At 42.8% G+C, this 144,179-nt stretch overlaps 3 protein-coding genes and 2 pseudogenes across 3 annotated transcripts; all 5 read left to right on the forward strand.

Moving 5' to 3' along the window:
* Positions 1-8,127: 8,127 nt before the first annotated feature.
* On the forward strand, positions 8,128-16,443 carry LOC148049920 (vomeronasal type-2 receptor 26-like). Its single transcript, XM_087705419.1, has 8 exons — positions 8,128-8,211; positions 8,656-8,782; positions 9,393-9,546; positions 10,630-10,745; positions 11,379-12,235; positions 14,005-14,223; positions 14,755-14,884; positions 15,539-16,443. The coding sequence occupies exons 1-8, from the start codon at positions 8,128-8,130 to the stop codon at positions 16,441-16,443; spliced, it is 2,592 nt and encodes an 863-aa protein (XP_087561545.1).
* A 7,816-nt stretch (positions 16,444-24,259) lies between these two features.
* LOC148049921 (vomeronasal type-2 receptor 26-like) lies at positions 24,260-42,693 on the forward strand. The gene is made up of 6 exons (XM_087705426.1): positions 24,260-24,306; positions 25,407-25,698; positions 26,188-27,021; positions 34,705-34,923; positions 35,200-35,329; positions 41,592-42,693. The coding sequence occupies exons 1-6, from the start codon at positions 24,260-24,262 to the stop codon at positions 42,494-42,496; spliced, it is 2,427 nt and encodes an 808-aa protein (XP_087561552.1). The 3' UTR covers positions 42,497-42,693.
* Positions 42,694-45,618: 2,925 nt separating this feature from the next.
* LOC148049922 (vomeronasal type-2 receptor 26-like) lies at positions 45,619-51,004 on the forward strand (annotated as a pseudogene).
* Positions 51,005-52,800: 1,796 nt separating this feature from the next.
* LOC148049923 (vomeronasal type-2 receptor 26-like) lies at positions 52,801-66,818 on the forward strand. The gene is made up of 4 exons (XM_087705445.1): positions 52,801-52,900; positions 56,887-56,950; positions 57,801-58,030; positions 65,914-66,818. The coding sequence occupies exons 1-4, from the start codon at positions 52,801-52,803 to the stop codon at positions 66,816-66,818; spliced, it is 1,299 nt and encodes a 432-aa protein (XP_087561571.1).
* A 13,204-nt stretch (positions 66,819-80,022) lies between these two features.
* LOC148049924 (vomeronasal type-2 receptor 26-like) lies at positions 80,023-80,969 on the forward strand (annotated as a pseudogene).
* Positions 80,970-144,179: the final 63,210 nt, after the last annotated feature.

The following is a 144,179-nucleotide window of genomic DNA, read 5'->3' on the forward strand; positions in this document are numbered from 1 at the left end:
GTGTGATTTCAATTCCAGTCCATACATCTTTTCTGCACCTTGTCTGCCTGACTATACATCCTGTGGGCTAAATTGCATCTATTTGCTTATTTGGACCAGTGCGTCGCACCCACAGAATATCAATGGGTCCCAAATCAATGGCTCTTCCAGCGACCTTGGCAGCCAACGGTCTTCCCGAACTGCGCAAATAAGAAAGGCGCAGGCGTGAGTCGGGCTGCTCCAAATCGAAGCTGTGCTGAACAACTCTTTGCAACGTGCGGTTCAATTCAGCCGCCATTCTCACCGGCGCAGGGAATCGCAGTCAGTCAGAGAACATCACTTCCCCCATCGACAGAGCCCACAAGGGAGTTTGTCTCTTCTCAAGACCACGGCGCCCTTTTGGGCTGCTAAAATAAAATGGTCTGCAATTCCGTGGTTTACCAGTTTCACCCGAGAGCTAGCGATTTCCTGTCAGTTCATATCCATCAGATGCTGATGAGACATGAATGGATAGCTGTGTTTTGTTGGTGTTCGCTCGCTGGTGTAATGTAGAACATTGAAATGGTTTTCTAGTAGGCCAGAGACATTCTCTTAATTCTTTTTTTAACTCTTCAAAAAGAGAGGGGGAGGAAGAGACAGAGAGAGAGAGGGAGAGAAAATGGGAAACAGAGAGAGGGGGGAGGGAGGGAGGGGAAAGAGAGCAGGAGGGAGAGATGAAGGGAGGGAGGCAGAGAGAGAGAGGCAGAGAGAGAGAGATAGAGAGGGAGAGGGAGTCAGAAAGAGAGGGAGGGTGGGAGAAAGAAAGGGAAACAGAGAGAGGGAGGGAGGGAGAGGGAGTCAGAGAGAGAGACAGAGCGAGAAAGACAGATAGAGAGGGAGAGAGTCAGAAAGAGAGGGAGGGAGAGAGAGAGAAAGGGAGACAGAGAGAGAGAGAGGGAGGGTGGGAGAGAGAGATGGAGGGAGAGATGGGGGAGGGAGGGAGAAAGAGGGAGGGAGGGGGGAGAGAGACAGATAGACAGCTAGACAGACAGACGGACAGACAGACACAAAGACAGAGATTCTTTAACATTTATTAAGGGATCTTAATACAATGGCATGCCCGCGGTTTAGGAAAATTGAATATATCTTGAGCAGATTTGCATTTAACAAGAATGAAAAATGCTTGAACAAGTTTTCTCTGACGCTCATTGGGTAGTAATGCGTTTGCTGGAAAGGATAAGCAAAATCAGAAATTGCCTTGAGATTCTTTCTTATGTGCCTTTCTATGGCCTATATGATTGGGACATGGGGGCTCAGTGGCGAAGACACTGAGCTTGTCAGTCAGAAAGGTCGGCAGTTCAGCGGTTCGAATCCCTAGCGCCACGTGACAGAATGAGCTGAATTACTTGTCCCAGCTTCTGCCAACCTAACAGTTCGAAAGCATGTTGAAAATGCAAGTAGAAAAATAGGAACCACCTTTGGTGGGAAGGGAACAGGGTTCCCTGCATCTTCAGTGTTGAGTCATGCCGGCCACATGACCACAGAGACGTCTTCGGACAGCGCTGGCTCTTCGGCTTTAAAACGGAGATGAGCAGTGCCCCCTAGAACTGGGAATGACTAGCACATATGTGCGAGGGAGAACTTTACGTTTACCTTTATGGCCTTTGATATAAGGAATTATTTCTAAAGGTCAGAACTTTGGACAAAAAAACCCCTCAGTAATAAGGACAACAACAGAAATTGAAACTAGAAGACCTTAGTGATATTCTAGTCCAACCCCCTGCTCAGGCAGGAAACCCTACACCACATATGTCAAACTTTTCGCTTCATGTTGCCGTCACATGATGTTTTGTGATTTTTTTTAATTTGCAGCTGGGGTGGCTGTGGCCTGCATGTGACACATCCCACCCATGGCCTGCCAGTTTGACACCGTTGTCATACACTATTGCAAACAAATGGCTGTCCAAACTCTTCTTGAAAACTTCCAGTGATGGAGGACCCACAACCTCTGTAGACAAATTGTTCCACCGATTAATTGTTCTCAATATCAGGAAATTTCTCCTCAGTTGTGAGGTTGCTTCTCTCCTTGATTAGTTTCCACCCATTGCTTCTTGTCGTACCCTCAGGGGCTTCGGAGAATAGCTTGACTCCCTCTTCTTTGTGGCAGCTCCTGAGATATTGGAACATTGCTATCATGTCACCACTGGTCCTTCCTTTTGTTAAACTAGCCATACCCAATTCCAATAAAGCAGAATATTTTTAGTTCAGGGTTGAAATGAGGGGTCGTTGGTGCTTTCTGAGCTTGCTTGTTTTCTTGCAGACATTTCATTAAGCAAATTAGGTATGAATATGAACTAATTGTTGGTCATTCAGTGTTAGACCAATAATAAATAACGCCCATTCGTTGCATCGCTGAAAATCTGCTATCTTCTTGGCATCATAATCGTTATCTGGATTCCAAGCAGTTACATCCGGTGCAGAGGTGGGTTCCTACCAGTTCGCACCTATTCAGTAGAACCGGTTCATCAAATTTACCGAACCGGTTAGAAGAGATTCCACCAGTGGACCCGGAAAGCAGGCCACACCTACAGAAGAGGTTCCAAACATTTTTTGAAACCCACCACTGGTCCTTGGATAGGATTATTGTACACTATCATGCTCATCTTTATAAAACTCAGTGCCTCTGTGAAAGGTAAGGGTGACTACTGCGTTTGTGGCGCAATCAGAACATTGCGTGTGTTGAAGTTGTTTTAACGCAAACCAAAGATGCCTTTTAAAAAACAAGTTTACATCCTATTCTTATGCATGCCAGTGCTGTGTGTGGGGTAATTTAAGGTGGTTCTGACAAGTGTCGTCAGCATCTTCATATCCGGTCACATGGGCGGCTTGCCACTCCCATCCGGTCACATGGGCGGCAAGCCACTCCTGCAAAGGAGGCCACACCCACAGAGTAGGTTCGAACAATTTTTGAAACCCACCACTGCTCAGAATGCAGAACTCTTTCTGTTGGGGATTCTCCAAGAAACTCTCTTGGCTTGCCTAGGATTTAAAGGAGATTTATGATAAGTGAGACATGGTGGGACAAAAGACAGGCTTTCTCTATATCTGATATAATGAAAGCATGAAGAATGGTGTTACAGATCATTAGAATAAGGAGATGGGAAGATGAATTTAATCCAACTATAAGATAAAGGATCCTGGCGTTATTTCTCCCTAAATTCAGTCCAAATTGGCTTCTCTGCAATGTGCACTTTACCTACATAAACATGGAGAAGAAGTTGACTACCTTGTATGACAAGCTATTCTTCTCCACTGAAAGGTCAAAGGGCTTGAGAAAGGGATTAGAAGGAGATTGAATCATCAAGGAAAAACATTGTGAGGCTAGGTGGGATTTAAATCTGCCCCATCTTCAAGACTGCCCTTTCCATGTTGCCCTGAATAAAAAGACAATCAAGGAAAGACTTACAGATAATAGACATCCCAATCACCAGGACGCTCATCTAAAATAAAAAATGGGACTACAGAAATTGAGAGAGGCAGGTTTGCACCGATAATGAGATCTCCAGGTCTGTAATAGTCTTTTTGTGCTTGGAAAGGTCTCCTCCAGAAGCAGTTTGGCCTCAGGACCATCTGGACAGCTGCAGGCAAGGACCATAGCAACATTAAAAGCCAAATCATTGGCCACAAAAAGAGACCCTCTTCCTAGAGCAAATCAAGAAAGGATGATGTAGGGAGTGTGATGCTCTCATGACTTCAGAGGGCTCAAGTAAGGTTTTAAGTCTTCAAGATAAACATTCATCTCAGCTCCAACTCTGAAGAGACCCAGCCATGTTATTCAGAGCATGCTAAGTAAACATGTTTGGACTGGACACAAACCTCCTTATGCTAAGGGAGGGTTAATCTTTGGAAATCCACTGAGATGAAGTAAGAATTACTAGCGAATGGAAATAATAAAACACAAACTGAACTTAATAGAAAAGGAAGAAGTGGCGCAACAATAATCAAAAGAGCAAAACAAAACTTTTTTAAAAATGCTAATAAATCGGGCAGATGTTTAGCCTACAAATTGAAAAAAGAAAAAGAAAAGAAATTGATAAGTAAACTACAAGATGTGAAATGAAACTTACAGTTTCAAAATGAGTGTCAGCATTCCAAATATCATACAAAATTAAATCAGAGTCCAAGGCAGAGCTTTCCTCAGAGTTCCAATTTATTAAGAGAGACATGTTGGTACTTCTGCGGGAAACCTGAATCTGAAAGCTTCCCGGGGTTCCCACCCAGTTGAAATTTCATGATCTTGCCCCCACACCCACAAGCCCATCACATGGTCCAATCTGCCACTGCCTCGCTGGCATTTCCACCCATCCAGTTCAGGTCAGGCTCAGAGATGTGGAGACAAAGAATGACCTTGGCTTTCTAGAAAGGATTTTTTTTATTTTGACAACAACACATTCTACTCCTTACTATTCCCCCTCCCAATTCCCCACTAATGAAACAACATAGTAAAATAAGAGAGAGTGTGGCAGGCCAAAGATCCTAAAAGGAACCAGCTGCAGGCCTGACAGGCGCCCTCTCCTCAGAAGAAAAACGTTTCCTGAAAAGAGAATAACATAAAAGTTAACATAACAAAATTAACCACCTCTTCTCCCCACCCTTTGGTTATCGGGAAACTTATCAGGGAATCGTTTTACTAACTTATCTGCCTTTAGGTCCCAGCTTTTCACCCAAGTAGCTTCGGACAAAGGGTACCCCTTCCAATGCACTAAATACTGTAAGCGACCCTATACAGCCTGGAGTCTAAGATTTTTTCACCTCATAATGTGTTTCTCCTTCTACCACTACAGGAGGAGGGGGAGCTTGGGTGAATGATCTTATGCTGGACCCAATTACTGGTTTCAACAAGCTACTATGAAATACTGGGTAAATCTTCCCTAGAATTCTGGGTAGACTGAGTTGAACTGTAACTGCTAGGTGTGGCATGAAAAGGTGCCAGGCAGGAGAGAGGAGAAGAGTTCCAGAGGGCCAGCAAGTCTGCTGCTATCAATGTGTCCCTTGTCCAGAAGGCACCATTTCTAATCAGACAGGTAGAGCAAATGTCAAAAGCAGATCTTCCAGGATCAGTTGATAGACATGTCAGAGGAAGAGAATAGCAATAGCAATAGCAGTAGACTTATATACCGCTTCATAGGCCTTTCAGGCCTCTCTAAGCGGTTTACAGAGAGTCAGCATATTGCCCCCAACAATCTGGGTCCTCATTTTACCCACCTCGGAAGGATGGAAGGCTGAGTCAACCCTGAGCCGGTGAGATTTGAACCGCTGACCTGCTGATCTAGCAGTAGCCTGCAGTGCTGCATTTAACCACTGCGCCACCTTGGCTACTACTAACTACTAACACACAACAACAACAACAGCAACAATCATAATCAACAGAATTGAAGTACAAAGTAGAGACCTTGAGTCAAATAACTCTCATTGCTGTGGTTCTTCTGCATCATTCTTTCCTCTTCCCTCTTTCTCTATAAACTACTTTGGACCAGGAAAAGAGACCGTTCGCTCTCCCAAAACTCAGTAGACATTTTCATGACCTTTTTGGTTTCATTGTAGATCTTCTCAACACAAACACAAAACCAGACCAGCTGGAGCTGAACTCCTCCTTGTCTGGGGCTAACTTATCCAAAGCATCATCAATAATATACAAAGAATGAACTTGTTTCATCCATGATGAAATACACAAAGGGTCATTCCATCACTTTCTTTGTGGACTGGCCAAAGCAGAAAGGGGAAATCATGCCAGAATAGAGGGAGGGAGGAATAATGAAGGGGAAACAACACATGGCAGATGTCCCTGGAATCCTCAGACAAAGATTTGATTTCTTGATTTCAGATGCAGCTTCCTGTGATCCCTGCCCAGAAGACCAATATCCCAACAAGGACAAGGACACTGCATTGCCAAGAAGATCCACTTCCTTGCCTACCAAGAGCCTCTGGGATATGCTTTAGCTTCTCTCACACTTTCTTGCTCTGAAATCATATTGGGAGTCCTGGCAATTTTTCTTAAACATTGTGACACACCTATTGTTAAGGCCAACAACTGAGATCTCACCTATATCCTCCTGGTCTCCCTCCTGCTCTGCTTCCTCTGCTCCTTCCTTTTCATTGGTCGACCCCAGAGGCTCACCTGTCTTTTCCGAAAAACTGCCTTTGGCATTCTCTTTTCTGCAGTTTCCTCTGTTTTGGCAAAAACTGTCATGATGATTCTGGCCTTCATGGCCACTAAACCAGGGAACAGAGCAAGGAAATTCTTAGGAAAACCACTGACCAACTCCATTGTTTTAGCCTGTCCCCTGATTCAAGCAGTTCTTTGTGTCACCTGGCTAGCAACCTCTCCCCCATTTCCCAACTTTGATTTCCAGTCCTTAGTAGGAGAGACCATCTTGGAATGTAATGAAGGGTCAGCTTTAATGTTTTATGCTGTCCTCGCCTACCTGGGGTTTCTGGCCCTGGTCAATTTCACTGTCGCCTTAGGAAATTGTCTGACAGCTTTAACAAAGCCAAGTTCATTACTTTTAGCATGCTTATCTTTTGCAGTGTTTGGATTACCTTCTTCCCCACCTACCTGAGCACCAAAGGGAAGTCCATGGTGGCTGTGGAGATCTTCTCCATTTTGGCCTCTGGGGCTGGTCTCTTGGCTTGCATCTTTTTTCCCAAATGCTACATTATCCTTTCAAGCCAGATCTGAATCAGAGAAAAAAATATAATGGGGCACTAGAATCTTTGATTCATATGCAAACTTGTAACTTTTATTTTGCCCTTGAGCCCTTTTTTAATTTGATGTGGTTTCTTAACAATAATTAAATAGGAGAGTGGCTTGTCCTTCCAATGATTGGAAATCATGCAAATATTTAATGGTGCAGTAGTTAAAATGCAAAATTGCAGGCTAATTTTGCTGATTCCCGGGGATTCTATCTTCAGCATCTCAAGGTCAATTCAGCCTTCCTTCATTCCGAGGTCAGTAAAATGAAGACCCAGATTGTTGGGGGCAGTTAGCCGACTCTGTAAACTTCTTAGAGAGGGTCTAAAAGAACTGTGATGTGACATATAAGCCTAAGTGCTATTGCTATTTTTATTTTATAATGAATTCTGTCCAAAGACACATCATTTTAGTTCGTGTTTGAAATTCCTTCTATTTGCATTTCAGATTTGGTATAATACAATTTAGAGTATTAAAACATTTCTCCTTAGGTCTCAGTATTCTGATGTGATATGCTTAACTAATTAGAATAATACATTAAACAACCTTTTGGACAGTAACTGTGACTAACAAGCAAGCACTGGAACGTATAACAGCAGCCATGATGCTGGAAGGAAATTACAAAATGGAGTCTCATTTACTTTGGTCATATCATGCAGGGAAATTCACTTGAGAAAGCAGTTATATTTGGAAGAGTTAGCGGTAAATGAAAAACAGGCCACCAAAAAATGCCATGGCTGGACACTAAGAAAAGTGACAGCAGCTGGAGCATAAAACAGCTCAAAAATGTAGTGCAGGATCAGAAGGTGTGGAGAGACCTGACCCATAGAATCCCAAGAGTCATTTCCAACTCAATGGATATGGATCCCTATTATATATTGGGTAGATCACACCTCAATATTGCATCCAGCCTCAGAGAGAATCCAATACATAAAGTAACAGGGTATAAGATCCAGGCAGGGACAGCATACACTGAATGACACCACTAAGTAGTTGGAACAGGAACATAAGCACAGCGTATGGGCTAAACCTTCTAAACCCCAGTTATGATATTCCACACAAAGTTGTGGAGAATAATAGGGCTATGATCCTTTGGGACTTCCAGATCAAAGCAGACAGGCAGGTCCTAGCCAATGAACCAGACAAGGAGGTCATGGAGAAGTAGACAGAGGTAGGGATAGATGAAGCAGTGTCCAATGGAACACAAGTTGCCTTCAGAAGTTGTGGGAGCTTCATCGCTGGAAGCTTTCAGGAAGAGAATGGACTGCCATCTGTCAAAAATGGTGTAGGGTCTGCTTGGGAGGTGTGTTGGACTCGATGACCTACAAGGTCCCTTCCAACTCTGTTAATCAGTATCTGTAAATGACAGCAAGATCGGGAAGAAGGAGGGTGGGACACTGGAAAAGTCCCAGGGTCTAATGGATGAACTGGAGAGGATGTGGAAAGTCAAGGCCAAAGTGGTCCTAGTGATAGGGATATTTTGGGCAGTGACTCCTAAACTGGTAAAGGAGCTCCAGCAGATCCCAGGAACAACAGTAGAGTTCTAGGCCCAGAAGAATGAGACCCCAGGGTAACCTCATCCATCTCCATGTGGTGAGGTATCCTCAAAATGCTGATGACATCCAATTGAACATCGGTGCTTCTGATAAATTAAGCAGTGTTGTTCATGTCCTGTCCTGCTATCTGGAGGCTATGAGTGTCTGCATGGGGAAAAACAGGCTTCTAAGGAACCCCAGAAAGACTGAATGGCTTTGGGTTTGGGGGATCTCTAGTTCTAGGACTATATCATCTATGGTGCTGGATGGTGTTGCATTGCCCCCAAAAGTCCCTGTGAGAGCTTTGTGGTCTTCCTGGACTCACAAATCCTGCTTGAGGATCAAGTGGCAGTTATGGCTAGAAGGGCCTTTTCACAACTTTTTTTTTAATGCCAGTTGCACCCATTCTAGGACAAAAGATGCCCTAATCACCTCTCGGTTGGACTATTGCAATGTGTTCCATATGGTCCTTCCCTTGAAGAGTATCCAGAAACTTCAACTGGTGCAAACTGCATTAGCAAGAGCAGTTATGTTTCTGGTAGGTCTCATTATACCTTTGCTTGCTAAGCTGCATTGGTGGTCTCATCACTCCTGAGCTTCTGAAGTTCCCTCAGAGCTGGTCATGCAATAGCCTTGGGGACCCTGATAATTTCAATTCTTTTTAATAAATGTTGTATAAAGGTTTTAACCAATGATTGCCTTCCTTATTAACAATTTTACTGGACTGTTGTATGCTGCTCAGAATCACTTTGCATGAGATATAAACTTCATCAATCCATCCATTCCATCCCGCCCCCTGTCTTGTGGATATAACTAAACCTCTTATTCCATCTAAATGTTGGCATGATTGCTCACCCTTACTAGGGTACAGCTGACTGCCACCCTGCCCCATCAGCACACATTCGGTCTGAACATACTATGGTGCAGATCAAACTCCATCTTCTGTGCAGGTGTTCACTTTCAGATAGGGCAACAAGTTTACTTCACTTTGATTCTCAAGTCCATCTGCTCTGTGGATTAGCTACAGGGGACACAAACATGTTTTTTCCTATCTGATGTACAAACAACATCCATTGCTCAGTGGGTAGGACAATGGCTTTTCCTTGCAATTATCAGAATAACAGTAATTCGTATTGTATCCCCTGCAGATTTCAATCCAGAAAAAATTTCCAAGGTTAATTCTGCTTTCAAATATATGTTCTACATTCTCACACTGCTGGGAGACCTTGCCTTGTCTACCACAGAGCTAACTCCAGGGTTTGGTGAGACTCAGCTGGCCTTCGTATCAAAGCACAAAGACAGGTAAGAGAAAGCATGGTTGATACAGTATTTTATTGATTGATTAGTCTTGCAACCTTATCATTAAAATAGTATAAAATGCAGCACATAGTTTAATTTCAGAATATGACAGATAAGAAGGAATAAAGTGACATAATACAAATGTGTTACTAGAAAGAGACAGCATATAAATTTGCCCTGGGGCCATCTAAAAGGCACCAAAGCTGTCTATTGTGTTAAAACTCTGCTGAGATTTCAAGTGCTCCCTGCAATTCAGCTTCTGCACAAACCTTGATTTTTGCTCTAGGAGGGAAGGTGAGAAGAATGACTGGGCTGCCTCTCCTGCTGCTGCTGCTCCTCTGGCTCCTTCCCTCAATTGCTGCTAAGGAGATTCAAACCGTATGTGCATCCCAAAAACAGTTTAATTTTCGATATTCATGGGAATTTTACAGGCCTGGTGATCTGATTATTGGAGGGAATTTGGCCCTGCTCACCTCTCTGCTGTTCAAAATCCCAGATTTTCAAAAGGACCCATTCCATCTAGGTAATATAGTCGCGTAAGTTTCACCTGAAGGGGAAAGATGTAGGTGATTATTTTCTTTCCTTTGGATTCAGGGCCTCTTTTAAGAAATACTCATTCTGGGGATTTTCAGATCTTAGTCCTTGTCTCAATAAAGAGGCAAATTCAAGAAATAGGCTAGGAATCAGCAGAGCTCATGAATAATGGCCCTTAGTGAGTCTGTGTTTTGACCCTCACTGGAGTCTTTTGTTCAGACCTGAAGAAGCTGCTCTGGGAGAGGAAGAAAATGATTAGCTATGAAGAAGAGCAACTGGGGAGGATTTCAGACCAAGTGAAGGAAGGAAGGAGAACAAAGTGGGGGGGGGGGGTTAAAATGATCTGAGATAAGTAAGACCTGGATTTTCTCTTTACCCAGAAATCCACCCAAGTTGAGTCAAGGAACATCCTTAAACAACAACAACCACCACCACCCCCCAAAAAAACCCAATTAAACTTGTGACTTTCTGTTCCAAGGACATCCAACAAAGGTAATTCCAACTTCAACAGAACACAGAATACAATGATCCCCAATATTTTTCTCATTATAGACTCACATCCCCAAACTACCAGTACTTCCTAGCCTTTGTGTTTACTGTCATGGAGGTGAACAAGGATCTGGATCTCCTGCCTAACATCACCCTTGGCTTCCACGTCCATGAGAATAGCAAGTTTCACAGGCACATTTCCTTACAAAGCCTCTCCCTGCTCTCCACACGAGGCCAAATGGTTCCAGGTTATAAATGTGACAGGCAGGACACCCTTCTCTCCATCATTGGAGGTGAAAACCCCAAATCCTCAGGGCAGATGGCCTCCATCTTCAGCATCTTAAAGATCCCACAGGTAAGTGGGGATTACAGTATGGAGTAGACAAACATAGAGAAGGCAAGGATGAAATCAATGTTTTGGTGGGGAGGGGAGGATATTAGGTGTATATGACTTAAATAATCCATCCCATATTTGAATTGATTTCTGGATTTTATATATCAAGATACATTTTTATATAACCACAAAGCCATATTGATATAATTCTGAAAGAGGAATTAGTTCCTGACTTTCATAGAAGTTTATCATATTTCTGTACCTTTCGGTGCAATTTATTCTCTGTGTCAGATTTAGGGTTTGTTCCTTTGACTTCTGATCTATCACAACCAGTCAAAACCGGAAACTGGCGGCTCTTCCTAAGAAGGGAGGAAGATGAAACCTGCCACTTGAAGTGGATAAACTTGACTGGTGGGGCAATAAATCACACAATGGGGACCCTTAAAATCAGCATTAAAATGTCCTTTGTCTGTTAAAGAGGATTCTCACTTTCTCCAGCTAGGTGTCGGCTTTGAATTCTCACAGGGAGGCAAAAGACTTTATCCATCCTTCTTCCGGATTAATCCCAGGGAATTTCCTCAGTACGTGGGTATAGCCCAGCTGCTCATGTATTTCCAGTGGAACTGGATTGGGCTGGTGGCCCCTGACAATGACAGTGGAGAACATTTCATCTCCTCTTTGGTGCCAATGCTGAAGAAGAAGGAGATCTGCCTGGCCTTCACTGAAATTATGAAATCTGGTTTTACTGCTACTTCAGATTCAAAATTATTTCAGATTTTAAACACGTGGTCTATAGGTGAAGTGATTGTTTTGTTTGCAGATTCCAATACTATTGCAAATGTACAGGCAGTTATTTTTGTTTATGAAAGAGAGAGAAATGCATCATTTCTGAAAGTCTGGATCTTTACATCCAGTTGGAAACTTAATGTTCTGAACTCTCAATATCTATTGCAAGGTATAAAGCCCTTCCATGGAGCTTTGCATTTTAGGGACCACACCAGGGATGTCTCGGAATTCAGCCGTTTTCTCCTGTCTTTAGACCCTTTGAACCCACAAAGGGACGTTTTTCTCCCAACGTGGTGGGAATTTGTCTTTGGCTGCAAGATCTACAAACCAGGCAGGATCCCTCCAAAGGGGAGAAAACCATGTACAGGAAAGGAGGATTTACGGAATCTGCCATCTTACGTGTTTGAAACAAGCATGACAGGGGAAAGTTACAACATCTACAACGCCATTTATGCTGTGGCACATGTGTTACATGCCATGCATGGATCCAGAGGGCAACCAGCCATGATGAGGATTGGAAAGAGGATCTCAAATGTCCAGTCATGGCAGGTAATTTCTGTGGGTTGGTTTTTTTTGGCCCAGTCCATTCCTTGGACTGGATAAAGGTTTTTAATACAGGACACAGATGCTTAGAGAGGAAATTCCCCAGGTGTTTTTCTTGAATTAAACAATTCTATGGCATCATATCACTGCATCAAATCTGCATCAAACCAGATTAAAACAGCAATTATTAACAAAAACACAAAGTAACTGAGAGCAGAATAGGAAGTAATAAATGGAAGATTATCAAGAGTGATCCAATGTCCAGTCATAAAAGGTAATTTCTGCAATCATCATCATCATCTTTAAATAGGAAACTCACAATTTGTATTTCTTTTATCAAATATATGCATGGCATCATATCACTGCATCAAACAAGACTGAAACAGTATTTAAGCAGAAAACAACAGTAAAGTGAATTAAACACAATATTTTGTTGAGAGAGGTGGAGGGGAGAAGAGAAATAATCCAAGCCAGTTGCCCATGAGGTCCATATAGGAAGGACTTTCCTAAAAGTTCTTCAAGGGTTGCCTGAGTTTCATAAAGTGGACATTCCAGGGAGGAAGCACCATCCCAGAGCAAGAAAGAACATAGAGCAAGATGGCAATTTGACCAGATGCTTCAACAGTCCTAGTGGGCACATTTGCAGAACCACCTCAGTTTCCTTATGGATGTACCCTTGATGATGATGATGTTATCCATCATGCCTGACTTTTGGTGATTCTGTGGTGCAGATCTCTCCTCATTTTCCAATCTGGTACTACTTTTTAAAAAGATAGTAAACTCAGTTGATTTTAACCTTGGTTTGTGTTTCTATGGCTTAGCATGCTGTGTGACCTTCCTCCTGTCTTTAGTTTGCAACGTGTTGTACTGAACAGCTTGTTGTGTCCAAGCAACCTTTGTCAAATTTACCACACAGAACTGGACTCAACCTAGTCTGAAATTCATCAGATGTTTTTTATTTCTGCCTCAAAGGCTAAAGAACAGATCTCTTTGGCCAGTGAAGCCACAAATTAGGGCAGGCAATGTGTGGAAAACAAATCCTTAGCAGAGTGAAGGGAGTATTAGCAAAACAGAAATAAAGAAGGAATGTTTGCTAATTGGCATATTAAAAGGAACTTTTCCTTTTACAAAACTTTTACAAAAGTACAAAAAAATAAAAAAACTTATTTCAACATTTAAAAAAGAAGAAAAAAATCAAGGAAACAATTGATCCATTAATGGAAGAAAATGGCAAGAAGGGAATAAGCAAGCACATAATTCGGCATCAAATGCTAAACCTTGGGTCTCTCCTGGACAGTAGAATAACAAACTGGGGCAGGAAATTCCTTCACATGGCCCCACTTGGTCATATCTTGTTCCCACATTCTGCTTTCCTTGATTTTCAGCTAGAGAAAGTCACTGGGATTCTACACCAATGTGGTAGAAATGATTTAATCGTTCCTAAAATGCATTACTCATTTTCAAGACTTTGGGCCAAAGTCAACATTTAAAAAGAGCCTAATATCACAGAAGCAAGATCATACAAAGAATTTTGAATTTGACATATTTGAATGTAGACATCATTCTGATAAAAACTGCAGCTGAAGTAGCTGTAATACAAATGGCCAATTCAAAAGAGAAACTAAAGGGAAATAGTTAAAAACTTGATGTTATTCTAGTTTGCTCAGATCTTCAACAAGGAAACTCTTCTAGATTCTCAGATAGATACGAATCCCCTAATATGAGGGCCATCACACAATGATAGAAACCAGTTATTCCAATTTCTTTTCATTCAGCTTCTTCCCTATTTGAGGAAGGTCCACTTCAACAACAGTGCTGGTGATGAAATCTCCTTCTCAGAAAGTGGACTGGGATCTGCTCGTTATGATCTTCTCAACTGGGTTCTTCTCCACAATCTATCTTTTGTCCACAGGAAAGTTGGACAGGTAGAACCTGAGGCTCCCCCAGGCCAGGATTTCAACATTAACTCTGATGCAATTGTCTGGACAAAAAGGGTGAGCTGGAAGTTAAAATAAATGGAGCAAAAGAGTCATTCTCTTCTGGGGATTCAAAACATCTCCCTTACTGGAGAACAGGTTACTGAATCAAAACTTTGGCAACCATTTGATGACAAAACTACTTTGCATTTAACATATTTGAGGTCTGATTTGTGACAGATCCAAAAGATTTGAGATTAGGAAGAAATTCTACTTGATACTCAGGAAGCAGATGGAGCAGCCAATAGTGGTTTCCATGGACCATTCCCATTCAGTTGGATCTCCATCAGTGTTTCCTTCAGAAAAGCTATAGCTCAATTCATGACCCTTCTATTGCATGTCAAGCCCCAGTTACAATCTCCAGCATCCATTGGTGGTCTGGAATGGAATGGCCCTTAATCTCCCTGTGCCTTTTCCAGGTTTCTGCTAGAGCCCAGTTAACCATTTCTTTTGAAGACATTTTGATAATGGAAACAGAAGTGTACAAATGAATCAGTGAAGCATGTTTGTTGCTTATACCATCTCAAGCATCTCCATATTCTCTTTCAGAAAGTGCCTTTTGGCCGGTGTGGCATGAAGAGGTGCCATGCAGGAGAGAAAAGGAGTGTTCCAGAGGGAGAGCAGGTCTGCTGCTATCGATGCGACCCTTGTCCAGAAGGGACCATTTCTAATGAGACAGGTAGAACAAACTTTTAATGTAGATCTTCTAAGATCCAGGAAACCACTCAGTAGAAGCAAATATCAATTTTGTTCTTATTTTTCATAAATTGACATTCTTCAACATAGTCATGTTTTTTCAGCAGAAATTCTGATTTCATGGATCTAAATTGTCCTGCCCACCTCCCACCCCAGGCCACCTGTGTCAGGGTTGTCCTGAGGTTGTCCTGAGGAGACAACCTGTCCTGCTGCTCAGCAATTAAATGCAAGGTAGTTTGGGACACAATTCATGTGTTGAGGAGTCCTTGGTGCTCTTCATGTGTTACCTCCTTGACTTTCTACTCCTTCTCTTACAACCCATTGGGAAATCCCACTACAAATCTTTTCATGAAGGAGTGTGAGGTTCAAGCTCTATTATTTATTATCTAGAATATCATTGTTCAGTCCCAGGAAAATGATAGACATGTTGGGGAATGAGAAGTTATATCCAGCTATATCTGTGTATTCTCCTCTGCAACAAAATCCTGAAAGTGTAATTGAAAACACAAAGCAGAGAATTTGAGCCAAAGAGGTTAAAACATCCTTGCCTCTAGCTAACCTGTCATCAGGGCCAATAGGAAAGGTTGATTAACCCTTTTTGATCCATCATGAAATACAAAATGACTCTTGATTTCAGATGCAGCTCACTGTGACCCCTGTCCAGAAGACCAGTATCCCAACAAGGACAAGGACCACTGCATTGCCAAGATGCTCCACTTCCTCTCATATCAAGAGACTCTGGGATACATCTTAGTTTCTCTTGCTCTTTTTCTCTCTGTGACCACATCTGCAGTCCTGGTGGTTTTCCATAAACATCATGACACGCCAATTGTCAAGGCCAACAACCGAGATCTCACCTACATCCTCCTAGTCTCTCTCCTGCTCTGCTTCCTCTGCTCCTTCCTTTTCATTGGGCAACCTCGGATGCTCACCTGTCTCTTCCGACAAACAGCCTTTGCCATTCTGTTTTCCCTTGCGGTTTCCTCTGTTTTGGCAAAAACTGTCATGGTGGTTCTTGCCTTCATGGCCACCAAACCAGGAAACAGGGCAAGGAAGTTCTTAGGAAAACCACTGACCAACTCCATTGTATTAGGCTGTCCCCTGATCCAGGCAATTCTTTGTGCCACCTGGCTGATAACCACTCCCCCATTTCCCAATTTTGATTTCCACTCCTTGACTGGAGAGGCCATCTTGGAATGTAATGAAGGCTCAGTTTTAATGTTTTACACTGTCCTGGCCTACCTGGGTTTTCTGGCACTTGTGAGTTTCACTGTGGCCTTTCTGGCTAGAAACTTGCCTGACAGCTTTAACGAAGCCAAGTTCATTACTTTCAGCATGCTGATCTTCTGCAGTGTTTGGCTCACCTTCATCCCCACCTATCTGAGCATCAAAGGAAAGTCTATGGTGGCCGTGGAAATCTTCTCCATCTTAGCATCTGGGGCTGGTCTCTTGGCTTGCATCTTTTTCCCCAAATGTTATATTATTCTACTGAGACCCGATCTAAATTGTAGAGAAAACATAATGAGACCCAAGAATCTCTGACTAATGTAGTTTCTGAGAACTTTTTTTTTTATTTTTGGACTTTTTTATCAGCTTTCTTTAAAATATGAAATGAGGAAAGGGCTTTTCCATGAAATAATCAGATGATGCAAACCATTACAAAGTATCTGTTAATCTGAAACAGTCACTTACATTTTATTTTATTTTTTTAATTTTCTCTTATTTATTTTTATTTATTTAATCAATTTATAGGGCGCCCAATCCTGGAGGACTCTGGGCGGCTTACAACAAAAGAAAAAGAAATAATAAAAAATGAAAATAAAAACAGGTTAAAATCAACATGCATAAATTCGTTAAGATCGGGCTGGATCTCAACAATGAGGTCAACAGCCCCAGGCCTGTCAGAATAGCCATGTTTTAACAGCTTTTCTGAAGGCCATGAGAGTGGGTAAGGTCCGGATTTCTGGGGGTAGCTCGTTCCAAAAGGTCGGAGCATCCACAGAGAAGGCTCTCCTCTGGGGAGCCGCCAGCCAGCATTGTCTGGCTGACGGCATCTGAAGGAGGCCCACCCTGTGGGATCTCAGCGGCCGTTGGGAGGAGTGTGGCAGTAGGCGGTCTCGCAGGTATGCTGGCCCTAAGCCTTGTAGGGCTTTAAAGGTAATAACCAACACCTTGAATTGCATCCAGAGACCAATAGGTAGCCAGTGCAGCTCGTGGAGCATCGGTGTAACGTGGGTGTACCTAAGTACACCCAGTATCGCTCGCACGGCTGCATTCTGCATTAGTTGAAGTCTCCGAACACTTTTCAAGGGTAGCCCCATGTAGAGCGTGTTGCAGTATTCCAGACTTGAGGTGACTAGGGTGTGAGTGACCGTTTGGAGTGCCCCCCGATCCAAGTAGGGCTGCAATTGATGCACCAGGCGAACCTGGGCAAAGGTCCCCCTGGTCACAGCGGACAAATGGTGTTCTAGTGTTAGCTGTGAATCCAGGAGGACTCCCAAATTGCGGGCCCTCTCTGAGGGGTGTAAGTTTTCACCCCACCCCCCAAATCAAGGATGGACTGTCTGGACTGTCCCTCGGGGGCAACATCCACAGTCACTCAGTCTTGTCAGGATTGAGTACGAGTTTGTTCACCCCAATCCAGATCCTCTTCTGAGTCGATCCCCTTGAGTTGATCATCTTGGAAATAAATCTGGACATTAAAGATGTAAATATTCCTTTCCAAAATGATGGATTTATTTGAATCAAAAGTGTCTAAGAAATATGTTGGGGTGGATTTACTATCGTTATTTTTAAGCATGTTTGTTTCCATAGTTCACTGAAAGTTTGCTGAATTTCTTATTAATTTTTTCATTCAACTGATTACTAGTTCTTTTAAAATAAATTATAGAATTCAAATAATCCACATTGTTTTTCTCTTTATTAATTGAAAAATACTTTATGAAGATGTAAGATAATAACAATAGTAGATATTAAAAGTAGATATTAACAATATTTTTCTGTCCCTGCTAATTGTTACTACTTTTTATTGATGAAGAAGGAAGGACAAAGAGATGAATGGAAGAAAGGAAAGAAGCATGAATGACAATAAATGTTTTCTCAGAAGTCAAAATAATTGTTTTCTAGATTTGAAATACATACTTGTTGAATGTATTTGCAAATTAATATATCAAATACCAAAACAGTTGTAGTTGGCAGAGGAATTGAGCGAACCAATGGTGGAATTCAATTTTTTTACTAGCAGTTCTGTGTGTGTGGCTTGGTGGGCATGGCTTAGTGGGTGTGGCAGGAAAAGGATACTGCAAAATCTCCATTTCCATCCCACTCCAGGGCAAAGATAATGTCAAATCTCCATTTCAGCCCAACTCCAGGGGAAGGATACTGTAAAATCTCCATTCCAACACCACCCCAGGGGAAGAATACTGTAAAATATCCATTCCAACACCACCCCAGGCTAAGAATACTGTAAAATATCCATTCCAACACCACTCCAGGGCAAGGATACTGTAAAATCTCAATTTTCACCCAATTCCGGGGGAAGGATACTGTAAAATCCTCATTCCCTCCCCACTCCACTAACCTGCTTTCCAGCTCCATTCTCTGGTGCAAGGCAACATAAGAAGACCCAGCCAATCAGCTGGGACTCAGATCATCTGTGATTTGGGAGGCAAAGGATAGATGGGGTCAGGGCAAGCCAGAGGTGGTATTTGCTGGTTCTCCAAACTACTCAAATTTTTCACTACTTGTTTGCCAGAAGTGGTCAGAACTGGCTGAATACCACCTCTGGAGCAAACTATTTAGAAGAAGCCCTTGCCAGAGTGTTGCAGAACCTTAGTTCCCATTTGCCATCTGGAAAAAAAAGGTCATGGATGGGGGGAATTGAGGGGAGACTCCCAAAAGAACCTGAAAGAAGGAAGGGCAATTATTTTGTGCTGTACAGATTTGGTGGAAACTATGGTGGCCTGAAGGAAGGGAAAGGTATGAAGAGCTATGCTGAGTTTAGCCATATTTCCTATAAAACCAATGAAATTGAGAGCAAGGAATTTTTTTTGCCAGGGCAACCTGGTCTACCCATTTATGGGATGGAGTGTACTGCTTCCATTTTCATTTTTGTCTTTCAGGACCAATCCAGGATCCTTCTCAGGCAATCAATTTTGGGACAAACCATTTTTGTTGAATTTATGTTTTACCAACAAAGATATAAAGGGAAACTAGTACAGATCTATTTCAAGCTATTTAGCTCTCATCAGCTAGCCATACCCTTCTGGGATTAGAACCCGGGCTACTTGCATATTAGGTAGATGTATTGACCTTTAAGCTATGGGCTTTCCTCCCTTTGTCGGCTATACCAGGGGAAACATTAAATGTTTTTTGTCAGGGCAACCTGGTCTACCCAATTATGGGATTGAGCATACCACTTCCATTTTTTTTTTGCCTTTCAGCCCCAATCCAGGAGCCTTCATAAGCAGTTGCTTTTGTGACAAAGTATTTTTGTGTTGAATTTATGTTTTACTAACAAAGAAATAAACAGAGACTAGTATAGATTGAGGGCAAGGCATTAAACACCAAATACATTCCAGAATAATTCTATTTTTAATAGCTTGTGGGACACAAGAATCAGATCTAGTTTCTCAGGCAAAGCTGACAGTGTCCTGGAAGGTGGGAGGCTCTATAAATATTTTAAATAAATAGACAAAACAAAACCTCCAGAGAACAGGGGCAGCAGAAGAAAATAATCCGATTCTTGAGCAGGAGCTGAGAGTCAAGTGGGACACACACACACACACACACACACACACACACACACACACACACACACACACACACACACCATATCACACCGCAAGGCAGTGTAGCATCATGCAGGACCAAAGAGAGAAAGTCCTGAATGAACCAATCTTCCACAGCTGCTTAGTTTTGCTAGGATTCAAACTGAGATTTTTCCTCTCCTTCCAACAGCCTTCAAGCACCTGGACAAAACATTGTCTGCATTGCTTTGTCAGTCAATGTTGTAGAACTGAACATCATCAACCTACAGTTGACCTCTGAGCTGGAGCTGAAAAGGCCTCACTGAGCCATCTAAAGAACCAGCAGTTTGGGCTCAATCTCTCCCTTCCAAGCATCACTGACTGGAACCATCTTCAGAGAAAGGAAGGAAGCACATAACATGCACATTGCACCCATTCTTATTTCCCCCGTCAGTCAAGGGTTTACCATGGGTGATGGAATCCTTCTTACACCAGCTGACAATACTGGACACATATAGTCCAGAGGGTGGAGGTTCATTCTCCAAGCGTGTGGGTTGGTTCCCAGATGTATCATTCCACTGAAGATGTGATGATGTTGCTTAGCCTGGTAAAGAAATGTTCGTAAACCAACCCACAAACTCAAAGAACAATCTCCACCCTCATCCTGCACTCGAGCTACAGATATTCACCACCATTGCAAACACATGTTGCTTCCCTAGACAACACAGAAGACCAACTTTGCTGGCTCCAACTAGTTGCTAGAGTTCAAATTAACCTAAGATCTTGAGAGAGCATCTTACCTATTTTTAAAATCTATGGGAGAAATTAGTTTATTGGGGTAGGTGATGGAGAGGATGGCTGTGTAACAGCTTCAGAGGTTTCTGGATAAACTGGAGTATCTGGATCCTTACCAACAGTGGTGGGATTCCTATTTTTTTCTACCAGTTCTGTGGGTGTGGCATGGTAGGCATGGCATGGCTTTGTGGGTGCGGCTTTGTGGGTGTGGTTTGGTAAACATGGCTTGATGGGCATGGCAGGGGAAGGATACTGCAAAATCCCCATTCCCTCCCGATCAGTTGGGATTGGGGAGACAGAGAATAGATGGGGGCAGGGCCAGTCAGAGGTGGTATTCACTGGTTCTCTACTCAAAATTTCGGCTACTGGCTCTCCAGAACTGGTCAGAACCTGCTGAATACCACTTCTGCTTATTATTCAGGTTTTAGACCTGGATATATTACAATACCATACCATACCATACCACACCATACCATACCATACCATAGAACACAACAATACAATACAACAATACAATGCAATACTAAAGACAATACAATACAATACAATACAATACAATACAATACAATACAATACAATACAATAGCAGAGTTGGAAGGGAACTTGAAGGTCTTCTAGTCCAACCCCCTGCCTAGGCAGGAAACCCTATACCATTTCAGACAAATGGCTCTCCAACATCTTCTTAAAGACTTCCAGTGTTGGGGCATTCACAACTTCTGGAGGCAAGCTATTCCACTGATTAATTATTCTAACTATTAGGAAATTTCCCCTCAGTTCTAAGTTGCTTCTCTAGTTGATTAGTTTCCACCCATTGCTTCTTGTTCTACCATCAGGCAGAACAAGAAACAATGTGTGCAATAGTTTGACTCCCTCTTATTTGTGACAACCCCTGAGATATTAGAACACTACTAACATGTCTCCCCTAGTCCTTCTTTTCATTAAACTAGACATACCAAGTTCCTGCAACCATTCTTCATACGTTTTAGTCTCCAGTCCCCTAATCATCTTTGTTGCTCTTCTCTGCACTCTTTTTAGAGTCTCCACATCTTTTCTACATTGTGGCGACCAAAACTGAATGTTGTATTCCAAGTGTGGGCTTACCAAGGCATTGTAAAGTGGTATTAACACTTCATGTGATCTTGATTCTATCCCTTTGTTCATGCAGCCTAGAACTGTGTTGGCTTTTTTGACAACTGCTGCACACTTCTGGCTCATATTTAAATGATTGTCCACTAGGACTCCAATATCTCTTTTACAGTTACTACTATTGAGCAAGGTACCACCTATACTGTATTTGTTCATTTTGTTTTTCTTGCCAAATTATAGGACTTTACTCTTTAAACCATTGAATTTCATTTTATTAGATAGGGCCCAATTTTCAAGTTTGTCCAGATCCTTCTGTATCTTAAGCCTCACTTCTGGAGTGTTGGCTATTCCTGCCAGCTTGGTGTCATCTGTAAATTTGATGAGTTCCCCATTTATTCCCTCATCCAAATCATTGATGAAGATGTTGAAGAGTTCTGGGCCTAAAGCAGAGCCTTGGAGTACTGCATACTTCTCTCCATGTAGATGCAGTCCCATTGAGAACTACACGTTGAGTGCGGTTGTTCAGCCAGTTACGAATCCATCTGGTGGTGATGCTGTCCAACCCACATTCTTCTACTTTATCTAGTAGTAGGTTATTGTCCACCTTATCAAATGCCTTACTGAAGTCCAAGTAATTTATATCGACAGCATTCCTCTGGTCCACTAATTTTGTCACTTTGTCAAAGAATGCAATAAAATTAGTCTGGCATGATCTCTTTTTGACAAACCCATGTTGGCTTTTCGCTATTATTTTGTTTACTTCTAGGTGTCCACTAATTCGTTGCTTGATTATCTTTTCCAGAATTTTTCCTGGTATTGAGGTCAGGCTGATAGGTCTGTAGTTTCGTGGATATTTTTTTTTTTCTTTTTTGAAGATGGGAACCACATCAGCTCTTTTCCAGTACTCTGGCAGTTCCTCTTTGCTCCAGGATCTCTGAAAGATATAGTTCAGTGTTTCCGAGATCTCGTCTGCCAGTTCCATCAGAAACCCTGGGGTGTAAGCCATCCGGTCCTGGTGATTTGAATTTGTCTAGAGTAGACAGGTAGAAAATGGTAGACTTACCATTTTCTTCCCTATTTCAACTTCTGTTCCTAATCTGATTTTTGTGGTGCTGTTTTTGATAGATTGGACGGTTTTATCCCTTTGTCTATAGACTGATGCAAAAAATGAGTTAAATAGTTCTGCTTTCTCCCTGTTGCTTCTCACCTTCTTGTCACTTTCTCCCAGCAATGGACCAATTGTTTCCTTAACCTTTTTTCTTGTTTTAACATGTTGGAAGAAGCTTTTTTTGTTATTATTTACTTTTGTGGCAAGCCTTTCTTCATTGTGAGCCTTAGCTTTCCTCACTTCGTCTTTACAGGCTCAGGCTATTTGCTGATATTCTGCCCTAGTTATATCCCCCTCTTCCACTTTTTCTACTTATCTTTTTTGTCTTTCAATTTGTCAGCGAGTTCTTTATGCAGCCATGCTGGTTTCTTTTGGGAACTGTTATTTTTCTTCTTCATTTGTATTGTGCTAGACTGGGCTTTTGTAATCTCATTTTTTTTTAAATTTCCCAAGCTTCTTGAGTTGTTTTCCCCTTGAGGATTCTCATCCCTAGAATTCTTCCCAAGTTCTCTCTAAGTTTATTGAAATTAGCTCTCTTAAAGTCCAAGACTCTACTTTGACTTTGTTCTACTACTTGTGTTTGCTTAATGTTGAATTTCTGACAATGTACAATAATATAAGCAGAAGCCAATAACAATTTATTATTCTAATAAATAATTTCTAGTGGTTTATTGTATCAGAAACAAACAGCCCATATTGCTTTAATAAGTAACAATTATATAGTAGATTTAAGCAATTCATAATAAAAGCCAATAGCCAATATTAGTTTGATTGATAAAAGCCAATAGCCAATATTAGTTTGATTCATATACTCCTTCAATATCATCCCTAACCACACTGGAATAAATAAGCCAGTTCTTCCACACACACAACTGCATTGTTGATCACTTTCATAAGGCTACAACTGATCGCCATGCTTAGCCTTCCTGCTATTTGAACAAACTCCTGCATAGGCCAGAATCCATCTGGGGTGCAGATGCTCAGTTTCAGGTAGGCCGAATACATTGACCTGCACCTTGACCTTCAACTCCATCTGCTCGTAGGATCAACAACAAGGCATACAAACATGTTTTCCCCTTCTGGTGTCTGAAGAGTATTGCTCAGTGGGTAGGACAATTGCTTTTCCTTGCAATTATCAGAAGAACACTAATTCTTATCCCTCATAGATTTCAACCCCCGTGTCTTCCAAGATAAAACCTGCTTACATGAAAGACGGCCTGAGCTTTCCCAAAGGGTCTGGAAATGCTAGTTTAGGTTGTTTTGCAGACACATGATTTCTTGTGATCCATGAAACTGAACTCAAATTTGACCTTCAGTGACAACTCAAACTAGGTAATAGAAAGCACACTTGATATTAAGGCCACCCAAGAGTCCCAGCCTTCTTCTTCTTTATTAAAGCCTTGATGGGAATTTTGATCATGATCTGAGAAAGAAGGTGAGAACAATGAATGGGCTGCTTCTCTTGATTCTTCTGTTTTGGCTCCTGCCTGTAACAACTCATAAGGTAATACAAAGCATATGTGTAGCGAGGAATCCTCTACGAACTGTGGAGGACTACTACAGGCCTGGAGATCTCATTATTGGAGGGAATTTGCTCCTCGAAAAGTTTGTTCTTATTGAAATGATCGAATTTAATTGTGAGCCATCAAAGTCAGCAATTTTAAGAAGGTATGTTTTCCCTGGAAGGGAATGGATTAAAAGATGTTCTGCTTTCTTTGGGATTCAGTCACTTTTTCAAAATTCTTGTTCTGGTAGCATTTCTAAGGTCTGCTACAGGGCGGAAACTTTGGTGGTTTCCTAGATAAAGAACCATGCTCATGAAATAGACTAGAATATTCCAGTTTAATTACAGACGAAATAAAGAACATAAAAAGTGACCAATGGGATACATGTTAGAAGTTGTGGTGACTTAGTGAAGAAGTTGACTTTTAATATTAATTTAGACACAAAGCCAAGGGGAAAAACTCAAAGAGCAGGTCAATCCATTTACAATGTAGTGGTGTCGTGTGAAAAGACAAACCCAGTTTTGGATTCATTTGATTAACGGACTGGAAGTTAAAACATATGAAGAACGATTGCTGGAACTGGGTATGTCTAGTTTAAGGAAAAGAAGGGCTAGGCTGCCACAAAGAAGAGGGAGTCATGCTATTCTCCAAGGCACCTGAGGGTAGGACAAGAAGCAATGGTGAAAACATATCAAGGAGAGAAGCAACGTAGACCTAAGGAGAAATTCCCTGACAGAATAATTAATAAGTGGAACAACTTGCTTTCAGAAGTTATGAATGCTCCAATACTGAAAAAATTTAAGATGTTGGATAAACACTTGTCTGAAGTGATGTAGGGGATTGGACTAGAAGACCTCTTTCCAACTCTGTTATTCTAGTTCTAGGTCATTTGTAATGGCCTTTAGCAAAACTATCTTGTGGCCTCCAGTGGACTATTATGAACAGGAGTGGTTCCCATAGCTGATACAGCCTTGAAAAGGACATCCAACTGCCAAAGCTACCTAAGATATTTCTCATGTGGATGAGTCATGGCTGTTTAGGTTTGCAGATGTGGTACATCCCTCTCTACATTAACCATGGATTCATGGCAGTACCAACCACACAATCTTCTTAATCACATTGTCTTGTCCAATGGCTCACAACGTATGGATCCATCGCCTCAGAGTCCAGGAGAACACACAGACAAACACACTCAAGGAAAGGTGAATTCCATCAGCACAAAAAAGCTTTTGTGTAATAATCCCCAATGTTTTCTCATTATAGCACTACATTCAGGAATTACCAGCTTTTCTTGGCCTTGGTACTTGCCGTCACGGAGATCAACAAGGATTTGGTTCTTCTCCCCAACATCACCCTCGGCTTCCATATTTATGACAATAAAGAGACCATTATGAGAATTTCCTGGAACAGCCTCTCTCTCCTATCTACACGAAGCCGGATGGTTCCAGATTACAAATGTGACAAGCAGGACATGCTGCTCTCTGTCATTGGAGATCTCACCTCTCAGTACTCAAGGCAGATGGCCTCCATCTTCAGCATCTTCAAGGTTCCACAGGTAAGGGGCTTCCATAGGGTACCAGTTTGGAGCAGATAGAGAACAGATGCAAGCATAAAAGCCAAAGATGAGACCAAATAAACTTGGAGAAAATCAGGACTACATGATGTGCAGAACTCATGCAAGGGGTGAACTTATATGTTGTGTGTCAGGATGTGTGTTCCTTTATATGGAACAATAGGAAATTTCTAAAATGCTTTCCTGGAAGTGGTATACGTCTAACTGCTATTGCTATGAGGAGAGTTTACATGAGAGAGTTTACTTTGTAGAATAAAGCAATCTTGATTATCCATAGCAAAGGAAAAGCATTCAGCTGCATGATCTTCAGTTTTACCTCAATGTAATTGGAAGCTTATTGTACAACTTCATGGGATTGGGGCTGATGGGCACAAGAACAAAAAACAGAGGACGATGAGCTTTAAGCTCAGCATAAAATATGACCTTGCCATGAAAAATTCATTTGTAAAGCAAGACTCTCTTTTTCTGCAGCTCGGTTTTGACTTCCTCAAGTTCACTCAGGAAGACAGAATTGTTTTTTCTTCCTTTTTCCGAATCAGCCCCAATGAATTTCCTCAATATGGTGGTTTAATCCAGCTGCTCCTGCATTTCCAATGGAACTGGGTTGGTCTTATTGCCCCTGAAGGTGACAGTGGAGAACGTTTCATCTCATCTCTGAGTCCATTGCTGGAGGAGAAGGAGATCTGCCTGGCCTTCAGTCATCTGCTGGCATATGAATCTTATGGTATTGCAAGGTCAAAATATATTTCTATAATCAAAACTTGGTTTAAAGCCGAAGTGATCCTTTTACTTGGAGAATTAAAGTATGTGAATACTCTATATCCCGCTCTGTATATCTTTGAAAAAAGGACGAAGATTGCATTTAGAAAGGTTTGGATCCTGACTTCCCATTGGGAAATCAGTGCATATCACCAGACTTTGGAATTCAGAAAGCCCTTCCATGGCGCTTTGCATTTTATGGATCATAGCCATGACATCCCAGAATTCAGGCACTTTCTTCTGTCTTTAGACCCCTTGAACCCCCAAGGAGATGTCTTTCTTTCACAATGGTGGGAAGATGTCTTTGAGTGCAAGATTTACAAACCAGGAGAGATCCTTCAAAAGGAGAGAAAACCATGCACGGGAAAGGAGAATTTACAGAATCTGCCATCTTACATATTTGAAACGAGCATGACGGGCGAAAGTTACAATATTTACAATGCCGTTTATGCTGTGGCACACGCTTTGCATGCCATGTGTGGATCAGGAGCACAACGAGCCATGATGAGGCTTGCAAAGGGGGTCTCAAATGTCCACCCATGGCAGGTAATTTCTCTGAATGTTATTCAGTCCACAGATTCTTTGAACTTCCCATGGATGTTTCTTGGTTAATTCATTAGATATTTCTATGCTGCCCATCTAACTGCATCTGTAGCTAAATCTGAAAACAAACTAAATCAGCAATTAATAAAATAGGATAAAATGTTGATTGATTAAAAAGGGGGGGAGGGATAACCAAACAACATCAACAAAAGAATATTCTTCCTTTGAGGTCCTGAAACGTCTTTAACATAGTTACAGGAGTTTCAGAGGATGAAATGCCCTTTGAGGAAAGGAGTGTGTCAGCTTCTGCTTTGCTGCTGCTTCAGCTGCCATGAAACGGGAAGGGGGGGCGTGTATGTGGGAGGGTTTTAATTGATGTGCTGGAGGACTGCTGAAAGAATGTTCTAGGATGTACCAGTCGTTGGGAGTTACGCATGCGTACGTGTTTCCCGCCTGCATCAACGGCCTTCACATTCCATCTTGGCCTGTCTTTTTGAAGTTATCTCACACCTGACATTTGAAGGACTTATGATTGGACTGGAGCTTTGATCCTAAGGGGGGGGAACGGGCTTTGCTATATATCAATTGCTTTCGCGCCATATTATTCAGATTTTGCTTCACTACTGCTCGCTTACCATTTATAATTAGTAAAAGTACTTTGGATTTCCAACCCATGGAGTCTCTTGGTCTTCTTTCCTAATTATGGAATGGAGTGGGGCGTGACAAGAAGCAAAATCTGAATAATATCCCTTTCCAGGAGATTTACGTCTACCGAGAAGGGACATAATGTCTTCTCCGACCAGAGAGGAGGAAGGCGCCGTTGGAGGGACGGATTCCAGTGAACTGGGACCTCCCGACCTTTCTTTACACCAGCCCAGCCCGTCTGACCGACCTCTGCACGAAGATTTATTTCAACTGCAAATTTCCAGTCAGCCTGAGCCTTCCCCTCTACCCCGTTGGTCAACTTCAGTGGGGCAAAGAGAAATAGAGACAAGCTGGAATGCTGGACTCACCCAGAGACCACCTCAACAAACTTCGCTGGAGCCAGGTGCCGTGAGAAAACCTCAGGCGGGTGAGTTCCCTGAATATTGGAGCCAAAGGGGCGATGAAGGAGATTGGAGAAGTTATCAGCACCAGGGCCCCGTGAGAAAACCCCAGCGGAGTGAATTACCTGATTATTGGGGCCAAACATTTTTGGAGGAGAGAAGGGGGGAGGAGGAAAGAGACTGGAGAAGTTGGCAACGTCGCCCACGCCAGGATTCTCCCCCACCCCCCCCTCGGCCTGTATCACCCCCTGCGGCTAGAGGTTTTGCTGATCAAAGGGGACCTCCCCCCCAGCCTCCCCCTCGAAGACATCGCATGGCTAAAATCCCTCCCTTGCCTGTGCGTTTTGATGGTACTTCAGCCAGCCTCCCCTCCTTTCTTATGCAGGTTTTTAATTACATGGAGATTTATGGCCGGGACTTTGAATCTGACACTTTAAGGGTCAGAATGGTTCTTTTGTCTTTGGATGGTGAAGCGGCTACGTGGTCCACTGCTTTGCATATGTCTGGTTCTCCCCTCTTGGGGAATTTCAACCGTTTTATGGCGGCTTTCCGCCAACGTTTTGATGACCCGTTAACTGAGAAGCGAAACAAATTAAAGTTTTTAACCTTCGACCAAGACGATAGACCAGTTGCCCAATACATCCAGGAATTTCAATGTCTGTCTCAGTACATGAGAGGCTGGGGGGAGGATGCGCTTCTGGACAGATTTGCTGAAGGTTTAAACGCTGACATTTATCAACAATGTGTCAATCGTAACCTGCCAAGACGTTTAATCACTTGGTTTGAACATGCTGCTGACGCCGAGCTTGACTTAATTCGTCTGCGTTATGCCACAGAAGAAAGAAGGAAGCGGAAGGAAAGGGCTGCCAAGTCCCTCCCCCCTCCACCTACTCAAGTGCTTTCCAAACGCCGCGGCGACGCAAGAGAGCCCCCTTCTGGCTCCTCCAAACCTTTAACATGTTTTCGCTGTGGCAAGCTTGGGCATACCGCCCCCCTCTGTCGGGCGAAATTACCCCTCTCTGCCCAACCCCCTCCCAGACGTGAGGAGAAACCTGCAAGAGGCTCTGAAAAGAAAAAGAAGGAAACGGCTTTCGCTGGAGAAACCAACCCCCCTCCTCTTGCCCAACCATTGAAGGATGACGCGGATGCTAACTCCTCTTCTTCTGATGACTCTGATGACGACACTTCACCTCACTGGGTGAGTTCAAACAAGGGGCCCCTTCTACTCCCTATTGAATTAAAAGTTCCTCCTGAGGGAACACCTGCCACCCTCCTAGCATTACTGGATTCCGGCTGTTCCCGGTCCATGATCAACCCAGCCATGGTTGAGAAATTAGGCCTCAAATTGCGCACTTTGAAAACCCCTATTGTTTTTTGCCAGATAGACGGATCGATTGCGGGGGGAGGGCCCGCCCGCCCGCCCATTTTTTCACTGAGCCTTTAGAAATGAAAATGGGTACCCACACTGAATTAATCTCTTTTGTGGTCGCACCTGGCATGGACAGACCACTTATTTTGGGCATCCCGTGGCTCCGGAAATGGAACCCTCACATAAATTGGCGGACAGGTCGCTTACGTATTCGCTCCAAAGTGCCTCCAGTGGGGGAGGGCTCTCCAAACCAACCTGACGTCACTAACGTTCCTGAAGTAGCCGCTAGGGGGCAGGAGAGGATTGCAGGAGAGGAGAAAATTCCGAAAGAATATTTGGATCTTAAGGAAGTCTTCAGCGAGCAATCTTCGGACATTCTACCCCCCCACAGACCTACTGATTGCTCCATTGACATTTTGCCCGGGGTCAAACTCCCTAAACCCCGCATTTACTCCATGTCACCCAGGGAAATGGAGGAGATGCGTTCTTTCATTGACAAAAATTTGAAGCGTGGCTTCATTGAACCGGCCCGACCCAAGGTGGCGGCCCCTGTGCTGTTTCGTGAGAAGAAAGATGGGTCTCTTCGTTTATGTTGTGACTTTAGAAACCTTAACGCCATCTGTACTCAGAACCTCTACCCACTACCCTTGATGAAGGACTTGTTGGCGCAACTGGGGAAGGGCCGCATCTTCACAAAATTGGACCTGCGCGAAGCTTACTATAGGGTTCGCATTAAGGAAGGGGACGAATGGAAGACCGCTTTCAACTGCCCTCTTGGTTGTTTCCAGTTCCGGGTTATGCCTTTTGGCCTACAGGGGGCTCCTGCTGTATTCATGCAATTTATTAATGAGATCCTGCACGATCATCTCTATAAGGGCGTTATCGTATATCTGGACGATATCCTCATTTATACCCGCTCTTACGACCACCACGTCAATCTGGTGCGCACTGTTTTGAAAAAACTCCGTGCCGCCAACCTGTATGCCAAATTGTCTAAGAGTGAGTTTCACCAAACTACTATTGACTATCTGGGCTACCGTATCTCCCCTCATGGCGTTGAAATGGACCCTGAGAAAGTAAAGGCGGTCACTGAATGGGACGCTCCCAAAACTCGTAAACAATTGCAAAAATTTTTGGGTTTCGCTAATTTCTACCGTCAATTTATTCCCTCTTTTGCCGACATTGCTCTCCCTATTACTAATTTGCTCAAAACTAAAGGCGAACCGAAGCCTAAACCCAATAAGCCTTTGGACTGGACCATGGAATGCCAGGCGGCATTCGAAAAGCTTAAACGCCTTTTTGCCGCTGAACCTGTTCTTAAACATCCTGATCTCAACCAGCCGTTCGTTGTCCAGGCAGATGCCAGTGATGTCGCCGTTGGGGCAGTCCTGCTACAAGCCAATGACCAAGGTAACTTACAGCCTTGCGCGTACACCTCACGTAAACTCACTGACACGGAACGGCGCTGGGCAGTCTGGGAGAAAGAGGCTTTTGCAGTCCGTTGGGCCCTCGCTACTTGGCGCCATTTCCTTGAAGGCTCTAAACACCCTTTTGAGGTGTGGACTGACCACAAGAATTTGGAAGCGTTGCGCACACCTCGCCGTCTCTCCCCAAAGCAGATGCGTTGGGCCCAGTATTTTAACCGTTTCAATTTCACTCTAAAGTATATCCCGGGCGGAAAGAACTTCATGGCCGATGCTTTGTCCCGGTTGCCTCAGTATAATTGTTCCAAACTGAGTATCGTCCAACCGCTCTTGGCAGCTCCGGTGCTCACACGTCAACAGACCAAGGCTCAAAAGGACGTGCCTCACGATCTGCTTTCTGACCTCAAAGCGGCTCTTCCTCAAGACGACTGGTTCCTGAACCATCGGGACGAGTGCACCATGAGGGACGATCTACCGTGGATTGGTGCTAAATTATACATCCCCGCTTCCCTACGGCTTGTGGTCCTCCGTCGCGCTCATGACTCCAGGATGGCAGGTCATTTTGGGTTCGTAAAAACTTTGCACCTCGTGAAGAGACAATTCTGGTGGCCCTCTTTAAAAAAGGACATTGAACTTTATGTGTCCAGTTGCCCAGTTTGCGCTACCGCCAAAAAGCCGCCGGGGAAACCACACGGGCTTCTGCAGTCCGTCGCCCGCCCGGTTGCCCCGTGGAAGGAGATTTCTATGGACTTTATTGTGGAGCTCCCCGAGAGCCAAGGGCACACGGTCATCTGGGTGGTTACTGATTTGTTCTCCAAGCAAGTTCATTTCGTGCCTTGCCATAAGATTCCTTCCGCCAAGGCGTTGGCTAAGCTATTCCTTTCCCACATATACCGTTTGCATGGGGTTCCCGACCGTATTATCTCCGATCGTGGGGTCCAATTCACATCTAAATTTTGGAAGGAGTTCCTCACACGTATTGGCTCCGCCCAGGGCCTTAGCTCCGCCTACCATCCTCAGACTAATGGCGGCTGTGAACGTACTAATTCCGTCCTTGAACAATATTTACGTTGTTTCATCAATTATCAACAGGACGATTGGGTGGACTTGTTACCGCACGCTGAAGTGGCCTATAACAATTCGGTTCACTCCAGCACAGGTTTCACCCCTTTCCGGGTCGTTTACGGCCAGGATTTTGTTCCTATTCCTGAACTGCCTACGGCCCAGCCTCAAGTTCCTTCCGTTGCAGACTGGAGTGAACGTCTTAGTCGCCTTTGGCCCCTCACTCTTTCCACCTTGGACGCTGCCCACAAGGCTCATAAGAAGCAGGCTGATAAGAAACGCTCCCAGCCTTATGAGTACCACGTTGGAGATTTAGTGTATTTGTCCACTAAATTCTTGCATACTACACAAAAGTCTAAGAAATTGGGTCCCAAGTATGTTGGCCCTTTCCCAATTGTGAAAGTTATCAATCCTGTTTCTGTTCGTTTGCAATTGCCCAAACATCTCAACCGGATCCATCCGGTATTCCATATCAACCTCATCAAGCCAGTTCGGGTGTCTGACCTACGGCCCGCAGATGACCCTCCGCCTGCTCCGTTGCTTATTGATGGTGAACATCATTTTGAAGTTCGGGACATTCTGGATTCCCGCAGGCACTGTAATCGCATCCAATACCTTGTAGCTTGGAAACATTTTCCCCCCTCCCACACGGAATGGGTTGATCAGTCCCACGTTCGTGCCCCCCGCTTACTCCAGAAGTTTTATGCTGCTTATCCAGACAAGCCTTGACTTTTCTCCTTTCCCTCTCTTGCTTGTTTGTTGTTTGTCTGTTTTGTTTGTTTTTTCTTCCAGGCCTGACAGCCTTTTTTCCGGGGGACGGCCGGATGTCAGCTTCTGCTTTGCTGCTGCTTCAGCTGCCATGAAACGGGAAGGGGGGGCGTGTATGTGGGAGGGTTTTAATTGATGTGCTGGAGGACTGCTGAAAGAATGTTCTAGGATGTACCAGTCGTTGGGAGTTACGCATGCGTACGTGTTTCCCGCCTGCATCAACGGCCTTCACATTCCATCTTGGCCTGTCTTTTTGAAGTTATCTCACACCTGACATTTGAAGGACTTATGATTGGACTGGAGCTTTGATCCTAAGGGGGGGGAACGGGCTTTGCTATATATCAATTGCTTTCGCGCCATATTATTCAGATTTTGCTTCACTACTGCTCGCTTACCATTTATAATTAGTAAAAGTACTTTGGATTTCCAACCCATGGAGTCTCTTGGTCTTCTTTCCTAATTATGGAATGGAGTGGGGCGTGACAGAGTGTCAGCCCAGAGGAAAAGGGCAATTTGTGTGTCTTTGTGCAACATGCTTGCACAGATCATGAGACGTCACACTGCCCACATTTGCTGAAGCGCCAAAGTGTGAATGCAACATGTAACAAGACATTAGCCTCGATTCATTTCAACTTGCTTTATTTTTAATGGTTTAGGATTCTGTGTGCACATTGACCATTTATTTAGGAAAGTATCTGTTGCACTGCCCAGCCTCTGTTAATCTGTGCACCCACAGAAGGGATCCAGTGCAAAGCAGTTTGCAGGATTTCTCCTTCTCTGAAATTCATCCAGATGTTCTGCATCAATGGCTTTACTTGGGTGTCCTCCTGATCCTGGAGGGAAAAGACAGGGCAACCGGTTCCTTTTGACAGACAATGTCCTCTGTCAGCCAGAGACCCTGCTTGGCATCTGGTCAGGCATGGCTGCTCTAGACTAGACTAGACTAGACTAGACTAGACTAGACTAGACTAGACTAGACTAGAATAGAATAGAATAGAATAGTTCTTTACTTTACACATTCACTTACCAAAAAGCAGGAAAGACAGGCAGAGTCTAAGAGGATTCATGCATAAATTAAGTAAAAGTAGTCCTTGAGTTACAACACAGTGATATTCTCCAAAGCATTTGAAGGCAGGGCAAGAAGCAATGAATGGAAACTAATCAAGGAGAGAAGTAACTTCAGGAGGAACTTCCTAAAAGTGAGGACAATTAACCAGTGGAACCACTTGTCTTCAGAAGTTGTGAATGCTCCATCACTGGAGGTCTTTAAGAAAAGACTGGACAGCCACTTGTCTGAAATTGTATAGCAATGGATCAATAAGGGCTTTTTGGAGGGTGTGTGTGGTCATTTTGAATGGTGCCGTAACCTGAGGAGTACTTTTATTCTATTAAACATTTATTAAAGAAGCCATGGTAAAGAACACTAGATAACAGAATATTTTACAGTGTTGGCGGTCAATCTCTCGTGCCCCATGAATAGATTATTGGAATTTGATGCTGCTCCTGATCACTCAGATATCCACCAACCATGCCTAGCTTTAAAGATTTGTAATCTTATATATACGTATATATAAAAACAGCTGTGGGTGTGTATATTTCAGCATAACTCTGGAACGCTTTGAGTAATTTCAACCAAATTTGGTACACAGATGACTTTCTCTCTGGAAACAAATACTGTGGGGTGGTGGTGGTGGTAAGACACTCCTAACACCACTTGGGGGGGTGTTTTGTTAAGATAGGACCTGTTGTGCCTTAAAATGGCTTCTACTGTGCAGCCCAGTAGAGTTGCCATGGTAACTGCTTCACAGTACTCTACAAGGGGCTCCCTGTGGTAAGGTGGAAAATCCAACATTAGAAATTACATTTGGTCCAGACATTTTCCCCCTATAAATAAATACTTGGGCAACACTGGGATATCTACTAATTATCTTCTAAAATGATGGTCACCCGAGAATGTTAGAAGCCAGGATGTCTCATTTCTACTTGTTCCACTTCCTAAGAAACTCTTTTCTTTCAGCTTCTTGCCTACTTGAAGAATGTCCGGTTCAACAACAGTGTTGGAAATGAAATCTTTTTCTCAGAAGATGGACTAGGATCTGTTCAGTATGATATTCTCAACTGGATTTTCTTCCCCAATCAATCTTTTGTCCCCATGAAAGTTGGGCAAATAGATTTTGGAGCTTCCCAAAGCCAGGATTTCACCATCAACTCTGATGCAATCATCTGGGCCAAAAAGGTGGGCTAGACAGAAATGACTCGTTCAGGCAAAGACAAAGAAAGATTTGTTCTCTCCCGGGGATGCTTTTCAATATATTTTTTAAAAAGTTCATTGAATCAGAAAAGAAGGCAGCTGTGTGGTGAATGATGTGCTTTTCAAGAAACAGATTCAAATCTGACTTGTGCCATATCCAATCCTAAAAAAAACTTTTGAAGACGGAAGTATCAATGTGGGGATTTAATTATGCATGACCATTAAACAGGACATGTCAAGTATTTTTCTTTTATATTTTAGAAGATCCCCTTTGCCAGGTGTGGCATGAAGAGGTGCCATGCAGGAGAGAGGAGAAGAATTCCGGAGGGCAAGCAGATTTGCTGCTATCAATGTGATGGTTGTCCAGAAGGGACCATTTCCAATCAGACAGGTAGAGTATACTACAAATGTCGACGTTTGAAGAGCTGAGGTGGCGCAGTGGTTAGGGTGCAGTACTGCAGACCACTTCAGCTGACTGTTATCTGCAGTTCAGCGGTTCTAATCTCACCGGCTCAAGGTTGACTCAGCCTTCCATCCTTCTGAGGTGGGTGAAATGAGGACCCAGACTGTGGGGGCGATATGCTGACTCTGTAAACCGCTTAGAGAGGCTGAAAGCCCTATGAAGCGGTATATAAGTCTAACTGCTATTGCTATTTCAGGATCAAGGAAGCCATTCAGTAGATCAATATATTAAGAGATTTGGGATGATTCCTGGTAGGTTTGAGAGTCTTCATTACAGTGATGCAAATTATCCTGCCCTTCCCCCCCCATCCCCACCAGTCTAACTTCCTAACACTGAGTAATGAGAATTGGCAGGGCTGCTCTCCTAGCTGTCAACACATTACAAAAAAGATAGCAATAGCAATAGCAATAGCAATAGCAGTAGACTTATATACCGCTTCATAGGCCTTTCAGGCCTCTCTAAGCGGTTTACAGAGAGTCAGCATATTGCCCCCAACAATCTGGGTCCTCATTTTACCCACCTCGGAAGGATGGAAGGCTGAGTCAACCCTGAGCCGGTGAGATTTGAACCGCTGACCTGCTGATCTAGCAGTAGCCTGCAGTGCTGCATTTAACCACTGCGCCACCTTGGCTCTTCAGACTTGTTCTGAAGATGTTCTGATGTTCAGACTTTGGAAATAGTGCAGAGAAGAGCAACAAAGACAATTAAAGTCCTGGCGGCTAAAACATATGAAGAAGAGTTGCAGGAATTGGGTATGGCCAGCCAAGAGAAAAGAAGGACTATGGGTGACATGATAGCAGCTTCCCAGTATTTGAGGGGCTATCACAAAGAAGAGGAGGGGGTCAACTTATTTTCCAAGGCACCAAAAGGCAGGACAATAGAACAATGGATGGAAACTAATCAAGGAGAGAAGCAATCTGGAATTGAGGAGTAACTTCCTAACAGTGAGGAAAATTAACCAGTGGAACAGTTTGCCTTCAAAAGTTGTGGATGCTTCATCACTGCATGTTTTTAAGAAAAGACTGGACAGCCACTGATCTGAAATGGTATAAGGTCTCTGTGCCTGAGCAGGGGTTGGACTAGAAGACCTCTAAGGTCCCTTCCACCACTATTCTGATTCTAATTCTTTTCTCTAGTCTGGATTCTTAGGTGAGAAAAAAAATCAGGCTCCAACCTCCATTACAAAAAAACCCCAAAGTAATCACACAAGTGATTGAAGCGGGAGAGATCCCAATCTCTGAGTAATTGATTAACCCCTGGGCGGTGCCAATCCGCTTCAGAAATTATTTCCAGAAAACGGAGGTGAATTGCACACCTCTGTCCGATATGATGCGATCGGGCACCCCATGTAAGCGGTAAATGTGGGAGATGAACATCTTAGCAAGAGCCTTAGCAGAAGGAATCTTGGAGCAAGGGATAAAATGAACCTGCTTGGAGAACAAGTCGGTAACCACCCAGATAACAGTGTGCCCCTGACTCTCAGGAAGTTCGACAATGAAGTCCATAGAGATGTCCTTCCAAGGGGCGACTGGGCAAGCTACAGCCTGGAGCAATCCCTGTGGCTTACCCAGCGGGCGTTTAGCAGCAGCACAAGCGGGACAACTGGCAACATATCTTTCAATGTCCTTTTTCAAAGAAGGCCACCAAAACTGTCTCTTGATGAGATGGAGTGTTTTGACGAACCCAAAATGTCCTGCTATTCAGGAATCATGAGCTCGCTGAAGAACAATGAGTCTAAGAGATGCAGGAACGTATAGTTTCGCCCCAATTCAGGGCAATTCATCTCGCATAGTGCACTCGTTCACGTGCTACCAGAACCATTCATCATCAGGGAGGGCTTTTTTCAGGTCGGAAAGAAAGTCCTGAGACATCTCCACTTTAGAGCGCGTTTGATTTCTAGTAACAGCAGCGAGGCTTGTCGTGGGAATGACAGGCTGGACCACACTGAGCTTAGAACAGTTGTATTGAGGAAGTCTGGATAGAGCATCAGCCATAAAAAATTTTCCCCCTGGAATGTATTTCAGGGTAAAATTGAACCGATTGAAATGCTGAGCCCAACGCATCTGTTTAGGAGAAAGTTTTCTGGAAGTTCTCAAAGCTTCCAAATTCTTATGGTCAGTCCACACCTCGAAAGGGTGTTTGGCGCCTTCCAGAAAATGGCTCCATGTGGCCAAAGCCCAACGAACAGCAAATGCTTCTTTCTCCCAAATGGCCCAACATCTCTCCGTGTCCGTTAGTTTGCGAGAGGTGTATGCGCAGGGTTGTAATTTACCTTGACTATTGGCTTGAAGCAATACGGCCCCCACAGCCACGTCATTGGCGTCAGCCTGAACTACAAAAGGTGCGTCCATGTCCGGGTGTTTGAGGACTGGTTCCTCTGCAAAAAACCACTTTAACTTCTCGAAGGCAGCTTGACATTCCATGGTCCAATCCAGCAGCTTGCTAGGCTTGGGTTTCGCTTTGGACTTCAGAAGGTTAGTTATGGGAAGAGCTATCTTAGCAAAAGAGGGGATGAACTGGCGATAGAAATTAGCAAAACCCAAAACTTTTTGCAATTGCCTGCGTGTACAAGGGGCCTCCCACTCGGTAACCGCTTTCACCTTAGCGGGGTCCATCTCAACGCCCTCGTGGGAGATACGTTAGCCCAGGTAGTCAACCTTCTCCTGATGGAATTCACACTTGGACAATTTGGCGTAAAGCTCAGCTGCCCAAAGTTTCTTCAGCACAGTACGAAACAGCTTCATGTGCTCCTCACGTGTTTCCGTGTAAATAAGGATATCATCTAAATATTCGATAATGCCCTTGTAAAGATGGTCATGTAAAACCTCATTAATTAGCTGCATGAAGACCGCTGGCGCCCCCTGTAGGCCAAACGGCATCACACAAAATTGGAAACAGTCACGGGGACAGTTGAAAGCAGTTTTCCATTCATCCACCTCTTTAATACGGACCCTATAATATGCTTCCCTCAAGTCCAACTTAGTGAAGATGCGACCCTTCCCCAATTGGGCCAGCATGTCCTTCATCAGTGGCAACGGGTAGAGGTTCTGAGATGATATTGCATTTAAGTTTTTAAAATTCACACACAATCTAAGGGAGCCATCTTTCTTCTCTCTGAATAACAAATGAGCCACTACCTTGGGCCTCGCCAGTTCAATGAACCCCCTCTCCAAATTCTTATCGATGAATTTTCTCATTTCCTCCATTTCTCTAGGGCAGTGTTTTTCAACCTTTTTTGTGCAAAGGCACACTTTTTTCATGAAAAAAATCAGGAGGCACACCACCATTAGAATATGTTTAAAAATTTTAACTCTGTGCCTATATTGACTATATATAAAGTGTTTTTCCCACGGCACACCTTACACTATGTCACAGCACACTAGTGTGCCGTGGCACAGTGGTTGAAAACCACTGCTCTCGGGGACATCGAATAAATTTGGGGCTTTGGAAGCTTCACCCCAGGTAAAATATCAATGGTGCAATCAGTGGGTCTGTGGGGGGGGGGGTAGTTTATCAGAAGATTTTTCACTAAAAACTCCTCTAAGATCCCAGTACTCTTTTGGAATCCTCTCCTCCCCTTCGATTCTCTCCTGCCCCCTGGCTGCCAATATAGGGCTAGTAGTGGCGGAATCTGGAGTCTCAACCTCCCATTCAGGGGGTATGTTTGTGCAAATGCGTAACCACCCCTTTCTCCAGTTAATGCGAGGGTTCCATTTACGAAGCCAGAGGAGTCCCAAAATAAGGGGCCGGTTCACGCCAGGTTCCACAATAAAAGTTATTAATTCCTGATGGGTCCCCATTTTCATCTCTATGGGCTCAGTAGAAAAATGAGCAGGGCCACCTCCTGCAATAGAACCATCAAAAAACAATAGGGGTTTTCAAAGTCCTCAATTTTAAGCCTAGTTTCTCCACCATTTCAGGACTTATCATACAGCGAGAACAGCCGGAAACAAGGAGAGCTAAAAGTTTCTCAGTCACGCCAGAAGATGGCACTCTCATCTCAATTGGGATAAGCATGGGGCCCGTTCTGGAACTTACCCAGCGATGAGATTCCTCCTCATCCGATTCATCAGATGAGCTGGGGCTCACGCCTCCCTCCTCCTCCAGCTAGAAGTGCTGAGGAACATTTTCAGTGGCAAATGCAGCCTCCCTCCTCTTGCCTGGGGCCTTCATTGCTTTTCCCTCTCTCCGGGGGTGTGTGTGTGGGGTGGTCTGAGGCAATTTTACACGGCAATTTACAGCGCGATGGCCTTCCTTCCCACAGCGGAAACAAGCAAAAGGCTTGGTTTTGCCTGTGAAACCTCCTTTTCCCTCACTCCTGGGGGCTGCTGGGGGGGGGGGATTTCTCCACATCTCCCTCTTTCATGCATTGAAGCCTGGCTAAATCCAACTCCACATCTGCCGCGTGCTCATCCCAAGCAGTTAGATGACGGGGAAGGCGTCTGTTTATGCACTGTTGGTATATTTTTTCATTCAATCCCTCAGGAAACTGATCCAGCAAAGCCTCTTCCAACCACCCCCTCATATAAGCTGACAACTCTTGAAATTCCTGGACATAATCTGGCACAGATTTGCTTCCCTGCTTCAGAGCCATAAATTTCAGGTGCCCACGTCTCTCTGTCAATGGGTCATCAAACCTCCTCCTCATGGCTACCATAAAGTCATTAAAATTCCTCAGTGCATTTGTGCAGGCCAACCATCCATCCGGCTGCTTTCTTTTCTAAGGACATCAACACCATCCTCACTTTCATTTCATCTGTCTCTAAATCAGGTCCATAGATTTCCATATAATTCCAGACCTGAATTATAAAAAGTCCAAGAGCTTTAGGGTCTCCATCATATTTTACAGTTAAGGGAGGGACTTTTGCCATTCGGCGTCACCTGCCCCCCCCCCCTGCTCTTTGAACAAGTCTAGCTGGAGGGGGGAGGCTGGTTCTGGGTTTTCTTGCACACACACCCCTTGGCCCCTTCACCCTCCCTTAAACTATGCATGGAGTACCTTTGCTCAAATTCCTCTGTCGGCTCCCTTTCCACTGCTCTCTCATGGTGTTTGCATTCAGTCCATGCTTCAGTCCCTCTGGAATGAACTCCCCACAGGGATTCGGACCCTCACCTCTCTCCAGGCCTTCTGAAAAGCCATCAAAACCTGGCTTTGCCAGCAGGCCTGGGGTTGATGAGTTTCCCTCCCCTCTCGACTTGTGTGGTTGCGTGATTCTTGCTTATTTTAATTATCTGTATTTTGTTCTATGTTCCCCTTTCCCCCTTTTTGAATTGTTCGCTGCCCTGAGTCCTTCCCAGAGAAGGGCGGCATACAAATAATAAAATTCAATTCAATTCAATTCTTCGAGAAGTCTCATGGCGTGGGAAAGCTTGTAATCTTCTTCTCCAGAGTCACCCCAATCAGCTGATTTTTTCTTTGGCCTCCTTCTCATGACTCCAGCATCCAATTCCTCAGGCGCCTCTTTTTGTCCCACACCCCAAGTCCATCTGGGACTAATGGCAGGTTCTTCCACTCTTAGTTCAGCCAGCCTTTCGGTTAAAGATCATCCAGCCATTGCCCCCTCCTCTTCCTCCTGGTCACTTACATGCAAAGACATTTCTTTTCTTCTTGTGAGGGCACCCCCCTTGGTAGGTTTTAGCTCCGGGATGGGTGAAAAAATGTGACTCAGCTTATTGTCAGCAACACTTCATTCAGTAATCAGGAAAGAAAACCACTGGACTCCATTTGATTTGAAATCAAGTGTACTTTTACTAATTATAAATGAACAGTTGCAAATGATTCCCCTCCCAAATACCATGCCCCCCCTCTTCATTTCAATGACAGCCGAAGCAGCAGCAAAGCAGAGGCTGACAACTCCTTCTCTTACAACCCATTGGGAAATCCCACTACAAATCTTTTCATGAAGGAGTGTGAGGTTCAAGCTCTAATATTTATTATCTAGAGTATGATTGTCCAGTCCCAGAAAATTGATAGACCTGTTGGGGAATGAAAAGTTATATCCAGCTATATCTGTGTATTCTCCTCTGCAACAAAATCCTGAAAGTGTAATTGCAAAACACAAAGCAGAGAATTTGAGCCAAAGAGGTGAAAACATCATTGCCTCTAGCTAACTTGTCATCAGGGTCATCAGTAAAGGATGATTAACCCTTTTTGATCCATCATGAAATACAAAATGACTCTTGATTTCAGATGCAGCTCACTGTGACCCCTGTCCAGAAGACCAGTATCCCAACAAGGACAAGGACCACTGCATTGCCAAGATGCTCCACTTCCTCTCCTATCAAGAGACTCTGGGATACATCTTAGTTTCTCTTGCTCTTTTTCTCTCTGTGACTACATCTGCAGTCCTGGTGGTTTTCCGTAAACATCATGACACACCAATTGTCAAGGCCAACAATCGAGATCTCACCTACACCCTCCTAGTCTCCCTCCTGCTCTGCTTCCTCTGCTCCTTCCTTTCCATTGGGCGACCTCGGATGCTCACCTGTCTCTTCCGACAAACAGCCTTTGCCATTCTGTTTTCCCTTGCAGTTTCCTCTGTCTTGGCAAAAACTGTCATGGTGGTTCTGGCCTTCATGGCCACCAAGCCAGGAAACAGGGCAAGGAAATTCTTAGGAAAACCACTGACCAACTCCATTGTATTAGGCTGTCCCCTGATCCAGGCAATTATTTGTGCTACCTGGCTGATAACCACTCCCCCATTTCCCAATTTTGATTTCCACTCCTTGACTGGAGAGGCCATCTTGGAATGTAATGAAGGCTCAGCTTTAATGTTTTACACTGTCCTGGCCTACCTGGGTTTTCTAGCCCTTGTGAGTTTCACTGTGGCCTTTCTGGCTAGGAACTTGCCTGACAGCTTTAACGAAGCCAAGTTCATTACTTTCAGCATGCTGGTCTTCTGCAGTGTTTGGATCACCTTCATCCCCACTTATCTGAGCACCAAAGGGAAGTCCATGGTGGCTGTGGAGATCTTCTCCATCTTGGCATCTGGGGCTGGTCTCTTGGCTTGCATCTTTTCCCCCAAATGTTATATTATTCTACTGAGACCCAATCTAAATTGTAGAGAAAACATAATGAGATCCAAGAATCTCTGACTAATGTAGTTTTTGAGAACTTTTATTTGATTTTTGGACTTTTTTATTTTATCAGCTTTCTTTAAAATATGAAATGAGGAAAGGGCTAGTCCATGAAATAATCAGATGATGCAAACCATTAGAAAGTACCTGTTAATCTTAAACAATCCCTCACCATTTATTTTTCATTTATGCCAGTTCTCTTCTGAGTCGATCCCTTGAGTTGATCATCTTGGAAATAAATCTGGATATTAAATATGTAAACATTCCTTTCCAAAATGATAGATTTATTTGAATCAAAAGTGTCTAAGAAAATATGTTGGGGTGGATTTACTATCATTATTTTTAAGCACGTTTGGTTCCATAGATCACTGAAAGTTTGCTGAATTTCTTCTTATTTTTTTCATTCAACTGATTACTAGTTCTTTTAAAATAAATTATAGAATTCAAATAATCCACATTGTTTTTCTCTCTATTAATTGAAAAATACCTTATGAAGATATAAGATAATAATAATAATAGTAGATATTAAAAGTAGATATTCACAATATTTTATGTCCCTGCTAATTGTTACTACTTTTTATGGTTTATTGATGAAGAAGGACGAAGAGATGAATGGAGCGATGTCTCTTATGCCTGGTGGGTCAGCCTGAACCCAGTTGGAATGATGGAATGACAGGGAATATTAGGTGGAGCTTTACCAGACCCATTGAATTATTGGATGTTGTGTAAGTGGGTAATAAACTGACATTAACTAAGACCTCCCTTGTCCACATGACTTGGGTCAGAACACAAACTGAGATCGTAGCTCCCTATTGAAAAAGATGAAATATTGACCACTTCACTTCTTTGAATTATTCACATTCTTTGGGATACCTTAAACTGCACATATAAGGGTCACTCTGTCACTTTTTGTGAGTTGGCTATTGTAGAACAGGAACATTCACATCGCATTGAGACATCTTATTGAAGGATCTTGCTAAGTGCAGATGGCCCTGAAACACTTCAAAAAGGGTCTTGATTTCAGTTGCAGCTCACTGTGACTTCTACGAAGAAGACCAAAACCCCAACAAGGACAAGGACCACTGTGACTTCTACGCAGAAGACCAAAACCCCAACAAGGACAAAGACCACAGCATTACATGAAGATCCCCTTGCTTGTCTATCAAGACACTCTGCGATACACTTCAGTTTCTCTTGTCCTTTTTCTCTCTGTAGGAGGACATCTGCAGTCCTGGCCATAGTTCTTAATCATCCTAAAATACCAATGGTTTCAGCTCTTTCTCTTTCCTATAACCAGCCCTGGCTGGAATCAGCTTCAGAGAAAGGAGAGAAGAACATAGCACCATACACCCATTCCTGTTACACCAACCAGTCTAGATATTTAGCATGGGAGATGGTATCCTTTCACACAAAATGACCATTCTATAGTCATATTTCACAAAATAAACATACCAATCAAACCTTTCTGGCTCTAACTAGTAGCTAGACAAGACTCCTGCAAAGTTTAAATTAGCCTAATCCCTTTGAAATCTATTTTTTAAGATCTATGGAAGAAGTTAGTTTCTGATTTCAACCCCTGCCAAGGGGTTTAAATAAACCAGTGAATTAATACAAATGTTGGTATGATTGTTCACACTTACTAGGGTACAACTGATTATCATGTGCCACCCTATTTCATTCATATCATCCAAACAAACTATGGGTCAGACTCCATCTTGGGTTCAGGTGCTCAGTGTCAGGGAAGCCAAATTCCACCTGAACTTTGACCCTCAGCTCCATCTTCTCCTTGGATGAACAACAGACGTCTGGTGTATAAAGAGAAGCTATTGCAAAGTTGGTAAAATATTGGTCTTCCCTGCAATTATCAGAATAGCAGTAATTCTAAATGTACCCCCCCATGGATTTCAACCCAGAAAAACATTCTGAGGTAAAATAAGCTTTTAAAAATATGCTCTGAATTACCTCCTCCTGAAAAGGCAACTCCTGGCTTTGGTGAGGCTCAGCTGGCCTAGGTTTTCTCTTCGGTCTCAGCTCAAGCACAGGTAAGGGGAAGCGTGGATGCTATAAATTTGCCCCGAGAAAATGCAGGTCACATTGTCTCTCTCTACCTATGGTGAAGAAATTTGGGTGTGATTTCAAGTGCTACCTGCAGTTCAACATCAGCACAAATCTTGATCCCTGATCTAGGAGTAAAGGTGTCAAGAATGGTTGGGCTGCCTCACCTCTTCCTCCTGCTGCTGCTCTTCTTGCTCCTACCTCCAATTTCTGCTAAGAGGATGCCAGGCAAATGTGTGTTCACAAATTCTTTCCAGAATATGGGAAAATGGGATTATTACAAGTCTGGTGACCTCGTTATTGGTGGAAATTTGCTTTTGGTAACTATTATTTCATCCAATATCCCAGACTTTCAAAAAAAACCCATATCAGCTTTCTTTAAAGATTTCGTAAGTTTCTCCTGGTGGGAAAGATGTCAATAATTATTTGGTTTGTTTTTGGTTCAGGGTCTCCTTCTAGAAATATTTGTTCTAGCGATATTTATAATCTCCAACTTTTTGCTTTTCTCAATGAAGAGGGAAGCGTCTTTGTCTCTCTACAACTTTTCATCAGGGAGATAATCAACTGTAGGAAGGGAACTTCACCAAGACAGTGTTGTACCAGGAAGACCAGGCCAGAAACCTCAGAAAGAGTATTGTCACAAGAACCAAACTAGAAATCACTGGTCCATGTCACTGTTGGTCCTGCCTTCCTGAAACATAAAGACATCTTGCTTTCAATGCAGCTGCTTCAGTCCTAAATTCCTCCACCTCACCAGTGACACTCTCCCAGCTGGAAGAACTGAACCCACAGAGGAAACTTTCGTTCCATCCAACAAAACAACATAAAATGTAAGGAGGGACAAAACCTTAGAAACTGAGGCATCCTTAGTTTTCTCTGAGCTTGCTTGTTTCCTTGCAGATGTTTCATTACCAAAACATGGTAACACTCTATTAATGTGAATTAGTTTGGTAATGAAAAATCTGCAAGAAAACAACCAAACTCTGGGAGCATCAAGGACCCTTCATTTCAACCCTGAGCTACAAATATTCTCCTTTATTGGTACCTGAGAAACGGTGCTGGCCTAGTGAAAAAGTTGATTTATAATGTTAATTTGGACAGAAAATCATAGTGGAAAACTCAGGTAAAAGGTCTCTTAATTTTGGAATCAGCTGTGCTCATGACTGATGGCCTTCAAGAAACTGATGCTGTGATCTCAATTGAAGTCTTGTGCTCATCAACAGTTAGCCGAGCTGAACTAGATGCTCCAAGAGAGGCTGAAATTAATTCAGGTGCTGGAGGAGCAATTGGGGAGGATTGCGTTCACTTGGGCAAAGTGTAGAAGGGCAGAACAACACAGGGGTATTTAATGGTCCATGATATGGAGGGACAGGCTCTTCTCCTTTCTGACAAAGGCATTCAAATTTAATGAGGGAACAACTTTAACAAAACTCATTTGTACTTGCTGCTCCAAACAAAATTTAAAAAGGTGCAAGGTAAACTCCATCTCACAGCCCCCCCATCTTTTCTGTAATGTTCCCCAATGTTTTTCTCCCTTGTAGACCCATAACCAAGAATTACCAGCAATTCATGGCTTTGGTGTTTGCAGTCAGAGAGGTCAACAAAGATATAGTTCTCCCCTCCAACATCACCCTTGGTTTCCACATCTATGACAATCACCAAATTGAGAGGGAGATTTCCAGGATCTGCCTCTCCCTGCTCTCCACACAGCGCCAAATGTTTCCAGGTTATAAATGTGGCAGGCAAGACCCTCTGCTCTCTGTCATTGGAGGTGACAACCCTAAAGGCTCAAGGCAGGTGGCCTCCATCTTCATCCTCTTCAAAGTCCCACAGGTAAGAAGGCTCCTTTGGTTAGTCTTATGGAGGAGACAAATAATTGAAGCACAACTGCAGCCAAAGATGGAACCAGAGGTCTCTTGCGCAGGTGTACATCAGGACTCGTTGTTTTAAAGAATTCATGATACAATTGAATTCATTTTTATATTTTATGTTTTAATTTATATAACTCCAAAGAGATAATGAGATAATTCTGAAATGCTGTACTTGCCAAGAGGAATTCCTTCATAACTTACTCTTCATTGAAGTTTAGCCATCCTTCCAGTGCAGTTTATTCTCTTTATCAGGTTGATACTTTGTTCCCTTGGCATCTCATGTCTTACAACCAGGCAAAATATGAAATTAGGGGAAGAAGCTTCAGCTTGTCTCTTAAAGTGAGTCAGCTTGTTGTATGACAATCAACCATAAAACTTTATTTTATCTTTTAAAGAGGATTCTCACTTTCTCCAGCTTGGTGTTGGCTTTGACTTCACTCACGAAGAAAGAAGAGTTTATCCTTCCTTCTTCCAGATTAATCCCAGGGAATTTCCTCAATATGAGGATTTAGTCCAGCTCCTTCTATATTTCCAATGGAACTGGGTTGGCCTTCTGGCCCCCAATGATGATGATGGAGAACGCTTCCTCTCATCTCTGGTGGCAATGCTCAAGGAGAAGGAGATCTGCCTGGCCTTCACTGACAAGTATAAATTTGAAATTGATTCTTTAACAGATTTGAAAATGCTTCATCTTTTGAAAAGATTTTCTAGCGCTGAAGTGATTATTCTATTTGGAGACTCCCAGAGTATTGCAAATGTACTGGTGGCATTGCATTGTCATGAAGAATTGACAAAAAAACAATTTTTGAATGTTTGGATCTTAACTTCTCATTGGAAAGGTAATGTGATAGGATCGCAGGGGATAATGAAAGATATAAAGCGCTTGCATGGGGCTCTGCATTTTAGGGACCGCATGGCTGATGTCCCAGAATTCAGTCATTTTCTCCTGTCTTTAAACCCGTTGAATCCAGAAGGGGACACCTTTCTCCCACTATGGTGGCAATGGGTGTTTGACTGCAGTTTCCGCCAGATACCTAGGAATGGGAATGTACAGAGAAAACAATGTACAGGAAAGGAGAATTTACAGAATCTGCCACCTTACCTGTTTGAAACAAGAATGACAGGTGAAAGTTGCAACATCTATAATGCCGCTTATGCTGTGGCATGCAAAGTTTGGATCAGGAGGGCAACCAACTAAGTTGAGGCTTGAAAAGAGGATCTCTAATGTCCAATCATGGCAGGTAATCCCATCCACAAATATTTATAGAGGAAACTTCCCATATGTATTTCCTGAATTACTGATTTGTAATTGTAATGTTATTGAATTTGTATTTGCAATTGTGATGTGTGTGCTTCCATATGCATGCTTTTAAAAGAGTAGTTGTTAAAAAATAATATAAATAGATTGTAAGGTTTTGTTGAAAAGGGGTAGAGGAGGGAAGGAGAAAAATAAACAAAAGCAGTTGTCCATAAGCTCTCTAGAGGAAAGATCTTCCTATAAGGTCCTGAATGTCCTTCAGTGGTTACCTGTGTTTGAGAGGGGGATAAATCAGTGCTAGAGATGTCAGCTCTGAGCAAGATGAAAATCTAGGTGCTTCAACAGGTCAATTGAAGTCCTAGTAAGACATTTGCAGAATCACCTCAATTTCCCTCAGTATGTACCCTGAATCCAACCTGTAAAATCAGTCATTATCAACCCAATTCCTTTTAATCTTGATTCACATTTCTATGATTAAGCATTTCATATCACTTCACACTACGTTTAATTTGCCATTTGTTCAATGGCTCTGCTTGTTCATTTGTGATTTCCAGCCACATATTCCAATGTCTGAAGGTCTCATTTCTTTTAGATTCTTCCTTACTTGAGAAAAGTCCAATTCAACAACAGTGCTGGGGATGAAATCTCCTTCTCAGAAAATGGACTTGGATCTGGTGGTTATGATCTTCTCAACTGGGTTCTCCTGTCCAGTGGATCTTTTGTCCCCATGAAGGTTGGGCAAATAGATCCTGGGGCTCCCTCAGGCCAGGATTTCACCATTAACTCGGATGCAATCATCTGGGTCACAAAGGTCAGCTGGAAGGAAATGTTGTAAATTTATGCAAAGATTCATTCTCTCCCAGACATGCAGAACATCTTTGTAAATGGAAAATAGGTGTCAAGATTGAATCGCTTTGCTTCTTTCAAACCCTAATGCTTCTCAACTTGCCAATGAACTCGGGGGGAAGGACTGAAGGGGGAATGCCAAGAATGCATGCGGAGATTGAGAGGTCACAATTGCAGGTGCTTGAGAAAGAGATGGACTGTTCCCATAATAGAAGAATGTCTCATAATTGGACAATCACCTGGAGATGCGGAGAAGAGAATGTTACTGTTTAGCTAGACAAGCATTTGTATAGTAAAACCAGCACTGGTTTTGTTTCTTCAGTCCAAATATGGTGTATCCAATAAAGTTTCACTTTGAGGAATTGAAATCTGTGTTTCCTTGTAGGGGGTTAACTACACGGACAGTTGACAATAAGGCTATTGAATTAGAAAACATGGTAACCACTTGATGAAATGGTTTGTATGTGAAACATTTGAGGTCTGATTTGTGTCAATTCTCAAAGAGTTGGGTTTGGGGGAAAAAACATCTGCTAAAAAACCAGAATGCAATTACAGAAGATAACAGTAATTTCCATGGATCGTTCATGTGCAGTTTGATTGTCATGATTCTTTGCTTTAGAAAATGTGGAGCCCAGTTTCACTAGCCTTCCTTTGCATGCCACGATCCCAATTACAATCTCAACATCCATCAGTGGGTTGGCTGCCACTTAGAATTCCCCAGGAGCTGTTCCTGGTAGACCTTGGTGAACCATTACAGAAGATGGAGTTAGAATGTGGAAATGAATAAATGAAGCATATTCATTGCTGAGGCCATCTCAAGCATTTCTCTTTTCCATTTTAGAAAGTGCCTTTTGCCAGGTGTGGCAAGAAGAGATGCCAGGCAGGAGAGAGGAGAAGAGTTCCAGAGGGCGAGCCAGTTTGCTGCTATCAATGTCATGCTTGTCCAGAAGGGACCATTTCTAATCAGACAGGTGGAGAAGACTTCAAATGTACATTTTCTAGGATAAAGGAAGCCAAATAGTAGATCATTTTTTTTATTTTTTCTCAGTTTAGATGAGATCGGCTTGCACTCAAAATCTTCAGCAGAACCCTTCAGATAATCATGTTAAATAAAGGATGGATGGAAGGGGAAAAACTCTGAAGGAGTAAACAAAGTACAAAGTAGGAAAGTTAAGGCAGTGATAACCAACAGATAATGTACAAAATAGCAACATTGTCCAGAAATGATCATTTCTAATCAGACAGGTAGAGCTCATGTCAAATTTATATCTTGTAGGATCAAGGAAGCCATTAAGTAGGAACAAATATTTTGTCATTCTGATAGATTGACATTTTTCAAAATATTCATGATTTCCAGCAGAACCTCTGAGTTGATGGATCTAAACTGTGTTGCCACCCTCCCCCGGTAACCTTTCCTGTTCCTCAGAAATTTTATACAGGGTAGTTTCATGTCAGAATTCATGGGTTCCTCATTAGACTTTCTACTTCTTCTCTTTCTAATCACCGGAAAATCCAGCTACCAATCTTTTCATGCAGGAGAAGAGTGTGAGCTTCCAGCTGTAATTTCCATTATTTTGGGTGATTCTTGATTTCAGATGCAGCCCACTGTGATCCCTGCCCTGAAGACCAATATCCTAACCAGGAAAAAGACCATTGCATTGCAAAGAAAATCCACTTCCTTGCCTATCAAGACAACCTGGGATACACTTTAACATCTCTCACTCTTTCTCTAGCTATGACCACACTGGCTATTTTGGTGATTTTTCTTAAATTTAATGACACACCAATTGTCAAGGCCAACAACCGAGATCTCACATCCTGCTGGTCTCCCTCCTGCTCTTCTTCCTCTGCTCCTTCCTCTTCATTGGTCGACCCAGGAAGCTCACCTGCCTCTTTCAACAAACTGCCTTTGCTATTCTCTTTTCCCTTGCAGTTTCCTCTGTCTTAGCAAAAACTATCATGGTGATTCTGGCCTTTGTGGCTACAAAACCAGGGAACAGGGCAAGGAAATTCTTAGGAAAACCACTGACCAACTCTATTGTTGTAGGCTGTCCCCTGGTCCAAGCAATTCTTTGTGCCAACTGGCTGGTAACCTCCCCTCCATCTCTCAACTTGGACTTCCATTTCTTGGTAGGAGATGCCATCTTGGAATGTAATGAAGGTTCAGCTTTGATGTTTTATGCTGTCCTTGCCTACCTGGGTTTTCTGGCCCTTGTGAGTTTCACGGTGGCCTTTCTGGCCAGGAAATTGCCCAACAGCTTTAATGAAGCCAAGTTCATTACTTTCAGCATGCTGGTCTTTTGCAGTGTTTGGATCACCTTCCTCCCCACTTACCTGAGCACCAAAGGGAAGTCCATGGTGGCTGTGGAAGTCTTCTCCATCTTGGCCTCTGCAGCTGGTCTTTTGACTTGCATCTTTTTCCCCAAATGCTACATTATCGTACTAAAGCCCCACCTTAACTCGAGGGAAAATATGATAAGGAACAAAAATATCTAACTGAGTCATGTTTATGCGTTATGACATTTGTAAAACATGTTGAGAGATAAAGAAGAACATTTCCATTAAATGACAACTTATCAAGTGCGGCAACTGGTTACAATAAGAGTCACTTGGTTGAGGTGGGCAGATATAGAAAATGAATGAATGAGTCAATGAATAATTAAATAAATAAACCTGCTATCCACAACAATTGTGCAGCCATGTGAAATATATATTAATGGATATTTTCCTGCTTCTACTGTTGGTAGTATTTTTTATCCTTTTCAAATATTGTGAAGAAGACAGATGGTTGTTTGGAAGAAAGGGAGGAAGGATGGGGTGGAGAGAATAAATTGAATACATTGTGACTTTTTCATGTTCAAGGAGGAAGACACAGTTGTGTGATATCCTGTTGCTTGTTTAATGAACCAATAGATAAGAATAGAGGAAATGCCTAGAAGCTGGTTATTGGGGAAGATAAAATTCTGCATGCTCTTATATATAGACATACCACTGTATGTTGTCTAAAATCTCAAATGATTTGCAACAAATGTTCCATAGATTTGATATATATACTTGTGAGTACATATTTGAAAAAATTCTGCATCTTTAGCTGTTAGGAAAGTTTTTTCCCGAACACCAACACTCTGCTAAACAAATAATTCCCTCACCACGGTCAAACCATTCACTTACATGGCATTACTATTGCTATTAGTCCTCTCATCATTCCTATCACCCATCTCCTCCCACTTATGACTGCAGGACTGTAACTTTGTTGCTTATATCCTTATTGTTTATATTCATATTGATTATTTTCTGATTGCTTATTTGTACCCTATGACTATTATGAAGTGCTATACCTTATGATTCTTACTGAATATATCATTTCATGTCCTTTGATGTACACTGACAGCATATGCACCAAAGACACATTTCTTGTGTGTCCTATCACACTTGGCCAATAAAGAATTCTGTTCTGTTCTATTCTATTCTGTTCTGTTATATTCTATTCTATTCTGTCATCTAACTGTCTGACCATATGTGATATAATCACATATCAAACTTCAAGACAGTTGTGTTTGAAAGAGAAATCTAATGAACAATTCACACGCAGCCCTTGTCAGAGAACTGCAGAACTTCTGTTCCCTGAGATCATCTGGAGCAATTCAGGCCTTAAAAAATGGACGAATGTAGAGCATGCAGTAAAGTCAGGGAATGGGGTGGAACAACCAAAAGGCATTCAAATGGATTTAGAGACATAGTGGACATTCTGCTCTGAGGAATAAACATTGATGAACAATCAAACATGGTTGAGAAGATACTGAGAAAGTCCTGGTTGGAGGAAGTTTATGAGAGTCCCTCAAAAGAATCTGAAAATGGGAAAGGGAACTATTTTTTGGCACAAGGGTTTGGTGGAAGAAACAACTGTCTGCAAGGAGAAAAAATATGGAGAGTTTTAATAGCACTTCCTTTCTTCATTTGTAACCCAAATCAGTCTTCAGTCACTGTATAAATAATTAGATGACTAATAAAATTGAGAGGAAGTCTTCACCAAATGTGAAAGGAAGGCTGTGCGCTTCCTTGCCAGGCTGGACCCCGGCAAAGAGCCGTGCGGCTGACAGCCACTCAATACCCCACATAGAATCACTCAGATGCCAGTGGTGACAGAGCTGCCAGCTGAGCTTTGTCTTAGGCTGGCTGGTTGGAGCAGCTCTGCAGCCATGGCCCCCGTGCTGCAGCCGAAAGAGAAGGTGCCATGCAAGAAGACCCTTACGCTGGAATCTATGAATTAGCAGGTGAAGGCAGTGGAGTACATGGTTCAGGGGGCTGTTATCCCAAAAATGGGCAAGATCAAAAAGGAGCTGTGGAAGAGCCTCAAAAAGCCTTCCACAGAAGTTGTCAGAGCCAACATTGGTGATTCACAGCGAGCACAACTTTAGTCGGGACATTCAAGTCACCACTGCAGGGCCAGTCTCCTGGCACAAAACCTTACGGTTTTTCTCCTCTTCAGCATCATCCTCCCTGTGTCAGGTTTCTGAAAGATGTCCTAATTAACTTACGAGCCTCGAGCCAAGTTTCAAATGAAATCCAGTCATTTATTAGGAACAACATCTCGGCAATACACGCTGGGAGTCAGATCTGACCACAGTTAAATTATGACAGAACTTTACCCCTGTTACTCCCCTCCCCTCAGTCTGTGTCATAAATCACATTCGTCAACAAGGAGCTGCAGAAAGTTGTAAAATTATGTGCCTCACAAGCCTGCTGTAGTAATCTGAGATCTGACTCTAGCCGAAGGTATGCGTGGAATTCTCTCCCCACTTTCCTCCAATGTCAACTTGATAACAGAAATGGAAATGCTTTACAAGTCGACACCCTGCTCAAGCAGCAGTAGGGTCCATGGGAATCATTCCTGCCCCGGCACAGTGAACTCTGGAAGGCTGGATGAAGTTCTCAAACTGAGCAAGGAAGTACTGTGAAGCCAGGCCCTTCATACCCGCATCCAGCCCACTGGAATTTGCTGCACCTGGGTAGGAATGATTCCTGCAGACCCCACCACTGCTTTCAGTGGAAGCTTTCAAAAAGAGATTGAACTGCCATCTGTCAGAAATGGTGTAGGGCCTCCTGCTTGGCGGAAGGTTGGACTAGATGACCTACAAGGTCCCTTCTGACTCTGTTAATCTGTGATGAAGCTCCCAGAACCTCTGAAGGCAACTTCTGTTCTTTTGGTTGATTGCTCTTAATACCAGAAAATTTCTCCTTATTTCCAATTTGAATGTCTCCTTGATCAGTTTCCATCTATTATTCCTTTTCTGGCTTTTGAGTGCTTTGGGTGCTTCTGGCTTTTGGGTGCTGAACTCCCTCCTCTCTATGGCAGCCCCTGAGATATTGAAAGGCTGCTATCATGTCTCGCCTGGTCCTTCTCTTCACTAGACTAGCCATGCCCAGTTCTTTCCACCGTTCATTGACCATTTTTGATGAGCCACAAAGGTCAGTGCTGTCCCCTTTCCTATTCAACATCTCCATAAGACCCCAGAGTAAGCTCATCCATCTCCATGTGGTGAGTTATCCTCAATATGGTGATAAAATCTAATTGCACATCTTTGCTTCTGGTAAATTAAGTGCATATTCTGTCCTGCTATTGGGAGGCTTTGAGTGTTTGAATGCTTAAAAACAGGCTTCTGATGAACCTCAGCAAGATTTGGGACTCTGGTTCTAGGATTACTGCATCTATGGTGCTAGTTGCGGTTTGCAATGCCCCAAACAGATCCTGTGCAAAATCTGGAGATGCTCCTAGATTCATAACTCCTGCTTGAGAATCAAGGAGAAGTTCTTTTTAGGAGTCACAACTTTGCTTATATGCTAGTTGCACCCGTTCCTGGGTGAAGGATTCTCTGGCCCCTTCTTGGTTGGATTATTGCAAGGTGTTCTGTATAGGCAGTAGTGGGATTCAAATAATTTAACAACCATTTCTCTGTCCCAATGACTGGCTGGGTGGGTGTGGCCATGGTGGGCCACAGGGGGTGGGCATGGCCAGAGTGTGTGACAGGCAGTACTTGGCCTCCTGGACCCCCCGCCCATGAGCAAAAACAGGCCATGGGGGGCCTCCCTGCAACCTCCCTTCACCTTGTTTTGGGCCTAGCAGGCCTCCCTGCGCTTACCTGGAAGTCAAAATGGGGCGTTTGGGAACTGCAGGAAGAGGCAGGGCCAGCCAGGGATTTAATAATTGGTTCGCCCAAACTGGTCAAAACTGTCTGAATCCCACCACTGTGTATAGGTCTGCCCTTGAAGAGTATTGATATACATCATCCGGTATAAAATGCAGTAGCAAGATCAGTTATGATGTTTCTGGTAGACCATATTATGCTTCTGCTTTCTCAGCTGCATTGGTTGGCTTTGTCACTCTTGACCTTCCAAAGTTCCCTCAGACCTGGTTATGCTAGCTGGCTTGAGGACCCCAATAGCAGTTGAAGTCATGAGTTGGTTCTATTATTATTAACATACCTCCATCTGTTAATCTCTTTTCTGTTTTAGTTCTGCTCTTATAATTCCCAGTTCTTTTATTGTGTAAAGGTTTTCAGCAAAGACGGTTTTCTCTACTTACAGGTTTCACTAGATTATTGTACGGTGCCCAGAGTGACTTTGCCTAAGATGGGTGATCATATAAATTGGATCACTCAACCAATATCGTATCCTGTCTTGTGGGTATAACCCAGTGGTAGGATTCAACTTTTTTAACTACTGGTTTTGTAGCCGTGGCTTGGTGGGCGTGGCTTGTGGGTATGGCAGGGGAGGGATACTGTAAAATCTCCATTCCCACCCCACTCCAGGAGAAGGATACTGCAAAATCCTCATTTGCTCCTGATCAGCTGTGACTCGGGAGGCAGAGAATAGATGGGGGAGGGGCCAATCAGAGGTGGTATTTACCAGTTCTCTGAACTTCTCAAAATTTCCACTACCAGTTCTCTAGAACGGGTCAGAACCTGCTGAATATCACTTCTGGTATAACCAAGTCAGTCATTGTATCTAAACATTGGTATGATTTCTCACAGTCCCTAGGGCACAGCTGATGCCACCATAGCTCATTAGCACCCATTCTCTCTGAACATACTATGACTCAGGCCAAACTCTATCTCGTGTAGAGGTATTCACCATTGACTTTCTATAAGTCAAAAATTCAAAATATCTCATGTTCACACTGGTGTAATGGGACTGGGTGTTTGTTAATATGATTTATTGGGTCAGGGATATTTTTTCTTTGTCTTCACCGTGAGTTCTATTGTCTTGGGGGGGTTGCATTGTGGAAGCTTAACCAATCTCATTGTACATATGTTGTGCACTGACAATAAAGAATTATTATTATTATCCCAAGTCCATCTGCTCTGTGGATTAGCAACAAGAGACAGAGATATGTTTTTTTTCCCCTGTCTGGTGTGTAGACAACATCTATTGCTCATTGGGTAGAACAATTTCTCTTCCTTGCCATTATCAAAAGAACAGTAATTCTTATTTATTCCCTGTGGATTTTCACCCAGCAAAATTTTCCAAGGTAAAAACCTGCTTTTAAAAATATGCTCTAAATTCTGTCAGCGGTGGAGGACTTTACCTGGACTTGCAAAGAACTAATCCTAGGGCTTGGTGAGACTTGGTTGGCCTTCGTGTCAAAGCTCAGAGACAGGTAAGAGAAAGTATGATGGATGTCATGGTAGTTTATTGATTGATAGGTTTTGCAACCTTACCATTAAAATAATATTAAAAGATAATGTAATAAAATAAAATAGTAGAATAACAGAGTTGAAAGGGACCTTGGAGGTCTTCTATCCTAATCCTGTGCTCAAGCAGGAGATCCTATACCATTCCAAATAAGTGACTGTCCAGTCTCTTCTTAAAAGCCTCCTGTGATGGAGCAATTGGAGCACTTCTGGAGGCAAGTTGCTACTGGTTAATTGTCCCCTCTGTCAGAAAATTTCTAGTTCTAGATTGGGACTCTCTTTGATCATCTAGAAAATGAAATACAGCACATGGTTTAATTTCAGAATAAGATAGATTGGAGGAACTAAAGTGATAAAATACAAACGTGTTAATGGGAAGAGACAAATACATTTACCCTGAGGCCATCCAGCTGGCAAGGCAGTCTCTATTCCACTAAAACTCTGCTGAGATTTCAAGTGCTTCCTGCAATTCAGCTTCTGCCCACACCTTGATTTCTGATCTAGGAAGGAAAGTGAAAAGAATGACTGGGCTGCCTCTCCTGCTGCTGCTCTTCTGGCTCCTGCCTCCAGCTACTACTAAGAGGATGCAAAGTGTATGTGTGTCACAAAAACATTTAAAGTTTCAGAATGGATGGGAATATTATAGGCCCAGTGATCTGATTATTGGGGGGAATTTACCCCTAATAGCTTCTGTGCCCAACAATCTCCCAGATTTCCAAGGGGACCCATTCCTGGATTTGAATCCTAGAACGTAAGTTTCACCTGGAGGGGAAGATTGTTTTCTCTCTGTCTCTCGGTTTCTGTCTCTGTTCCTGCCTCTCTCCCCCCCTCTCTCTCCCAGTCTCTCTGTCTGTCTCTCTCTGTTTCTGTCTCTGCCTCTCTATGTCTCTGTCTCTCTCTCTCAGTCTCTCCCTGTCTCTCTCTCTGTCTGTCTCTCTCTTTCTCTCTGTCTGTCTCTCTCTTTCTCTCTCCAGAGGCTATTTTCAGAAATATTTCTTCTAGTGGTCTTTACATTTTTGTCCCATTTTCAATAAAGAGGCAAAGTCAAGAAATAGGTTAGAATTTCCAGTTTTTTTCCAGAACTGTTTTCCTGAGGAAGATGGCATAAAACTCAAGAAGGACAACATCTAAGAGACTCTGCTAGTCTAATGAAGAAGTTGGCATAATATTAATTTGGACACAAAGTCATAGCTTAAAAAACCAGCCCTCCATTTAGGAATCAGCAAAGCTCATGAAAAATGGCCCTTAGGAAGTCTGAGTTGTGGAGTCTTCTCCTCAAACCTGTAGAGGCTGCTCCGAGAGAGGAACAAACTGATGAGGGAGGAAGAGGAGCAATTGGGGAGGATTTCAGCCACTGGAGGAAAGTGAAGAAAGGATGGAAAATAGAGGGGTGTAAAATGATCTGGGATATAGACACACAGACTTGTCTCCTTTCTCAGAAATCCACCCAAGTGCAATCAAAGAACATCCTTATAAAAGCCAAGACAACCCAATGGAACTTTGTGACTTACTGCTGCAAGGACAGACACAAAAGTCAAAACCAACTCCACCAGCAGACAAGATCTTTCCTATAATGTTCCCCAATCTTTTTCTCACTATAGACCCCTACCCAAAAACTACCAGCTCTTCCTGGCCTTGATGTTTGCTGTCACAGAGGTGAATAAGGATCCAGTTCTCCTCCCCAACATCACACTTGGATTCGACTTGCATGACAATCTGAAGTTGGAGAGGGATATATTCACATTCAGCCTTTCCCTGCTCTCCACCCGAAGCCGAATGGTCCCAGGTTATAAATGTAACAGGCAGGACACTCTGCTCTCTGTCATTGGAGGTGACAATCCCAAATCTTCAAGGCAGATGGCCTCCATCTTCAGCATCTACAAGGTCCCACAGGTAAAGAGACTGACCAGACTACAGTATGGAGTACTTAAATAGCAGAAACACAGAGAGAGTCTAAGAATGAAAACAAGGGTTTTGTGGGGTATAGGACTTAGATAATCCATTCTATAGTTGAATGTCTATGGAGATTCTCAGCCATCCAGGTTCACAGTTGTCCCAAAGATGCTTTTTCAAAAGGTAACTGGACTTTGTTTTTCCTTGGAAAAGGTTTTGCTTCTCATGCAAGAAGCTTCTTCAGTTTTATAGAAGTATGTACAGGAGACAAACAACAGAAAGAGACACAGAAGCCAAAGAAGGTTTTTTGGGGGAGGGCGGGCATCTGGGGTATATGACTTGGATAATCCATGTTCTAGGCGAATTGATTTTTATATTTTATATGTTGTCAAGATATCCATAGCCATAGCAATCCACTGAGACATATACCCTTTCACAGTCCCTTACACTCCCCTCTAAGTGGTTTACAGAGTCAGCATATTTGGGTCCCCAACAATTTGGGAAGGACACCCAGAAGCCAAAGATGAAGACATGACGTGAGGGGAAGGGACACATGAGGGATATTTGACTTATATAATCCATGTTATGGAGGAATTGGTTTTTATATTTTATATGCTAAGAAAAGTATTTATATGACATCAAAGAGATATTGATATAAATCCCAAATGCTGCACTTGCCAAGAGGAATCACATCCTAACATTTGTGAAAGTATATCATCTTCTTGCACCTTTCAGTGCAGTTTATTCTCTGTATCAGATTTAGGATTTGTTCCCTTGATTTCTGATCTATCACAACCAGGCAAAACAGGTAACTCGTGGCTCTTCCTAAGAAGGGAGGAAGATGAAGCCTGCCACTCATAATAGAATAGAATAACAGAGTTGGAAGGGTCTTTAGAGGTTTTCTAGTCCAACCCCTTGCCTAGGCAGGAAACACTACACCAATTCAGGTTAGCTAACATCTTCTGAAAGACTTCCAGTGTTGGAGCATTCACAACTTCTGGAGGCAAGTTGTTCCACTGATTAATTGGTCTAACTGTTAGAAAATTTCTCCTTAGTTCTAAGTTGCTTCTCTCCTTGATTAGTCCTTATTTTCATTAAACTGGGCATGCCCAGTTCATAATGAGACAGGCTGAGTAGTCCAGGCTGAACTAGACATAATGAGACAGGCTGACTAGTGGGGCAATCAAGCACACAATGGTGACCCCTAAAGTTACCATTACTTTCTCTCTTAAAGAAGATTCTCACTTTCTCCAGCTCGGTGTTGGCTTTGAGTTATCTCAGGGAGAGAGAAGAGTTTATCCTTCCTTTTTCCGGATTAATCCCAGTGAATCTGCTCAGTATGTGGGTTTAGTCCAGCTGCTTCTGTACTTCCAGTGGAACTGGGTTGGGCTTCTGGCCCCTGAAGATGAAAATGGAGAACATTTCATCTCATCTCTGACGCCAAGGCTGAAGGAAAGGGAGATCTGCCTGGTCTTCACCGAAATGATGAAATTGGATTTTCGTGGTTTTCGAGGGTTCTCTTATTTTTTCTACCTTTGGTCTAAAGCTGAAATAATTATCTTGTTTGATGATTCCAATATCTTTAAAGACATACAGGTGATATTGATGATTTATCAAGAGAGGAGAAATGCACCACTTCTCAAAGTCTGGATCTTTACATCCAATTGGAAAATTATTTCAATAAACTCTGAATATATATTGCAAGTTATAAAGCCCTTCCATGGGGCTTTGCATTTTAGGGACCACACTGGGGATGTCTTAGAATTCAGCCGTCATGTAATGTCTTTAGACCCTTTGAACCCACAAGGAGATATGTTTCTCCCAGTATGGTGGGAACTGATATTTGACTGCAAGATCCACAAACCAGGAGTGAGATCTCAAACAGGGAGCAAACAATGTACAGGAAAGGAGAATTTACAGAATGTCCCACCTTATGTGTTTGAAACAAGCATGACAGGAGAAAGTTACAATATCTACAATGCCATTTATGCTGTGGCACACACATTGCATGCAATGCATGGATTAGGAGTGAGACCAACAATGATGAGGCTGGGAAAGAGGATCTCAAATGTCCAGTCCTGGCAGGTAATCCCTGTATATTTTTTTATCCATTTTGCAGATCTTTAGAGAGGAAGTTTCCAATGTGTATTTCTTCAATTAAATATCTGTACCATATCATATCCCTGCATCAAATCTGCATCAAACCAGATTGGAATAGTAACTTCAAAACCAAAACCAAAGTGAATTAAATATAATATTATTTTGAAAAGACGGGGGAGGAAGGAGTGAAGAGAAATAAACCAAACCAGTTGTCTATGGGATTCCTGTAGGTCTTCTGACCCAGGCTTCCTTTGAAAGCAAGAAGCAAAGACTTGTTCCCGACAAAACCTCTTTTATTTAGATGGCTGTGAATTCCTTTCATTCACAGCCAGCAAGGCCTAGCAAACAGTCTTTCAGAGGAACGTTTATCCATATGGACCTTATCTCGTTTGGAGAGCTGCCAAATAACTAGTTTCCAAATTCAGGGCAAGGCAAATTTGGCACAGAGTCTCTTATAGTCACAAACAGAAGTTTCCACTCTTGAAACGACAGAATGAATTGTTTCCTGCAAAAGCTCACTCCCCCTTCACTCCTCTTGTATTTCCTATGGGAGGGGCCAATGACCTCCAAGGTGTGGCTTTACTCTTTATACTTTATAAACTTTATTGTCATTGTACGTATATACACAGTATACAGATACTCATCTTTCTATACCTTTCATTGCAGTTTATTCTCTGTACGAGGTTGATGATTTCTTCCTTTGACTTCTGATCTATCACAAGGCAAAATAGGTAGCTGGTGGCTCTTCCTAAGAAGGCAGGAAGATGAAGCCTGCTACTCATAGTATAATAGAATAACAGAGTTGGAAGAGACTTTGGAGATCTTTTGATCCAACCCTCTGCCTAGGCAGGAAATCCTACACCACTTCAGGTTATCTAACTTCTTCTTAAAAACTTCCAGTGTTGGAGCTTTTCCAAGTTCTAAGTTGCTTCTCTCCTTGATGAGTTTCCACCCCTTGCTTCTTGTTCTACCCTTAGGTTCTTTGGAGAACAGCTTGACTCCCTCTTCTTTGTGGCAGCCCTGAGATATTGACAAATCCAGGTTGGCAATTTCCCACACATTTGGACTGAGGCAGAGACTAAGCAGAAAAGAAGGATGCCAAAATAAAACCTGAGAGTTAACCATCCATGGAGAACGGAGATAGACATAAACCTTAGTGAAGAGCCAAGGTGGCGCAGTGGTTAAATGCAGCACTGCAGGCTACTGCTAGATCAGCAGTTCAGCGGTTCAAATCTCACCGGCTCAGGGTTGACTCAGCCTTCCATCCTTCCGAGGTGGGTAAAATGAGGACCCAGATTGTTGGGGGCAATATGCTGACTCTCTGTAAACCGCTTAGAGAGGCCTGAAAGGCCTATGAAGCGGTATATAAGTCTACTGCTATTGCTATATTGCTATCGGAACACTGCTATCATGTCTCCCCTAGTCCTTCTTTTCAGTAAATTAGACATACCCAGTTCCTCCAACCGTTCTTCATATATTTGAGCCTATAATAATCTTTGTGGCTCTTCTCTGCACTCTTTATAGAGTCTTCACATCTTTTTTACATCGTGGTGACCAAAACTGGATGCAGTATTCCAAGTGTGGCCTTACCAAGGCCTTAGAAACTGGTATTAACACTTCACATGATCTTGATTCTTTTCCTCTGTTTATGCAGCCTAGAACTGTGTTGGCTTTTTTGGCAGCTGCGGCACATGGCTGGCTCATATTTAAAGGTTGTCCACTAGGACTCCAAGATCCCTCTCACAGTTACTACTATTGAACAATGTACCATATATACTGTACCTGTGCATTGGGACTGGAAACAATTTCTTGGGAGGAAACAATTATTTGTGACCACATGGCTGTAACTGGTCTACATCTCAGGAAAGCTTGTAAGATTGAAAGGCTCAACTATATAGCAGTAGACTTATATACCGCTTCATAGGCCTTTCAGGCCTCTCTAAGCGGTTTACAGAGAGTCAGCATATTGCCCCCAACAATCTGGGTCCTCATTTTACCCACCTCGGAAGGATGGAAGGCTGAGTCAACCCTGAGCCGGTGAGATTTGAACCGCTGACCTGCTGATCTAGCAGTAGCCTGCAGTGCTGCATTTTAACCACTGCGCCACCTTGGCTCTACATCTTACACAACTGTGGTAGCTTCAGGGTCCCATTGTTAACTTGACCAAACACCTCATCCTTCTTTTAATTCTCTACTTCCTTCTTCCTCCCATCTCCTGTGCTCTTCAGTGTTTCTTCACTATGGAGTTTTGGGGTTTTGCTTGCCATTTGTTGTATTGCCATTCTTCTTGTGTGAAAAGCAGATTTTGTAACCTCAGAACATGGAGCAACATTTAAAGAAATTAAACCGACTGTTCTGCATCAAAGGCTAAAATTTGGACCTCTTTGGATAGTGAAATAACAAACCAGGGCAGGGAATTCCTTCCAAATGGCCCTACTTGTTGGATATTGTTTCTGCATTCTTTTCTCGACTTTTGGCTAGGGAAAATCATTGGTATTGTATGTTGTGGTGATAGAAATTACTTAATTAACATCTTAGGAAGATATTTACATGAATGAGCTTCAAACAGCTTGACACAATGGTCAGCTATGGAAGATTCCATTCTATACCCTACAATGAGTGTGTCTGCATTTGTGGAGCAGCAGAAGTAGAAGTCCTGGCTGACATCCTATTTAATTGTTGCTTGTATAAGGAGGTGAGAGACACGTACTTTGGTCCATATACCAAATGAATGAACCATTGGGATCTCCATATCAAAACAACTTCCCTTATGTGCAGTCAGAATTGGAAAATAACATTTAACACAGCACAGCCCTTAAACAAAATGGTTCAGTTGAGATCTGCATATGTGGGACTGATTGGGGTTGATTGCAGGGGTGACACAGAAATATAATTTTATCATGTTCTATCTATAACGTAAATTATTATATTTGATACCAATCCCATTTTAAATCATATTTGATTCCAATTCCATTTTGAATTGTATTTTATCAAATTCCATTTGATAAAAGCAATATAAAATCCAGATTTTATATTGCTTTTATAAATTGTAGTAATAATTTCTTTCTGGAACTTTGCATTTTTATATGGCCCAAAGACTAATCAATGTAGACTCAATGTCAATGTGTACAATGTCATTATTCCTAAACATGTCAATTTCAATACCCTGGGCCAAAGTCAAGATTTAAATATATATAGTTAAACGTCACAGAGGTAAAAACCATGCACTGAATTTTGGAATGTGGCATTGGAATCTCTGTCTGTAGATATCATTCTGACAAAACCGTGGTTGATGATGCCAGGATAAAAAATGGAGAATGTAGTTAAAATTTTGTAGTATTCCTCATTGTTCAGAGCTCTACCAATAAAACTAGATTCTCAAACATAAATGCATCGCTTAAAAGAATGACAGAATGATAGAAACCATGATGTCTCATTTGTGACTTTCAACCAATTACTCCAATTTCTGAAAATCTCTTTTCTTTCAGCTTCTTCCTTATTTTAGCCATGTGCAGTTCAACAACAGTGCTGGAGAGGAAGTCTCCTTCTCAGAGAATGGACTGGGGTCTGCTGGTTATGATCTTCTCAACTGGGTTTTCCTCCCCAATCTATCTTTTGTCCCTGTGAAAGTTGGGCAAATAGATTCCAGGGCTCCTTCAGGCCAGGATTTCACTATTAATTCTGACGCAATTGTCTGGGGGGAAAAGGTGAGCTGAAATGTTCCCTAAATTCATCCCCCCCCCAAAAAAATCATTGTCTTCCAGGGATGAAAAATATCCTTCTAACTGGAAAACAGGCCTATTGAATGGGGGGGGGGGAACACGCATTTGATGAAAAACTTGCTTTGCATGTAACTGATTTGTGATAGATCAAAAAAGGGTTGAGATCAGGAAGAAGTTCTGCTTGAAACCCAGGATGCAGTTAGAACAGCCAACAGTGGTTTCCATAGACATTCCCATTTTGTTGGCCCTCATGATTGTTTTAGAAAATCTATAGCTCAATTCTAGTCATCTCATTGTTCCTATCAGAGGTGGGTTCCTACTGGTTTGGACCAGTTCAGCCGAGTAGGTAGTAACTTGTCCTGCCACGCCCCTGAACCAGTTCTATTGGCCACGGCGCCATCTTGATTTTTGGTTCTGTGCATTCGCAGAACAATCTTCATTGCAAAAATGTATTTTTTTCCTTTTCTAACATGGAGAGTACATTTCACGTGCGCACAAAACTTTTTGCATGCCGAACTGCCAGTAAAGCCAGAAGCAACCCATCCCTGGTTCCTATCCCCCAACTCCTCCCACTTATGACTGCATGACTGTAACTTTGTTGTTTGTATCCTTACAATTTCTATTGATATGGATTGTTTCCTGATTGCTTATTTGTAACCTATGACTATCATTAAGTGCTGTACTCTATGATTCTTGATGAATATATCTTGTCTTTTTATGTACACTGAGAGCATATGCACCAAAGACAAATTTCTTGTGTGTCCAATCACACTTGGCCAATAAAGAATTCTATTCTATTCACAAGCCTTTTTGCAGGCCAACTCCCAGTTCCAATCTCCAGCACTCATTGGTAGTTTAGAGTGGGATTGACCTTAATCCCCCTAGGAGCTTTTCCTGGTTTCTAGTAGACCCTACATAACATTTATTTTGAAGACATTCTAATGGTAGAAAAAATATATACAAATGAATAAATGAAGTATATTTGCCACTGAGGCCAAATATTTCTCTCTTCTCTTTTAGAAAGTGCCCTTTGCCAGGTGTGGCATGAAGAGGTGCCAAGCAGGACAGAGGAGAAGAGTTCCAGAGGGCAAGCAGGTTTGCTGCTATCAATGTGCCCCTTGTCCAGGAGGGACCATTTCTAATCAGACAGGTAGAACACACTTCAAAAGTAGATCTTCCAGGATCAAGGGAGCCATTCAGTAGAAACAAATATCAATGTTGTTGAATGTCTATGTAGATTCTCAGTCATCCAGGCCATGGTTGTCTCAAACATACTTTTTCAAGAGGCAACTGGAATTTCTGGTTTTTCTTTGAAGATGTGTCACTTCTCATCCAAGAAACTTCTTCAGCTCACAAAGAAAAGCCAGAAAGTCCAGTTGTCTCTTGAAAAAGCACCTTTGGGACCATCATCCAGTCAGAGCTGATGAAGCTTCTTTGATGAGATGCAAAACATTTTGGAGACAACCATTTCTTTTGTCATTTTTGGTATATTCACATTCTTCAAAATATTCACACTTTTCAGCAGAACCTCTGAGTTCATGGATCTAAACTGCCTGCCCATTCACCCCTTCCATTCTTTCCTTCCCCTAAGCAATTTAATGCAGGGTAGTTTTAGGGCATAATTTATGAGTTCCCTGCAGGACTTTCTAATCTTTCTCTTAACAACCCACTGGGAAATCCAGCTACCAATCTTTTGATGAAGAAGAGGACTGTGAATGTCAAACTTTAATTTTCATTATTTCAGGTGTGCTTCCTCTGTCAGCACTATCAGTCTCCCAGGAAATTGATAGAGAAATGGAAGATCAATCTAGCTATCTCTGCCTGCCTTCTCTGCCAAAAAGTTCTGAATGGGTAGATGCAAAAGAGGAAGCAGGGAAGTTGAGCCAAAGAGCTGAAAGCATTTTTGCCTCTGGCTAATGTATCCACAGAGTTACCAGCATTAAGGTATGATTGACCCTTTTTGAGATACCATGTAATATAAAGTGACTATTGATTTCAGATGCAGCTTCCTGTGATCCTTGCCCAGAAGACCAATACCCCAACATGGACAAGGATCATTGCATGGCAAAGAAGATCCACTTCCTCACCTATCAAGATCCCCTGGGATATACTTTAGCTTCCCTCGCACTTTCTCTGTCTATGATCACGCTGGCAGTTCTGGCAATTTTTCTTAAACATCGTGACACACCAATCGTCAAGGCCAACAACCGAGATTTGACTTACATCCTCCTGGTCTCCCTCCTGTTCTGCTTCCTCTGCTCTTTCCTCTTCATTGGTCGGCCCAGGAAGGTCACCTGTATTTTCCGACAAACTGTCTTTGCCATTCTCTTTTCTCTTGCAGTTTCCTCTGTGTTGGCAAAAACTGCCATGGTGGTTCTGGCCTTCATGGCCACCAAGCCAGGGAACAGGGCAAGGAAATTTTTAGGAAAACCACTGACCAACTCCATTGTCTTAGGCTGTCCCCTGATCCAAATAATTCTTTGTGTTGCTTGGTTAGCAACCTCTCCCCCATTTTCCAGCTGGGACTTTAACTCCTTGGTAGGAGAGGCCATCTTGGAATGTAATGAAGGTTCTGTTTTAATGTTTTATGCTGTCCTCGCCTACCTGGGTTTCCTGGCCCTCATTAGTTTCACAGTGGCCTTTCTGGCAAGGAAATTGCCTGATAGCTTTAATGAAGCAAGGTTCATAACTTTCAGCATGCTGGTCTTTTGTAGTGTTTGGATCAGCTTTCTCCCCACCTACCTGAGCACCAAAGGGAAGTCCATGGTGGCTGTGGAGATCTTCTCCATTTTGGCATCTGGGGCTGGTCTCTTGGTTTGTATTTTTCTTCCCAAATGCTACATTATTCTACTGAGGCCAGATTTGAATTGTAGAGAAAATATAGTAAGGAACAAGAATGTTTAACTAAGGCAAGCATAGGAAAGATATTTATTTAGTATCTGATGATATTTCTAAAACATGATGGCAGAGAAACAGGAACATGTCCATTAAATAATGCCTTATCAGGTGCTTATTTGTTATAATAAAAGTCTCTTGGTTGAGTTGGATGGTATAGAAATTCAAACAATATATGTATTGTCAGCAAGCATCATGTGGCCTTTTTCACCCCATGTCTTCCAGTTCTCCCCACTGAAGCCCAGGGCCCTATGTAGAAATAAAAGCTGTTGGTAAATATATGTTCTTTATTTCAATAGGGGTACTTTCTTATGAGAAATAACTTGTATCTTTTCCCCCAAATGTTACATTATCCTACTGAGGCCCCATCTTAACTGTAGGAAAAATATGATAAGACTGATAAAATCTGGAAAGAGTGCAGAGAAGAGCAACAAAGATGATTAGGGGACTGGAGGCTAAAGCATGTGAGGGACAGTTGCATGAACTGGGCATGTCTAGTTTAATGAAAAGAAGGACTGGGGGAGACATGATAGCAGCCTTCCAATATCTCAGAAGCTGCCACAAAGAAGAGGGAGTCAAGTTATTCTCCAAAGCACCTGAGGGTAGGAAAAGAAGCAATGAGTGGAAATTAATCAAGGAGGGAAGCAACTTAGAACTAAAGAGAAATTTCCTGACCTTTAGAACAATTAATCAGTGGACAAACTTGCCTCCAGAAGTTGTGAATGCTCCAACACAAAATCTTTAAGAAGAGGTTAGATAACCATTTGTCTGAAGTGGTGTAGGGTTTCCTGCCTGAGCAGGGGGTTGGAGTAGAAGACCTCCGAGGTCCCTTCCAACTCTGTTATTCTATACAATACAAGCTCCAATCACCATCCATCCACGGGAAACTTCAAATGAGATGGAGTTAAAGGGCCACTATCTACTCCCCTTTGTCTCTCTGCTTCCCCCCTTCCAGCCAGCAGCTCCAATCAGCAGCCACAGGAAAGTTCAAATGAAATTCTATTCTAATAAGGAACAAAAAGAACAACGGCCGATAAGATCATACAAGATCATACAGGATGGGTCTTCTCCGGGTGCCGTCGACCAGACAATGTTATCTGGCGACTCCTCGGGGGAGGGCCTTCTGCGTAGCTGCTCCGACCCTATGGAACGATCTACCCCCAGAGATCCAGACCCTTCCCACTCTCTCAGCCTTCCAAAAGGCTACTAAAACCTAGCTTTTCCGGCAGGCCTGGGGCTGTTGACCTCATGAATGAGGTCCAGCCCCACCTAGATTGAGTGTATGAAGTGTTTTTTACTCTGCTTTTCTTCTCTATTTTTTTAACTTTTATCTTTTTTAGAGATGTATTCTGTAAACCGCCCAGAGTCCTTCGGGATTCGGCAGCATATAAATTCATTAAATTTGAATTTGAATTTGAATTTTGATTCATACAGGGACTGGGAACTTTTGTTGTGAGTTTGGAACTTTTTTGTATTTGATGTGATTTATTCAAAGTAGAGAAATAAGTGAGGGCCATTTTCTTTTACTATTTGGAAATCAAGTGAAATGACTACTCACAAAATTCCTGTTAATCATCAATAATCACCCACACTTTCAATTTTGATTGATACCAATTGTCCCCAGTGAGGCCCCATGATCAACTTGGAAATTAGCTTTGATATCAAAGTTGTGGATAATAATTTGCTTTGCTTATTTTAATCAAAACAATCTTAACAATGTTTTGGGTTGAGTTCTCTATCAGGGTTTTTAACTATGTTTATAGAATTGTGTCATCAGCATATCAAAAGTTGGTAATGTTTCTTCCTTCAGTCTTTACTCTGATTTTTGATTCTTCAATTTCCAGCTTCCTCATGATCACTTTGACTTACAGGTTCTTCATGCATAATCACTTCAACATAAAATTGGAACTCAACCTTGTCATGTTCCCTTCTCTGTCTTGAATAAACAGTGTGGTTATCAGGTCCATTATTGTGTCCTGATATTATGTTCAAAAGGAGGGGGGCTTGCTGCCTTTCTTCACATGTTTTTGCTTTTGCTGTAACCACTTGGGAATGAGGGAGGGGGATTGTCTTTGTAGGCAGAGCAGACTCCCTCTCAGCCAATTCCAGCCTGATTCTAAGGCCATCGTGCTCTGAAAGTGAACTGTTATCTGCCTAGCACCTTAGCATACTCAAAACAATCTTGCGGCATCACATTGGCTGCCAATGTCCTGCTCTTGGTGTTTGGGCTTTGGGGAAATAGAAGAATTGCTTTGTGCTTTGTGTGGGACCTTCAGATTCCACCTTACTTTGCTGCAACCACTTTCTCTCAGTAAAATTTCGTTTGATTTAATGGAGTCAAGAGTTTTGCTTTCTAGATGGACCAGCTGTGGAAGGTCCTTGCAATGGTATTTGCACAATGACTTCCCAATTTGTGTGCAGAATTGTACCAAATTGACCAAATGTGTAAGCACCCCCAGACCTTTAAGGGGTCTCCACCACATGTCACAATCAACACAATTGAAGACTTTCCTGCAGATGTGAATATTCTTTTGATATTCTTGAAATTTTCCCATGAGTATAGATTTGCAATATGGTCATGGTTGTCATGACCACTTCTGAAGCCAGCTGGAAAATCTGGTAATTCCATTTCATTGGTCAATGCCAAACATTATTGTACGTTCTTAAGGAGCCTCTTCCAAATGTGAGGATCAGGATAATTGTGTGGTAAATGCAGCAGTCCTTGGAGTTGGCTTTTTTGGCCCTGGAATGGACACTGGTTGGAAAAACAAGAAAGTCCAGTTGTCTCTTGAAAAAAGCACCTTTGGGAATATCCTGTGGACTGAATATTAAGACTTATCCTGTCCCTGCTATTATTTATCCTGTCAATTACTTTGAGGCTAGGTAGATGGGTGTTCATTGGAATAGAGAGGTTCAATCTTGAGTAGAGAGAAAGCAAGACAAAGTTGTATGACATGTGTTTCATGAACTTTCAAGAATGGTTAAGGGTAGGGAGATACCCAACCCTACAGCATCCCACAGACTTGAGCTCAGAGGTCAGACTTCTCATTTCCTGCCACAGTGGGCACTGCAGTGGACAGCAGGGTCTCCATTCCCCAGCCTCCATAGGTGGCTCAGTAAAGTACCCCACATGATGCCAAGAATTCCTTATGGATGATGATGAGGAGGAGGATGTAAAATTGGTCATCATCATGCCTTAGGGCAAGATTTGGTCTGCTAAGGTGATGATTGGGTATTACCCTTGTCAGTCAAGAAAAGATAATTCATACTGGTTCAAACCACAAAGGGTGGTGACTAAATAATGGTATAGAACAGAATGGAGCATCTGAGGGGAGCTCTGGATCCCGTCTTTAAGAATTCCTCCAACAGTCAAAGTGATTGGATTTGAATTACATTTAAAATATTGATGACCCACTAAAATAAGAGATAGACTGAACAGAATACAACTAAGTCATAAAGAAAAGAGAAAAGTGTCTGCTTATTATTTTTTTTTAAAAAAATCTAGGTCTCCCACAACTGAAATGCATCTCCATTGCCTGGGTATAACTAAACCAGTTGTTCCATGCATATTAACAGATTTGGAAGGGACCTTGTAAATCATCTAGTCCAACCCCACCCCACTCAAGCAGGAGACCCTACACCATTTCTGACAAATGGTGGTAGTCTCCTCTTGAAAGACTCCAGTGATGAAGCTCCCACAACTTCTGAAGGCAATTTCTGTTCCATGGGTTGATTGTTCTCACTGTCAGAAAAAAATTCTCCTTATTTCTAGGTTGAATCTCTCCTTGTTCAGTTTCCTTCCATTATTCCTTATCGGGTCTACAGGTGCCTTGGAAAATAGGTTGATACCCCTCCCATCTGAGATAGCTCCTCAAATATTGAAAAGCTGCTATTCTGTGTCTCCTGGTCATTCTCTTTGCTAGACTTGCCATGCCCACTTCCTGCAACTATTCATCACATATTTTAGCTTCCAGTCTCCTAATCCTCCTGGTTGCTCTTCTCTGCACCTTTTCTAGAGTCTCAATGTCATTTTATAGTGTAGTAACCAAAAATGGATGCAACATTCTAGGTGTGGTCTTAATAAGGCTTCATAGAGTGAATCAATACCTCACTTGAGCTTGATTGTATCCCGCTCTTAATGCAACATAGTACTGTGTTGGCTTTTTTGGCTGACACCACACACTGCTGGCTCATATAAACCATATAAACATTGGTATGATTGCTCACACTTCCTAGGATACAACTGACTGCCACTGTATCCCATTAGTACCTATTCTATCTGAAGATCATTTATCACAGGCCAAACTCCACCTTGTGTGCAGCTGTTCATGTTCATGTAGAACAAAACCTCAACTCCCAAGTCCATCTGCTCTGTGGATTAGCAAGAAGAGATGTGTTTGAACTATCTGCAGTGCAAACAATATCTATTGCTCAGTGGATAGGACAATTGCTTTTCCTTACAATTATTGGAAGAACAGTAATTCTCATTGTATTCCCTGTGGATTTCAACACAGAGAAATCTTCCAAGGTAAAAACCTGCTTCAAAAATATGGTCAGAGTTCTCCCAGTGGTGGTTGAGGGGGAGAACCTTGCTTGGTCTAACAAAGAGCTAACTCTGTGGTTTGTTGAGACTTGGCTACCCTTCATGTCAAAACCAAACACAGGTAAGAGAAAGCATGACTGATTTAAGGGGACTTTATTGATTGATTGTTGAACTCATTTCAGAATGAGATCAATGGGAGTGAATAAAGGGATAAATTGCAAGTGAGTTACTACAAAGAGACACTAATCAGATAAAGGAACCAGATCAATTTGCCCTGAGACCTTCCATATGCCATGACCAATTTCTCCTCTGCTAAAGAATCCACTTGCTACCTACAAGTTTCTGCACAAATCGTGGTTTCTCATCCAGGAGAGAAGCTGACAATGTCTGGGCTTTCTTTCCTGCTGCTGCTCTTCTGCCTCCTGTCTCTAATTACTGCTAAGAAAATTCTATGTGTGTTAAAAGACATCCAGATTCAGGATAAATGGGAACATTACAGGCCTGGGGATCTCATTATTGGTGGGAATTTTCCCCTGGTAGCTCTTCTAGCTTCCAGAGTTCCAAACTTTCAAAAGGCCCCATTCAAGCTTCCTGTCCCAACTGTGTAAGTCTCACCTAGAGGGGGAAAGATGAAGATGACGGCATTCATTGTTGTCTTCTTTGTTTTGGATTCAGGACCTCCTTTCAGAAGTGCTAGAGTGCTCTCTCCCTCCCTCCCCCCCTCTCTCTTCTCCTTTCTCCAAAGCCATAGATGTTTAATCAAGGCAGGTTGATTTAAAGTCCTCAATTGAAGGAAATAAATAAATAATAAGTTACTCTTTCATATAAAGTGTAAAATGTAACACAAAGGTGTAAGACTCTTGGCGCTGTAAATTAAGCACAAATATAAGCAGTAAAGAATAATACAGAATGACTTGCTAAAATTCCTTTGACACTGAAATACAGACAAGCCCACCAATTGGTGAGATGGTAACATCCACCACCTAAATTGAAATAAAAAAGAAGCCCAGATAAGAAAGGGTCTGCAAGAAAAGTCATGCTGTCCCCTTGAAATGCGAATTAACCTCAAGGAATGATCTTGGAAATGGGGAGGCCTTCTTCTTAGGCATCAAGCGTAATGAAGCAGAAACATATAAATTGTATTACTTGAAATCTGTCCTTGCGCTCCTTGTACTCAAGACATTGGGAAGAGTCTGGGAGGCCACACTTGAAACTGCTTTTTCAATTTCTTTGCAATAAAACTTTTGAATTGTGAACCAGACTTGCCTTTTGAATTGTGAGTATAAGAATTGGGTTTTCATATCTCACATCAATGAAACTTTGTATTTGATGTTGCAAAGAAAACCAAAAACATGTCAAGGGAAACTCCACCAGAAAACACTAATTTCCTTGTAATGTTCAGGCCCCATCACTGGAGGCTTCTAAGGAGAGATTGGACAGCCCCTTCTCTGAAATGGGATAAGTCCCCTTGATCCTTGAGGAAGGGGGCTGGACTAGAAGATCTTTAGGTCCCTTCCAGCTTTGTTATTCTATGTTCTATGTTCTTTCATTATAGGCCCATACTCAAGAATTACCAGCATTACCTGGCTTTGATGTTTGCAGTTACACAAGTCAACAAGGATCCGGCTCTCCTCCCCAACATCACCCTTGGCTTTATCATCAACAACAATAACCAGATGCAGAGGAAGATTTTGTTTTACAGCCTTTCCATGCTCTCCACAAGAGGCCAAATGGTTCCAGGTTATAAATGTGACAGGCAGGACACTCTTCTCTCTGTCACCAGAGGTCTCAACCCCGAATCCTCAAGGCAGATGGCCTCCATCCTCAGCATCTTCAAGGTCCCACAGGTAAGGGGGGATTCACTGGATGCAGTATGGAGTAGACAAAGAACAGAATCACACAAAGAAACTAAAGAAATTGGGAGCGGGGAAACATTGTGAGTATGTGACATAGACAGTCTCTCCTATAGTTGAATTCATTTTTATTTTTTATGCATGAAGATACATTTTATACAACCCCAAAGAGATAATGAGATAAGGCTGAAATGCTGTAAAGAAATCTCTTCATAATTTATTCTTCATAAAAGTGTAGTGACCTTTTCAGTACAGTTTATTCCCTGTATCAGGTTGATGGTTTCCTCCCTTCTGTTACAACAAAGTTAAATATGTAACTGGTGGCTCTTCCCAAGAAGGGAGGAAGATGAAGACTGTCACTCAATGTGAGTCAGCCTGACTGGTGGGGCAATAACCACACAATGGTGGCCTCCAAAGTCACCACAAACTTTACTTTGTCTATGAATGAAGAGTCTCACTTTCTTCAGCTTGGTGTTGGAAATGAGCTCCCTCAGGAAGACCCAAGAGTTTATCCTTCCTTCTTCCGGATTAATCCCAAGGAATTTGCTCAGTGTTTGGGTTTAGTCCAGCTGCTCCTGCATTTCCAGTTGAACTGGGTTGGGCTTCTGGCCACCGAAAGTGAGAGAGGAGACCATTTCATCTCAACTCTGATGCCAATGCTAAAGGAGAAGGAGATCTGCCTGGCCTTCGCTGAAATGCTGGTATCAGATCATTATCTTTTAAAGATGAAATTTATGTCTTCTACAGAAATGTGGTTGGAAATTGAAGTTATTATACTGTTTGGAAACTCTGGTGCAATTGGAAATTTGTTGGTGTGGCTGTATCTGTACCAAGATGAACTTAAGATATCATTTCACAATGTTTGGATTCTAACTTCTCATTGGAAATTTGTCGCATTTGGAAATGCTCTCAAAGCTAGGAAGGTCTTGGATAGGGCACTGCATTTTAGGGACCACATCAGGAATGTTTCAGAATTCAGACATTTCCTCCTGTCTTTAGACCCTTTGAACCCACAAGGGAATGTATTTCTTCCATTATGGTGGGAATTGGTCTTTGGCTGCTATCTCCGTAAACCAGGAGAAATCCCCCCAAAAGGAAAGAAACAATGCACAGGCAAGGAGAATTTACAGAATCTTGCAGCTTTCCTTTTTGAAACAGGCATGACAGGTGAAAGTTACAACATCTACAATGCCGTTTATGCTGTGGCACATGCGCTACATGCCATGCATGGATCAGGAACCCCACCAGCTGTGCGGATGATTGGAAAGAAGATATCAAATATCCAGACGTGGCAGGTAATCTCTGTGTCTGGTCCACAGATCCTTAGAGAGGAAGCTTCCCATCTCAGAACAAATTAAATATTGGGAAACTAGTCAAAGAGAGAAACTACCTGGAATTAAGGAGAAATTTCCCAACAATGAGAACAATTGACCACTGGAACAGAAGTTGCCTCCAGAGGTTCTGGGTGCTTCATCACTGGAGGTTTTTAAAAAGTAACAGGACAGCCACTTGTGTGAAATGGTATAGGATCTCCTGCCAGAGTAGAGGGATAGACTGGAAGACCCCCAAAGTCCCCTCCAGCTCTATTCTATTCTTAAGCATCAATTGTTTTAAAAAAGAGTCACATGAATTAAGCATAATGTTTTGTTGAAAAGGGGGAGGGAAAAGAGAAGTAAACAAAACCTGTTGTCCATGCATTCTACAGAGGAAAGACCTTCCAATAAGGTCCTGAAAGGTCTTCCTTGGTTGACTGAGTTTCAAAGGGTGATCATTCTAGGGGAGACACGTCGGCCGGGAGTAAGATTACAATCTGGGTGTCTTTATGAATGGTCCTTCAACAGGTCAATGGGCCTATTTGCAGAACCAGCTCAGTTCCCCTCAGAATGTAGCTTGAACCCAACCTCTAGAGAGATACTTTTAAACCGTGATTTATGGTTCTAAGGCTAAGTGGCCCCACCTTGTTCAGTTTGTCATCTTACATGCTTGTGTGTGACAGCAGCCTCTGTCAACTTCAGCACACAAAGTAGAATCAAAGTGATCCTAATGAGTTCCTCATAACATTCTGCCTCAAAGGCTAAACATTGGACCTGTCTGGACACTGAAAAGACAACCCAGGGCAGGCACTTCCCTCCGCTTGACCATGCTTGCATTATTTCTCTCTCTGACAATCAGCTAGAGAAAGTCAGCAGAATTGTTCATTATTCTGATGTAAGTTGTTTAATCACTCAGAAAAAAAATGCAAATTGCCGTGTACAAGTTGGGTCAAAGTAAACATTTAACAATATATACATCCAAGTATCACAGGAGCAATAAACTTTGGAATGTGGATTTAAAGTAATTTGCATATGATAAATCTTTAATTCTATTAAAATTGGAGTTGAAATACCATACTACAAATCTTCAATGATAAAAAAAAATCTTTTCTAATGTCCAGGAAGGAATCAAATAATTGTTGTCAGAGTTCGAAGTAATAGACCTGTACCAAGCAAAACTGAAGCATATGAATTCCTCAAAGAATAGCTTTATTGAATATCTCGTATTGGCACAAATTTGGTGAAAACTGACTCTGAAGCTTCCTGCGGTTTTTCACCGAATTGAAAGTAAATGTTTTCCTTCACCCCAAAACAATCAGTAACATAGTCCAATCAAAGCTCTGCCTGGTTGCCTGGTGACATCACTCCTCCTTCCTCTGGCCAGGTGTGAGAATGTCCTTGGTTCCCAAGAGAAAGTATTTTATTTTGGCTACAAAATCCCAGCTATCTCGAATTCACCCCTCCCTATCCCTCAGCTCCAGTGTGGCAACACTGAAGCTCCAAGATGGCTTTGGTCACGTCAGCTTGGAGGTAGATAGTTGTTACTTCTGATTGCTTAGATCTCCACAGTGGGAGCACCTTTGGTGACCATCTCAGAATGATAGAAGCCACAATGTCACATTTGTGGGTCTCAGTGAACTTCTCCCATTCAAGGAGGTCTCTTTTCTTTCAGATTCTTCCATATTTGAAGAATGCCCAGTTCAACAACAGTGCTGGAGATGAAATCTCCTTCTCAGGAAATGGACTGGGATCTCCTCGTTATGATCTCCTCAACTGGCTTTTCTTCCCCAATCAGTCTTTAGTCTCTGTGAAAATTGGAGAACTAGATCCCAGAGCTCCCCCAGGCCAGGATTTCACCATTAATTCTGACAAAATCACCTGGGCCTCAAAGGTGAGCTGGAAGAAAATCTTGAAGATTCAGGGAAAGGTTTGTTCCCTCATGAGGACACTAAACATTCTTCTAACTGGAAAATGGGTCTATTGAATAAAAAAAAACAGGTCAGCCATTAACACATTGGCGGTCTGACTTGTGGCAAGTCAACCAATGTTTAGGGTTGTGAAGTACTCCTGCTTGAAATCCAGGATACCGTTGGAGCAGGCAACAGTGATTTCAAGGAGCCATTCCCATTCAGTCGGATCCTGAGGGGTTTTTGTTATAGAAAAGCTGTAATCAATGACATAAGAATTTCCTTGCATTCTGAGGTCCCAGATCCAATCTCCAGCTTCCCTTTGTGGGCCAGGAGTGTTCCTGGGTGATTTGAATCCTGGTCCTGGTGATTTGTCTTCAGAAGTTATAGGCACTTTACCACTGGAGGTTTTTAAGAAAAGACCAGACAGCCTCCTATTTGAAATGGTGTAGGGTCTCCTGCTTAAGTGGAGGGTTGGACTAGAAGACCTCCAAGTTCCTTTCCAGCTCTTTTTGTATTGATTGATTGATTGATTGAACCTTTCTAGTCTGAGTCCTTTTACCACTTTCTTGCAAATTTTGTCTGCCATTCCTTTTCTGTATTTTACAATTCTGGTTTTGACCTGCTGGAGTATTTTATTTCTTTTTTGTATAAGGATAGATTGCAAAGAATGAATCCAGCAGTTCTGCTTTTTCCTGCTGTTTCCTCCTTGCTATCTTCTCCCCTGTGAATCATTTGCCTTTTCCCTTTTAGAAGGTGCCCTTTGCCAGGTGTGGCATGAAGAGGTGCCAGGCAGGAGAGAGGAGGAGAGTTCCAGAGGAAAGGAGGTTTGCTGCTACCAATGTGCCCTTTGTCCAGAAGGCACCATTTCTAATCAGACAGGTAGAGTGCATTTGAAATGTCGATAAACAAGGATTAAGGAAGATATTCAGTAAATCAAAATCTTTGTTGTTGTTATATTCGGTAAGATTGATATGCCTCAAAGTGTTCATAGTTTTCAGAAGGACCTTTCAGTTTGTGGATCTAAGCTGTCTTTCCCCCAAAGGCCACTGTTCCCATCCCACCTTCTCCATCCCTTAGAAATTTACAGCAGTGCAGTTTTAAGGAACAATTTTCTGGTTTCCTGCTAGCTTTTCTAAACCAATTGCCAAATCCAATTGGGAAAACCAGCTTCCAGTCTTTCCTTGAAGGGTTGTGCTTCAAGATATTTAAGTGTGCCTTCTTCTGTCAGCACTATTAAACTCCCAGGAAATTGATTGACCTATATAAGAAAGAGGACATTTGTCTATCTATGTCTTCCAACCCTTCCCTACAAAGAACAGATGAACGGATAGATATGAAGTACAAAGCAGAGATGTTGATTAAGAGGTAACCAATAAATAATGTACATCAAAACAGAAAGGTTCATGGCTGACATATTTCTTTGTCTTCTTGAGGTCCCAGTATAAAGTGCTTTTCAAACGGAAAAGTCCATTAATAATGCAAGTTCCCAGTGACTGGACAGAGTGATTTCCTTCCCATAGCTAGGTGAAAAGGCCACCTGGAGCTGAACAGACTTTGGCCTCTTTGTAAAATCTCATCATCATGAATAAAAGATGATTTGACCTTTTTGATGAAATGAAATTCAATAGTGAAAAAAGTAAAGTTTTACATTTAGGCAAGAAAAACAAAATGCACAGGTGTAGTATATGTGGTATTTGGCTCAATAGTAGTAACTTTGAGAGGGATCTTGGAGTCTTAGTGGAACACTATTTAAATAGGATCCAGCCGTGTGGAGCAGCTGCCAAAAAAGCCAACACAGTTCTAGGCTGCATTAACAGAGGCATAGACTCAAGATCACGTGAAGTGTTAGTACCACTTTATAATGCCTTGGTAAGGCCACACTTGGAATATGGCATTCAGTTTTGTTCGCCATGATGTAAAAAAAGATGTAGACACTCTAGAAAGAGTGCAGAGAAGAGCAGCAAAGATAATTAGGGGTCGGGAGGCTAAAACATTTTTATTTTATTTATTTATTTATTTATTTGTTTTGTCAAGCGTGTAAAAGATAATAGATTTAAGTACATACAAGATTATGAATACATGAAATGGATACAAATGAATGGTAGGACAGCGACAGTTAGGCACATTGGTGCACTTATGCAGGCCCCTTACAGACCTCTTAGGAATGGGGTGGAGGTCAACAAGTCTAAGGTTAAAGTTGTGGGGGTTTGGGGAAGAAACCACAGAGTCAGATTGACCACTGATGCATTCCAGGCATTGACCACTCTTGCTGAAGTCATATTTTCTGCAATAGAGTTTAGTACAGTTTACCTTAAGTTTGCATCTATTGTGTGCTCGTGTATTGTTGTGGTTGAAGATGTTGTCATTGACAGGTAGAACATTGTAGTAGATACTTTTATGTACTACACTTAGGTCAGGCCAGAGGTGGCATAGTTCTAAGTTGTCTAAGCCCAAAATTTCAAGCCTGATGGCATAAGGGATTCTGTTGCGAGCAGAGGAGCAGAGGACTCTTCTCATGAAATATCTCTAGGCTCACTCAATTGTATTAATGTCCAATATGCACTGTGGGTTGCACACAAATCAGCTGTATTTGAGAATTGGTTTAGCAAATGGTTTGTTTACTCTGGTTAGTAGTACAGTGTTACCAGACAAGAAGCTACACAGGATTAGGTTAACAACTCTTAGTACCTTTTTGGCATTGTTACAGTGAGCTCTGGCACTCAGATCATTAGAGATGAGTACTTCAAGGTCCTTGACAGAGTGGGGGGGGGGGTCATCTATGAGGTATCTGGCTAGCTTATATTTTGTATTCTGATTTTATTTTTGCTGATGTGAAAGACAGGGCATTTTTATTGAGATTTGAAGTTGCAAATTGTTTGACCATTCTGACATATAGTCAAGGTCTTTCTCAAGAGTAGCAGTATTGTTGCTTGAATGGTTTTAAATCCTCAGTGAAGAGAATGCAGTTGCTTATATGATGGCAAAGGTCATTTATGTAAAGAACAGTTGCTGGAACTGGGTATGTCTAGCTTGATGAAAAGAAGGACCAGGGGAGACAAAACAGCAGTGTTCCAATAACTCATGGATTGCCTCAAAGAAGAGGGAGTCAAGCTATTCCCCAAAGCACCCGAGGGTAGGACAAGAAGCAATGAGTGAAAACTAATCAAGGAGACAAGCAACTTAGAACTATGGAGAAATTTCCTGAAAGTTAGAAAAATTAATCAGTGGAGCAACTTGCCTCCAGAAGTTGTGAATGCTCCAACACTGAAAGTTTTTAAGAAGAGATTGAATTATTTGAATTTACTTTATTTGTATGCCTCCCTTTTACCTGAAAGGGACTCAGGGCGGCTCACAATTCAAAGGAGGGGAAAAAAACCAAACAAAATTAGAAAACATAAAGACGATACACAATTAAAAAAACACATCATTTGTTTGAAATGGTATAGGGTTTCCTACCTATGCAGGAGGTTGGACTATAAGCCCTCTAAGGTACCTTCCTGTTTATTATAAGGAAGTCATATGACCCATAAACTGCACACCTGATCGTTCATCACTGTCTTTGTGGGTTAATCAAGGCAAAAATAGAAACTGATCATGGCAAATGCCACTGTAATCATTACACAAATATTCTTGATTTTAGATGCAGCCCACTGTGACCCTTGCCCAGAAGACCAATACCCTTTCAAGGACAAGGACCAATGCATTGCAAAGAAGATCCACTTCCTTGCCTATCAAGACACCCTGGGATACACTTTAGCTCCTCTAGTACTTTTACTTTCTCTGATCACATTTGCAGTCCTGGTGATTTTCCTTAAGCATCGTGACACACCCATCGTCAAAGCCAACAACCGAGATCTCACCTACATCCTCCTGGTCTCCCTCCTTCTCTGCTTCCTCTGCTCCTTCCTCTTCATTGGTCGACCCGGAAAGCACATCTGTCTCTTCCGACAAACTGCCTTTGCCATTCTCTTTTCCCTTGCAGTTTCCTCCGTCTTGGCAAAAACTGTCATGGTGGTTCTGGCCTTCATGGCTACCAAAGCAGGAAACAAAACAAGGAAATTTTTAGGAAGACCAGTGACCATCTCCATTGTCTTAGGCTGTCCCCTGGTTCAAATAGTTCTTTGTACCACCTGGTTGGTCACCTCTCCCCCATTTCCCAACTTTGACTTTCACTCATTGTTTGGAGAAATGATCTTGGAATGTAATGAAGGCTCAGCTTCCATGTTTTACACTGTTCTCGCCTACCTGGGTTTCTTGGCTCTCATCAGTTTCACTGTGGCCTTTCTGGCTAGGAAACTGCCAGTTTTAATGAGGCCAAGTTCATTACTTTCAGCATGCTGGTCTTTTGCAGTGTTTGGATCTCCTTCCTCCCCACTTATCTGAGCACCAAAGGGAAGTCCATGGTGACTGTGGAGATCTTCTCCATCTTGGCCTCTGGGGCTGGTCTCTTGGCTTGCATCTTTTTCCCCAAATGCTACATTATCCTACTTAGACCCAATCTGAATTGTAGAGAGAATATAATGAGACACAAGAATCTCTAATTGGAAAATTTTATTTTGACTTTGGGGCATTTTTTTACTTTGTCTGATTTCTTAAAAATGATGAATATTGAGTAATTGGTATTCAGATAATTTGCTTGAACATAAAGTATCAGTTAATCATCAACAATCACCCATTGTTTTATTTTTCATTTAACCTTTTTATCTCCAGTGAAACCCCAGAGATCAACTGAGAAGTACACCTTGATAGCAAAAATGTGGATATTAGTGATAAGGGTTTTAAGATTAAAATTATAACTTTGAAAGGCCTGCAGATTTTGTATATTTGATATCAGGAGATTTGAAAGCTCTATCAATTGCCAGTTCTGAAAATCCCATTGACAGTTGTGAAGATGACATGGTCTCGTATCATCAATTTTGTTGCTGAATTGTTTTTCCTAAAGACTCTAACCCTGGTTGTGGGCTTCAGGTGGGTTAGATGCAAGGGGGGAGTTGGTGAGGAGTTTTAAATGGTGGCCCCAGAAAAGTACCATCTGGATGTGAGAACGGTGGGAAAAGACATTCTTGGAACATTCCCTCCCCCAACTTTGGAAAAGGCAAAGTTGCAGGAACTTCCTCCAGGAGGGGGGAGGGAATGGGGATTTTGCAGTCTCCTTCCTCCAGGAGTGGAGAGAGAATGGGAATCTTGCAGTATCCTTCCCCCAGGAGTGGGGAGGGAATGGGGATTTTGCAGTATCCTTCCCCCAGAAGTGGGGAGGAAATGGGGATTTTGCAGTCTCCTTCCTCCAGGAGTGGGGAGGGAATGGGGATTTTGCAGTCTCCTTCCTACAGGAGTGGAGAGAGAATGGGAATCTTGCAGTATCCTTCCCCCAGGAGTGGGGAGGGAATGGGGATTTTGCAGTAACCTTCCCCCAGAAGTGGGGAAGAAATGGGGATTTTGCAGTCTCCTTCCTCCAGGAGTGGGGAGGGAATGGGGATTTTGCAGTATCCTTCCTACAGGAGTGGAGAGAGAATGGGAATCTTGCAGTATCCTTCCCCCAAACGTGGGGAGGGAATGGGGATTTTGCACTAGCCTTTCCCCAGAAGTGGGGAAGAAATGGGGATTTTGCTGTATTCTTCCCCAAGAAGTGGAGAGGCAATGGGGTTTTTGCAGTATCCTTTCCCCAGGAGTGGGGAGGGAATGGGGATTTTGCAGTATCTTTCCCCTGCCATGTCCACAAAGCCATGTCCACAAAGCTACACTACACCCACAAAGCCACACCCAAAGAATCAGCAGTAAAATTTTTGAATCCCACCACTGGTCAGTTTCTCTATCGATGCAGAAGACCTTTGAACCAGCTGGGCTCAAAGGAAAGAATTCCTGGTTTTATGTGCTCCTCTTCCTTCTCTGAAGCTGTTCCCGGTCTGTGTGGGTTGGAGGGGAGAAACTGAGCCAAACCCCCTGCTTGTTTTTTTCCTTGCTTTTTTACAGTTTTATTGAGGTTTACTAGAACATAAACGACTGTGAAAATAAAAGATTTAAAAATGGGGGAATTGGAGAGAATGTAGGTGCTGGTGGTGGTTTGGAGAGGGGAAGAAGTCCCAGTGAATAAGTGATTGGACATTCTGATCAGCACACACTTTGTGACTGCGTGGTGACTTTGTAAGCATTAACTGCCCTGTGTCCCCAGAATTCTGGTTTCCCCAGGAGGTTGCCAAGGGGTATTGTATTCAGGTGATCATTTTCTCTGCCGTGGAGGATGGGCCTCAGCAGGAAGTCCCAATGTTTTTTGCAGGAAAGCCAAATTCCAGGTACCAACCATTGAGAAATCCAGGGCCATTTTTTATTTTATTTCACATGAATATCAGAACTAGAGTTTTGCCCAACCATGGCAGAATGGTTGGCACACTATAAAAAAGAGGTTGAGACTCTACAAAGAGTGCAGAGAAGAGCAACCAGGATGATGAGGGGACTGGAAGCTCAAACTTACGAAGAACGGTTGCAGGAACTGGGCATGGCTAGGCTAGGGAAGAGAAGGACCGGGGGAGACATGATAGCAGTGTTCCAATACCATAGAGAGAAGGGGAATCAAGCTATTCTCCAAAGCACCCGAAGGCCAGACAAGGAATAATGGATGGAAACTGATCAAGGAGAGATTCAACCTAGAAATATTTCTGACTATGAGAACAATCCACCCATGGAACACGTCACCTTCCGAGCTTGTGGGAGCTTCATTACTGGAAGCTTTCAAGAAAACACTGGACTGCCCTCTGTCAGAAATGGTGTAGGGTCTCCTGTTTGGGCAAGGGGTTGGACTAGATGACCTGCAAGGTCCCTTCCAACTCTGTTAATCAGAATGGAAGCAGTGGAATAGAATCCTTGCTATGCCATAGTTTTGTGGCTTCTGGTGAAATTATTATGTTTTCTTTGGGGCAAAATCCTTTCTTCTGTATTTACTCTGATTTTTGATTTTTCAATTTCCAGCTTCCTCATGATGACAGGTCAGAGGTGGGTTCCTAACCAGTTTACTACCAGTTTGCTGAAAGGGCATTTTGTGCACGTGCTGCTCACTTCTAGAATAGAATTCCATTCCATTCCATTCCATTCCATTCCATTCTATTCTATTCTATTCCATCCTCGCCATGCCCAGTTCCTGCAACCTTTCATCCTATGTTTTAGCCTCCAGTCCCCTAATCAACTTGGTTACTCTTCTCTGCACTTTTTCTAGAGTCTAAACATCTTTTTTATAGTGTAGTGAACTGGATGCAGTACTCTAGGTGTGGTCTTATTAAGGCTTTATAGAGTGGTATTAGTGCCTCATTTGTGCTTGATTGTATCCCTCTGTTAATGCAACATAGGATTGCGTTGGCTTTTTTGGCTGTCACTGCACACTGCTGGCTCATATAAAACATACGAACATTGATATGATTGCTCACACTTCCTAGGATGCAGCTGACTGCCACAGTATCCCATTAACACCCATTCTATCTGAACATGCTTTCAGGGTTTCAAATAGCATCCAACATTAAATCAGAGTCCAAGGCAAACTATTGCTCAAAGTTCCAATTGATTAAGAGAGCCATATTGGTACATCTAGGAAAACCCAAATCTGAAGCTTCTCGGTTTCCCCCACCCAGTTGAAAGTTCAAGATCTTGCCCCCACACCCACAAAACCACCACATGATCCAATCCATACTGGCAGTTGCACCCATCCAGTTCCGGTCAGGTGCAGAGACAAATGATGACCTTGGTTTTCTAGAAGCAATTTTGTTATGGCTACATAGCATCTAACTCCATACAATCCCCGCTCCCATTTTCCCATAATAGAAGAGGCATAGTAAAATAATAGAAAGTGTGGCAGGCAAAAGATCCAAAAGGAATATGGCTGCAGGCCTGACACATGCTATATCACAGGCCAAACTCTGTTCACTTCCATGTAGATCAAAGCCCCATTTCTCAAGTCCATCTGCTCTGAGGATTAGCAAGAAGAGGCACAAACATGTTTGAACCATCTGCTGTGCAAACAACACCTATTGCTCAGTGGGAGGGAAATTGCTTTTCCTTGCAATCATTATTGGAAGAACAGTAATTCTCATTGTATTCCCTGTGGATTTCAACACACAGAAATCTTCCAAGGTAAAACCTGCTTCAAAAAATATGTTCAGAGTTCTCCTAGTGGAGGTTGCGGCGGGGGGAGGACCTTGCTTGGTCTAACAAAGGGCTAATTCTGAGCTTTGGTGAGACTCAGCTGTCCTTTGTGTCAACGCCCAAACACAGGTAAGAGAAAGCATGTTTGATATAAGGGTAGTTTATTGATTGTTGATCTCATTTCAGAATGAGATACATGGGAGTGAATAAAGGGATAAATTGCAAATGAGTTACTACAAAGAGACACTAATCAGATAAATGAACCAGATCAATTTGATCTGAGACCTTCCACGTGGAGTGGCCAATTTCTGCTCTGCTAAAGAATCCACTTGCTACCTACAAGCTTCTGCACAAACCTTGATTTCTCATCCAGGAGAAAAGCTGACAATGTCTGGGCTACCTTCCCTGCTGCTGCTCTTCAACCTCCTGGTGCCAATCACTGCTAAGAAAATTCAATCTGTGTGTGTGTTAAAAGACTCTTTCCAGATTCAGGATGGATTGGAACATTACAGGCCTGGGGATCTCATTATTGGTGGGAATTTTCCCCAGCTAACTCTTATTGTTTCCATAGTTCCAGACTTTCAAAAGGACCCATTCAGGCTCTCTCCTTCAGTTTAGTAAGTCTCACCTAGAGGGGGAAAGATGTAGATGATTGCATTCATTGTTGTGTCCGTTGTCTTGAACTCAGGGCCTCCTTTCAGAAATGCTTGTTCAAGTCAGGTTCAGATCTTTGTCCTTTCCTCAATAAAGAGGAAAACTCAAGAAATAGGATGTCTTTAGATCAAGTTGATTATCAACCATAAAAAAGTGGGGAGGGACAACACTTTAGACACTCTGCTGGCCTAATGAAGGAGTTAATCGTAATTTGAACAGAAAGTCATGGTGGAAAACTCAAATAAAAGCTCAGTCCTTCTCCAAGATGTGGTATTGTAAAAATAAAATCTCAGTATTGTTCATAAATTGATGTCCTCTCCTTCCCACCCACACCACCCCCCAGTGTCTTCTGCTCAGTAATGGTTACCAGACCTAAAGAAGCTGCTTCAAGAGAGAACCACTATCAGGGTTCCAAGTTATAGACCCGTACCAAGCAAAACTCCAAGGCAGGTAGGTTCCTCAAAGAATAGCTTTATTGGATATATCTTATTAGCACAGATCTGGTGAAAACCGACTCTGAAGGTTCCCGCAGTTTTCACCAAATTAAAAGTAAAAGTTTGTCACTTCTCAAAACAACCAGTCCCATGGTCCAATCTGGGCACTGTCTGGTTGTCTGGTGGCATCTCTCCACTTTCCTTTGACCAGGTGTGAGAATGTCCTTGGTTTCCAAGAGAAAGTATTTTGTTTTGGCTATCTTTTGCCACTCCCATCCCTCATCTTCAGTGTGGCAACACTGAAGCTTACAAAATAGCTTCAGTCAAGTCAGCTTCAGGGTTGACAACCACAATGGATTGGGTGGAAGAGGAGTAATGTTGAAGGATAAAAGTCACTAAGGCAAAGTGAAAAAGGGATAGAAATGATAGAAAAGTGTAAAATGGTCAGAGATACAGAGAGAGAATCTTTTCTCCTTTCTCCAAAGCCATAGATGTTTAATCAAGGCAGGTTGATTTAAGTTCCTCAATGAAACTTGGGATTTGCTGTTGCAAACAAAACCAAAAATACGGCAAGGGAAACTCCACCAGCAGACACTAGTTTCCTTGTAATTTTCAGGTCCCGTCCCTGGAGGCTTTTAAGAAGAGATTTGACAGCGACTTCTTTGAAATGGGATAGGGTCTCCTGCTTGAGCAGGGGGCTGAATTAGCTCTCCAAGTTCTCTTCCAGCTCTGTTATTCTATGTTCTCTCATTATAGCCCCGTACTCAAGAATTACCAGCACATCCTGGCTTTGATGTTTGCAGTTACAGAAGTCAACAAGGATCTGGCTCTCCTCCCTAACATCACACTTGGCTACCATACCTATGAAAATAGCCAGATTCAGCGGAAGTTTTGCTTCTTCAGTCTCTCCCTGCTGTCCACTCGAGGCCAAATGGTTCCAGGTTATAAATGTGACTGGAAGGATACCTTATTCTCTGTCATTGGAGGTGACAATCCCAAATCCTCAAGGCAGATGGCCTCCATCTTCAGCATCTTCAAGGTCCCACAGGTAAGGGGGGGAGGCTCCTCTGGATGCAGTATGGAGTAGACAAATAACAGAAGCACACACAGAAACTATAGGCATTGGGGGTGGGCAACGCATTGGGAGTATATGATTTAGACAGCCCCTCCTATAGTTGAATTAATTTTTATTTTTTATGTGCAAAGATGCATTTTATACAAGCACAAAGAGACAATAAGATAATGCTGAAATGCTGTAAAGCAATCCCTTCATAATTTATTTTTCACTAGCTGATAACCTGGCATTGCCCAGGTATTGATTTATAGGGGAGAAATGTCGGGACCAAATGTAATTTCTAATGTTGGGCTTTCCCCCTTACCAGAGGGAGTCTCCTTGTGCAGTACTGTGAAGCTGTTACTTTGCAACTTCACTGGCTAGACAGTAGAAGCCATTTTAAGGCATAACAGACTGTATCTTAACAGAACACACACACCAAGGGGTGTTAGGGGTGTCTTATTCCCACAATCTTTTTTTCCAGAAAGTAAGTTGTCTGTGTACCACGTTTGGTTGAAATTGCTCAAGGTGTTCCAGGGGGAGCAGTATGCTCCGTCCCATATTTCGGCATACTAGGTGCTTTGACAAAACACTTAATCATTCCCCAGCCTCAGCTGATAAGGGAGGAGAGCTTGTGGCTTGGAGGTTAATATAACTGCTTAATATGCAAAAACAGCCTAAGTTTGAATCCCAGCAAAGATATGGTTAGCTGATGAGAGCTAAATAGCTTGAAATAAATCTATACTAGTCTCCCTTCATTTATTTATCAGTAAAAATGCAACACACAAACACAAACAAACACACACACATAGATAGATAGAAAGAGGGGGAGATGAAGCCTGTCACTCAATGTGAGTCAGCCTGACTGGTGTGGCAATAACCACACAAAGGTGGCCTCCAAAGTCATCATAAACTTTACTTTGTCTATGAATGAAGATTCTCCCTTTTTCCAGCTTGGTGTTGGATTTGAGTTCCCTCAGGAAGACCGAAGAGTTTATCCTTCCTTCTTTCGGATTAATCCCAAGGAATTTGCTCAGTGTTTGGGTTTAGTCCAGCTATTCCTGTATTTCCAGTGGAACTGGGTTGGGCTTCTGGCCTCTGAAAGTGAGAGCGGAGACCATTTTATCTCAACTCTGATGCCAATGCTGAAGGAGAAGGAGATCTGCCTGGCCTTCACTGAAATACTGGTATCGGATCTTGAAAGGATGAGAGAGAGATTCTTTCCTTTTACCAAAAAATTGTTGGAAGTTGAAGTGATTATTCTATTTGGAAACTCTGGTGATATTGTAATTTGGTTGGTGCCTCTGTATAGACATCAAGATGTTTTTAAGACATCATTTCACAATGTTTGGATTCTAACTTCTCATTGGAAATTTATCGGAATGGGAAATGAACTCAAAGCTATGAAGCTCTTGGATAGGGCACTGCATTTTAGGGACCACACTGGGGATGTCTCAGAATTCAGACATTTCCTCCAGTCTTTAGACCCTTTGAACCCGCAAGGAGATGTCTTTCTCCCTCATTGGTGGGAATGGGTCTTTGGCTGCAATATCCTTTACCGAGGAAAAATCCCCCTAAAAGGAAAGAAACAATGTACAGGCAAGGAGAATTTAGAGGACCTTCCAGCTTTCATTTTTGAAACAAGCATGACAGGTGAAAGTTACAACATCTACAATGCCGTTTATGCTGTGGCACATGGACTACATGCCATGCATGGACCAGGAAACCAACCAGCCATGCGGAGGATTGGAAAGAAGATATCAAATATCCAGGCATGGCAGGTAATCTCTGTGTCTGGTCCACAGATTCTTAGAGAGGAAGCTTCCCATCTCAGAACAAATTACTGTGTTTCCTTGAAAATAAGACAGGGTCTTATTTTCTTTTGGCCCCACAAAATAAGTGCTTGGCCTTATTTTCCAGGAAGTCTTATTATTTTTGAGGTGTAGGAGGCGGCGAGCATGGTCATCTCATGGCTGCTTCTGTGTTGCAATATTTTTGGGGAGGGCTTATTTTCAGGGGAGGGCATATAAATTTAGCACATGCGCTCAAAAGCCTGATGGCTTATTATTCAGGGAGATCTTATTTTGGGGGAAACAGGGTAAATATCTGGAAACTAGTCAAAGAGAGAAGCTACCTGGAATTAAGGAGAAACTTCCTAACAGTGAGGACATTCTACACTGAAACTCAATGTAGAGAAAGGTAAACTCTTACACTTAGGCAAAAGTATACAAATAGACTGGGTGAAGCCAGGTTTAATAGCAATAACTGTGTTTGAGATATTGGCGTCTTAGTGGACAACCAACTAAATATGAGTGTGTGGTGGTAGCCAAAAAGCCAATGCAATCCTAAATTGAACTAACAGAGTGATACAATCAAGCTCAAGGGAGGTACTAATACCACTCTATAAAGGTTTAGTAAGACCTCACCTTACAAAAAAGATGTTGAGACTCTAGAAAAGGTGCAGAGAAGAACAACCAGGATGAAAAGGGACTGGAGGCTAAAACATATGAAGAATGATTGCAGGAACTGGGCATGGCTAGTCTAGTGAAGAGAAGGACCACGGGAGACAGGAGATCATTGTTCCAATACTTGAACGTCTGTCCCAGAGGGGAAGGGGCTAAGCTATTTTCCAAAGCACCTGAAGGCCAGACAAGGAATAAGGGGTGGAAACTGATCAAGGAGAGATTCAACCTGGAAATAAGGAGGAACTTTCTGACAGTGAGAACAATCAACTCATGGAAGAGAAGTTGCCTTCAGAGGTTGTGGGAGCTTCATCACTGGAGGTTTTTAAGAAGAGACAGGACAGCCATCTCAAATGGTATAGGGACTTCTGCCAGAGTAGGGGGCTATACTACAAGTCCTCCAAGGTCCCTTCCAGCTCTATTCTATTCTAAATCATCAATTATTTAAAAAACAGGCATATAATGTTTTGTTGAAAGGGGGTAGAGGAGAGAAAAGAGAAGTAAACAAAACCTGTTGTCCATGCATTCTACAGAGGAAAGACCTTCCAATAAGGTCCTGAAAGGTCTTTCTTGGTTGATTGAGTTTCAAAGGGTGATCATTCTAGGGGAGACATGTCGGCCAGGAGTAAGATTACAATCTGGGTGTCTTTATGAATGGTCCTTCAACAGGTCAGGGTGCCTATTTGCAGAATCAGCTCAGTTTCCCTCAGAATGTAGCTTGAACCCAACCTCTAGAAAGATACTTTTCTAATCTTGGTTTATGGTTCTATAGCTGAGTGGCCCCACCTTGTTCAGTTTGTCATCTTACATGCTTATGTGTGACAGGAGCCTCTGTCAACTTCAGCACACAAAGAAGGAACCAAAGTGATCCTAACGAGTTCCTCCAAACATTCTGCCTCAAAGTTCCAATTTAATAAAGCAGACATCTTAGCACATCTGTGTAAATCCCAATTCTGGAAATTACATCAGAATCCCACCCAGTTAAATGTTCATGATCTTATCCCCACACCCAAAATCCATCACATGGTCCAATCTTCTTCTTCCACCCTGGCGTCTACACCCAGCTCCTTCCGGTTAGGTGTAACAGTGCGGACACAAAAGATGACCTTGGCTTCTAGAAAAGAATGACAATAAGACATTCCACAATCCTACTCCTTTCTATTCCCCCCCCATCAACTATACTAAAGAAACAGCATAATGAAATAAGAGAAAGTGTGGCAGGCCAAAATTCTAAAAGGAATTTTTTTGCAGGCCTGACAATAGGCATATAGGTAAATCTGTAATTCCATTAAAATTGGAGTTGGAATGCCAAAGTACAAATCTTCAGTGATAAAGAAAATCTTTTGTATGTTCAAGAAGGAGTCAAATAATTGGTGTTGTCAGAGTTCCAAGTAATAGACCCGTACCAAGCAAAGCTCCCAGGCATATGAATTCCTCAAAGAATAGCTTTATTGGATATATCATATTGGCACAAATCTGGTGAAAACCGACTCTGAAGGTTTTCGCAGTTCTTCACCGAATTAAAAATAAAAGTTTTCCTTCAACCCGAAACAATCAGTAATATGGTCCAATCAAAGTGCTGCCTGGTTGCCTGGTGACATCACTCCTCCTTCCTCTGGCCAGATGTGAGAATGTCCTTGGTTCCCAAGAGAAAGTATTTTATTTTGGCTGCAAAACCCCAGCTATCTTGAATCCCCCTCCCTATCCCTCAGCTCCAATGTGGCAACACTGAAGCTCCAAGATGGCTTTGGTCAGGTCAGCTTCAGGGTTGACAGATGTTACTTCTGATTGCTCAGATCTCCACTGAGGGAGCACCCTTGATGTCCATCTCAGAATGATAGAAGCCATGATGTCACATTTGTGGGTCTCAGTGAACGTCTCCCATTCCTGGAGGTCTCTTTTCTTTCAGATTCTTCCTTATTTGGAGAAGGTCCAGTTCAACAATAGTGCTGGAAGTGAAATCTCCTTCTCAGGAAATGGACTGGGATCTCCTCATTATGATCTCCTCAACTGGATTTTCTTTCCCAATCAGTCTTTCGTCCACGTGAAAGTTGGACAAATAGATCCCAGAGCTTCCCTAGGCCAGGATTTTACCTTTAACTCTGATGCAATCATCTGGGCCTCAAAGGTGAGCTGGAAGGAACTCTTGAAGATTCAAGGAAGGTTTCATTCTCTCCTGGGAACACCAAACATCCTTCTAACTGGAAAATGGGTCTATTGAATCAAAAAAGAGGGCAGCCATTTGGTGAAAAGGCTGATTTTCATATAACACATTGGAGGTCTGAGTTGTGGCAGGTCCACCAATGTTTGTGAAGAACTCCTGCTTAAAATCCAGGATACCATTGGAGCAGGCAACAATGGTTTCAAGGAACCGTTCCCATTTAGTCAGATCCTGATGGCTTTTTGTTATAAAAAAGCTCTAATCAATGAGGTAAGAATTCCCTTGGATGCTGAGGTCCCAGTTCCAATCTCCAGCTTCCCTTTGTGGGCCAGGAGTGCCCCTTGGTGATTTGAATGGTCCTGATGATTTCCCTTCAGAAGTTATAGGCACTTTATCACTGGAAGTTTTTAAGAAAAGACCAGACAGCCTTCCATTTGAAATGATGTAGGGTCTCCTGATTAAGCAGAGGGTTTGACTAGAAGACCTCCAAGGTCCCTTCCAGCTCTAGTCTGATTGATTGATTTGTCTAGTCTGGGTAGGTGTTCTTTTACCATTTTCTGGAAAATTTTGTCTTGCATTCCTATTCCCTATTTTACAGTTCTGGTTTTGACCTACTGGACTATTTTTTTCTTTTTTGTACAAGGATATATTGCAAAGAATGAATCAAGCAGTTCTGCTATTTGCTACTGTCACCTCCATGCCATCTTCTCCCATGCGAAGCATTTGTCTTTTCTCTTTTAGAAGGTGCCCTTTGCCAGGTGTGGCATGAAGAGGTGCCAGGCGGGAGAGAGGAGAAGAGTTCCAGAGGGCAAGGACGTTTGCTGCTACCAATGTGCCCCTTGTCCAGAAGGCACCATTTCTAATCAGACAGGTAGAGTAAACTTGAAATGTTGATAATCCAGGATTAAGGAAGCTATTCAGTAGATCAAAATCTTTATTGTTGTTATATTTGGTAAGATTGATATGCTTCAAAGTGTTCGTAGTTTTCAGAAGAACCTTTCAATTTATGGATCTAAGCTGTCTTTACCCCAGAGGCCACTGTTCCCAGCCCACCTTCCCCGTCCCTTACAAATTACTGCAGTGTAGTTTTAGGGCACAATTTTCAGGCTCATTGCTAGCTTTTCGGAACCCATTGTCAAATCCAATTGGGAAAACAAGCTTTCCCTGAAGAACTGAGAGTTGTGCTTCAAGATATTTAAGTGTGCTACTTCTGTCAGCCCTATTAAACTCCCAGGAAATTGATTGACCTCTATAATAAAGAGGATAATTGTCCATCTATGTCTTCTAAGTCTTTATTTTTTAAATTTTTATTTATTTCATCAAATATGTATTAGATAACATATATACATATAAACATGATTTTGAATAACTGAAATGTATATGAATAAACATTAGGACAGGGATGGTGGGCACGTTGGTGTGCTTAGCATGCCCCTTACAGACCTCTTAGGAATGGGGTGAGGTCGATAGTAGACAGTTTAAAGTTAAAGTTATGGGGGGTTGAAGATGTAACAATGGAGTCAGGTAGAGCATTCCAGGCATTGACCACTCGGTTGCTGAAGTCGTATTTTCTGCAATCAAGTTTGGAGTGGTTGACCTTAAGTTTCTATGTATTGTGTGCTTGTCTATTGTTGTAGTTCAAGCTGAAATTGACAGTTAGAACATTGTAGTAAATAATTTTATGTACTACACTTAGGTCAGGCCGAAGGTGGCATAGTTCTCAGCCAAGGTGGCGCAGTGGTTAAATGCAGCACCGCAGGCTACTGCTAGATCAGCAGTTCAGCGGTTCAAATCTCACCGGCTCAGGGTTGACTCAGCCTTCCATCCTTCCGAGGTGGGTAAAATGAGGACCCAGATTGTTGGGCGCAATATGCTGACTCTCTGTAAACCGCTTAGAGAGGGCTGAAAGCCCTATGAAGCGGTATATAAGTCTACTGCTATTGCTATTGCTAAAGTTGTCTAAGCCCAAAATTTCAAGCCTGATGGCATAAGGGATTCTATTGTGTGCAGAGGAGCAGAGGACTCTTCTCATGAAATATCTCTGGACTCACTCAATTGTATTAATGTCCGATATGCAGTGCAGGCTCCAGACAGATGAGCTTTATCCAAGAATTGTTCTAGGAAATGTTTTGTATGCTCTGGTTAGCAGTGCTATGTTACCAGAGAAGAAGCTACGCAAGATTAGGTTAACAACTCTTAGTGCCTTTTTGGCAATGTTTTTACAGTGAGCTCTGGCCCTTGGATCATTTGAGATGAGTACTCCAAGGTCCTTGACAGAGTGAGGGTCGCCTACAAGGTCGTATCCGGCCAGCTTATATTTTATGTTCTGGTTTTTTTTGCCAATGAGTAAGACAGAGCATTTGTTGTTTGAGATTTGAAGTTGCCAATTGTTTGACCATTCTGACACACAGTCAAAGGTCTTTCTGAAGAGTAGTTTTGTCGATGGTGTTGAATAGTTTTACATCATCAGCGAAGAGAATGCAGTTGCTTATAATATGATCGCAAAGGTCATTTGTGTAAAGAACAGTTGCTGGAACTGCTTGATAAAAAGATGGACCACAGGGACATGATAGCAATGTTCCAATATCCGAGGGGCTGCCACAAAGAAGAGGGAGTCAAGCTATTCTCCAAAGCACCTGAGGGTGGGACAAGAAGCAATGGGTGGAAACTAATCAAGGAGAGAAACAACTTAGAACTGAGGAGAAATTTCCTGACAGTTAGAACAATTTATCAGTGGAACAATTTGCCTCAGAAGTTATGAATGCTCCAACATTGAAAGATTTTAAAAAGAGATTGGACAACCATTTGTTTGGAATAGTATAGGGCTTCCTACCTAAGCAGGGGGTTGGACTAGAAGTCCTCCAAGGTCCCTTCCAACTCTCTTTATTCTAAGGAAGTCATATGCCCCGTAAAGTGCAGACCTAATTATCTATCACTATCTTTTTAGGTTAATCAAAGCAAAAAGTCAGAACACCTCTGAGAGAGGGATAATGCTCATGGCAAATGGCACTGTAATCATTATACAAATATTCTTGATTTCAGATGCAGCCCACTGTGACCCTTGCCCAGAAGACCAATATCCGAACAAGGACAATGACCACTGCATTGCAAAGAAGATCCACTTCCTTGCCTATCAAGACACCCTGGGATACACTTTAGTGTCTCTAGTACTTTTACTTTCTCTAATCACATCTGCAGTCCTGGCAATTTTCCTTAAGCATCGTGACACACCCATCGTCAAAGCCAACAACCGAGATCTTACCTACATTCTCCTGGTCTCTCTCCTTCTCTGCTTCCTCTGTTCCTTCCTCTTCATCGGTCAACCTGGAAAGCACATCTGTCTCTTCCGACAAACTTTCTTTGCCATTCTCTTTTCCCTTGCAGTTTCCTCTGTGTTGGCAAAAACTGTCATGGTGGTTCTGGCCTTCATGGCTACCAAACCAGGAAACAAAACAAGGAAATTTTTAGGAAAACCAGTGACCATCTCCATTGTCTTAGGCTGTCCCCTGGTTCAAATAGTTCTTTGTACCACCTGGTTGGTCACCTCTCCCCCATTTCCCAACTTTGACTTTCACTCATTGTTTGGAGAAATGATCTTGGAATGTAATGAAGGCTCAGCTTCCATGTTTTACACTGTTCTCGCCTACCTGGGTTTCTTGGCTCTCATCAGTTTCACTGTGGCCTTTCTGGCTAGGAAACTGCCAGTTTTAATGACGCCAAATTCATTACTTTCAGCATGCTGGTCTTTTGCAGTGTTTGGATCTCCTTCCTCCCCACTTATCTGAGCACCAAAGGGAAGTCCATGGTGGCTGTGGAGATCTTCTCCATCTTGGCCTCTGGGGCTGGTCTCTTGGCTTGCATCTTTTTCCCCAAATGCTACATTATCCTACTTAGACCCAATCTGAATTGTAGAGAGAATATAATGAGACACAAGAATCTCTAATTGGAAACTTTTATTTTGACTTTGGGGCATTATTTTACTTTGTCTGATTTCTTAAAAATGATGAATATTGAGTAATTGGTATTCAGATAATTTGCTTGAACATAAAGTATCAGTTAATCATCAACAATCACCCATTGTTTTATTTTTCATTTAACCTTTTTGTCTCCAGTGAAACCCCAGAGATCAACTGAGAAGTACACCTTGATAGCAAAAATGTGGATATTAGTGATAAGGGTTTTAAGATTAAAATTATAACTTTGAAAGGCCTGCAGATTTTGTATATTTGATATCAGGAGATTTGAAAGCTCTATCAATTGCCAGTTCTGAAAATCCCATTGACAGTTGTGAAGATGACATGGTCTCGTATCATCAATTTTGTTGCTGAATTGTTTTTCCTAAAGACTCTAACCCTGGTTGTGGGCTTCAGGTGGGTTAGATGCAAGGGGGGAGTTGGTGAGGAGTTTTAAATGGTGGCCCCAGAAAAGTACCATCTGGATGTGAGAATGGTGGGAAAAGACATTCTTGGAACATTCCCTCCCCCAACTTTGGAAAAGGCAAAGTTGCAGGAACTTCCTCCAGGAGTGGGGAGGGAATGGGGATTTTGCAGTCTCCTTCCTCCAGGAGTGGAGAGAGAATGGGAATCTTGCAGTATCCTTCCCCCAGGAGTGGGGAGGGAATGGGGATTTTGCAGTCTCCTTCCTCCAGTAGTGGGGAGGGAATGGGGATTTTGCAGTCTCCTTCTCCCAGGAGTGGGGAGGAAATACGGATTTTGCACTATCCTTCCTCCAGGAGTGGGGAGGGAATGGGGATTTTGCAGTATCCTTCCTACAGGAGTGGAGAGAGAATGGGAATCTTGCAGTATCCTTCCCCCAGACGTGGGGAGGGAATGGGGATTTTGCACTATCCTTTCCCCAGAAGTGGGGAAGAAATGGGGATTTTGCTGTATTCTTCCCCAAGAAGTGGGGAAGAAATGGGGATTTTGCTGTATTCTTCCCCAAGAAGTGGAGAGGCAATGGGATTTTTGCAGTATCCTTTCCCCAGGAGTGGGGAGGGAATGGGGATTTTGCAGTATCTTTCCTCTGCCATGTCCACAAAGCCATGTTCACAAAGCTACACCACACCCACAAAGCCACACCCAAAGAACCAGCAGTAAAATTTTTGAATCCCACCACTGGTCGGTTTCTCTATCGACGCAGAAGACCTTTGAACCAGTTGGGCTCAAAGGAAAGAATTCCTGGTTTTATGTGCTCCCCTCCTTTCTCTGAAGCTGTTCCCGGTCTGTGTGGGTTGGAGGGGAGAAACTGAGCCAAACCCCCTGCTTGTTTTTTTCCTTGCTTTTTTACAGTTTTATTGAGGTTTACTAGAACATAAACGACTGTGAAAATAAAAGATTTCAAAATGGGGGAATTGGAGAGAATGTATGTGCTGGTGGTGGTTTGGAGAGGGGAAGAAGTCCCAGTGAATAAGTGATTGGACATTCTGATCAGCACACACTTTGTGACTGCGTGGTGACTTTGTAAGCATTAACTGCCCTGTGTCCCCAGAATTCTGGTTTCCCCAGGAGGTTGCCAAGGGGTATTGTATTCAGGTGATCATTTTCTCTGCCGTGGAGGATGGGCCTCAGCAGGAAGTGCCAATGTTTTTTGCAGGAAAGCCAAATTCCAGGGACCAACCATTGAGAAATCCAGGGCCATTTTTTATTTTATTTCATATGAATATCAGAACTAGAGTTTTGCCCAACCATGGCAGAATGGTTGGCACACTATAAAAAAGAGGTTGAGACTCTAGAAAGAGTGCAGAGAAGAGCAACCAGGATGATGAGGGGACTGGAAGCTCAAACTTACGAAGAACGGTTGCAGGAACTGGGCATGGCTAGGCTAGGGAAGAGAAGGACCGGGGGAGACATGATAGCAGTGTTCCAATACCATAGAGAGGAGGGGAATCAAGCTATTCTCCAAAGCACCCGAAGGCCAGACAAGGAATAATGGATGGAAACTGATCAAGGAGAGATTCAACCTAGAAATTTTTCTGACTATGAGAACAATCCACCCATGGAACACGTCACCTTCCGAGCTTGTGGGAGCTTCATTACTGGAAGCTTTCAAGAAAACACTGGACTGCCCTCTGTCAGAAATGGTGTAGGGTCTCCTGTTTGGGCAGGGGGTTGGACTAGATGACCTGCAAGGTCCCTTCCAACTCTGTTAATCAGAATGGAAGCAGTGGGATAGATTCCTTGCTATGCCATAGTTTTGTGGCTTCTGGTGAAATTATTATGATTTGTTTGGGGCAAAATCCTTTCTTCTGTATTTACTCTGATTTTTTATTTTTCAATTTCCAGCTTCCTCATGATCACTATGACATTCAGGTCAGAGGTGGGTTCCTAACCAGTTTACTACCAGTTTGCTGAGAGGGCATTTTGTGCACGTGCTGCTCACTTCTAGAATAGAATTCCATTCCATTCCATTCCAATGCTACATTATCCTACTTAGACCCAATCTGAATTGTAGAGAGAATATAATGAGACACAAGAATCTCTGATTGGAAACTATTATCTTGACTTTGGGACATTTTTTTATTTAGTTTAATTTCTTATAAATGATGAATATTATATAATTTAATTTGTCTGATCGTAAAGTATCAGTTAATCATCAACAATGACCCATTGTTTTATTTTTCATTTAACCTTCTTGTCCCCAGTGAGATCCCAGCGATCAACTCAGAAGTAAACCTTGATAGCAAAGATCTGGATATTAGTGATAAGGGCTTTAAGATTAAAATTATGACTTTGAAAGGCCTTCTGATTTTGTATTTCTATTATCATCAGATTTGAGAGCTCTATCAATTGTCAATTCTGAAAATCCCATTGTAAGTTGTGAAGATGACAGGGTCTCATATTGTCAATTTTGTTGCTGAATGCTTTTTCCTAAAGCTTCTAACCCTGGTTGTGGGCTGCAGGTGGATCAGATGCAAGGGAGGAATTTGTTGAGAAGTTTTAAAGGTTGGCCCCAGATAAGTACCATGTGAATGTGAGAACAGTGGGAAAAGACATTCTTGGAGCATTCCCTCCCCCAACTTTGCAAAAGACAAAGTGCACGGAAACTTTTCGAGTCGGTTTTCACCACTTGTGCCAATATATTATGTACCCAATAAACCTATTCTTTGAGGAATCTATCTGCCCTGGAGTTCTGCTTTCAATGGATGCTTTTCTTGGAACTGAGTTTTGGACAGAAATTCCTTTCTAAAGGGAATAAAATCTTAAGACACACCCATCTTAATATATTCACATAAAACTACTTCAGCAGAAAAGAAGAATTGCACATTTCATAGAAGCTGAAGTGTAGGAATGAAAGAGTGAAGGTGAGATTAGAAGATTAAGGTGGAGGGAAAGAAAAGGGAAGAACCACTTGGAAAACTGAACTCAACATTAGCCATAAAAATATTTAGATGTTCCTGATTTCAGCAGGAGAAAATGAAGAGTTCAATAATATTTTATTTTATACAATACAATAGCAGAATTGGAAGGGAGCTTGGAGGTCTTCTAGTCCAATCCCTGCCTAAGCAGGAAACCCTATACCATTTCAGACAAATGGCTGTCCACGATCTTCTTAAAGACTTCCAGTGTTGGGGCATTCACAACTTCTGGAGGCAACTTCTATTCCACTGATTAATTGTCCTAACTGTCAGGAAATTTCTCCTCAGTTCTAAGTTGCTTAGCTCCTTGATTAGTTTCCACACATTGTTTCTTTTTCTACACTCAGGTGCCTTGGAGAATAGTTTGACTCTCTCTTCTTTGTAGCAATCCCTGAGATATTGGAAGACTGCTATCATGTCTCCCCTGGTCCTTCTTTTCATTAAACTAGACATACCCAGTTCCTGCAACCGTTCTTCATATGTTTTAGTCTCCAGTCCCCTAATCATCTTTGTTGCTCTTCTCTGCACTCTTTGTATGTTATTTTTTTCATAAACAGGTATTCCAAAAGCCATTCCCCTTATAAATTATATAATGTAGTTCATATAATTAACATATAATGATTATGGGGCCTGACATTTTATTTCAAGTAGACATTAAACAGGAGAAGAGAAAATACTGAATCCTCTTCCATCCCACGCAATGGGGGCCAAGGACTTCTCACTCCCAATTCAACACTGACTGGTACCTTGTAGAAAGGGAAAAATCAGCTCATTACAGAACTACCCACTCTTGTTCCATGGAACCAATATAAAACGATACTATGGTTGAACATCTGTAGAGATTCTCCATCCTCCAAGTCATGGTTGTCCTAAAGGTGCTTTTTCTAAGGGGCAACTGGGCTTTCTTGTTTTTTCTTTTGAGGACATTTTTCTTCTCATCCGAGAAGCTTCTTCAGTTCTGACTGGATGGTGGGGAAGGGGAGGATTTATACTCCTTGCAGACAGCTGGTCATTTGCATCCTTTTAGAGGGTCATTGAGGTTACTTGGAGGTTTATCTGTGTCCTCAGGGTCCCTCCAAGTAGTGCTAATGACTCTTGCAGGCTGCAATTTTTCCTCTGGAAATCCATTCCTACTCACACACCTGGACCACCACTCAAACACCATCAGTATCAATTTCCAAAGGCGGCTTTACTCAGAACAACTTACAACATTTCTGGCGTGGCAGTCTGGGGTGGGTGGGAGAAGAGGAGATGGTGCAGCATGAGTTGCCAGCAAGCGTGCAAGCGCATGTGCAGGTCCATTTGCATTTGTGGCATGCACACACGCCTGCTGCTTAGGAAATAGAGCCTGTGCTCACCTGCTGCTCGCAAAAGTGGGGATGCACACACACTCATGCACGCTCGCCAGCTGTTTGCACAGCCTGGTTGCAAGCCCCTCACAGCCCACAGGTTGGGGACCCCTGCTCTAACCCTATCAAACATCCACATCTGCCTGTACTTGGGAAGGACTCAGTGGGTGGATAAAAGTGTCAAATCCGGTTTGCACATCTGGCTGACTGTGTGATGAACCATAATAATAGTAAGTAAGTAAGTAAGTAAGTAAGTAAGTAAGTAAGTAAATTAATAAATAAATAGAAATAATTAATTAATTCAACAAAAAACAAAGTTAGAGAGAATCAGTTTGGTCTAGTAGTTAAGGCACCAGGCTAGATGGTGAGTTCATCCGGCTTTGGCCATGGAAGCCATCTGGGTGACTTTGGGCCAGTCACTCTCTCTCAATCCCTCCAGAAATTGAAAATGGCATAAAGATAATAGAACTTTTATTATTATGATTATATTATATTAATTGACTTTGTAAATTAGTTGTATTGTTTTAAAGGTGGTTTTATATTCGGTAAGCTGCCTCAATTGTCCATGGGCAAATAGCCGGCAATATAAATTAAACAAACAAACAAACAAACAAACAAACAAACAAACAAGGTAAAGTTTCCCCTCACACATGTGTGCTAATCGTTTTGGATTCTAGGGGGTGGTGCTCATCTCCATTTCAAAGCCAAAGAGCCAGTGCTGTCCGAAGATGTCTCCGTGATCATGTGGCTTGCATGACTAAATGCCGAAGGTGACGGAAAGCTGTGACCTTCCCATCAAAGGTGGTTCCTATTTTTCTACTTGCCTTTTTTATGTGCTTTCGAACTGCTAGGTTGGCAGAAGCTGGGACAAGTAACGGGAGCTTACTCCATTACGCGGTGCTAGGGATTTGAACCACTGAACAGCCAACCTTTCTGATTGACAAGCTCAGCATCTTAGCCACATGTGCAACTTCTTATTTATTATTGAATTTTGTGTGTGGAAATGGTGCCTTTTCATATTTTCCATCAGATCCTGCAGGAGGCCCTTGTGCATTTGGGCCTTTAGCATCATTTCATGCAATCCCAGTTGTCCAAAACTACATTCACCATAAGCTCAAGAGAGTAAACAGAAACTGGTATCAGTCTTGCAAAACAGACATTCCCATTGACTTGATGCTGTTCAAAATGGCCCATTGCTGTAAGGAATTTCCAGATTTGTGTTGCTTCAACCTTACTGTTGTGGGCTGCTAGAAATCAGCAAAGCTGGCAGCAGAGTTAGATAGTGAGGAGGTTGAAGAAGAACATGGGCTAGTCCTGGGGGCTGAGGAAAGCTCAGATGAGGGCTCTGCATCGGAGGCAGAAAGGGAGCTAGACAGCAGCGAGGCAGAGGAACAGCTGGAGCCTGTTCCCAAGGTGTGCATGCACAGAGCTGCCAGAAGACAAGAACAACTAAGAAAGCAGGGTCAACTTGGGAGTAAAGCCACACCTTGGAGGTGATTGGCCCCTCCCATAGGAAGCAAAAGAGGAATGAATGTGGAGTGGTCTTTTGAAGAAAACAATTCATTCATTCGGTCATATCAAGAGCGGAAAGTTCTGTTTGTGACTATAAGAGACTCTGTGCCTTGCCCTGCATTTGGAAACTAGTTATCTGGCAGTTCTCCAAGTGAGATAAGGTATGTGTAGATAAACATTCCTCTGAAAGACTGTTTGCTAAGCCTTGCTGACTCCGAAGGAAAAGAATTCACAGTCATATAAATAAAAGAAGTTTTGCCAGGACGCCATCCGCCAGTCAGTGCCGACTGGCGACTACTCGGAGGAGAGCCTTCTCTGTTGCGGCTCCGACACTATGGAATAATCTCCCCGTGGAGATCCGTACCCTCACCACCGTCCAGGCCTTCCGCACAGCCCTCAAGATCTGGCTAGCCCGTCAGGCCTGGGGATAAGTTTTACTTTTGCCCCTCCCGAATGTTGAGTGAATGTTGTGTTTTACTGTTTAATTTATTCTTGTTCACATTTCTTTTTGTATTTGTCCTACACTCCCCTTCCCCTTTTATTGTAAGCCGCCCTGAGTCCCCTCAGGGAAAAGGGCGGCCTATAAATGTACAATAAATACCATTAAAAAAATACTTACATGCTTCAAATGCCAGAGTTTCTGAGCCAACATTTTGGTTGCTAAGCAAGAGTGTTGTTAAGTGAGTTTCACTACATTTTACAAGTTAGCCATGCTCACCCAGTCACATGGCTGGCAAGCCACTCCCACCCAGTCACATGACTAGGAAGCCACTCCCACAAAGCAGGCCACACCTACAGAAGAGGTTCTAAAATTTTTTGAAACCCACTACTGGGCCACATACACCCATGGCAAGAGTGAGAGGGGCCACAATCATGTAGAAGGCTTGTAGGCCCATGGTGATACTTGCATGAATGAAGCCGCCACCACCCAAGATAATATTGAAGATAATATTGAACGGTAATATTGAACTGCAAACTAGGGCACACAAAACTTTTGCTAGACCAATTCTTGAATACAGCTCATCTGTGTGGAACCCGCTCTGTATATCAGACATTAATACAATCGAACGAGTCCAGATATATTTCACAAGAAGAGTCCTCTGCTCCTCTGCTCACAACAGAATACCTTATGCCACCAGATTTGAAATCTTGGGCTTAGACAATTTAGAATTATGCCGCCATCGATCCGACCTAAGCGTAGTGCATAAAATTATCTGCTACAATGTCCTACCTGTCAATGAATACTTCAGCTTCAACCACAACAACATATGAGCACACAATAGATACAAACTCAAGATAAACCACTTCAAACTTGATTGCAAAAAATATGACTTCAGCAGCAGAGTGGTCAATGCCTGGAATGCTCTACCTGATACTGTGGTTTCTTCCCCAAATCCCCAAAACTTTAACCCTGTCAATCTCACCCCATTCTTAAGAGATCTTTAAGGGGTGGGCATAAGTGCACCAGTATGCCTACTGAACCTGTTCTAATATTCCCTTGCATTAATATTCATTTCATGTATTCATAATCATATCTATACTTATATCTATTATCTTATTCATGCTTGATGAAATAATGAATAAATAAGGAAGGGAGGGAGGGAGGGAGGAAGGAAGGAAGGAAAGAAAGAAATATATGGCTTGTGTGAGTGTTGTTGCAATTACCTGTGGTGACACTCACATGAGTGGGGCTGTGCATGAATGCAGATGTGTGTTCCAGTGGTAGGTTTCTTCCTGTTTGGACTAGTATGGCAGAACCGGTAGTGGTTTGGCAGGCTAGGTCAGTGGAACCGGCAATGACCCAGGCCTGACATTTTTTTTACACGACATTTTATTAAGACTTATAGGCCGCCCTTCTCCCTGAGGGGACTCAGGGCGGCTTACAATCACAAAGGGAAGGGTGTGCAGTAACAAGAGACAAACAATAAGTGGCCAAAAATAAAATGGTAAACCACAACATGCATTCAACAATCAACACTCGGGCGGGTAAATTGGAAACCTATCCCCAGGCCTGCTGGGAGAGCCAGGTCTTGAGGGCTGTGCGGAAGGTCTGGATGGTGGTGAGGGTACGAATCTCAACGGGGAGATCGTTCCACAGGGTCGGAGGTGCAACAGAAAAGGCTCTCCTCCATGTAGTCGCCAGTCGACATTGACTGGCGGATGGAATCCGGAGGAGGCCCAGCCTGTGCGATCTAATCGGTCGGAGGGAGGTAATCGGCAGAAGGCGGTCTCTCAAGTATCCAGATCCACTACCATGGAGTGCTTTAAAGGTGGTCATCAGTACCCTGAAGCGTACCCGGAGACCGACATGTAGCCAGTGCAGCTCGCGGAGGATGGGTGTAATGTGGGCGAACCGCGGTGCGCCCACTATCACTCGCGCGGCCGCATTCTGGACTAACTGCAGTCGCCGGATGCTCTTCAAGGGCAACCCCATGTAGAGCCCATTGCAGTATTCCAGCCTAGAGATCACAAGGGCTCGAGTGACTGTTGCGAGAGCCCCCCGGTTCAGGTAGGGCCGTAACTGACGGACCAGGCGAACCTGGGCAAATGCCCCCCTGGTCACAGCCGACAGCTGATGGTCGAGAGTCAGCTGTGGATCCAGGAGGACTCCTAAGTTACGGACCCTGTCTGAGGGGTATAAAATTTGACCCCCCAGCCTGAGTGTTGGAATGTCGGCCAAATTATTGGGAGGAAAGCACAACAGCCACTCGGTCTTGTCCGGGTTGAGTACCAGTTTGTTAGCGCTCATCCAGCTCTTAACGGCCTCAAGGCCCTGGCTCATCATGTCCACCGCTTCATTGAGTTGGCACGGGGCGGACAGATACAATTGTGTATCGTCCGCGTATTGGTGGTATTTTATCCCGTGCCTCCGAATGATCTCGCCCAGCGGTTTCATGTATATGTTAAATAGTAGGGGGGATAAGACCGAGCCCTGCGGCACCCCATATGTTAGGGGCCTCAGGGACGATCTCTGCCCCCCGACCAACACCGACTGCGACCTGTCCGAGATGTAAGAGGAGAACCACTGCAAAACAGTGCCTCCCACTCCCACCTCCCGCAGTCGTCGCAGAAGGATACCATGGTCGATGGTATCGAAAGCCGCTGAGAGGTCAAGGAGAACTAGGATGGACGCATGGCCTCCATCTCTGGCCCTCCAGAGATCATCGGTCAATGCGACCAAAGCGGTTTCTGTGCTGTAACCAGGTCTGAAGCCGGACTGGAAGGGGTCAAGATAACTAGCTTCCTCCAAGGCCCGTTGAAGCTGGAAGGCCACCACCTTCTCAACAACCTTCCCGATAAAGGGGAGGTTGGAGACAGGACGATAGTTGTTTAAAATGGCTGGATCCAAGGATGGTTTCTTCAGGAGGGGTCTCACCACCGCCGTTTTAAGTACGGCGGGGAAGTGCCCCTCCCGAAGGGAGGCGGTCACGACCGCCTGGATCCAGCCATGTGTCACCTCCCTGCTGTTGGCAACCAGCCAGGAGGGACACGGGTCCAGAATACAGGTGGAAGCACTTACAGCTCGAATGGCCTTGTCCACATCCCCGGAGGCAACATCCTGGAACTCAAGCCAGAGATGGTTTGCCAAGTAATCCCCCTGTGTCTCGGCTGGATCTACTGCGGTGGAGTCCAAGTCCGACCGAAACCGAGCAACTTTGTCCGCCAAGAACTGGGCATAGTCCTCAGCCCTACCCTGCAAGGGGTCTCCCACATCCCTCTTATTAAGGAGGGAGCGGGTGATCCTAAACAGGGCAGCTGGGCGTGACTCGGCGGACGCAACCAAGGTGGAGATATGCGTTCTTTTGGCAGCTCTTAGTGCCCGGATGTAATCCTTGGTGCAGGTGGTCAGAAGTGCTCGGTTCGCCTCGGACTTATCGGACCTCTACAGGTGCTCTAGGCGTCTCCTCCGGCGCTTCTTCTCCCGGAGTTCCTCGGTGAACCAAGGAGGTCTCCGGGATCCACTGACCTGGAGGGGCCGTAGTGGCGCAATCCGGTCAAGAGACTCCGATGCCGCCGAATGCCAGGCGGCAACCAGAGCCTCCGCCGAACTGTGGGCGAGAGCGTCAGGAATTACCCCAAGCTCCGTCTGGAACCTCAAAGGGTCCATAAGTCGCCTGGGGCGGAACCACCTGGTCGGTTCCTCCTCCCTACGGTGGGGGTTTGGCCTCCGGAAGTCAAGCCTCAGTAGGCAGTGGTCTGACCACGACAGGGGTATGATCTCATTACCCCTCAGACCAAGATCACACATCCACTGCTCCGAGAGGAATACGAGGTCGAGCATGTGACCCGCTGTATGGGTTGAGCCCCGAATTACCTGGGTCAAGCCCATGGCTGTCATGGAGGCCATGAACTCCTGCGCCCCGTCAGAGCGTTCACCGAGCGATGGCAAGTTAAAGTCCCCCAGAACTATAAGCCTGGGGAGCTCAACTGCCAGCTCGGCTACTGACTCGAGGAGCGAGGGGAGGGATGCTGCAACGCAGTTGGGAGGCAGGTACGTTAGCAGCAAACCCACTTGACCCTTGAGGTCCAACTTTATCAGCAGGGACTCACCCCCGACAAGCTCCGGAGCAGGGACCCTACGAGGTAACAAAGACTCCCGGATAACAATAGCCACACCGCCACCCCTTCCCTGGGCTCTCGGCTGATGAAGCACCTGAAATCCCTCTGGGCACATCTCTACAAGGGGGACTCCTCCTTCTGTGCCCAGCCAGGTTTCAGTAATACATGCCAGGTCTGCCCTCTCGTCGACAATTAAGTCCCGGACGAGAGGAGCCTTGTGAATAACAGACCTGGCATTTAGCAACAGCAGCCTGAGACCAGGGTCCTGTCTACTCGCGCCATCTGGTCTTGGAGTGGGACTCATAGGGCCGGAAGGAGGGATCTCTGTAATGTCGCGAACCCTCCTTCCCCGGTAATGGCTAGCCCTAAAGTCCCCGCCATATCTGCCCCTCCCTGTCATGACCGCAATGCTCCGACCCACTCCCGTGGCCATGTTCCCCCCAACCACCCTGGTACCCCCCGCCTTCCCCAGCAGGTCCTCCGAATCAAGCATACTCAAACACTCACACAACCAGTCCCCACATAATTATTAAAATACACAAATACAACAGTAACAACAATAAAAGTGGGTCACACACACACTCACATACAATCCCATATACTCAGCATACCTGTTTAAAAATTTAAGATTTAGAAGTAGAGAAAGGAAGAGGGGAAAGGGAAGTGAAAAAAAAGCACATTTTAGGAGGAAGGGGGAGGGATAACTGGCATGGGCGGGGGTGCCTGCGGGAGCTTTGGAGGCTTCACCTCGGCTGCAGCACTGGGCAGCAAATATGTTGGTGCTGTTGGAGGAGGAGGAGGAGGCGGCAGCTATTCTAGTGGTGGCGGGGGCTCATTGGCATCTTCAGCGGCAGCCCTGCCCCCTGTGAAAAAAACCGAAGATGGTGCAGATCCATGCAGATGACGTTGCTGCAACATGACTAGAGGAGGAATTCTGGGAGTTGAAGTCGACAAGGCTTAAAGCTGTCAGGTTTGAACACCCCTGGGGTTTTTTTTCCTAAAGGGTTAGGGGTGCAAAGGTCTTGTAACTTGACAGCTTTAAGACTTGCATGCTTCAATGCCAGAGTTCCTGAGCCAACATTTTGGTTGTTAAGGAGGACCGTTGTTAAGTGATACTGATATTATATAACACTTTTAATTAAGCAGGTACCTTGAATAAACATAACTTTGAGTTTCAAATAATACTGATTTTGTTGTTGTCTTAGGTGACATCTGTGAAAAAAAATCAGGTGCTCAGGCATGAAAATGTGCCGCTCAAACACTATACTTTTCTGCTCACACTGAAAAAAAAAATTAGAGGGAACATTGCCTATGACCTAGATCCATTCTATCCAATCTCTCTGTCATTTGAGTGTGTGAATAATATCTTAAACAAGTATTTCAAGACCAATCACTCTTCCTGATGGAGGATTTCCTGAGGGCGGGATCCAGAACTTCTCTCAGGTGCACCATTCTGCTCTACACCATTCCTCAGTCCCCATCAGGATTACTTTTCCTTCAGTGACAAGCCTACTACCCAACCATATCCTTCCAGACATATCCTCCATTTGCAGTGTCACACAGGTTCCCAATTGTACAACCTATGGAGGGTTTTCCTCAGATGGTATAAAGTTCCAGATGAAGAAGAGAAGAATCAAGAAGGAATGAACAAAGAGAAGAGATGAAGTGCTGAGCAAAAGACAAGAAGAAGAGAAGACAAAATGGCTTCACTACAGCTTTTCCACCATAAGGAAGAGGCTGGATAAAATGAGCCAAAGACCAATAATCAGATAAATAGGTAACCTAAAAGACAGACTGCCTGATCAGAAGAGGCAACTGAGTTAAGCGGGGAAAGAAAGTAATTGGTTTTCTCCCTTCAGAACCAAACTGAGGGAAATGTTGTTCCAGATGCTTTCTGAGATGTAGCTGAGAGCCAGAAGAGAAGAGTGAAGAAGGCCCTCAAGGAACTAACAGAAGAGACATAGACTGTGATTAAAGTGGGAAACTTCCCTGCTGTAAATTGGTGGATTATGGTGTTTTTTTTTTAATATCATGGATTTATTATATGATGGATTTATTATATGATGGATTTATACAAAATATATTTTCAGCTGCCCAGAGTCACCTGCGTGTGACTTGAGTGGCTAGAAAAAATCGTGTAATCAATAAATAAAGACAGAGCAGAAAGAAAAACAGATTGAACTCCATAAAAAAGGAAGATAGCTCCATAGAGAGTGACAGTGATCAACTAGAATTAAGACAGCAGAAACATAGAAGTCAACAATAAATAAATTTATTGAGATGTAGAATATAAAGATTTGAAAATATAGCAAAATTGTACTTGAAAAATATATAGGGTAAATTAAGGTTATAGGAAATAGTGTTTTCTATTTAAATAGTTTTAATATAAACAATATTATTTTTAGTGCAGACTTAATTTCTGCACTACTTGAAGACATTCATAGATTACAATAAAATTGTCTCTTTTTTAAATTAGCAACCTGTCCTTTTGCAAAATAAAAGTCTTCCACAGTCGCCCAGCACAACCCTGCAGTTTTTAGAGACTGTGATTAAAGTGTGAAACTTCCCTGCTGTAAATTGGTGGATTATGGTGTTTTTTTTTTTAATATCATGGATTTATTATATGATGGATTTATTATATGATGGATTTATACAAAATATATTTTCAGCTGCCCAGAGTCACCTGCGTGTGACTTGAGTGGCTAGAAAAAATCGTGTAATCAATAAATATTCTCATATTTGACATCAATTTATATTACTCAGATGATCATTGGGACCTTACCAGGGATAACTGGCAAAATGCCTCAATCCAAGTAAAATTTCCTAATCCCAGGACAAATCAGAGATTTTTGTGCCTCATTATAGTCTCTCTACAATTCAGATGGGGCCTCAGTAGGATAACGTAACATTTTGGGAAAAAGATGCAAGCCAAAAGACCAGCCCCAGAGACCAAAATGGAGAAGATCTCCACGGCCACCATGGATTTCCCTTTGGTGCTCAGGTAGGTTGGGAGGAAAGTGATCCAAACGCTGCAGAAGACCAGTATGCTGAAAGTAATAAACTTGGCTTCATTAAAGCTGTCAGGCAATTTCCTGGCCAGAAAGGCCACTGTGAAACTGACAAGGGCCAGAAAACCCAGGTAAGCAAGAGCAGCATAAAACATTAAAGCTGAGCCTTCATCACATTCCAAGATAGTTTCTCCTACCAAGGAATGGAAATCTAAGTTAGGAAATGGTGGAGAGGTTACCAGCCAGATGGTACAAAGAACTGCCTGGACCAGGGGACAGGCTATGACAATGGAGTTGGTCAATGGCTTTCCTAAGAATTTCCTTGCCCTGTTACCTGGTTTGGTGGCCATGAAGGCCAGAACCACCATGACAGTCTTTGCCAACACAGAGGAAACTGCAAGGGAAAAGAGAATGGCAAAGGAAGTTTGTTGAAAGAGGCAGGTGAGCTTCCCGGGTTGACCAATGAAGAGGAAAGAGCAGAGGAAGCAGAGCAGGAGGGAGACCAGGAGGATGTATGTCAGATCTCGATTGTTTGCCTTGACTATTGGTGTGTCACGATGTTTAAGGAAAATTGTCAGGACTCCCAATGTGATTACGGAGAGAGAAAGTGTGAGCAAAGCTAAAACATATCCCAGAGGCTCTTGGTAGGAAAGGAAGTGGATCTTTTTGGCAATACAGTGGTTCTTCTCCATGTTGGGATATTGGTCTTCTGGGCAGGGATCACAGGAAGCTGCATCTGAAATCAAAAGTCAGTTTATTTTTGATGGTCTATCAAAAAGAACAAACCATCCTTCAATATTGATTATCCTGGGGAGAGGTTAGTTTGAGAGAAGCACATTTCTACCTTTTAGGATCAAGTTCTCTACATTGTATTTTACATCGACTCAGATATTTATTGATTTATATTAGGAGGGAAGGGCAGGTAGACTGAGTTAGATGTATCTCTTTCTTCCCCAACAGGTCTGTCTAGCTCCTGGGAGACTGATAGCACTGACAGAAAAATCAAAGGTTCAACCTCACATCCAACTACTTCATCAAGGAAGGTTGTTGAGAAAGTGGTAGCCTCTCAACTCCGACGGTTCTTGGAGGAAACCAATTATCTGGACGCCTTTCAGTCAGGATTCAGGCCTGGCTACAGCACGGAAACAGCTTTGGTCGCACTGACCGATGATCTCTGGAGAGCCAGGGATGGAGGTTATTCCTCCATCCTAGTGCTCCTTGACCTCTCAGCAGCCTTCGATACAATCAACCATGGTATCCTTCTGCGACGGTTATGAGAGGTGGGAGTGGGCGGCACCGTTTTTCGGTGGTTCTCCTCCTACCTCTCGGACAGGTCACAGTCGGTGTTAGTTGGGGGAGAGAGGTCAACCCCTAGGCCCCTGAAATATGGGGTTCCTCAGGGTTCGGTCCTATCCCCCCTTCTGTTTAATATCTACATGAAGCCACTGGGTGAGATCATTCGACGGCACGGGATAAAATACCATCAATATGCGGATGATACTCAGTTGTATCTGTCCGCTCTGTGCCAACTCAGTGAAGCGGTTGACATGATGTGCCAGTGCCTGGAGGCTGTCAGGGTCTGGATGGGAGTTAACAAGCTTGTACTCAATCCAGATAAGACCGAGTGGCTGTTGTGTTTTCCTCCCAAGAATTTGGCCAGTATTCCATCACTCAGGCTGGGGGGTGAAAATTTACGCCCCTCAGACAGGGCGCGCAACTTGGGAGTCCTCCTGGACCCACAGCTGACCTTAGAACATCACCTGTTGGCTGTGACCAGGGGGGCATTTGCCCAGGTTCGCCTGGTGCACCAGTTGCACCCCTACCTGAACCGGGAGGCACTCGCGACAGTCACTCATGCCCTTGTGACCTCAAGACTGGACTACTGCAATGCGCTCTACATGGGGCAGCCTTTGAAGAGTATTCGGAGACTACAACTCGTCCAGAATGCAGCCGCGCGAGCGATTGTGGGTGCACCTCGGTATACCCACGTTACACTTATCCTCCATGAGCTGCACTGGTTACCGATCGGTCTCCGGATACCCTTCAAAGTGCTAGTCATAACTTATAAAGCCCTTCATGGTATTGGACCTGGGTACTTGAGAGACCGCCTGCTGCCAATTACCTCCCACAGACCCGTTAGATCGCACAGGGTCGGCCTCCTCCGGGCTCCGTCTACCAGCCAATGCCACCTGGCTACCACCCGGGGGAGGGCCTTCTCTGTTGCAGCTCTGGCTCTTTGGAATGAACTCCCCGCAGAGATTCAGACCCTCACCCCTCTCCAGGCCTTCCGGAAAGCCGTGAAAACCTGGCTGTGCCGGCAGGCCTGGGGTTGATGAGTTCCCCTCCCCTCTCGACTTGTATGGCCGTATGACTCTTGTGTATTTTAATTATGTGTATTGTGTTTGTATCCCCTTTCCCCTTTTGTTCGCCGCCCTGAGTCCCTCCCGGAGAAGGGCGGCATACAAATAAACTAAATCTAAATCTAATCTAATCTAATCAAAAGTTTGGCATCTGGTTTTCCTGGATGTAGTTAGATGTAAGAGTAAGATGAGAAAGTCTAATAGAGAACTCATGAATTGTGCCCTGAAGCTATCCTGCATTGAATTGCTGAGGAGCAGGAAAGGTGGCCAGAAGATGGGAAAAGGCCAATTTAGATCCCTGAATAGAAATTCTGTTGAAAAGCACGAATATGTTGAAGAATGTTAATCTGCTAGAAATGAGCAAAAAGATATTTCTTTTTACTGAATGGCTTCCTTGATCTTGGAAGAACTATACAGAAAGTTTGTTCTACCTATCTGATTAGAAACGGTCCCTTCTGGGCAAGGGGCACATTGGTAGCAGCAAACCTGCTCGCCCTCTGGAACCCTTCTTCTCTCTCCTGCTTGGCACCTCTTCATGCCGCACCTGGCAAAGGGTACCTTCTGAAAAAGAAACAATAAATACTGTAGATGTCTTCACCAATGCTTCATTTGTTCATTTCTTTATATTTCTCTTTCCATCATTAGGATATCTTCAAAAGCAATGGTTAATCCAAGTGTAGTACAAACTAGGAAAAGCTCCCAGTGGATTAAGGCTAGTGCCACTCTTAACCACCAATGGATTCTTGAGATTGTAATCGGGGCTTGGCATGCAAAAGAAGGGTCATAAATTGAGCTATAGTTTTCTGAAGGAAACAGTGATGGAGATCCAACTGAAGGGGAATTGTCCATGGAAATCACTCTTGGCTGCTACATCTGCATCTTGGGTTTCAAGAAAAAAATCCTTCCTGATCTCAACCCTTTTTGATCTGTTAAAAACAGATCTCAAATATGTTACATGCAAAACAGTTTTTCCATGAAATGGTTGACAAATTTTTGATTCCGTAACCTATTCTCCAGTAAGGGGGATTTTTGAATCCCCAGAAGAGAATGACTCTTTTGCTGGATTTATTTTACCTTCCAGCTCACCTTTTTTGCCCAGACAATTGCTTCGGAGTTAATGGTGAAATCTTGTCCTGCAGGAGCCTCGGGATCTATTCGTCCAACTTTCACAGGAAAAAAAGATTCATTAGGGAAGAGAACCCAGTTGAAAAGATCATAACAAGCAGAATCCACCCCATTTTCTGAGAAGTAGATTTCATCTCCGACACTGTTGTTGAAATGGATGTTCCTCAAATAGGGAAGAAGCTGAATGAAAAGAGACATTCAGAAATTGCTAACACTTTCTACACCCCTAAGAATTTGTTTCCCTCACAGTGCCTGCCCTGATTTGTGACTTCAGTGGTCATAGAGATCCATTCTTTATCCTTTGATGCAGAACAAAACACACAATTTAATGACCTTTAGACCACATTGAGTTCTGTTCTTTGTGTTAACTTGACCAACTCGTCTCACACAGTTCAGTGCAACAAATGGGAAACAAAACATGAGGGATTGGATCACACAGCATGGTAAGCCACAGTAACATAAATCAGTTGTAATGAATTGAGTCAAGTGTCTTTCTATAACTGGATTCAAGCTACAACATGATGAAAATGGAGGTTGTTCTGCAAATATGTCTACTAGGACTTCAGTTGATCTGCTGAAGCATCTGGCAAAATTGTCATCTTGCTCTGGATTCCTCTATGCAATGGCCACTCCATGAAAGTCACACAACCTTTGAATACTTCTGAAAACTTTCAGAAAGGTCATACATCCATAAGTCTTAGGTACAATTGGTTTGTTTTATTTCTCCTTCCCCCTTCTACTCCTATTGAATCAAACATTATACTTAATCTGTGTTATTGTTGTTTTTAAAAATAGTTCTGCTTTAATCTTCTTTGAGATGAAGTGATAAAATGCCATACTGGTATTTAACCAGTAATTCAAGAGATATTTTTTCCCTGAAAATACTTAGGGAAGAGAATAAACTAGAAACTATAGTCTACAGATTGAACAATCAATCTAGGAAGTTATGTTGTCTCCCTGGAGGAAAAATCAAAGATACCATGAGAACCTTGTTAAAATGATCAACCCCATAGATTACTACACATTTCTTCTCCTTGTTTTACATGCAGGAGACCAATAATGCAACAATGAATCTAAATACAATAACAAGCTAGGGAAGCAAGTTAAAGAATTAGGAACACAAGTAGTGTTTTCATCTATATTTCCAAGAAAAGGCCAACATCCAATGAGGGAGCTAAGGATTTTATAAACTATTAAAAACTTAAAACTGGTGTCATCAAGAGAACTTTGGTTTCAGAGACCATGGTCTGCATTTCCTACATGAAAGGCTCCTAGCAAGGGATGGACTGCAGCTCACAAGAATGGGAAAGAATATATATATATAGAAAATGACCGGTTTATTTTATCACACGTACTTTAAGCTGAAATTGAGTCGGGAGGGGAGCGATTTTCATGACTTTTATAAGTTAATTCCAAGCAAAAACCACTAGTTATCCAATCGTGTAAGGATATAGGGAGTAAAGAGAAAGAAAGAAAGAAAGAAAGAAAGAAAGAAAGAAAGAAAGAAAGAAAGAAAGAAAGAAAGAAAGAAAGAAAGAAAGAAAAGAAAGAAAGAAAGAAAAAACAGGGTGAAAGTGAAATACTAGTATATGAGGTGCATTTGGTGGAATGAAACTCATGACTGGAATGTAGTGATGGAAAGATACAAACTATTTAAAAAACCCAGACCTAACAAAAGAGGAAGTGGAGTTGCATTATATGTTAGAGATCACTTCCTCTGTTTCTGAGGATGAAAAACCTCTAGAATGCTTATGGGTCAACAAAGAAGGAAAAAGGGATGATATTGCCATAGGTGTTTACTACAGCCCACCGAATACAACATAATCTAACCAATGTTTTAGAATTTAAAAAAGCTGATTTTAACAAACTCAGAGAGATCTTAGGAAGGATCCCATGAATGAAAATCTTAAAAGGCAAATCAACTCAAGAAGCCTGGGAAACTCTGAAAAAGAAAGTTATAAATGCTCAATCTAGTTCAATACCATTAAAAAAGAAAACCAAGAAAACCAAGAAAAATCTAGCATGGTTGCCCAAAGAACTCTCAGATTAACTGAAGGAAGAAAGGACAAGTACAAAAAATGGAAAAAGGGAGACATAATTAAGGCAGAATACCAGAAACAGCTTGAACATGCAAAGAAAGTTCAAGAAGTTAGGAAAGCTGAGGACTTGAACAAAAAAATCTTGGAAAGGATAATCTGCAAACACCTAGAATGGACAAGACCAGAAGCCAACCTGGGTTCATAACAAACAGATCATCCAGACCAAATTCTATTTCATTCTTTGACAAAGTGTTCAAATTAGTAGGCCAGCAAAATGCTGTGGATGTAGTTAGTATACTTCAATTTCAATAAAGCATTTGTTAAAGTGGACCACAACCTATTTCTTGGCAAGCTAGTAATATATGAGATAGACAGCACAACCACCAGGTGAGTTTTTTACTGGCTGACAAATTGTGTTCAACATGTACTCCACAACACAACTACATCTACATGGAGGGAACAGTAATATGTCGCAGCAGCCAAAAACAGCCAATGCAATCCTAGCCTGTATTAAGAGAGGGATAGAACGAAAATCACGTGAAGCTCTAATACTGCAATCAACCAATAGCAGTGTTTGCATGCTTGTGGGCCCCTCCAAAGATGAGGGGTTCAAACTATTTTCCAAAGTACCAAAAGGCAAGACTTGAAACAACGGTTGGAAATTAACCAAGGACAGAAGGAACCTGGAAATAAGGAGAAATTTCCTAACAGGGAGAGCAATCAACCAATGGAATAGCTTGCCTTTCAGAAGTTGTGGATGCTCCATCACTGGAGACGTTAAAAAAGTGGCTGGACAAACATTTGTCTGAAATGACATAGGGTCTCCTGATTGAGCAGGGGGTTGGTTTGAAGACCTCTGAGGTCCCCTCCAACTCTATTTATTCTATGTTCTACACATGGGGAACTTCCTCTCTCTATGTTGGCTCTAAGGAACTGTGGACTGGATTAAAAAACACAGAGATTACCTGCCATGACCGGGCATCTAAGATCCTTTTTCCATGTCTCATCATAGCTGATCGAACTCCTGATCCATGCTTTGCTTGTAACGCATGTGCCACAGCATAAATGGCATTGTAGATATTGTAACTTTCACCTGTCATGCTTGTTTCAAACATGTAAGTTGGCAAACTTTGTAAATTCTCCTTTCCTGTACATGGTTTTGTACCCTTTTGAAGGATCTCCCCTGGCCTCTGAACCATGCAGTCAAAGATCTGTCCCCACCACATAGGGAGAAAGAAATCCCATTTTGGGTTGAAAGGGTCTAAAGACAAGAGAAAATCTCTGAATTCTGAGACTTCTCTGGTGTGGTCCCTAAAATGCAAAGCTCCATGATAGGGCTTTATAAGAAGCAATGTAGATTGAAAGTTGTCCACATTAAGTTTCCAATTGGATGTAAAGATCCAAACTTTCAGTAATGATGCATATCTATGTTTTTCATAAGCAAACAGGACTATCCGTATATTTGTAGCAGTACTGTAGTCTCCAAAAAAAATAACCACTTCACTTTTAGGCAAAGTGTTGAATACATGATATAAGTTTGTATCTTCATCAGTGGAAAAATCAAATTTCATTATTTCAGTGAAGGCCAGGCAGATCTCCTTCTCCTTGAGCATTGGCATCAGAGATGAGACGAAACGTTCCCCACTGTTATCTTTGTTGGCCACCAGTCCAACCCAGTTCCACTGGAAATACAGGAGCAGCTGGACTAGACCTTCATACTGAGCAGATTCACTGGGATTAATCCGGAAAAAGGAAGGATAAACTCTTCTGTTTCCTTGAGTAAAATCAAAGCCAACACCAAGCTGGAGAAAGTGATAATGTTCTTTAAAAAACAAAGTTAAGTTTTATGGTGACTTTAAAGTTCACCATTGTGTAGTTAGCTGTTGATACAGTTCTACAGAGGAATTATTGGGTCTGTCATTTGCATCTCTATAACTGTCTGATTTGATTCTGCAATCCAACAAGACAGACATAGACTTTACAGGATAATCAGAACTGCAGAAAAAACAATTACTGCCAACCTGCCTTCCGTTGAGGACATGTATACTGCACGATTCAAAAAGAGGGCTGCGAAAATATCTTACAGACCCCCACGGATCCTGGACTAAAAATTATTCTACCCTACCCTAAAAATAATACTATAAAGCACTGCACACCAAGACAACCAAACACAAGGATAGTTTCTTTCCCGAACGCCATCACTCTGCTAAACAAATACTTCCCTCAACACTGTCAAACTATTCACTAGGGCTGCATTAGTATTACTATTGGTCTTCTCATCGTTCCTATCACTCCCCACTTATGATTGCAGGACTGTAACTTTGTTGCTTGTATCCTTAGGATTTATATTGATGTTGATTGTTTCCTGATTGCTTATTTGTACCCTCTGACTATCATTAAGTGCTGTACTCTATGATTCTTGATGAATGTATCTTGTCTTTTTATGTACGCTGAGAGGAAATGCACCAAAAACAAATTCCTTGGGTGTCCAATCACACTTGGCCAATAAAGACTTCTATTCTATTCTATTCTATTAATGCCCCACCAGTCATGCTGATTCACTTTGAATGACAAGCTTTATCTTCCACCCTTCTTAGGAAGAGTCACCAGTAAACTGCCTGGTTGTCATAGGTCAGAAATCAAAGGGGGGAAAAAACATCTACCTGATATAGAGAATAAACTGGACTCAGAGGTGCAGAAAGATAATAAACTTTTATAAAACTAATAATAGTAATAGTAATAATGCCTTTTGTCAAATAAAACCTTTCAGATTTATGTCAATATCTTTTTGCAGTTATTTAAAAATGTATCTTGACATACAGTATAACATAGAAAAATCAATTCAACTTTAGGATGGATATTTAAGTCATATACCCCTATTATGTTCCCTCCCAACACCTTTGTTTCCATCCTTGGATACTGTGTGTGTTTCTGTTGTTTGTGTACTCCATATTATATCCAGTGCAGCCTCCTTATCTGTGGGACCTTGTAGATGCTGAAGATGGAGGCCATCAGGACTGATGATTTGGCACTGTGACCTCCAATGACAGAGAGCAGAGGGTCCTGCTTGTCACATTTGTAACCTGGAACCATTCGCAGCCATGTGGAGAGCAGAGAGAGGCTGTATAAGAAAATCCTACTCTCTAACTTCTGATTTTCATAGATTCTGAAACCAAGTGTGATGTTGGGGAGGAGAATTGGATCCTTGTTCACCTGCCTGACAGCAAACATCAAGGCCAGGAACTGATGGTAGTTTTTGGGTAGGTACCTACAGTGAGAAAAAGATTGGGGAACATTATGGGAAAGATCTTGTGTGCTGGTAGAATTGGCCTCGCCCTTTTTGAGTGTCCTTGCAGCATTAAGTGACAAGATCCTTTTATCCCCCTCTATTCTCCCTCCTTGCTTCACTTTCATCCAGTGGCTGAAATCCTTCTCAATTGCTCCTCTTCCTCCCTAATCAGTTTCTTTCTCCCTTGGAGCAGCTTCTTCAGGTCTGAGCAAGAGACTCCAGTAAGTGTCCCAGCTCAGATTTACTAAGGGCCAATATTCACCAGCTCTGCTGATTCCAAAACTGAAGGGGGATTTTCTTGGCAGTATCCATACTGGAAAAAAGATTGAACAATTCTTTGAGGTTTTTTTTCTATGACTTTTTGTCCTGATTAATATCATAAGTCAACTTCTTTACTAGCCAGCACAGTTTGTATGGTGCTTCCCCTGCCGACTTTTATATGGTTGATAATCATACTGATGAAAATGTCTGGAAAGACAGTCACGTCCCTGCATATAATTTGTGTATAAACTGTTGATGTTCTCTGTCCTCAGGAACTGTTCTGGAAAGACAGGGAATTCTAGCCTATTTCTTGAACTTTCCGCTTTTTGAGAAAAAGATGAAGATCTGAGTATTTCTTAAAAGGGGCCCTGAATCCAAAGGGAAGAAACAATAAGCTACATCTTTCCCCTGCAGGTGAAACTTACATCATGTCATTGATAAGCTGCAATGGGTCCCTTTGAAAATCTGGTGATTTGGACCTAACAAAAGTTGATAGGGGCAAATTCCCTCCGATAGTCAGATCACCAGGCCCGTAAAATTCCCACTGCCTTTGAAACTTTACATGTTTTTTTAATGGACACATGGTTTGAATCTTCTTAGCAGTAACTGGAGGTAGGAGCCAGAAGAGCAGCGGCAACAGGAGAGGCAGCCCAGCCATTCTTCTCACCTTCTCTCCTAGATGAGAAATCAAGGTTTGATTTGTGCAGTTTTATTGCAGGTAGCACTTGAATTCTCAGCAGAGCTGAATTGAATTTGAAATATCACCAGAGCTTTAGCACAATAGGCAGCTTCAGTGCCTTCTGGATGGCCTCAGGGCAAATTTATCTGATGTCTCTTTGCATTGACACATTTGAATTTTATCACTTTATTTCATCCTATCTGTCCTATTCTGAAATGAGACTGTGCTGTATTTTATTTTATAGAATAACAGAGTTGGAAAGGAGCTTGGAGGTCTTCCAGTCCAACCCCCTGCTAAGGCAGGAAACCCTATTCCATTTCAGACAGATAGTTATCCAATCTCTTGTTTAAAACTTCCAGTGTTGGATCATTTACAACTTCTGGAGGCAAGTTGTTCCACTGATTAGTTGTTCTAACTGTCAGGAAATTTCTCTTTAATTCTAAGTTGCTTCACTCCTTGATTATTCCCACCCATTGCTTCTTGTTCTTCACTAAGGTGCTTTGAAGAATAGCTTGACTTCCTCTTCTTTGGGGCAGCCCCTGAGATATTGGGACACTGCTATCATTGTCACCTCTAGTCCTTCTTTTTATCAGACTAGATGTTCCCAGTTCTAGCAACCATTGTTTATATGAATAAAATGAAATATTTTCACAAGACTAATCTATCAATAAACTACTGTATCAATCATGCTTTCTCTTACCTGTGTTTGGGCTTTGGCACAAAGGCCAGCAGAGTTTCAACAAACCTTGCAGTTAGCTCTTTGGAAGACAAAGTAAAATCCTCCAACACTGGGAGAACTCACAGAATATTTTTTAAAGCAGGTTTAACCTTGGAAGATTTCTGTAGGTTGAAATCCACAGGGGATACATTAAAAATTACTGTCCTTTTAATAATTGGAGGGGAAAGCAATTGTCCTATCTGTTGGGCAATGGATGTTGTTTGCACAACAGACAAGGAAAAACATGTTTGTGTCTCTTGTTGCTAATCCACAGAGCAGATGGACTTGAGAGTCAAAGTGAAGTTGACTTTTTGAACTACCTGAAAGTGAACACCTGCAAATAAGATGGAGTTTGGCCTGTGCCATAGTATGTTCAGATAGAATGGGTGCTAATGGGGCATTGTGGAAGTGAGCTGTACCTTAGGAAGCATGAGCAATCATTCCAATTATTAGATGCAATAATTGCTTTAATTATTTTCTTTTTGTATTGTATTTGTATTTATTTGGTTTGTATGCCGCCCAATCTCGGAAGACTCTGGGCGGCTTACAGGTAAAAAAGGAAAGGGGAGGACATACAAGAATACAAACAACATTAAAATTCAACAACATTCATAACTTAAGATGGGGCTGGATAATCAACAGCCCCAGGCCTGCCGGAACAGCCAGGTCTTCGTTGCTTTGCGGAAGGCCGGAAGGGTAGTAAGGGTCCGGATCTCAACGGGGAGATCGTTCCATAGGGAACGATTATTGTAGAGATTGTATTGCTAAAATGCTTGTTAGCTTCATCATCTTGCCAAAAAAGGAGAGGAGGGAATGGAATGCCAAGAACACATTCATGGAGCATGAGATCCTGCATGATGCCAAGGTCACTGATGCAGGTGCTTGATGAAGAAGTGAAATGTTCACAAAACAAAAAGAAATATTACTGTTGGACAATATGAACCTTCAGTGGTTGGGGGGATGGGAATCTAACGTTTAACTAAGCAAGCTTTTGCACGGGAAACCTCAGAGTTGGTTTTTCTGGGACTCAATTGCCTTGAGGATTCAAGAGAGATCTTTGTAAATGTTCTGTCAGATGCAAAACTTTTGGACCACATGTGAAATTCTAATTAGACTGATTAATTACTAGACATGCAAACAGTAACCTTCTTAACTAATGGTTAGTACCCTTATTTCATTGTAACAGCTAAGGCAAAACCCCCATCGATGTGAGTGACATTGAGTAGGTCACACCCATCCAGTCACATGACCACCAAGCCACACCTACCCAGCTGGTCATCAGAGCAGAGAATTGGTTCTTAAATTATTTGAATCCTACTACTGATCTAGCCCTGTCTTCAGTAGAGGAATCCAACTTGAAGCATCTACAAAAGCTTTAGTGTACCATTGCTCCAGGAAATTGGTTCCATTGTTGGGGCTGCAGAGACACTTAAGAAGGGTTTCCCAATCTGCAGTTAGATCTGCCTCCTAGAACTAAAACAATTATTCCATGTCCTACTTTCTAGAGCAATGGAGAACGAGTCTTGACCTTCTTTGTGGTAGCTTATCAGGTCTTTGAGGAAAGCTAACTCCCTATTTTCATCTTCTTTCATCGATGTTGAACATTCCCAACTTTAAGAATCTAAATTTTCAAACCAAAACAATAATAATTTTAATAGAATCCAGAAGAAGGTATCAAGAATAAGTTGAACTCATTCCAAGAGTTCTGCCCCATTGTGCCCAATCTGCTGTGGTTGGACAGAACTCAAAGCAGAGATTGTTCTAATTTTCACACATGAAATAAAATCTGGATGGGGACACCAAAATGTTAGCTTTTTTTATCAGCAGAGAGAGCCATGTTTCCCAAAAAGCTCTAACAAAAAACTGGTGTTCAAATGTATTTTAATTTTACTTGTATCCTGCCTTTCTTATTTTTATTATAATGCCTTGCTGTAGCAGATGAGCTAATGGCATAAGATGTTTATAATTTCAATGAGGACATATTCTCATTTTGTGGAACAGCTTGCCTCCAGAAGTTGTGAATGCCCCAACACTGCAAGTCTTTAAGAAGATGTTGGATAGCCATTAGTCTGAAATGGTATAGGGTTTCCTGCCTAGGCAGGGGGTTAGACTAGAAGTCCTCCAAGGTCCCTTCCAACTCTGCTATTGTATTGTATTGTATTGTATTGTTCCTTTTAATTGAAATTTTTAACATGTTAATTTTTAAAGTATTAGGTTCATTATCAGGGGTTTGGAGAATATATCCTGTCAGCTTGCTACTAACTGCCATAGAAAAGTGGGGAGGGATCAGGGGGGATTTTCCATTGCATGTTTGCAACTATGGCCTGGATTCTAGGCCATTCTTGTTGGCTCTGGTATGTGATAGTCCAGTGATAGCATATCTTTTCAGCATTGAGTGCCAAAACTAGTGTGTGTGTGTGTGTGTGTGTGTGTGTGTGTGTGTGTGTGTGCACACGCGCGCGCATGCAGACACACACACTGGAGCACCAAGACCCAGAAGAGAGCAGCTGCCTAGTGCGCACGCGCACAATTGCCAGCTGCTCTTCCAAAATCTGGGTTGTGCATGCATACCAGACAGCTGCTCTCTTCTGGGTTCCGGTATGCTGGCCACCGTGCTAAGTCCTGTTATTTCAGAGCTTGTAGCATCAGTCACCTAGAAAGCTGATTAATACTGAAGTCTAAATTGTATTCAGGCACATCTTCTTGTGCACATAATGCCCTAAAATGTCCTCCACATTATTGTCAGTGTAAGGAAATGAAAGGGGTCTATTAATGGAATGAGAAGTAGCGAAGACCTGCTGGCTGAACCCGGAAGAGCAGTTGGCACCAGTGGACATGGCCACAAGGAGGGCTCTGTGTGCCACCTCTGACACAAGTGCCATAGGTTTGTCATCACAGTGATAGTCTCTGGTTGTCTAGCTACAAGGGGGGAGGGTGTTGGCTGTACAGTTAATTATAAGTTGCTGTTTTCATTTGTTGCTTTCAGTTTTATTCCCAGTAAAAGTACTTTTCTCTAAATCTATGGAACCAAGGAAAATTCTGAGGCAGGCACATAAAAAACAAGCTGGCGAAAAACATGTGAAGCCAAAGGAGTTTAAAGTAGGCGATAGAGTCTACCTCTCCACAAAATACTTACAGTCCACCCAACCATCTAAGAAACTTGGTCCTAAATACATGGGCCCGTTCCCCATTGTTAAAGTAATTAATCCAGTCGCTGTACAATTGGGGTTGCCCAAGAACCTTCAATGTGTTCTGCAATGTGTCCACTCCCATGAGCTACGCTCTGAGCTCAAAAGGCAACAGGACCCAGGAGAGACTAACCTACACATTGACTACCGTACAAACTGTATCAAAGGCGGGACCTATGATTTACACCCCAATAACCACTATCCCAACACCCAACACTAGCCACACACACCCCTTACTTCCTCCAGACCCACTACTCCAGACCTTAACTGCAAACTATTTAACGCAAGAAGCCTCACAAGCAAAATGCATGAATTCCTCCTCTTACTAAACATTACATTTGCATTACATTTGTTTGTGAGATGTGGTTGAATGCATCCTTCCCAGACGCCATTACCACAACAAGAGTCTATCATGTTTATCGGTCAGATCATGAAATTCATAGAGAAAAAGTGCCTAAATATAAAAAAGATTCAAATTACACAGGAGGTTGCTCTTCCAGAGACTATCATTTGTGAACTGTCCTTAAAGACCACATTTTGCTTCTTACTATGCTGCAGAGCCCCTGATTATGACCTCATTCATGCGAAGAAGCTGACTTCACTACTAATGTGGGCAGCCTCCTGCTCACACCCTCTTATTTTCCTTCCGTGACCCTGTGTTTCACCACAGTTTATTGAAATCTGAAACTGTGTCACCCCTTCACCCTGCACATGATGTGCCTCCTGTACCCACTTTGATTGAAGGGGACCAGCATTTTGAAGTTAAAGATATTTTAGATTCCAGGAAACATAGAGGGAAAGTCCAATACCTCATTGCCTGGAAATATTCTCCCTCTGCACAGTCTTTATGGGTGGATGCTAAATATGTCCAGGCACCTAAAAACACCACCAGATTTTTCATAGAAAATACCCCTAAGAACCCTCACTGTTTTTCATGTGATGTGCTGTGTGTTTTTGCATAAATTTCCTCTGTATGGCTAAAGCCTTTATTGGGTGAAGGAGGAATGTCATCTAGCCTGCTGCTGGCTGCCATAGAAAAGAGGGAAGAGATCAGGGAGGAATTTTTCATTGCAGGTTTGTAACTACAGCCTGGATTTTGTTCTTCAAGGCCATTCTTGCTGGCTCTGGTATATGATAGCCTTGGGTTGCCTAGCTACAAGGCAGTGGTGAAATTCAAACTTTTGTACTACCGGTTCTGTGGGCATGGCTTGGTAGGCATGGCGGGGGAAGAATACTGGAAAATCTCAATTCCCACCACACCCCAGAGGAAGGATACTGCAAAATCCCCATTCCCACCCCACTCTGGGGACAGCCAGAGGTGGTATTTGCCAGTTCTCTGAATTACTCAAATTTTGTGCTGCCAGTTTTCCAGAACCTGTCGGAACCTGCTGAATTTCACCAGTGCTATAAGAGGGATTGGGCTGTACAGTTTGTTTCATGTTGCTGTTTTCCCATGCTTTGCCTCAGAGCTTGCTTTCAGTTTTATTCCTAGTAAAAGTACTTTAGCAATAGCAATAGCAATAGCAGTTAGACTTATATACCACTTCATAGGGCTTTCAGCCCTCTCTAAGCAGTTTACAGAGTCAACATATCGCCCCCACAGTCTGGGTCCTCATTTCACCCACCTCGGAAGGATGGAAGGCTGAGTCAACCTTGAGCCGGTGAGATTAGAACTGCTGAACTGCAGATAACAGACAGCTGAAATGGCCTGCAGTACTGCATCCTAACCACTGCGCCACCTCGGCTCTCTAAATGTATAGAGCCAAGGATCTTTCCTTCCTAGAAATGGACAGAGGTAGCCCTAAATAAGCATAGAGTCCTGTGGCTGTGTAGAAATCTCTACTATTCAATTTTCTAGAAGTGAAAGAGTTTAAATCCTCCACCCATCATATTCAGCTATTATCCCTCATCAATGTGGATTGTTGGATGAGCAAGTAACAGCAATAGCATGTGCAGTATTCTGATCAACGTTTGTGCTATGTCATCTATTGGCGATCCTCTATCAGACCTGTGTGCATAATTCAGTCCAGGCCCCCACATCACATTCAAGTTTCATTTGTAAGTATGTGTTCCCAACAAGGTCCAATGATTAAAATGGTGACTGTTCCTCCCCATTCAATGGGCTTCAGATGCTAGGACAGCATTGCTTGACAGCATTGCTTGGTCAACCAATTATTGTATAATTGAATAATGTGAGGGTAAGGATGACACTTGACCTTGAAATGAGAAGTCCTCACTGGGATACCTTGAAAATCAGAGATTTGGGCTCTTTTTCCAACTAACACTGAATGGAAAGAGCTACAGAGAATGGAGAGAACCACATAACACCATGTGCACATTCCTATTACCCCAACCAATCGTGAGGTTTGTCATTTGGTGATGGTGTCTTTCCCACACCAGTTCACAATTCTGAAGACCTGCTTCCCAAGACAAACACAGGAGACAAACTTTTATGATTCCAACTCATTTTGGAAACTTTCCTATAGAGTTTAAATTTGCCTAATACAGTGAGGGATTCTCATGCCGACTTTTAAGTTCTATGGGAAGAGTTAATGTCTAATTTCATCACCCGCCATGTTGGTATAAGTGGTTGGTATAAACCACTTATTTCATCCAAGTTTTGGAATGATTGCCCAGATTTTCTATGGTACAACCGATTGTCAAGTGCCACCATGCCCCATGAAAACTTATACTATCCAAACAAACTATGGAAGAGGCCAAATTTCATCTTGTGTGTAGATGTTCAGTTTCACATAACTGAAATACCCAACTTCACCTTGATTATCAAGTGCATCTCATCTGTGGAATAATCATAAGAGACACAAACTCATTTTTCTCTATCTGGCGTATTGCTCAGTAAATAGGGAAAAAGCTTTTCCTTGCAATTATCAGAAGAACAGTAATTTTAAACATACCCCTATGGATTTCTACCCATAAAAATATTCTAAGATAAAACTTGCTATATACTCAAAGTTCTCCCAGTGGAGGTAGGACATGTCACCTTGCCTTGTGCAGAGCCAACTTCAGGGTTGGGTGAGACTTGTCTGGCATTAGTATCCTCTTTGATCATAAACCAAACAGAGGTAAGAGGAGTTTGCCTTGGGGCCATCCAGGTGGCACAGACTATCTCTCTTTTGCTAAAGCTTTGCTGAGATTTCAAGGGCTCCATGTAATTCAACTTCTGCACATACAAAAGACCCTTTTGATTTTGGATCCAGGAGGAAAGGTGAGAAGAATGACTTGGCTGCCTCTCCTCCTGCTTCTGTTCTTCTGGCTCTTGCCTCCAACATCTGCTAAGAGGATGCAAACTGTGTGTGTGTCGACAAACAATGGACACACTGCAAGAGACTTTTACAGGCCTGGTGATTTCATTATTGGTGCGAATTTTCCCCTGGGAACTACATATAAATCACATTTCAAATCCTTTAAAAAAGACCCATCTTTATTTCTGGAGAATATTTTGTAAGTTTCAACCTAAAGCCCTGTAAATAATTATTTGATTTGTTCAAGGACTCTTTTCAGAAATATTTGTTCTAGTAATGCTTGCAATGCCCTAGCATAGTTCATTTCTTTGTGCTTTTCTCAGTAAAGAACCAAACTCATAAAATATGGTAGAATTCTCAATGTTTCCAGAACTCTTGATCAGGAAGCTAATAAACCAGCAAAAAACACCTTAGAAACTATGCTGGCCTAGTGAAGAAGTTGACTTACAATATTAATTTGGACAGAAACTCCTGATGCAAAACTCAAAGATGAGGTCAATCCATTTACAGTGTGAAGGAGTTGTAAAATATCCATCTGTTTCGGAATCAGGATTGCTCATCAATAAGGACCTTCAGGAAATATATGCTGTCACCCCTTATTGTAGTCTTATGTTCATCAATGGTTTCCAGACCTGAAGCGGTTTCTTCAAGAGGGAAAAAAAGTTAATTAGGGCAGAAGAGAAGCAATTGGGAAGGATTACTGAAGCAAGATGAAGAAGGGAGGCATGATGGAGGGATATAAAATCAAGGTCAAGGTCATTAATCAAGGAAAAGCCTTAACAATGAAACAATCCCAATGGAATTTGGGACTTCCTGCTACAAAGGACATGTCTAAAAAAGACATGACAAATTCCACCAGCACACACAAACTTTCCTTAAAATTTCCGAACAATTTTCTCACTGTAGAGTCGTACCCAAGAATTACCAGCAGTTCATAGCCTTGGTGTTTGCAGTCACAGAGGTCAACATGGATGTGGTTCTCCTCCCCAACATCACCCTTGGCTTCCACATCTATAGCAATTTACTATTTAAAAAAAAAAAAAAAGATAGACTAAATGAGGCACATGGTTCTCTCGCCTCCTCATTCTTTTCATGATGACAGTGCTGAGGCCTTGCCTCCCCTGCCTCCTCTGACTGCACATCACTGCTACCTACCATATTTCTCTATCTCTCTCTATTTCTCTCTCTATACACCTATCATTTTATCTATCTATCTATCATCTATCTATCATCTATCTATCTATCTATCTATCTATCTATCTATCTATCTACCTATCTATCTATCATCTATCATCTATCTACCTACCTACCTACCTACTCTCTCCTTCCCTCCCTATCTACTGTATTTCTCTCTCTCTCTCTTTCTCTCTCTCTGTCCCTCTATCTACCAACCTACCTACTCTCTTTCTCTCTGTCTCCCTCCCTTCTCTCTCTCATCTCCTTCTATTTCCATCTCTCTATCCCTCTACCTACATACCTACACACACACACTCTCTCCCTCCCCCCTATTGTATTTCCCTCTCTCTCTCTATTTCTCTCTCTCTCTATCCCTTTATCTACCTACCTACCTAACTACTCTCTCTCTCTCTCTCTTCCTCCCTCCCTAATGTATTTCTCTCTCTTTCTCTCCCTCTCTATCCCTCTATCTACCTACCTACTTTTTAAAAAATTGCCTCTTCAAAAATTTGGTGCATCTTATAGTTCAAAAATACGGTAATACAGTGTTTTTTCTTTAAGATTCTTCCTCATCTGAGGAACATCCAGTTCAACAACAGTGCTGGAGAGGAAGTCTCCTTCTCAGAAAGTGGATTGGTGTCTGCTCGTTATGACCTTCTCAACTGGCTTTTTCTCCCCAATCAATCTTTTGTCCCTGTGACAGTTGGGCAAATAGATTCCATGGCTTCCCCAGGACAAGATTTCACCATTAACTCCAATGCAATCATCTGGTTCAGCAAAGAATTCATTCACTGCAGAGGATGCATAACATCTTTTTATCTGGGAAACAGTTAAATTCAGGAATTTCATGAAAAACCTGCTTTTGCGTATAACACATTTCAGATTTGACTTCTGAAGAGTCTGTGATGGGGTAAGATTGGGAGGAATTCCTGCTTGAAACCCAGGACGTCATTAAAGCAGGCAAGAATGATTTCCATGGACCGTTCCCATTCAGTTGGATCCTCATAATTCTTTCTTTTAGAAAAGCTCCATGTCACAAACCTTCCTTTACATTTTGAGGTCCCAGGTCCAATCTCCAGCATCCATTGGTGGGTCAGGATTGCATTGGCCTGACTCCCCCTGGAGCTTATCCTGGTTTCTGGGAAACCATTTCTTTTGAAGAGGTTCTAAAGATGGAAAAAGCAATGCACAAATGAATAAATGAAGAATGTTCATTGCTGAGGCCACCTACAGTATTTCTCTTCTCTTTTTTAGAAAGTGCCCTTTGCCAGGTGTGGCATGAAGAGGTGCCAGGCAGGAGAGAGGAGAAGAGTTCCAGAGGGAGAGCAGGTTTGCTGCTACCAATGTGACCCTTGTCCAGAAGGGACCATTTCTAATCAGACAGGTAGACACCCTTTAAATGTAGATTTTCCAGGATCAAGGAAACCATTAACTGGAAAAAAAGGTTGATTTTTGGGATCAGTTTTGGTAGTATTTATATGCTTCAATATAGTCATACCTTTCACCAGACCATTTCTATTCATGAATCTAAACCGTACTACCTTACAGGTCACTTTTCTTGCTCCTCAGAAATTTAATACAGGTTGCTGTCAGGCTTCCAAATAATACATTCATATCAAGCAAAACTCCGAGGCAGGTAGATTCCTCAAAGAATAGTGTCAGGCCTGCAGCCATAATTTCTTCTGGATCTCAGGCCTGCCACACTTTCTATTATTCTATCATGCATTTTCTATTGTGGGAAAATGGGAGGGGGCATTGTACAGAGTTAGATGATATGTAGCCATAACAACATTCTTTCTAGAAAGCCAAGGTCATCCTTTGTCTTTGCACCTCTGCACCTGACAGGAACTGGATGTGTGGAAGGTGACAGAATGGCAGTGGAAGATTCAACCATGTGATGGACTTGTGGGTGTGGGGGCAAGATCTTGAACTTTCAACCGGGTGGGGAAAACCGGGAAGCCTTCATATTCAGGTTTCCCCAGATGTGCCAACGTGGCTCTCTTAATAAATTGGAACTTTGAGCAACAATTTGTCTTGGACTCTGATTTACATTTGGATGCTATTTGGAACCCTGACAAATAGCTTTATTGGATATATCATATTGGCACAGAACTGGTGAAAACCTACTCTGAGGGTTTCTGCAGTTTTCACCTAATTAAAAGTTAACGTTTGTCACTGTCTCAAAAGAATCAGTCACATGATCCAATCACAATGCTGTCTGGTTGTCTGGTACCGTCACTCCACCTTCCTCTGACTATGTGTGAGAATGTCCTTTGTTCCCAAGAGAAAGTATTTTGTTTTGTCTACAAAATCGCAGCTATCTAAAATTCCCCCACCCTATCCCTCACCTCCAGTGTGGCAACACTGAAGCAGTCAAAAATGGCTTTAATTTTTATTAAGGACCTGCTTCTTCTATCAAAACACTCGATCTCCCAGGAAATTTGGATTATGGATTTCCTTTCTGGCAGCTCTTTGAGGGTCAGATTAGGTAATCTTATCTCCTCAGCTCTTATTCTTTACATTAGTACACCACAGTGTTGTGTGTTGAGTCCTTTATATTCTTTATGCATATGACTGCATTCCCATTCATGCCAGTAATACTATTATTAAATTTGCAGATGATACCTCAGTGTTGGGACCCATCTCTGGGAGGAAGGGGGATGAATCTGCTTATTGAGATGAGGTGGACCAGTTGCTTTCGTAGTGTGGAGACAATAACTTGGTCCTTAACACCAATAAGACTAAGGAGTTTGTAGTGGACTACAGAAGGAATAGATCAGACATCCAGCCCTTGCTTATCAATGGAGACCGAGTGGAGCAAGTGGCCAGTTTTAAGTTTCTGGGTTTTATCATAAAAGAGGACCTAACCTGGGGTGTTCACATTGCAGCACTTGTCAAAAGGGCCCAGCAGAGATTATACTACCTGAGACTTCTCAGGAAACAACAACTAAATGAAAAACTGCTGGTGACCTTCTACCGCTGTGCCATAAAGAGTATTTCAATGGTTGTGTATGGTTTGCCAATTGCATAGTGGCAGATAGGAAGCACCCGAAGTGGTATTCAGCTGGTTCGGACCTGTTCTACCTGATCTGGTAGCAGAAATCATGGGTGGGCCTGTCCAACCACCCTGGCTCTATGCCATCCTATTTAGGCACATTTTTGAGATCGGGTGCATGCGCGGAAGGTGTATTCGTGAACAAAGCGCATGCACAGAAGGCTGAGCATATGCACAGAGGTCGCAAGCATGTGGTGAAGCAGTAGTAATGAAATGTGTAACCAACTACTGGACAGCACTCCAGAAGGTTAACATCATTGCCCTCTCAACCTCCTTTGAACAGCTTTATAGCTCCTGCTGCCTTAAGGAAGTTCAAACATTCTTAAAGATCCGTCTCATCCTGGGCACCGTTTTTTTGAACGATTACCATCTGGCAGATGGTACAGGATAATAGAAACAAGAACGAATAGACTGAAGAACAGCTTCTATCCCAGTGCAGTAACAATGTTGAATTCTACTATACAGTGCAATATTAATGCAATATCAGAGGTTTTCAATTCAATTGTATAAAATGTGAAGGGTGTGTGATTTTGTTTTATTTTTTAATGTATCATGTACACTGAAGATGGCATTCAATCTCATTGTATGAGATGCAATGACAATAAAGTAAACTAAACTAAATTCAGAGACGTGTCAGAGACAGAGCAGATGTATCTACCTACAGTATGTCTTCTAACCCTTCCCTGCAAAATGGTTTGAATGGGTGAATTTGAAGTATAAAGCAGAGAACAGATCCATTTTTCTGGCTATCCCATTCCCAGCATTGTCAGTATAGATAGATGATTTGCCCTTGTTAATTCACTATAAAGTATACACTGAATCTTGATTTCAGACACAGCTTGTTGTAGCCCCTGCCCCAGAAACCAATATCCCAACAAGGACAAGGACTACTGCATTGCCAAGAAGATCCACTTCCTTTCCTATCAAGACACCCTGGGATACACTTTAGCATCTCTTGCTCTTTTTCTCTCTGTGACCACCTCTACAGTTCTGGTGATTTTCTGTAAGAATCACAACACACCAATTGTCAAGGCCAACAACAGAGATCTTACCTACGTCCTCCTGGTCTCCCTCCTGCTCTGCTTCCTCTGCTCCTTCCTCTTCATTGGTCGACCTGGGAAGCTCACCTGCCTCTTCCGACAAACTGGCTTTGCCGTTCTCTTTGCCCTTGCAGTTTCCTCTGTGTTGGCAAAAACTATCATGGTGGTTCTAGCCTTCATGGCCACTAAGCCAGGGAACAGGACAAGGAAACTCTTAGGCAAACCACTGACCAACTCCATTGTCATAGCCTGTCCCCTGATCCAGGCAATTCTTTGTGCAACCTGGTTGGCCACCTCTCCCCCATTTCTCAGTGTGGACTTCCACTCCTTGATAGGAGAGGCCATCTTGGAATGTAATGAAGGCTCAGTTTCAATGTTTTACGCTGCCCTCTCTTACTTGGGTTTCCTGTCCCTCATCAGTTTCACAGTGGCATTTCTAGCTAGGAAATTGCCTGACAGCTTTAACGAAGCCAAGTTCATTACTTTTAGCATGCTGGTCTTTTGCAGCGTTTGGATCACCTTCCTCCCCACCTACCTGAGCACCAAAGGGAGGTCCATGGTGGCCGTGGAGATCTTCTCCATCTTAGCCTCTGGGGCTGGTCTCTTGGCTTGCATCTTTTTCCCCAAATGCTACATTATCCTATTTAAGCCTAATCTGAATTGTAGAGAGAATATAATGAGGCACAAGAATATCTGATCATACTATTTATTTATGAAACATAGTTATATTACCACTGAAGTTACACATAAGTGAGTCCAGCTGGATTACAATGTTAAAAATCACAGCATAAAATCCCATTAAATTGCCCTATTGCACCCACATTTATTCAAAGATTTTGACTGGATAAATTGATTTTGATCCTCTTTTTTTCTGCAGAATCCAATCTCTTTTTTTAATATATTTTTTTTGGTTTGTGTTTTTTATTTCTGTCCTGTCGAAGGCTTTAATTTTCTTTGTTTTTTTTCTGCTTCTTTGCTCCTCCTTCACTCTTCTCCTCTTCCAACTCTTGGCTGCATCTGAGGGAAATTACCAGAAGGACTCAAAGGTGCCTTTTCAATAGGCAACTGTACTTTCTGCTTTTTCTTTGAAGACATTTTGCTTCTCATCCAAGATACAACTCTGACTGGATGGTGGGAAATGGAAGTATTTCATTCCCCACCCTCCAGTTCCATTCAAATCCTTCCATTTCCCAACATCCAGCCAGAGCTGAAGAAGCTTCTTGGATCAAAAGCAAAATGCCTTCAAAGAAAAACCAGAAAGTCCAGTTGCCTCTTGAAAAAGCACCTGTGGGACAACCATGACTTGGATGACTGAAAATCTCCATAGACATTTACTGGAAGGAATTTTCCCTCCTGCAAGTTCTGAAGGGAAGCAAACAACATCAAATGAAGTACTAATACCACTCGAAAAAGCCTTAGTAAGACCACATCCAGAATCCTGCATCCAATTTTGGTCACCACACTATAAAAAAGTTGTTGAGACACTAGAAAAAGTGCAGAGAAAAGCAACCAACCAAACAGCAGCCAGGGGTGGGACCTCTCTCTCTCTCAGTCAACGCTGATTTTTATCTGTCCCATAGAGATGAATAAACCCAGCAAAATGCAGTGTCACCCACTCCCTGTCAGTGTTCCAAATATCATCCAGAATTAAATCGGAATTCAAGGCATAGCTTTCATCAAAGTTCCAATTTAATCAGACACATGTTGGTACAAACTGGGGAAACCCGAATCTGAAAGCTTCCAGGTTTTCCCCACCCAGTTGAAAGTTCAAGATCTTGCCCCCCACACCCACAAGTCCATCACATGGTCCAATGTTCCTCTGCCATGCTGCCATTTCCACCCATCTACTTCCTGTCAGGTGCAGAGGTGCGGAGACAAAAGTTGGCCTTGGGCTTCTGGAAATGAATGTTTTATTATGACAATGACATATTCTTCTCCTTACTATTCCCCCTCCCTATTCCCCATTAATGAAACAGCATAGAAAAATAATAGAAAGTGTGGCAGGCCAAAGATCCTGGAAGGAATATGATTGCAGGCTTGACACTCCCACTCTATGGACCATTAGAGAAGGATACCATGGTAAATGATATCAAAGACAACTAAGAGGTCAAGTTGAGGCAAAAGGGATGCATGACTCTTACCAAACTTGCCAAACCAAATATAATATTCTGCCTTTTTAAATATTTCTCAAAATATTTCATTCTTCTGGAGTAGGGGGCTTCCCTCAATTTCATACCCTGACTGAATGGTGCCTAGACGGATTGATTCATCCAGGGCTCTTTCAAGATAATCCTTCTGTCAGGCATGCAGCCATCTTTTCTTCTGGATCTTTGGCTTGCCACACTTTCTATTAGTCTACTATGCATTTTCTATTGTGGGAAAATGGGAGAGGTGATTGTAAGGAGTGAGATACTATGTAGCCATAACAAAATTCTTTCTAGAAAGCCAAGGTCATCCTATGTCTCTGCACCTCTGCACCTGACCAGAACTGGATGGGTGGAACTGCCAGCCTGCCATTGGGAGATTGGACCCTGTGATGGACTTGTGGGTATGGGGGCAAAATCTTGAACTTTCAACTAGGTGGAGAAAAACTGGAAGCTTTCAGATTTGGGTTTTCCCAGATATGCCAACTCAGCTCTCTTAATTAATTGGAACTTTGAGCAATACTTTGCCTTGGACTCTGATTTACTTTTGGATGCTCTTTGGAACGCTGATGCCTTCTTTCAAGGATGAATATATGCTGCTCCAGTTTCACTACTGGGTCTGATCCCCATCACGGCAGATTGCCTGCCTCTACTCTTGCCATTGCTCTTGCCTCTGTTTTCTCTATGTCTCATGAAAATTCAGTCTCTACAAAGTTCAAGATGAGGCTGTTTAACAAACTGAAGGTTTTCAAAGGCCTTCCTGGCCATGGATATAATCTGCTTCTTGAGCAGGAGATGAGAATCCAGGAAGACACCCCCCCCTTCATAGATACAGTGCAATGATGCATGAGATCAAATAGGGAATTTCCCAAAACAGAGAAGACCAATAATTCACAACTGCTTGATTTGTGTCAAGACACCCTAGGATATATTTTATTTTTTCTTGCTCTCTTTTACTTTGTGATCACTTCTGTAGTCCTGGTGGTTATCTGTAAACATAATGACACACCGATTGTGAAAGCCAACAACCAAGATCTCACCTACATCCTCCTGATCTCCCTCTTGCTCTGCTTCCTTTGCTCCTTTCTTTTCATTGGTCAACCTGGGAAGGTCACTTGTCTCTTCCGAAAAACTGCCTTTGCCATTCTGTTTTCTCTTGCAGTTTCCTCTGTGTTGGCAAAAACTGTCATGGTTGTTCTGGCCTTCATGGCCACCAAGCCAGGGAACAAGGAAAGGCAACTCTTAGGAAAACCACTGACTAACTCCATTGTGTTAGTCTGTCCTCTGATCCAAGCAATTTTTTGTGTCACCTGGCTGATAATCTCTTCCCCATTTCCCAACTTGGACTTCCATTCCTTGGTAGGAGAGACCTTATTGAAATGTAATGAAGGTTCAGCATTAATGTTTTATACTGTACTGGCATATTTGGGTTTCCAGGCTCTTGTGAGTTTCACAGTGGCCTTTATGCCAAGGAAATTGCCCGATAGCTTTAATGAAGCCAAGTTTATAACTTTCAGCATGCTGATCTTTTGCAGTGTTTTGATCAGCTTCCTCCTCACCTCTTCCCATGGTGGCCGTGGAGATCATTTCCATCTTGGCCTCTGGGGCTGGTCTTTTGGTTTGCATCTTTTTCCCCAAAGGCTTCATTATCCTACTGAGGCCTGTAGAGAAAATATGATAAGGAACAAAAGTCTCTAACTGATTCACGCATGGGACACATTTACATTTATTTTTGAGGTACATTTAGTATCCTATGACTTTTCTAAAACATGCTAACCATGAAACAGGAACACGTCCATCAAATAATGACTTATCAACCGCTATAACTGGTTACAAAAGAGTTGACTGCTTGAGGTGCACAGATATAGAGATTGAATGAAGTAAATAAATAAATAAACCTGCTATCAAAAGTAATAATGCAGGCATTTTCATCGCATGCCTTCCAGTTGTCTACATTGAGGCCCAGTTCCTTATGTAGAAAGAAAGCTTTCTGTTTAAGATAAGTTCATTATTTCAAAAAGTATATTTTTCAATTTTATTCCTTTTAATGAGCTATTCTAGCTTTTTAAAAAGTTAGGTGCCATATCACCTCCTTCTTTAGCTAACAAATAATCTAAAGCTAAGCGGTTTTGATATACTGCAGTTCTTATCTTATCTGTAGCAGCGGATAATACATTAAGGGCCTTATCAATACGTTGGCCAGCTAAATCTAATACTGCTTGAAGGCGAATAATTCTATTTAGCATATAAATGGGCGTACGATACCCATAAGACCCATCCTCTGCCCACGTAGCCCTGCCGTATGTACATACAATTCTCTCTGAACTCCAAACATCACAGTCTTCAAAAGCTGCCAAATCCTTACAAAGGAAATTGGAAAAGACTGTATCAAATTCTCGTTTCCTTCTAGTTTGGAGACCAACCTTCTCATACAATGGGACCCCTAACACTTGGCGGGCTTTCATGGGCAATAAAAAGAATGAGGGTTTAATCCATCCTAAAATACACGAACCAGAACAATTTCTAGGCAAAGTTTCATAAGCCAACTTTCCACAAATCCAGTACATAGCTTCAGGTGCTTTCCACATATTATCTATAGAAGAAGAATTTAAGTAGCTCAAATAGGTCATATCAAAACGTGGGGGTTGAGTACTATTAGCTGGTGAAGACCAGATATTATAGTCAGGATTCCATGATCCCAGACAAATCAAATTTCCAACATGAATAGATCCATTCCTAACAAAACAATTCCTCCCTACCAGGTTAGTGGACAAAGTCCATACAATTCCAGTAAAGTCTTTCCTTGTCGTGATATTGCCAGCATAAGAGAGATTGTTATATACTGCTGGATCAGCTTCCATGGCTTCCCATGGCCACTGCTCTCCCATATTAGTTCCCCCACAAACAAAGCAATTTTTAACAGTCAAGGTCTTAGCCACCTGTTCAGCCATTTCTATAAACAAATTGTTTGCCTTGGTACTTATTGGTAATGGATCCTCTAATTTTCGTAGGGTATCGTACACAGACCATCCGAGGGATTTTACTTCTCCATCCTTAATTCTCTCAACCTTAATAGTTAGGTATGTCGATGGATCCGACCCTTGTCCGTCTATCCCAAAGCCATACGTCACCATAGGTGGGGTGTTGCGGGACATTTCTAATTGTATCATATTTCCAATACCCCTACGGAAGGAAGTTATGTAGGGACATCCCTTATAACCACCTCCTGTATAATCACAAACACATTTCCATCCAGAACACTGTGTGGTGCCTCCACAAGGAGCCCAAGCATTAGGATTACCATGGGCCCAACTAAGCGTGGTTTCACACAGGTACTTATGACTATCTTTATAAGTATTAATCCAAGTTTGATCTCCACAAGGTACTCCATTGCCCCTCTTAGTGGCAGTACATGCATCGAACATCAAAATCAGGGGTTGTCTTCCCTGCTGCAACTGTACAGGGAAGTAAGTACAGTTAAGGAAGTACAGCTTGCCCTCTCCAGCGGGATTATTCCTAATACCCACCTTGGGCAGGCCTGTCCATAGGGTCACGTTGAGGCGAACTGGAGTGTTGGGGTTATAACATACAGTTTTTCCCTGTAGAGTACACAAACTGTACATAGTTTCATTATGAAGCCAATTTATTTTAGTAGGCTTACATCCCTGGGGTGACTGTGTATGATACACCAACGTATTAATAGTCCGAATTCCTATTTTAGCCTTTGTAATACAAGGCGAACAATCTTCCAACCCACCTTTGGCTGTTGTAGCTAGGGTCCTCTTATTTCTAATTCTTTTAGGTTTTTTTCTTATAGTCACTCCAAACTCAATTGGGCGCATTTGGACCATGCATGCTCCCTGCCATCCAGATTTTAACTGTGAAGGGGAGGTAATACGAGTCCAGCCCCAATAATGGGGTGCTCCACAATCAAGAATTAGAGGTGGTTCACCCCCCTTTTGCCGGGCTCTAGTACACATTCCCTTTCGCATCAAATATCCCACATATGGACATACATCTGGATTAGAAAAACCTTGAGACTGACAGGGAATCCTGGCAACCTTGTCAAACATATCTGGGGTCTTACAAGGGTGTGGTAGGACTCCATTCCAACAACTCGGGGTAAACACAATGGGGGTTGTCCCCTCCCACTCCCTAGATCCGACATCATAAGACCTTACAATATGGGGTTTATCTTCTGGATTACTCCACAATCCCAAGTTACCTACATAAACAAGATTACATTTGATCCCTGCACTGTATAAGCATATCCCTAACATGACTGTAAAACAGGCGGGCTGTATACCTCCGTTCATCCTGGTCACACACGTCCTGACCTTTCAGATCCTGTAATGCAAGCAGAACTGTAGGGGTTAATTTAAGAGTATAGGAGGGGAGACCAGATGTAAGGTGAATCAAATAGGGCTCCAACACCTCTTCTATAAGAACTATATCACACTTAATAACACAATAACTGTGGTGAACACAATCAATACAATGTGCACAACAACAACATCCACATCTACAAGTACAAAACCAACACATATAATTAGTAATAAAAAATAATAAGAGCAAAGGATAATAAAAGTTTATTATACTGGTCCAATATTCTTCACCCATGCGTAAAAAGTCAGCTTCCGGAGTGACTTAGCAAGGGTTCTCCACCGCCGACCTCTGGAAAATTCGCCGAAGCCCTAAGAGAGGAAGCTGTGCCGGCTCTCCGTCCTCCATTCCAGGTGCAGGATTGGCTTGGATCTCTCCTAAATTGTCTGTCCGCAACTGACCATCAGCGAATGGGAAACCAGCAAATGGCCACCAGTCAACTGCTCTCACAGTTCCGTCAATCGACTGCTGGACCGTCGGGTTGGCGTACTTCAAAATACAAATAACGCACACAATGCAGGCAACAATCACAATACCTATAGCAATACAACAAAGGATATAATTGGACTTCACCGACGAATCAGTTTCAGCTTCAATGGTTGGTCGCTGGGATGTATGGTCCATTGTTTGTCAGCGGCCCTCTTTACACGAGTCCAATGTATCCAGGTTTTAGATTCCGCAATCTTAACAGCAAGTGGAGATGTCATAATTATCACAAATGGTCCCTTCCACCTCCCTTCCAATTGTTCCTTTTTCCAATGCTTCACCCAGACCCAGTCCCCTGGCTTAAAAGCATGACACTTAGTTACCAATCTGGGAGGGGTCTGTTCTAGAACATAATTTCTCAATTTCTCAACCTGTTTATTTAACTCCTGCACCATTTCCATGGCCCATACTCCCCCCTTATGTCCCAAATCGGGCCATCCAGCCAAATTACGTCGTAATAACGTCGGAGGCCGACCAAACATCAACTCATATGGCGAGAGTTTATGTTGCCGCCTGGGGGCACTCCGAACTGCATACAATGCAAGGGGTAGAGCATCGGGCCACTTCAAATGTGTTTCAGCGCAAATCTTAGTAATTTTCTCTTTTAAAGTCCGATTCATCCTTTCCACTGGAGAACCAGATTGCGGGTGGAAAGAAGAATGGAATCTCCACTTTACCCCTATAGCTTGTGCAATGGCTTGATTAATGTGGTGGACAAACTCCGGGCCATTGTCCGATGAAATAAAGGAGGGGTTACCAAATCGGGGAATGATCTCTTTAAGTAAAAACTTCGCTACTTCCTGCGCCTTTTTCATCCTAGTAGGAAAAGCCTCCGGCCACCCCGTATATAAATCCACAATAACTAACATAGCCTTGTAAAACCCACTCCGAGGCATATCAGTAAAGTCAATCATAACTGTGTCCATAGGGTAGTAAGCAATAGGTATAGTTCCCGGTGGGAGGGAAGGACCTTGCCTAGGGTTAACCTTAGCACAAGTTTCACATGAAGACGCCACTTTTACTGCTATCCCTGCTAACCCATCTATATAATAATCTCTCATAAGAGCGGATTCCAAAGCCGTCTTCCCCATATGAGTGGTATCATGAGTGGAACGAACCAATTGCCAAGCCACCGAAGAAGGCACATATATTCTTCCATCCGGAAGAACATACCAGCCCTTATCAATAACCGCCATCAAATCATTAACTGCCTTATCGCATTCAGACAAGGAATAAGAGGGCTGGATATCTACTGGTATAACCCCTAAATCTAAGGAGACATTGATAAACAAGTCTGGCAAGGGATCATTACGCAATGCTGCAGCCCGTGCTTCAGTGTCCGCTGCCCTGTTCCCTAGAACGACTCTATCATCACCTCGTTGATGACCTCTACAATGCATAACAGCCACCTTTTTCGGTTTTTGGACGGCATCTATTAATCTTTGAATCAAATAACTATGCTGTATATATTTGCCTGCTGAATCCCTAAAGCCTCTCTCCTTGTAGACAGCGCCATGAGCATGCAAGGTTAAAAAAGCATATTTACTATCAGTCCACATGTTCAAACTTTCACCTTCGGCCCGTTCCAATGCCCGAATAAGAGCCCACAATTCTGCCACTTGTGCACTTTTTCCTGCTCCCAACGGCCCACTTTCAATGACTTTCTCATCATCAACAATGGCATAGCCTGCAACCCTCATCCCCTGGTGGATATAACTAGATCCATCAGTATACCAGTTATAATCCACTCGGGGTAAAGGTATGTCAGTCAAATCGGGGCGTGTGGAATAAACAGTTTCCAACACCTGTACACAATCATGTTCCACCTCTGTCTCTGTAGGCAAAAGTGTGGCCGGACTTAAAGAGGTAGAAACCACTAAATGAACATGAGGATTCTCAATCATCATAGCTTGGTATTTGATAATTCGTTGACTACTAATCCATAAATGACCTTTTTGATCGAGAATTGCTTGAACAGCGTGTGGGGTGTGGACATTGATAGGACAGGAAAAAGTGAGTTTATTGCAATCCTGCAGCAATTCTGCAATGGCTGCCAAAGCTTTCAAACAATGCGGCCATCCTTGCGCCACGGCATCTAATTGTTTTGACAGATAGGCAACTGGTTGTTGCCACTGACCAAGTTGCTGAGTCAACACACCTAAAGCAATATTCTTCCGTGTATCCACATACAAATTAAAGGGCTTACTTAAATTGGGCAGGGCCAGAGCCGGAGCTCTTGTTAATGCCTTTTTAATTTCGACAAAAGCATGATCCTGCTCCTTTGTCCAAAGGAAGGGATCTGTATTACTTCCTCTAGTAGATGAATAAAGCGGAGCCGCCATTAGCGCAAAATTTGGAATCCAAATTCTACAAAAAACTGCCAAACCTAAAAAGCCCCTCAATTGCCTCCTATTAGTTGGCTTTGCAAGGTCAAGAACCGCCTGCTTTCTCTCCGGGCCTAACGCCCTTTGCCCCTGCGTTATATCATAGCCTAAATAACGGACTTGCTGCTGAACTAACTGAGCCTTGTTCCTGGACACTCGATACCCACAGTCTAACAACAGACACAACATACGTCTTGTATTTTCCCAACAAGCATCCTGTGACTGTCCAGTGACCAAAACATCATCCACATATTGCAAAACTGAATCTCCCTGTTGAAGGGGGACAAAGTATTGCAAATCTTTGGCCAACGCAGTCCCAAAGAGAGTTGGGGAATTCTTAAAACCCTGAGGTAGCCTGGTCCAGGCATATTGTCTCCTTGTCCCAGTATAAGGATTTTCCCATTCAAAAGCAAACAATGGCTGACTAACTGGATGGATAGGTATAGTGAAGAAGGCATCCTTTAAATCAATCACCGAAAACCATGTAGCAGTAGGTGGGATGAGACTAAGAAGAGTATATGGATTAGACACGGACGGGTGAATTGTGACAGTCCTGTCATTCACGACACGCAAATCTTGCACCGGTCTAAAAGACCCGTCTGGTTTAAGGATAGGCAAGATTGGAGTATTCCATGGAGATTGAATAGGAACCAGAACTCCAGCTTCTAAGTATTTTAAAATATATTCATAAATGGACAGGATGGCTTCCCTCCAATAAGTTTGCTGCCTAATGTGGACAGGAGTCGCTAGGGGCTTCAATTCTACAATAACGGGAGGATGATGTGCTGCGAACCCCGGAGGGTTATCTTCAGCCCATAATCCTGGTACATCAAATTGCTTCCACACGTCCGAACATTCTTCCTCAGGTGTCCTAACCACCATCAACCTCCACATTTCATCAGGCCGGTGACTAACAGTGAGATACTGCTTTCTGTCATCAAAGGAAATAGTAGCTCCTAACTTACTTAACAAATCTCTGCCCAACAATGGGACAGGACATTCGGGTATATACAGGAACTCATGTTGAATTTCGGAGCCTTTAAAAGTACAGGTGACTGGTTTCAAGACTTGACGTCCTACAACTTGTCCAGACACTCCCTGTACTTGAATTTGATAAGGACCAGGGGTGGTAATTAAATTATTTATCACTGATCGTCCGGCCCCTGTGTCCACTAAAAAGGTAGTCTGATGACCCCCAATATCCATAGTAACCATTGGCTCAGGGGGGGTCTGCTCCAAGCCTGGTCCCCGTCAATCAGTCCAACCAGTTCCTACCAACCCAACGCCCTCTACTCCTACACCTACTTGAGTATTGAAACCTCTTCCTCCTTGACCCTGACCCTGTTGCGACCCCCATCCACGAAATGGATATCTGGGTGGCCCTCCGCGGCTCATTCCACGTCCAGGCATCCCACGATCTATCATGCCACGACCTATCGGGCGTCGCCCGGGCGGGCCCCTAAACACTCCATGGCCTCTGAGAGTTAACCTTCTTGGACATTCTCTCTGCCAATGACCTTCGGACCCACAATGGGCACATTGATTTGGACCCAAACCTGTCCTTCCTCCCTGTAATGCCAATGCCAACAGCTCTGTTTTCTTATGCATACGATCATCTTTATCCTTTTTCTCGACCTTATCTCTATTAACATACACTTTCCTAGCTACCTCTACCAATTCAGTCGTATTCTTTCCTAGTGCTCCCTCTAACCTCTGCAGTTTCTTACGAATATCCAATGCACTTTGTGCAATAAATCTCTCATTCAACATCCTCACATTCTCTGGAGCCCTTGGGTCCATTTGAGTGTATAACTCATAAGCCTCAATCAACCTCTGAAGGAATGCCTCTGGATTCTCATCAGCTTCCTGCATAACCAACGAAGGTTTAGACAAATTCACAGGGGGTTTTCCTGCCTTCTTGAGAGCTGCCACTATCAAGGTTTGATACGTTTGTATCTTTGCCATATCACCCGCCACCTTAGGATCCCATCCAGGATCCCGTTCCGGTGCCTCTTCCAAAAGTTTCTGAGCCTTGTCTATGTCTGTATGATAACGTTCTCTAAAAACTTCCCGCATTCCCGCCTTACATTTCTCTCTCTCTTCTGCTGTTAGTAAAGTAGTCAACAACTGTTGTATATCTCTCCAATTGGGGTTATGACTATGCATAATGGTTTGAAAAAGATCCATCATTTCCGTGGGCTTAATGGACAACGGACCGAAATGCTGCCGCCAATTCAATAAATCCGTAGTCGAAAAGGGAATATATTGAAAGCAAGGGCGATATTCAAGATCTCCCTGGGCATTGATGCCTGTTGTTCTGATACTCATAATGGAAAAACTCCTTCCTTCTCTTCTGATAACATACTTTCCTCTCTCTCAGCCTTTGCCCTTTCTGCCCCCAATCGTCTCGTAACTGCCCCTTCTCTTCTAAGTCCTGTAGCCCCTAAACCACCAGACGCAATCCCTTCTTCCCTATCTTTGGGGTCCTTCCTTACCGTCCCTCCTGCTGCCTGGTAACCTCCTGCCCCTACAGCACTCTCCACATCCCTATCTCCACCGTCCGCAATAGCAGCAACCATCGCCTGGGGCACAGGAATACCTACAGCCCCCTGCAGTGGTGGAGGTGCAGACGCATAGGGTGGGGGAGGCCTTAAAAGCTCCTCCTCGTCTTGGACAAAAATCTTTTTCTTGTCCGAAGACTCTTTTATCCCCGAAGCTGCTACATTTTTAACACGCCTCGACGCTAACCTCAACTTCCCCTTTTCCTTCGGTCTAGCCACACACAGGCGAACCATTTCAGCTTGACACTGTAATAATTCATCGGCTTGCCCCGCTACAGCATCTCCCCACTGATCTATATATGGAAACTGATTGGGATAGCATTCTTCGTTTGCAGCAATTAACGAAGTCAAATCATCTATAATTTGGTTTTGAAAAGTTCCTCCCATTGGCCATCCCACCCCCATATGCGGCCACTGGTTTTGACACAAATAAATAAGTCTATCCTTGGTCAATTTAGGATAAGGGACTCTATACTCAGTATGATTAAAATAAGAATCAAATCCTTTTACCATGCAATCCAGCGGAGTGCTGGGAATGCTACTTCCTCCACCCATCCTATCACACTGTCTCCGGCCGTTAGCGCTGGGGGTTTCAACAGTCACTAAACGGAACCGCGAAGACTTAACCACCCACACAACCTAACTGGACTTCGTTAGGACAGCCGTCCCGAGTCCGAGAAAGTGATCAGGTTCCTCCTTCTATCTTCAAACGAGATAGGTACAACACAATTATCAATATACTCGCCTGAGACGTCTTCTCCCCAAGGATCCTGGCCAGGAAACAGCAACTCTTTTCCTAATTTTGCAGGGTTCTTGGACTCACAATGTGTCACCCTTGGTGTAGTCGGGCCGCTGGGACTGCTTCCCAGGATAAAAAAATTCCCGTGGCGCCTGGAAGGTATTCCAGCAGCCCCACAACCCCAGA

The sequence above is a fragment of the Thamnophis sirtalis genome, unplaced genomic scaffold (genome assembly GCF_051295495.1).
Source record: "Thamnophis sirtalis isolate CommonGarterSnake01/CBP01778 unplaced genomic scaffold, rThaSir2_p1.2 scaffold_1, whole genome shotgun sequence".
NCBI lineage: Eukaryota > Metazoa > Chordata > Lepidosauria > Squamata > Natricidae > Thamnophis > Thamnophis sirtalis.

Excerpts from the sequence above, each read along its gene's own strand:
- LOC148049920 (XM_087705419.1), top strand. The coding sequence starts at position 8,128 with ATGGATGAACTGGAGAGGATGTGGAAAGTCAAGGCCAAAGTGGTCCTA. Across the intron at positions 10,746-11,378 it reads CTTCCACGTCCATGAGAATA|AGGATTCTCACTTTCTCCAG; the intron begins GCAAGTTTCACA and ends TGTCTGTTAAAG. Across the intron at positions 14,885-15,538 it reads GACCATTTCTAATGAGACAG|ATGCAGCTCACTGTGACCCC; the intron begins GTAGAACAAACT and ends TCTTGATTTCAG.
- LOC148049923 (XM_087705445.1), top strand. The coding sequence starts at position 52,801 with ATGGTTCAGGGGGCTGTTATCCCAAAAATGGGCAAGATCAAAAAGGAG. Across the intron at positions 56,951-57,800 it reads CTGGATTTGAATCCTAGAAC|ACCCCTACCCAAAAACTACC; the intron begins GTAAGTTTCACC and ends TTCTCACTATAG. Across the intron at positions 58,031-65,913 it reads TCTGCTCTCTGTCATTGGAG|ATGCAGCTTCCTGTGATCCT; the intron begins GTGACAATCCCA and ends TATTGATTTCAG.
- LOC148049921 (XM_087705426.1), top strand. The coding sequence starts at position 24,260 with ATGATCGAATTTAATTGTGAGCCATCAAAGTCAGCAATTTTAAGAAG. Across the intron at positions 25,699-26,187 it reads GCATCTTCAAGGTTCCACAG|CTCGGTTTTGACTTCCTCAA; the intron begins GTAAGGGGCTTC and ends CTTTTTCTGCAG. Across the intron at positions 34,924-35,199 it reads CAATCATCTGGGCCAAAAAG|AAGATCCCCTTTGCCAGGTG; the intron begins GTGGGCTAGACA and ends TTTATATTTTAG.